The sequence below is a fragment of the Gossypium raimondii genome, chromosome 13 (assembly GCF_025698545.1).
Source record: "Gossypium raimondii isolate GPD5lz chromosome 13, ASM2569854v1, whole genome shotgun sequence".
Taxonomy (NCBI): Eukaryota; Viridiplantae; Streptophyta; class Magnoliopsida; order Malvales; family Malvaceae; genus Gossypium; species Gossypium raimondii.
This window is the reverse complement of record NC_068577.1, coordinates 56,474,477-56,615,156: the sequence shown is the minus strand read 5'-3', so window position 1 is coordinate 56,615,156 and position 140,680 is coordinate 56,474,477. Positions and strand designations below refer to the sequence as shown.

The window sequence follows — 140,680 nt, the reverse complement described above, 5'->3', positions numbered from 1 at the left end:
TATTATCCTTAATTAACATTTGGAAATTAATTATAATTTTATTTTTTCACATAATAAAAACTAGCAGAATATTCCTTTTTCTTCAAGTAATGATAGAATTGACCAAAATCTGGGATAAAGTGTATAAAGAAATACAGGGTGAACAACTCATAGCCCCTAATTCAGTGGAATGAAAATACCTGGTTTCTACGTATACGAGGGCTTGCTGCTGCTCCCCCAATAGACACTCCATATTGTTCCTATTAACCAATGAAGGAAGAGGAAATTACACAAAATTCATACCATTGGTTAGAAACATAAGTTCTTTCCCCCTAAAATATAGAGCAAGAAGCAGCAATGAATGAACCAAGTCCATCTCTTAAAGCTTAAAGCCAAAAAGATTTCAAACTAGATAGCCTTTTACCTAAACTCAAATGCCAGAACTTACGTGATGACAGGTAGAGTATTATAGTTATCAATCATTATGAAAATTGTGGTTACAGCTATCAGTTCAATGAGAAACATCACAAATTTAATGCAATTACAGATGTCAATTAGTTACAGACATTAAAGGTTAGAAAATAAAGTAAATCTACGAAGAAATAAGGGATGAAAAGATCTGAAATTGGAGACAACTTGGCAAATAAAAGAGAACTACAAGGTAACTTTTAAATAGCAAAGAAAAGAGTTGACACCCTATTCTGATTTTTAAGTCGTAAAATAATCAAAACCAAAACTTAAGGATAGACATTCAAGAAAAAGGTGTGAAGCTGATTGATTCTTAGCTCGATTGGCATGGGCATTGTTGCCAATGCAGGAGGACGTGGGTTCGAGTGCGCTGAAGTGCATTATTCTCTTATTTATGGGTTAGGGAGGGGCTATAGGTGTTCTAGGCATTGTGTCAAAAAGAGCAAATATGATCAAAACCTATAATGAGATTATTCAAAAATTAAAAAAAATAAATAAATAAAGGTGTGTGAATGGACAAGATTTTCATAAAATACAGCACTAAATGCTCCATGAGATAAAAACTACATACTTCATGACTGTCTTTGCTTTCATTTTCTTTCTCATATATTTTTACCTTTTTGTCAACATCAGTATTCAGCAAGCACTGAACCTATTACAATGATCCACGGTAATGTTAGATCTTGATTCATCCAACAATCTAGCCCTAAGTTTGGTCTGTTAACTGTTATTAAAAGGTGCAAGATGCACTCCAGACCCTAGGACCCTTCTAGACTGCAAGGGTAAAGGGGGGGGAGGGGGGGGAGGGGGAAGCACTCACTTGAATAAAGTCACTAATTTCTAAGAGTTCACCTCTTTAATTGCCTAAGTATAGCATTTCTGTAATTAATTTCTAAGAGTTTGCCTCTTTAATTGCCTAAGTATAGCATTTTTGTAATTTAACTTAAGTCACCCACAAACACTCGCTCACTTTCTCATTCTACTGAAAATGCACCATCACGATTACACATTTCTACACATTAATCAAACTTTCATTAAAGCCAGTCAAGATGTTACAATTAATTACATCATCAAGCGGCCATTTTCTTTATCATCAATTTGTTATCAAGCTATTTTCCTCATATTTCATCATTGCATTAATTCAATGGAATATTAACATTATGAAAAACCCATCTCCACAATAGGTAAATGAATCTGAGTCAAAGATGCTATTATTTCAATTTTGCTGAGAATGGCAATTATTTTATTCCTAATACCACAATTACCACAATGATTGGGCATAGACTCAATTTAAGGATTTTGTACTTTAATTTAGAGAGTTTAGGAAGTTTGGATGGCTTTGCCAATGCTTTCAAACACAAAACACTCTAAAAACAGTAAGTAGAACCTATATCTCATGAGTCAAGAAATATTTGAAGCTATCTTTGAAAAATCAAATGTTAAGAAGCTGGAAGTAAAGCTAAAGAACCATAGCCACGAAGTAAAGCTAAAAAATCAAATGTTAAGAAGCTAGAAGTGAAGTTAAAACAAATAACCACATTTTCCAACTAAAAAGAAAAAATTTGTGCAAATCAAAAAGGGGGGGGGGGGGAATATTCGATGTAGCCCCTAACTATACCCCATCCTGTTGTGTGATACTCAGAAAAATTTTCTCAATTTCATGTCTATAGTTTGAGACTGACAAACTCGTTACTCTAACACCTAACAGAAGTGTGACATGTCATTTTTCACTCAATGAATTGCTAACATGTGACAACAAAATCCATGTCACCCTCTTCACACATTCATTACATATGGAGAAAAAGAGAAAAAAAAAAGAAGTTTAAAAATGATTTAAAAATCTGCAAGAATAAAAAATTTTAGAAATTTTCAAAAACCATTATAATTTGTTTTTTGCATGAAGTGATAAATGAATTAACAGAACACAGAGAAAGAAAATAGTTCACTTTATCTACTTTTTTTCAGCACTCCTTTTCACTTTCTTTTAGGGGGAATATAGGAAGATAAAGAGAGAGAACAATACCTTCAACTTTTTTAAATATCCATCAAGCTCAGAACTAATACTATCTCTTGCGGAGCCACTTTCAAAAGAAAAAAGATGCTCTTCACCTGAGCCCTCACCTACCAAAGCTTGCTGCCCAAATTTAAGACAAAAGGTTCTACGATTCAATCACTTAGATAAAGGTAGAAGAATTTCCTAAAAAAGAAATAAGGTACAGAATGACAAACAAATATGTCTCCAAGTTTTTATTTTACTCTTAAGCATCCATTCATAGGTATTAAATTAATCTTCACGAATTTTTTTTTTCAAAAATACTTGCACCTGGTTAAGCTGTCCATGCATACGAGACATTACTAGACTCACTAGGGAGCACTGAAATAGAGCTTATGATTATGGACCATCTGACCATCCTTGAGGAGTATTGAACTATAAGTCACTGATGAGTTTTCAAGAAAAAACCCAAGGAAACTAAGCAAATATTTTAGAAATCAGATGCTAAGAACCCACTATTCCCACTGAAGACAATGACTGACATTAAAACTTACCAGCAAGAGTTTTTTGTGCTGTTTGCGCTGAGGAAGAATACCAAGACCATCTAGCATTGATTCATCCAATTCTACAATGTAAATATTCATTAAGAAAATAGCAATAGAAAACAGCTAAGTGACACAAACTTCATCATTATTACCCTTGGTTTGCAACAATGTAGCCAACACACTCAAAGAACCCAGGGCTCGTGCATCATCTCCATCAGTGACATAGGAAAGCAAAGTCTCCCTAAGACACAGCATGTATGCAAGTTCACAATTAGACCATGTACAACACAAACAGTTATGCATGAAGAACAACCTACTGATAGTCGCCATCAGTCATCTACATTAAGAGTAATCGCTGCCATTCACCAAAGGAACATATATTTTCATATTTAACTGAATACAAAACTTAATTGTACAGCTGATTTGGCTATGCTATCACGTTTTTAAGCTGCAACCACTTGTGTATCTTAACATCTAACAAATCTTAGAATTCACGGCACAACACAAAAAAGGAAATCATTATGTTTTCCCCCCATTTTCTGTTATTCTAGGTCTGACAGGTATAGGGTTACAGATCTTCTCTGTGTTAAAACTTAAGAAACTATATAGCGCTTCACCTTCGAACTTTAATTCAAATATGTATTTTAAATAGTTATAAATTCCCATAAGATCATTTTTGTTTTTGTTAGGGTTTATGATTTAAGTGTAATACCTAAAAGTATCTGAGCTATCAGGCCAAAATATGCTTAGAACCTCAGCAACTTATTTAAATCTAGATACAACGGCTTCTCTCCTTCATCTTTCAAGGTGAAAGTTTCAGAACAACACTTAACAGGCTCATCAACTATTGGAGCAGTGTACCAACCTAAGCTGCATAGTTACTTCAATTTAAGATTCTTATTCTTTGAAATTTATGCTACTTCCTTTTATTTGATAAAAATCTTCACCCATAAATGGAAATTAGAGTTCAAGCAGAGTGAACTATGAAATTGAACAAAAACCAAAAAGCATAAAAGTTTATATCATAATAATTACGTACAATTAAGCTGAAGTATCACAGAAAATAACTTAGACTAAAATTTCAAGATAAAAGAACCATTGTTCCAACCCTGTAAAGGCAGAAGTATAACAAACTCAAAGTCATGATGCTAGTACAGAAGCCACTAACCAAAATTATATTACCTGATCATTATATCAGGATGTAAAATTAAAGACCAAGTTCAAAAGGCAAACATATTCTATACTTTATCAATATATATACGCATATATATCTCCAGAAATGATAAAAGATTTACGTAAAAGAACTACAACAAGAGCTAATAAAAATTTTGACCTTAGGATTGGAATTATCTACTGTGTATATATTGTTAATAAAAGTTTAAAATAATAAAAAAAACAGAGCAGGAAATGTAAAGCCCATATGCATGAGCAATTGGCTGTAATTAATAAACACATATTTTACCTCAAAGACAAATGTGAACAGGAAAAATCCCTCTCTGCAATAATGCCTCCAGGATGAACCTGTGAAGACGTAGCCTTGTTTGGTATATCAACACATAATTGTCCAGCATTCACCAGAGTAACACTATCAACTAATGGTTCTTCACTTTCATTTGCGCAATTATTTCCAGAAACATAGCCATTGATTTTAACTTCAGAATTTGCAGCAAAAGTCTCTAGTGGATATAAAAGAGCTGCAGCAATGGTGTTTGCCAGATCCTTGATTTTAACGATGCGCAAGATGCAACAGAGTAGGTACAAAGAAGTGACTGCACCAATCTTCAAGTTCTACATTAAGAGGGGAACAAAAATTAAACAGGCAGCGTAAGTATAAGTCAAGGGTCAACTTTCAAATCATAACCAGCCCAACAACCAGTTTTTGGTCCTTTTTTTCTTTCCCTTTTCCTCTTTTTTCATTACAGAATCCAGAATGAAGATCATACACTGTCAGCATCTATTTGAAGAGCCGGAAACAGCAATGGAAGTATCAAAAGCTGCAAAATGTTGTCTGTTATTAAACTCCCAACAACAGGAATCCCAGCAGAGATAACATCACTAAAATAGTAGAGATTGTCCTCAATTTCATCCACTTTAGCAAGCATCGCAGAAACAGACTCCGAGCATGGGTTTCTGTCTTAGCCATAAAACCTATCATGTTAGGAAATAAAAAGGATTCTGTTGTTTCACAATAAGATTGTTACTCAGACACTTACTTTGGACGTTCAGAAAACAACTTGCTTAAATTGATGCACTGATCCCGGAAAAATGAGACCAAGTTTGAAAAATAATCAGAATGAGGGGCACTGGCAATGAACTTATTGACAAATTCATCTCCGACTGAACCAAAAAAGATGCATCAGAATATAAATTTATTTGTACCAACAGAAATGTATTTAGAATGGTATAAAAAGGAAATGAAAGGGCAATGAACAAAAATAGAAAAATGGAAACCAACCATGATAAACATTCAGTGTTATAGCACGCACTGCTGTGCGAACCATGCTTTCTTCATGAAAAGCAAACCGTATTGCCTCAACATACAACGGGAAGGAAACAACTTCTTCCTAGAAAAAAAATGACAAATAGAAGAAGTCATTCAACAGGCGGCAGTTTTTAGCGAGGGCTAAAAAATGAGTAATAAAGAAATAATTTTTACAGGGAAACAAATTCCATACATAAAAGAGAGGAACACTTACACCTTGAGTCTTTAAAAGCAGAGAAATTGTGTTCTTGTTTAACTTTCCACTTATTGCTCTAGAAAAGCCCAGAATGACAGTTGAAATACCAATGTTAAAAAAATGCTTTCAAGACTTAAATTGGTTAAGAAATTAACAAAAAATAACATATAGAAGTCACCTATAGTGATAAGGACTGCTAAAAGAAAAGAAAACAAACCTTAAGAATGATATATAGTAAGAAAGTAGCTCTTCATTGCGGAAGTCAAATGAATAAGTTATTAGGTAGTTAACATGTTCATTACTGAACATATAGTCTGCAAAAATTTCACAAGGAAGATCAATAAAATCGTCCAACAGTGTTAGAATCAACTAAAAAGACCAAGGAACTGCAAATTTTGGTTTTTTTCTTCAACAACCAACTTACATATGGCATGTTCTCTTCTTAGGTTCTGAATCAAAATGCTTATTGTTTGAAGTAACTGAAGAGAAACTGTCACAGTTTTGCTAATTTTCAGTATACGTATGAACTCTCCCATGACTTGCTTCTCCATGAAAAACCTGCAGGGAGAATGTACGACATAAAAGTGCTGAAACCAGAAACATGAATCATATAGGTAGTAAGCGTGAAGAAACCTTACTCGAAAAAGGAAGAATCATGTTGATCACCATATGTCAACAACTCCGCAATAGATCTCAATGCCTCAATAACGAAATCCTTCATAACGGATAAAAATATGATGGCAGATGATACAAGGCAAATGACAACTGCAGTAATAACAATAGTATGAAGTATGATTCTATTACCTTATTAACATCATTAACAATTTGAACTTTCTGCAACTGGTTCGTTAAATATCTGCACACCAGGAAACACAGCAATTAATCTAAAAGCACGATTTCAAATTCAAAGATACAAAAGTCCAACCCACATTTCCGGAGCAATTAAGCTGCTCTTCAACTTTTGTCTTGGAAACATGATTATATTCATTAGTTACGAAGCTCTAACAACTATTGATTTAAGGTGTCCAACAGCTAAGGTTCAACCAGAAAAATATTACATGCTTGTTCAAGGAATTCCAAGGCAACATTTCAGTATCATCAAAGCTATATGAATCTTACCAATATAAACGAAATTAAAATAAATAAATAAATAAATTTGACTTCCACACGGGGAATCATTGCGCATACTATTCAATATTCATGTAACATTTCACATTTAATTCACTGTTAGATAGTCAACTTCACCGCGTGCTTTTTTTTTCTATAAAATTAATATAAAAAGCATAAGCAATTTGAAACACAATAGTTCCAGTGAGAAGTAAAATTTATTCAAGTTTTTTATATTTACAGAACTTACACAAGTTTATACTACTGAGAAAAACCGAAGCTTCACAATCAATTTCTACAGTTAAAGTTTCACAGCAGCACTGACGAGAAATTACCGAACTCAAATTCAAATTTATCAACAATACGAACTTAAATTGTTGAAGACGAACAGAGAAAATCCCCAAAATTACAAAAAAAAAAATAAAAGAGAGAGAGAATAATTCAAACGATTGACAAAAAAAAAACAATAAAATAAAATAAAACCTGAGTTCGTCTAAGGAGAATCGATCTCTGGATCTCCAAAAGGAAAACCACATGATTGGTTCCTCAAACTTGAGAATTTGGCTCAACACGATTCATTCTTGCTCCGCTGTGCAAATTTTATTCTCCACTAATAATTCCAATAAAATTTTGCTTCAATTTCCTCAACTTTGATCAAAATAAACTTCAATGGATCTCGATCGAAGAGAAGTTGAGTCAGAAAATCAAGAAAAATAATTTTTTTTTTAAAAACACACACACAGTTTTTTTGGTGTAATTCCTTGCACAAAAGTGGAATAGAAATTAAAAATATGCAGGTGGTTTGAGATTAATAATTATTATTACGAGTTTTTTTTAACCTTTTGGCTAGAAAAGCCGAGAAAGCCTTTGATGAAGTGAAGGTGGAGCTAGCATTCGATATGGGTTACGAGTCGGGTCAAACAAGTACCGGGTGAACCAGGCCCAATAATTTATTGGGTTTATCTTTCGGTTCTCAATTTTCCAATTGAATCCCGCAAAAGAATGAAAGCTGAACAAGTAATGAGATAATGAAACAGGTAAACTTTATTAAACCATTAGTAAATTTACGTTTTGGTTACTCAACTTCAAAAAGTTACAAAATTATTACTTAACTATTCTAATATTTATATTTAAATTACTGAATTATTCAAAAAAATTTACTTAAGTCACTCGGTTGTTAAGGTTTTCTTTTTGTAAGTTTGGTTAGCGAGCACTAAGTGATGATTCGACAATTGAACGATGATCAGTACCCATCAACAAGTAGAAGAATTTATCTTAGACCCAAGTCAATGTTGAAAAAGATCCGGTTTGAAAACGATTTTCTTGCACAGCGAAAAATTAAAATTTTGAAAATCAATCCGGTTTGTGATATTTTTAGCAATAAACACTAGACCGAAATCGTACCTATGTTTTCGGATAAGCGGGCCCTCAATGTTTTCCGACTTTTAACCAAACTATCTTCTCTACTATTCTCGTATCACGAACTACTTCAGATGTGGGCTCGAATTAATTAAATCAAAAACATAAAACTAGAAAAAGTTTTATTTTTTTTGGTGAAAACGAAAATACTCTCTTCTTTAATTGAAACAGGTAAAATTGTTATTCTGAAAAAAATATATTTAATAGTTAAGAATAAATTCTCTCTATTTTTTGGCAAAATAACAATCTCTTAAAGTTGTTTGTTAATAGCTCTATCAGTATCATCTATTTATAGGAATAAAAGGTAGAACCCTTGTTGAATTGTAGTGGTTTATTTCAAATAGAAAAACCAACTTCCTACTCAGAGTAAGATTAGGATGGACGACATCCTTTAATATTCCTACTAGGGTTGTCGCCCCCTCATATCTATGAGGAGTTTTTGGGCCTCTCTCACAATGAGTTTAATTACAAGTACGTCCTGAACTTTTCAACCCAATACTTTGTAATTTGATCTAACCCGATTCTATTTTTCTATTTTCCAAAATAAACTTTAATATTTTATATTAAATAATTTTCTCATCTTAATTTTATCACCGATAAAATTATAACGATTTTACCCCTAATAAAATTTTCGAAAGAATATGTTTAATATTTCACCATTCAACATGTTCACTATGACCGAATGATTTATTTTCATTTTTGGGCTTTAAAATAGCTCAAAAGCATAAACTCATTCTTCTGATCATTTTTTAGTAATCCATGTACATTTGCTAATGTATCATTTCTCATTTTCGTTTCTATTTTCATTTACATTTTAAGAAACTTACATTCATTTCCAAATTATTCCATTTTTCCATTTCGGAGAAACCATAATTATTCTTGAATGTTTCCCATTTCTCAATTTCTAATTATTCCATTCATTTTGATTCAAACACGCAATTCATTTATGGTTTCAACGAGCTAGCAAAAGGACCGATTGGACATATGCAATTAGGGCTCTAATGGTTTATAATTGAGACTTCTCGCATATTAATTATAAACCTATTTAGTCACGAAGTCATTTCACTATAATATTAAGACTGAGCTCTCCCTAGCGACATAACATTACAAAAGCAACTACTCAGTGCTTGTCCAATGACCTTGTCATAAGTGTGTTACTCTCATAGAATATCATTGATCTTTTTAGGATAATATATGTTCTCCTAATATGATCCTATTTTATCTCATAGTAATCATTACATATTCCTTCATGAAAATTCAATTACTATAAAATAGTAATCAAGTCATCCATCACAAAGATGAATGACCCGTTGCCACATTTACTTTTTATCAACCATGTAATATCAATGAAATGATATCATTTACTCACATTTTAGACAATGAATTCCACTATTGTGAATGACGTTGCATACTGTAGAAGTCGTACACGCAACGCACTAGCTTTCGGTTTCCTATCTATTTGAACTCAGGTTTTTACTTACATCAAAGTGTACGAGTCACAGATGCATAATATATCGTCCACTCAGGATTTAGATATGTCATACTATACATGTCACAAGTGAATAAATCTATAAATAGATTTAGGATTTATTATTCTTAGGTCTTATCTGATGTACTATCAGTCCAGTCAGTCATATATATGTATCTATCTTCTAGGTGTCATCTGCCTCAATGCCCAAGACAAAACATCTCCCCAATTGAATTTAATAGATGACATATTAGTCTTTCAATCAGTTTCCCCATTTACAATTAGAGTAAAAACATGTACAGGTTTTCTACCAATATAAGTTATCTTTCTATATTACGATCCGACAACGTAATACCGCTTAATATTTGTTAAACATTAGACAACCAATGAGTAGCATTTGATTCCATTTTGCTTTGCGTGCAAAAATCATATGAGGACAATATATAAAATATTAATGTAATTCATGAATAATTTTATTAACCAATCTGTTCGAAAAAATTATAAGTATAAATTGACGAAAAGACTACACTTAAAGCATCAAACCCAATACTCGGTCTGACGGTCAGTGTTGGAGATTGAAAAAAAAACTTGGACTTTTGTTAGCAAAACAATGACATTGCAAGCGGTGCGAACAGGAAGGCTATACAACAACCATTTTAATAACATAATGACTTTAACAAAATTTTCGAATAATTCAATGACCATTTTGTAACTTTTTGAAGTTAAGTGATCAAAACATAAACTTATTAATAGTCTGAGTGTAGTTTAAAATTTTAAAATTTTAATCTTGACACAAAATGTAGTAATTAAATCTGTTTGGTTAAATTCTGCTATTAGTTTTGTATAATGCGCTAAGTTGTGAATTCAATCCATATTTTTCACTTTGGTCATTCTTAATCCCTATAAATTTCGAATTTTGAAATTTTAGTCTTGACATAAACTTCAACTATTAAATTCATTTAATTGGCTTTCTTGTAAGTTTTATGTGAAAATAGAAAACTGACATAACGTAACTTAATGCATTTAACAGCTACAGTCTAAAGTCAAAACTAAAATTTCGAATTTTAAAAAATAAAAATTCTAAATACATGAACTAAATCCACAAGTTACATATAATACAAACATCAAAAGCAAAATTTAACCAAAAATAAATTTCAGAGTAAGATTAGATGAGAAATTAGTATCGCTTTCCCAATTCCCCATTAACTCTTTCTTGCTCTTTGTCACAGTTTTCTACGAATTCACAAACTAGGTTTTTGTATTAATAGTTAAATTACATTTTATTCGTTTTATTAAAAGAATGAGCAAATTAATTTATATACGTTAGATTAAAAGACAAATAGGTTATTTTAATTAAAAATTTTATTAAATTCTACTGTTAAAAATAACATAATTGACAAAATAACTAAACAATTACGCATGAGATATTATGTACCAACTTAACCAATACAACTCACTTAAATACACACAACCTCTCTTTTCTTTTTTCTTTTAACTTATTGATGACAACAATAATAGAACTACTTATTTTATTACTAACAACTGCCTCTATTTAAAATAAAAATAAAAATAATAAACACTATTTTGTTTTGTTCTTATACTTTTTCACTAACCCCCCTCTCCCCCCCAAATTTCTCATCAAATCTCTCTTCCCCAATTTCCAAACATTCATTGTTTTTTCATTCTCTTTCACTAAAACATGGGTCTTTCCTACCCTTCACTCCCATTTTTTCTTCCCATTTTGTTCTTCATTCCCCTTTTATTTGCAGATAATTACACCAATTATTATAACACTAACAACAACAACAACAACAATGGGAACACTAATTTTAGCACAAATCCATTTCCATCTCCATCTCAAACAAAACCCAATTCTTCTTCTCCGTTCAAACCAAGTACCGCTGTTGTAGCATTCGTCGCTATTTTGACTACCTTGTTTGCTATCATCTTCCTTTTGTTACTCTATTCTAAACATTGTGGGGGTGACAATGACATTAGTAATTATAATACTACTAACCCGTTTAGTTACAGTTCATCGTTGGTCACCGCCGGGAGGAATTCGGGGATCAACAGAGTGGTGGTGGAATCGCTTCCGTTATTCCGGTTCAGCTCACTGAGTGGTCATAAAAACGGTCTCGAATGTGCCGTTTGTTTAACCAGGTTCGAACCCGATGAACTCCTTCGTCTCTTACCTAAATGTAAACACGCGTTCCATGCCGAGTGTGTTGATACTTGGCTCGATGCTCATTCAACTTGTCCTCTTTGTCGTTACCGAGTTGACCCAGAAGACATACTCTTAATATCAGACCAAGATCCAACCACCATTGCCTCTGCTTCATCTTCGAATCGTTTTGAACCCACTGAGTCAGACCGGACGAGACGAGTATCAGGGCGGCACTCATACGCCGCCGGAGAACGGACAGCGGCGGCGACGGGGGGGAGTTACAGGAAAGACGGGATGCTATTGAAGAGAATGGAGCATAGGATAATAGTATCGGGTACGGGTACGGAGAGTGGGTACCAACAAAGATGGAGCGACGTACAACCGTCGGATCTATTATATCTACGGTCGGAAATGATTATAAGTCAGAGCCGTAGATTAAGAATAGGAGGAGCATTGGTTGCAGAGACAGGAAATGATGATAATAATAAAAATGGAAATGGAAAATCAGAAGAAGAAAGGTGCAGAAGCAGGTGAGAGAGAGACAGGGAATGCATTGGTAGAAGCGTAATAAATAATAATGGTGGTGTCTGAATTCACGGGGTTAATTATTAGGTTTTCGAGGGTTTTTTTTTTAGTTCAGTGTTTTTTGGTTAATATATGTTATAACTCCTTGTACTTTTAAAATTTTTTTAATTTAGCCCTTATAATTTTATTTTTAGCTCTATTTTACAGATTTTAAAATTCAAGTCTAATTATTAAAATTATTTTCTTTAATTTAAGTTTATTATAAGTGATTATTTTTTATTTAAAATATCATACTAACAAATTTAACAAAAAATTAATATTAGTAATTAAATTTGAATTTTTTTTAAAAATATATATAAAAGGATTAAATTTTAAATTTTTATTGGGATTACGTCGCGATTGTTTTTTGTTTTTTATGTTAGAACCTGCGCTATATAATTTTCATGTTTGAATGAAACTGACCCAATGGATCGGGACACTAGTCTACAAAAAAAAGTTTGAGCTGGTTGAGTCAAGAATTGATGTAGATTTGTTTAACGGATTAAAAAACCCATTTAATCAATTTTTAATATTTTTATTTTTATTAAATTTAATAATTTATTTAATCAGATCAGCCAAACCAATTGGATCAGTTGAGTTGGTAAACTGGTGGCATGATTGGTTCAACCACTAGTTTGGTTTTAAAACTTTTTAGTTAAATTTAGATTTATTATGATATCATTTTTTCTATTATAATTAACCTTTTTTATAACATTTTTATTTGTTTACCAAAATTTTGGATACTGTAAAGGGTGATTATTATACACTTATAATAACATTTAGAATTTTGATAATATTTGATTTTTTAAATAAAATTTAGTAAATGAGTGAGATTTAATTAATATATTTAATAAAATTTACAAATGTACTTTTTATTAAATAAAATATGATTAATATATTTTTTATGTAAAAATTAAAACATTTTATTGAAATAATATTGTTACACATATATGCTCTACTATCAAGGTACCCTCACCTGAGTACTAAAACCACATATCTCTTTCATCATGAGAATTGTTTCGCTAAATCATAAAGAATCTGCAAGCTAAGTACTCCCGACAACCAAACTTAGATGCCCTAGAGCCTAATCACCTCATGTCATGTTGCCAACCTAATAAGAAATCAAAGAGTGATCGATCAACCTATCAAGAGGCAACACATGGCAAAGGAGATCAACCTATATTTATATCCCAGCTACCCCTTAGCAAAGAGACGTTGGACACTTACACACCCTCTCCTTTTAAGTTCAAGCATGATCCTTTCATCTTCTCCTTACTCCTCCCTCCTCTCAACTTAACTTCTCCATTAATATCTTATGGCTCTCCGCCCAAATTGCGTGAACTGAGTTTGGCCTTCACATCACTTTTTGGTATCAACAATTGATGTAATGAGCATGTACGAATTAGACTTACTCTAACTTAGATCTTCCTGCAAATGAGTAAAAATGAGAACAATATTTATAAATTTAGACACAACCTCAAACAACTTAAAACCAACCCCAAACTAACACAAGACAACAATATCCTTAACAACAATTATTGATCTATACAACCCGTATGACCTCCATTACCCATATTATGCAAGTTACATGTAACAACCCCACCTAGACATTACACTCAACATTCGAACCAGCAAACCCGCCCAACCTTTATGGGCAAACCTAGTGCCCGTAGGGTGAGCAAACCTCATGAAACCCAAACTCTAGTTTATAGTAGCTTACAAAGATGAAAGAAGAGATGAAAATGTAAAAAAGAAATGGCCTAATCTAAATTGAGCATAACTAATTAGGGTACATATTAGTGTTTGAATGTTCACATTACTTGTCATCAAAGTTTTTTTTTTAAGCACAAATTCAATTCATATATAAGATGTCAACAATTAATTCGTTTAAATCGTATTAATATTTGACTTTATATTGCCACTTTTGGTGAAATAGTAAATGGTGAAAGTAATTAATAAGTCCTTTTTATTATAGGGACATGATGACATTAATCCCTCTACTATTAAATGGATCAATTTAGTACTTGTACTGTTGAAAATAATTAAATAAAACCAAATTTCATTAAAGTTAATATATACTAGTTAAAAAACATTTATGCCGGATCGTTGAAGTGCTATCAGTGTAGCGAAAAACAAAATCTGATGAACCTGCACAATGGATTTATGTGCGAGGATGAATCTAGGATAAAAGAAGGTTTGAAATTATACCTTTACCGATTTGAGTAGAGAAAATATGAGTTTGACATGAAACTTTTGATGCAGAAATCGAACCACAAGTGCAACAGTTTTCCTTTGACCTCTACCATCTACAGAGTGAACACGATCAAAATTTTCTCTAAAATTTTTAGAGAGAGTTTTGAAACTTATCTCATTAATAGATTTAGAAGTTTTAGAGAGGCAAAAAAAAAAAAAAAAACCTACTACTTTTGTTAAGTGTGATATCAGTTTTAATGCAAAATCCTTTACAATCTATTTGACCGAATCTATATATATATTATAGCAATTTAAAGTTACAATTATGAAATGTAATCCAATGTGACATAGTTAAGAAACTACCATTTGACACAGTAATTATTTGCCACATGTTTTTATTGGCTAAAGTTTAAAATAAATATTATTTCAATATAATTTCTTTATAAAACATATCAATATACCTGTTCATATAACAAGGACCGTATATGTTAATAATCTTTGTTATAATTGATTTAGTCAGAGATTAGGAAAAATTATAATTTTGTGCACACTTAGTCCAATTCTAATTTTTCTTAATATTAAGTCTTTATATACCGTTTTAATATCCAATATTGAAAATATAAATATATGCTTAAGTCCCTAAAATTTAAAATTTATTCATTTATTCATGCGCTCATTTTTCTAATTATTAAAATTAAATTTCATATATAATATAAGTCAAGTATTTCTTTCTTTAATAGATAAATGAAAAAATATTACCCACATTATTGAAATCATATAAATTAATTTATTAATTTAGTTACCAATTGTGTAATTTTTTTCTTTATTTTTTAACAAGAGTGCTTATATTATTTTTAATTTTTCATTAATAATATTTATGAAATGTTATAAATTTTGTCCAATTTTAATAATTTAATATAATATATTTTAATTAATACACACAACCAATCCATGCATCGCATACGGAGAAAAACTAATTTCTTATTATAATAAATTAGATTAGACCCTAATTAAAATATAAAAACACATTTCACATTGTTTTAATTGGTCACCTTATAGTACCTTATTTCTAACTATGTCAAATTAAATTAAATTACATAACATTACAAAATCTTATAAGATCACAACTTATGGTTAAAATTTTAATTTTAACTTTTGTGGATTCTGAATATTTCAACCATAAGTTGTGATCTTATAAGATTTTGTAATGTTGGCGGTAATATTAAAATACTACTAATATTATGAATAGCTAACGACATCCAACCATGCATCACCGTTATCCTAATTGCAGGAAGTTGTGGTCTGACATAACCTTTATATAATAATATTAATGTGTAGTATATCCATTTATCCATGATATGTAGACTGAACACAATTTATTGAACAATCACACTTGTATTGTGCAATCTTCTATTTCTTGTATTAACTCATTTCAGCACGATCATACATTTTCAGTCTCACTTGATCAAGAGGTTCGAGATATTGCTCTCATTATATAGGAAGAAAAATATTATTTTAATAATTCATATCTCGCTACATAGATTATGATATTCTCAACAATGATCTTTATAGTATCGTCAATTACAAAAGATGTTTGACTGTATCAAGAGCCTCAAGCCCAAGGATCATATACATTGATGTCACTATAAAAATTGTTATGACTATTACATAATAATGCAATAAGTATATAAATATTAAAATAGAGTTTTAGTTGAGTGGTAATTTTAAGATTTTACCAATTATAGAAGGATATTTTTGTAATTTCTCTAACTAAGTTGATGCTCGATTGACCCGTGACACCAACTCAATAAAGAACTTAAATAGAAGTATAGATATAAATAAGTTATTAGTTATAACTAAAAAAGAAATAATTGCATAATTGAAAACAGAACACAACAATTTAGGGAAAATTAGGCAAAAATGCTGAAAACAAAAAAAAAAGGGGAATTAGGCTGGAATTTCCGGGAAATAAATCGATTTTGAAAAGAGAAACAGAAAACGTGTATTGGGAAAAACACTTTTTAAAAAATACTTTATACAAAACACATTTTTTTATAAATATATTAGCTCCTTTAGTTAAATGCTTAAATGTTAGTGGTTTTGTCTTTGAAATTGTTGGGGAAATTAGGCAAAAATGTTGAAATAAAAAAATTAGCGAATTAGGTAATAATTTCTCAAATTTAAGGAAATATATCGATTTTGAAAAGAGAAACAAAAACATGTCTTGAAAAAAATATTTTTCGAAAAAACGCTATTTACAAAACGCATTTTCTTTTAACAACATGAAATACAAAATACAAATTTTAATAGGAAAGGAATCGAACTCAAGATTCAAAAACAAAACCACTCATATTTAACCATCTAACTAAATGAGATAATATGTTAAAAGAAAATGCGTTTTATAAATAATGTTTTTCTTTTCAAAATTGATATATTTCCTTAAATTTGAAAAATTACGACCTAATTAGCTATTTTTTTTTATTTCGGTATTTTTACCTAATTTCTCCAACAATTTAACCCGATTTATTTGTTTAAAAAATCGAATAACTTAAATTATTTAAATTTAAAGATTAAAAAATTGAATAAAACATTTATTTTAAAAGGAGTAAGAATGAGAGTCACAAGTGGAAAGAGGGGTGGGATGGGTTTCACCAAATTGGGGCGCAGCAACAGAATCTGTGTGGAGATGATTGCTTTGAAGCTGCTGTACCCTCACACACTGATCACAATTCAGATGCAAGTTCAGTGGATCACAGCCTGTCCATATTATTGCTGGCCTTTGTCTTTGTACCTCTTACAAAAACCTTCTTAAATATTCTTTTAAATAATTGCTTTTTCAAAGAAAAATTTTGGAGTATTGTTGGCTGAGCAGTCGATTGGATTTTTAACAATTTAAGATATTAACTTGTGTCAATATTTTGTCCAAGTATTTACGAAGAGTTACGTACGGTTCATAGAGAGCCTCGGTTGGTAATGATGATATTTATAAGATTTAGGAGAGATGTCAATACGAAGCATTCAAATAATAATAGAAGTACTTGAGTACTCGGCAATTCAAACCTTATAGAGCCCTTACCCGCAAGCAAGGTACCACTTGATAGTACTATGCTCGCAAGTATGTTGTCTTTAAACGTTAATTGATTGTTCAAATCCTCACACGCGTGGATATTACATAATTAATATTCACAAATCCTATACTAACGCCTCTTTCAGGTTTTATAGGTCATATTTCTACCAATGGAAGTCCTGTTTTTATGAATCGTACAAGGCTCAAGGACAATACCTTCTGTTATTAAGGGTTTGGGCAGTCACAATACTTAAAAAGACTTTTTCCAAAAAAGTCGACTTACCCTCAACATATTTATGTTCAAGTTTTTTAATTTCGTCATCGAAGTTTTTAAAAATTAATTAGAATATATGGCGATTTTTAACTTTATTATTTTTAAAAAAAATTGAGATTTCAAATTCCAACGTGACACTTACAACTCAAACCAGCTTCTTTTTTTCTTCTTAGAAAACCGTGAATCCCAACTACTTAAAATTTGGTCACAAAATAAATTATTTTTTATTTTTTGTCAAAGGAATTTTTCATAAATTAAAAATGGTTTACAAATAAAAAAGCTAAAAAAATTAATACAAATGAACGAGAGTCAGAGCTTCGAGTAAGACAAAACAAAGATCTTAAAAGCCAATAAACTTAAAGCTTGAGTTGAATTGTCGTAAGAGATTCAACGTTTGATTTGAGTATTTACAATCGATAAATGGAGTACATACCATTAGAATTAGTAAAATAATTTTGATGCGAAGAGTTCATGTCACTTGAATTTATGATATCAAACTCAAGAGTATCACAATCTAATCATAAGCATTAATTATAGTAACTCATCATCTTTCAAACTTAACTTAAATCTCTTGAAATAAACCTTAAGGTTAACTAAAAATGGCTTACAAATAAAATAGACAAAACTTGGTACAAGAGAACCAGAGTCAAGGGTCCCAATAAGACAAAACTTTGAAAAGTTCAATACAAATGAATGAGAGTCGAAGCTTTGAGTAAGACAAAACAAAGGTCTTAAAGGCCAATAAACCTAAAGCTTGAATCAAATGGTCCTAGGGGATTCAATACTTAATTTAAGCTTTCATCATTAATAAAGGAGTAAAAAAGGATTCAAGCCAATACTTGGCACTTACTGTAACACCCATTGCTCGACCTGATCGTCAGATTTAAGTTACAGGTTGTTACATTTGTTGTCGTAGCAACTACATTCAATCAGACATCATACAATCATTTATACATGTAATCCAATGCCAAACACATTCAATTCATGTTAATCAATCAATTTCGAGTCTTAATCGAGCTTACGAAAGCTCTTTTGTTCACCAAATTGTAAAGTTTTGAAAGTTCAGGGCCAACATTGTCAAACAGTTTGTCACGTTGTGACCTCAGGCTACTCGTCGTCACGACGTAACTCATTGTCGGTTGATGTTGCGACAAGAAAGGTTGGTCGTCAGGATATGGACTTTGTTTTTGGTAAAAATAAATCATTTGGTACCTATTTCAAAGCTTCTAACCAAGTCTAACAATGTGATCACCAAATTACCTATTTCATTTGCATCAAAACATACCAAACAAACTCAAACATCCATTTTCAACTTGTTATCAAGACAATAATCACTTTGTTGACACCATTTTTTTTTTTATAAAACGGGGTTGACTTGGATTTTAAAAACGAAAATGGGAGTCGCCACCAATCCTTTTTGATGAGGTGTGATCGGCTCACATCGAAAAGTGGTTGTTTTTAATAAACGATTTGATTTTATTAAAACAACAATTTTGGTCCACGAAATTCAGAAAAACGGGTTTGGGAGTCGGTTACGCACGAGGAAGGATTAGCACCCTCGATACGCCCAAAATTGGTACCTAGTTGATTACTTAATGTCTTAGTGTCAAAAATTGAAAACTTTGAAGAGATTTAAAATACAATCATTTATTGAAATATTGAAAATTTTCGGGAAAAGGGCATATTTCACGTTAATCGAGAAAGAGAATTATATCCAGTAAGTTAGGACACAATGTCTTGAATACCAGATGCGCGAATGAATGCCAAAATTTACTTATTTAAAATATTTAGCTACCTCGAGTTCAAAAGGGGATCATGCCCAGTAAGTTAGGACACGAACTTTTCTTAATTCTCGAGATCATTTAAAACGTGAGTTTGAAAAGATTCGCGTATTTAGATTTATTGTGAAAATCGAAACCCAGTAAGTTAGGGTGCGACTTTCTTGAATCTAAACATGAGATTTTGCTTATTCTAAAATCATAATTTATGCATTGAATAAAATTAATCTAACACGAAATAGTAGAAAAAAACGATGTTAACACTCGTAACAAAACAATAATGAATATGATATGTAAGTATGAATAATATGAATAGACCTGTCCATGGGCCGGGCCGGGCCCACAAAAATATTTCAGCCCATTTACTAGGCCCGGGCCTAGCCCGACCCGAAATATGGGCCTGAGATTTTGCCCAGGCCCGGCCCGAAGAAAAAATATGGGGCATGAGTCTGGCCCGGCCCGGCCCGGCCCGTTTTAAATTAAAATTATTTTTTAATAAAATTAAAATTATTTTTTTAATAAAATTAAAACTAATTGTTATTAAAATTAATTGTTAGTAAAATTATCAAATTATTAATTGTTAATTGTATTAATTGTTGTAATAAAATCTAACATTTGATTAGTAAATTTATCAAATTATTAATTGTATTAATTGCTGTAATAAAATCTAACATTTGATTAGTAAATTTATCAAATTATTAATTGTATTAATTGTATTAATTGTTGTAACAAAATCTAACATTTGATTAGTAAAACAAACTTGATGTTTTATTATTATTATTTTGTAACACTAGTCAAGGAAATGAAAGTAAATAAACTTAAAATAAAAACTATTATATTTTAAAATAAAAATATATATTTAATATTTTTCGGTCGGTCGGGCCGGGCCCGGCCAAAAATCTTGCCGAGGCCTGCCCATTTTTAAACGGGCCTAAAATTTTGCCCAAGCCCATATTTCGGGCCTATATTTTTACCCAAACCCTCCAATATTTCGGGCGGGCCGTCAGGCCGGACCGGGCCGCCCGGCCCATGGACAGGTCTAAATATGAACAATCATTAAAAATGAAATAAATAATGCAAAAGACAAATCAATCATATAATTGCAAATAAATAAACGAATAGAATTAAAACATTCTTTCAAAATAATAATAAACATGTAAATAACAATAAAAAATGAATACCAATAAAAATGTAAAGAGATATATATGTATATAAATATAAATTAAAAATATGTATGTATATGTAAATTATAAAATATATAAAAATATATATAATATATTTTAAAATATAAATAATATATATGTATGTATATGTAAATTATAAAATATATAAAAATATATATAATATATTTTAAAATATAAATAATATATATGTATGTACATGAAGTAAAATATATCTATGTAGGTATATAAAATTATGAAATATGAAAATAATAAAATATATAAAAAGTAGGTGTATATGTATATATTTACAAAAGTTAAAATATGTACATATATATTATATAAAAAAAGTATGCGTGTATATATGTATATTTTTTGAAGTCAAGTCATAAAATATGTAAAAGAAACATATGCATATATATAATGAAATTTGGAAGTAAAAGATATACATAATAATAATAATAATAATAATAATAATTAGTTTAGTAATAGAATAATTAAAATAACAAACAAAGGACTAAAATGAAACTGGGCAACTTTTTGGGGTCGAAATCATAAAATGAAAAAGACACAGAAAGGACTAAATCATGACGCGCACAACAGGAGGAGGATCCAAAAGGGAAATAAACCAAATACACAAAACGCAGCGCTGCAATGGACTAAAATGAAACGAAAATAAAATTGTGCGGCTAAATTAAAATAAAAGAAAAGAAAGAAAAAAGAGTCAAATTGCAACGTGTAGCAAAAGCGGAGGGACTGCGCACGCAAGTATCCCCTCTTTAAGAAAACACACGGATCCTCCCCTAGGGTCGAGTCACTGCACGGGTCAGGGCCAAAACGGCGTCGTTTTGGCTTCTGAACCCTAGTTGCAAAATGGCACCGTTTTATGGGGCTATTTAAGCCCAAAAATTTTTAAAATTTCTCATTTTTCTTTCTTGTTTTAAAAAAAGCAGAGAGAACCTCCCCTCCTAAGACCGGCCTAGGGCTCCGCCCTTGCGCCGCCTAGTCTCCACCGTGGACGGTGGTTGGCGATACGCAAAAAGGGCATTTTAGCCCGCGTTTCGCAGGATCCTTAAGGGTCAAGCCCTCTCAACCTTAAAGAATAATAAAAAAAGAGGCTCCCGGTGCTCTTTAGATTCAGCTCCGACGACGGAAGAGAACCCTCCAATGGCGCGAATGCGAGGTATCCGGTGAGTCGTCTCTCCCCCTTTTATTCTATACTTTGTTTTAGTTAAAATAGTTCTGGAAAAAAACAAAATAACATACGAACATAAAAATGAACAAAATAAAAGAACAAAGATTTAAACACCTTTCAAGACTCTTTTGCTATTCTGATTCACTGGTGTTCGTAAAAAATTACAAGCATGACTTTGGCCCTCTTTTATAGCCAATTTCAACAACTTTTTCTTATTATTATATATTTTCCTACTGTTTCTATTGCTCTTACGTGTTTATCTTCTTATTGCAGATGATTTATGGCCGATAGCAGGGGCGGTGATGTGACATACGGCGGTGGCAGTTGGTCAAGTGGGGTGTGCCACTTGCTGATGAATGCGGCGCTAGGAGACCAAGGGTCAGCAGATGCGGCGCTAGGGTTTCAGTCTCTGAAACCCTAGTCTGACTTTGGTTCGTTGGGCTAGGATATTGGGCCTTGGGTTTGGGCTGGTTGGCTATTAGGCTGGGCTTGGGTTAGTAATTGTTTAGGTTTGTTGTTTGGGTTGTGGTGTATTGGGTTTTTGGGCCCCGGGTAAATTTGGGCTTGTACACACTTAAACATCAATTAATCTTAAGCATTTCAATGACATTAAGGTATACTAACCAAATCATTCAAATACTTATATTTACCCATGTCAAATCTATTAAAACATGTCATTTCACTTTCAAAACATACACAATTCATTCATCAACACTTTAATAGCTTATATGCCTTAGTCATGAACCAAATCAACCATTCACTAGTACATATCTCAAGCATGACAGCAAAAATATCATTTCACCTAGGTACCCTAATCTACAATTTTTGCTTTTCCCCGATTATATTTGGTTTGATCCAATTCTCGATCTATACTTATTTCATTCAATTCATAAATATTAAATATTTATACATCATATCATGACATGAATGAACCTATAAAATTTCATTTTTTGGTACTCCTAAAGTTTTGCATTTTATTCAATTTAGTCTCTGAAATCAAAATAACAATATCTTTCAATTTTGAGCTTTGATTCAAAAATCGATTCCAATTACATCCCTTAGGGACCCTCTACTATCTATTATTACTAAAATTGCACATCAATTTCACAATTTATTCACTTTAGTCCTTATGTACAAAATTAACAATCAAATATTACAATTTAGTCCTTTTTCAATATCTAAGCTTAACGATATCAATTTAACACCAATCTCTTCAAGAAATCAATAATCAAGAAATGAATAATGACAAGTTTCAAAACTTCAATATTTTTACAAATTGGTACATGGGTTAGCTAAATCAAGCTCCCATGACATCAAAAACATAAAACTTACAAGAAAATGACTTAACTACAATACCTAATTAGTGGTCGAATGTTGAAACTAGAGGTGCTCATGGGCCGGGCGGCCCGGCCAGGCCCGACGGCCCGCCCGAAATATGGGAGGGTTTGGGTAAAATATAGGCCGAAATATGGGCTTGGGCAAAAAACGAGGCCCGATTAAAAAGCGGGCAGACCTCGGCACAACTTTTTGGCATGCCCCTGCCCTACCCGAATATAATAAATATTTTATTATTTTTATTTTTTAATTTTAAAATACTTTTAAAATACTATTTTTAAATTTTTTAAATTTTAAAAATTTTTTAAAATACTTTTTTAATTTTTTTAATTTTAAAATACTTTTTTTAATTTTTGTTTTAATTTTTAAAATAAATTTTTGGTATTTATTTAAAAAACGGGCCGGGCTTATGAATTTTTTCCCGGGCCGGGCCTGGGCAAAATTCTAGGCCCATATTTCGGGCCGGGCCAAAATTTTTTTCCTGGGCCCGGCCCATGAGCACCTCTAGTTGAAACCCTTAAGAGCTTTCCTCCTTCACTTGTGGTGGACGATTCTTGTTGAAGAAGAAGAGAAGAATTTCTCTTTCATTCCACCACCAAATTATATATATACTTATATTAATGTTTAATTTAATTAATTAGTTAACTAAACTTAACATTAATCAAGTATAATAATTATTAACCTTATCGTCCACTACCACCTCTTGAAAAATATTTATTTACCATTTATGACCATATAAAGCCTTGTAAGGTGTCATTTTGATGCTCGATTGATAACTATTGTTGTAAGCAAACTCAGCTAATGTAAGAATCTTTCCCAGCTACCTTCAAATTCAACCACACAACAATGTAACATATGCTCGAGTATCTGAATTACTCACTTCAATTTCCATCGGTCTGAGGGTGAAACGTCGTACTAAAATTTAGCTTAGTAACCAAAGCTTCGTGTAACTTACCCCAAAATTTGGAAGTAAATCTTGGATCTCGGTTTGAAATGATAGATATAGGCACGCCATTTAATCTCATAATTTCAGATATATAAGTTCCAGCCAATTTTCTCGAGTGAATAGTTGGTTCTCACAAGAATGAAATGAGTCGATTTAGTCAATCTTTCAACTATCACCCAAATTGTATCTTTCTTTTTTGGCGTTAATGGCAAACCCGATACAAAATTCATAGTGATTCACTCCCATTTCCACTCAGGATTCATTATAGGCTGCAATTGTCCAGACTGGACCTGATGCTATGCTTTAACCTGCTGACATGCTAGACATTTTGCCACATATTCAGTGATCTCTCTTTTCATTCTCGGGCACCAGTACAACAGTTTCTACATCTTGTTGTCTCCTGGATGCATCGTATGCGTACTATTGTGAGCTTCGTGCAGAATTTCTTGTTTCATTTAGAATTCTTCGGTACACACAAACGGTTTCGAAAGTATAGATTCCCGTTATTGTCAATACTGAAGTTAATGGTTTGATTATCTTCAAAAAGTTTTTGTTTCTCTTGCAACTCGATGTCATCTTTTTGCAACTCCTAGATCTTCTGAAGAAATACGAGTTTAGCTCTCAACTTGGCTAAAATAAAGCCATCTCACTCCAAAGTCAAACAAGCATTCATCGCCTTTAATGCAAGCAGGGATTTTCGATGCAAAGTATCCGCCACAACATTTGTTTTACCCGGATGATAGTCAATAATCAAATCATAGCCTTTAAATAACTCAAGCCACCTACACTATCTCAAATTCAATTCTTTCTACGTTAGCAAATATTTAAGACTTTTGTAATCTGTGAAAATTTGACATTTTTCTCCGTATAAATAGTGTCTCCAAATCTTGAGAGCGAAAACCACTGCCGCAAGTTCCAAATCATAAGTAGGATAATTCTTCTCTTGTGACTTAAGTTGTTGAGAAGCATAGACGATGACTTTTCCTTCTTGCGTCAGTACACCACCATTGATAAAGGAGCAAAGGAGGATTCAAGTCAATACTTGGCACTTACCATCAAAATTAGCAAAATAATTTTGATTCAAAGAGTTAGTGTCACTTGACTAATGACGCTAAACTAAATTAAGAGCATCACACTTTAATCATAAGCGCTAATTATGGTAACTCGTCACCTTTCAAACTTAAATCTCTTGAAATAAGCCTTAAGGTTAATTTACAATTGCAGTGAAAAGTAGAGGCATAGCTAGGGGGTGGTAAAGGCTTTGGTTCCCCCTAAAAATGTAAAATTTTAGTTTAGTCCCTTTAAAAATAATAATATTGCAAATTAATATATGGTACAATTTCAATTTGCCCTCTTAAATATGAAAAAAAAATTCAATTTAGTCCCTTACAAATAATGAAATTATACCATATTGCACTTTGGCCCTCCCTAAATATCCAAAAAAAAAAAAATTCTATTCAGTCCCTTAAAAAATAATGGAATTATAAATCGATACACGGTAAAATGACATTTGGATCTCTTAAACATTTTATAATTCAATTCTGACCCCCTCAAAAAAATTTTCTAACTTCGTCTCTGTTGAAAAGTGACATGAAAAAATTACTTTTCAAGAAACAAAACAAAATTAAAACAATAAAATTTATTATGTTTTTAATTTGCTGTTGTAAGTATATATAGCTTTGCTGACAGAGTCTTTGCTCAATTGGCATTAACATTGTTGCTAGTGTAGAAGGATATGAGTTCGCTTATCCTTCTATTTTAGAGTTAAGAGAGATTATGAGTAATTTTAGGCATTGTATTAAAAAGGCATAATGGCTTATATGGCCCTCCAACTTTATAAAGAAAAAAAAATCATTTGTCTTCCATTTAATTTCTTTAACCTCTTTTATATAAAAATATTTTTTTAATTTTATAAATTAATTAACGTTGTCGTGGCATACACATTGATTGTCACATGGATGCCACATCAACAAAGTAAACATACATTAATTTTAAAATGATTTGATAAATAATATAAGTTTATGAACTAAAAGAGACAAAAAATTAAATAATAAGCTAAACCAACTTTTTTACTTTCTACCTTAAAGAAAAAAAAAGTACAGCTATTAGGTAACTATTGAATGAAGTTACTCTTGAGCAGGTTCCAAGTAAATTAAGTTGTTTATTGTGATTTTCATATTTCATTTCCGATTTAGAATTTTGAGAAGTGTTGTAAGGAAGTAAACACTATTAATCTTCACATTGAAAAGGAAAAGAAGAGTCTTTGACATATTTAAACAAATGCACTGCACATCTTACTCCCCCTCTAAACATTTTCTTTTCTATTTCCTTTCATAATTTCTGATTTTTGTCTTTTTTATATAATACCTTCCAACTCTTAAATGAACTTTAATACACTCGAACCCGCACCCCACACCTCAATCCCCCTAAAAAAACTCTTGATTGCTCAATTTCACATCAAACACCTGAAATGGTTGGGGGAGAGAAATAAACACATGCATGCTTACTTGAAGCAATTTGTTACTGTTTAATTTCTTTATCAAAACCATGCTCTAACAATTCTTTCTTACACTGAAACAGAAGTAATAAATTAAGAAAAAGACTCGATTCTTAATTTACATGACCACTGTCAAAGCATGCAAAACATATGTAACACTCTAAATTACAAGGCTTTTAAATTAATCAGTGATTACATTGCTAACAAGCATATTAGTAGTAAACAAATTATTATAAAGATTCCTCTACATCTCCCCAAAAAAAAACAGGATGAATAATAATAATGATAATAACAATAATAAAAGATTTTTTTTAAAAAACTGTTCATTTGGAAGTTTCTGGTATTGATGTCTTCCAATGTCATGTCTTCTTATCCTCCTATCTTTGAAATAAATGTCTTCAGCAAAGCATCTACATGAATGGTCAAAAGGCTGCATGAAGAGCTTTTTACCAAATTTGCTATCATCTAACAATAATACCTGTTATATATATATGCTAGTCCCCTGCAACATATGCCTTCTCTTCGTAGTATTTCTTTTCGCTTTGCAACTTCTTGGCGTTGCGTTTCTACATCAATAGCAAGCACCGAAGTTAGAATATGTTAACATGGATTGTGCGTTAAAATACCATATGTTCATGGAGTAGTTAAACACAGAAATAGGATGCACGTCTTATAGCAAAGGTAAAAGTAATATGAGGTCATTGTACTAAGAATCAGATTACATTTTGCTTTTTTTACTAAAAATTGAACAAATTAGTTCCTGTACTTTAGATAAAAAAGCAAACCAATTATTCTGTTAAAAATTTTATCCATTTCGATGGTTAAAAACTGATCCCAGATTCTTGACATGAGGTACAAGTGGCACACCAGATGTAATTGTCTGATTATTCAGTCAGTTACACCATTTTTTATCATTAGAAATGGAAGAAAATTTTAACCAAAATGACTAGTTTGTACTTTGTTTTAACGTAAATGAGGAAAATATAATCTGACTTCCAGTACAAGGGCTCCATAATACTTCTACCTATACCAAAATATAGAATAACAATAAATGCAAACCTCGAAAATCATGTAGTGTAAGTAAAAATACCATGTAAACCTCATGATTGGTGACTATCCTTTGGGCTACAGAGCTTGTGGTTATACTTTTGGGGCTTTCAAGCAACCGGAAAATTCCCATGCTCTTAGGAATTGCATATGGATCAGTTTCACCCTGTAGGGAGCAAAGTCATTTTAAATCGATAGACACAAGGGGTCATAACAGTGAAACAAATCCGAGGGAAGTCTGAAAAACCTACAGGCAACGAAGAGTTACTCTCCGCAACTGTCCCGTGCACAACCAAAGAAATGTTGAAAGTTGTAATCTGTTCAAAATAAAGAAAATAGCCTCAGAACACCTTCCTCATTTTAAAAGAGAAAGAAACATAAAGCAGTGGTTGTAACAAATAATACAAGTTGCCAATAGCATAGCTCTAGTGAGCAGGATGCAATTTAATATACCATCACCTGGCTAAAGAAACTATCAAAATCCAAATCATAAAGCAGTATGGTAGAATTCAAAGAATGGACGAGCTTAGGCATATAAGTTGTGGGTTTGGCAAAAAGGGTATCATGCATTTATTACTAAACCAAAAGAGTTATCGAAATTTTAGTTTTGGTTTCTAAAAGATTAGATGCAGTCTTTTGTAAAGAAATTGATAAATTGGGCCATGATAATTAGGAATAGAATCAATCATGGTTTCCCTTTCCTCACTTCAGCCAAAACCGACAAAGTGTCCTCATGCAAGTTTCAAGCTGATACATCACCATGAAGTCATATTAAAACTCACTGCAAATAGATCAGAAGCTTGTTGCAAACATTTGTTCTTCCACCAAAGTAACTAATTATGCAACACAGAATGTTATTTCGAAGAAATTGATACCTAGTTAAAGGGAAAAAATCATTTGCATAGGCACACCAATATTAAGTTAAGAAAATACCATGTCCTTTGTAACTTCCCAAGGTGCACCGATGATAACTTCATCAACATAACGGCAAGCTAACACACTAAGAGTGCGCTCAAGTAAATGCATAACTGGGTACGGCATTCCCCTCTGCTCACTGCAAGAAAGGAGACTAAAGTTATTCCTTGCACAGAAATCCTATATTGATAGTAGATTTTGCCCCACATGCATTGCAGTAAGGTGTAGAGGCAGGTCTCTAATGTTAACTTTCATCCTTCCAAATTCGGTTGTCCTAACAAAATTTAAATGGTAATAAACCAGACAGATGAAAAAACAAGCATTACATTAATAAAGTACCTCACAATATAGTCAGGGTAGATACCAACTAACAAAAAGTCTCCAAGCTGCCTTGCCTTCTTGAGGATCTGAGTAAAATATAAAAGATGGCTTAGGGACATGGGCAAAATGGAATGAGTAGAAAAAGTTCTCTTACTCTACAAAAAAGCAAGTGCCATTTACCATATATACATAGGTCACAAATTACAGTAAAACCTCTAAAACAATATGATTGAGACTAGAGAAAAGAATATATTTTTTAAAGAGGTCATTTAGTTATCAATAAATGAATAGACCATTCACTTACCAATACATTAATATTTATTATCTTATGCATTCAAAAGGTTATTATACTTCATTAATCAACCAAGATTACTAATTTATCGAGGTTTTACTCTATCCATAATTAATTTTAGCTCTTTAAATTTATGATGCATACCCTATCTCTTTCAGAAAAAACCCTAACCCCCAACTTCTTATTCCAGTTTCTGTTTTCTTTCTTGATCCTCAAGAGGATCAGATAAAGAATTCATAGAATTTCACAAGAAATATGGTCTTTAACCTACTTAGGATTCGGCAAGAATGGTAACTAAAAGTTCCAGCACAGGTTAGTACTAAATGTTGTTATTGCTAATCAACCAATGGGTGTAAGAGCACTTCTTTATTATTATTGTTTTGATTATGAAAATAAACATCACCTAATTGGTGAGAGACATCACACCACTTTCAGATTGAGGGTAACAGCATTTATAAAAAAGGATATATTTTACTCTTTTCCCAGAAGGATCAATCAGAGGATGCCACCATCCAGATTGGCATGTTATTGAATGAGCAAATGGCACACAATTATATGCTGAACTTCAATATTACAACAAAAGATATCAAATTCGTGTCATATTGGGATGAATTAGTTGGCCGATAGATATGTAGAACACAGATGCACTTCGACAAAGTAAATGGGCTTCTAATAGTAATCTGTCATTTAAAAGATATAGAGGTATCATCACTTTCTAATATTTACCAAGTTAAATCTTATACAGACCTATTATCCACCATGCTACTTCACTCCATTGTTGGGGGATCCCTAAATCAAAATGTACAGAATTTAGCAGCAGGGAAATCTGTTTCTATATCTGGAGTAAAATTGTAAATTTAACAAATGTATTTTTAAAACTTCTGGCATTTAACTTAGTAAGTAATCCCCCTCTGATAATACCCTCTGCATCTGACTCAAATATGCCTTTCAATAACATTATAGCATCAACCTAAGTTATTAAATTGGTTGAGCTACGGTAACACCCTCAGCTTCTTAACAACACTTTTGCCTGTTCACTCTAGTTCAAAATTTATTAAGAAAAGGTAAATATTTAAAGGATCCTCGTTACAGGAATGGCATCCTCCAGTCTAATTATCATCGAGATTCAAATTTAAGAAGAGCTACTAAATCACTAACATAGATCAACAATATCAACCAGCTACCCTGTTCATATGTGCTATGCTCAACAATTACAACAATATGTACATTAAATGAAACCATAACAAGACAGTAACTAGTGAATGCATATCTTACAGCAAAACTAAAGTAACAAAACATGGTAAGATGAAGAGCAATCACCAAATTGTCAATATGTCCCATTTTCATGCCATTGTAATAATATAATTAATAAGAAAATCAGTTGTATTACGAGTGAGTAATACCTCCACATGCCCGGCATGAAAGAGATCGAATGCCCCATCAATGTAGACAATGCGAGCATTTGGTCCAGGTCCCTGAGGAAAAACTGAATGAGACTCATGTAAATAAGAACGTAGCTCTTAACCCTTTTGCAAGAAATGTTTGCATGCCAGTGGATGCAACTGTTGATCCACATTCATACTTTCAAGATTGCCAACAAATTGTTTTAGACCAGCTCTCAAAAAATTACCATTCAAGCAAATGATTTATATATTATCTACATGCATGTATTAATATGTTAATCATCTGTCAAGCTTATCCAGACTTTTATGTTCAGATGGTTACTTTTCGATAGAAATTTTTGTTTGTATTTATCCTACACAGCATAACAAGACAATTGCTATGGCAAATTATGAATTTTGTCAGCCTAATTTGAGAAAGATCCATAAAATCATCTTTTGTAGTTATCAAGGCAAAAAGTGTGCCTTTACCAGGCAAAAGGAATATAGGGCGTTTGTATGCCTTTACCAGGCAAACTTGGCAAGACTAGTGTATCTTTTATAATAGGATTCCGAGCAACTATGGATGTTCTGAGACTCACTCTATTTGTTGACAGACTTTCAAAGATTTCACACTTTATTCCATCCTCGTATCGCCTAAAATTATAATCTGCTATTGGGAGCAACACTTGAAGGAACTTGTGGAAGTTTCTTAATACAAAGCTTAGTTTCTCTTCTTTCTATCTACAATAGATGTCCAAATGATATTTAATTATTTGTTTCACGTAGGATTGGAAGATCCGGTCAGGCTTCTAGTGAATAGAAGATCAGGTACCACTTGGGACAAATACTTCCTGTGGCAGTATCTCTTATAACCTATTGTGAAAGACTATACACATAGGAAATTCAGAAATCAGGGTAGATCACCTTATTCAATTTTAAGTCGTATAGAAATAAATTACCTTTTCTTCCACCTAGTGCCTAGTGAGTAGTGTCTAAAGATGCAAAAAAAGGCATGTACTGGAAACATACGCCACCCAAGCTTTTTCAAGTGGTAGTCACTTTTCGTTCCTTACCTTGCCATTTGAGAATTGCACAATCCTCCGAGATGTTGGTAGAAATTGAGAAAGCTGACCCCTTTGTAATTGACGCCTTTTGCCAGAATCTACCTTCGAAAGTGTGCTATTATTATCTCCAACGCCTTTATTATCATTTACAGATGAAAGTATCCTTCCTATGTGCATATAAGTTGTGAAATAATTAGAAACGCTGTTACCCTTGGCACACAATTTACAGGAGCTAGTAAATGACAGGCTACAACCAAAGGAATATCAAGCATGTCTCAAGGAAATTTTAGTACCTACAATATCCGTGCTAGAGACACCTTCAGTGCGCTTAATCTGCTTGTAGCGGCCAGCTATCTTTGCCAAGGCATAAGCATCACTTCCATCAGGGAGAAGGCATGGATCATCACCATGTATTACGTAGTCAATCTTATGCTCATTGAACAGACTGTTCATGAATTCCTCAGTAATTGCATAAGGGGCATTTGCTATTACTTGATCCACCCACTTTAATCCACTAACAAGTGCCAGCCTGGAGAAAACTTCAAATAAGATCCATGGAACCGTTACACTAAATTAATTACAAAAATTCACCAGAGGAGCCAGTATGACAAACAAAGCAGCACAGGGATGAATTATATTTGAAAGTTCAGTATGTAATTGCATAATGTGTATATGCGTGTGCATATATATATATATATCAATTTCAGGGCAGCCCAATAAGTTAGATGCAAAGAACACATCTAAGGTATAAAGCCTTCTAACATACACACTGTTGTAACCAAAATTGTTCCACCAGCTAACTAGCCTCTACAATCCATCTTATTCATTAACTATGGAAACAAGCATAACTGAAGTTGTTACGGTTTGGTTCTAGTTACAAAGATCTAATCTGTCGATATTTATTGAGTTGGCTTTCTCACTTCAGCTCTGTATAAATTATATGTTCTTTCCGTACTGTTTTCCATTCAATTATTTTTCTTTCACATGTTGAGGATGTCATAGCCTCTTCCCTATACTTGATCTTCAAAACATCAATCACCAAACCAAGATATCAAGAATGCTTTCTATGTGATTAAAACACAAAATGAAATAGAGATAATGAAATCAAGATACCACACTAAAAATGCCTCCCCCCAAACACCCAAAAAAAGGCTTTGTTAATACCTCTCTTCCATGGATAGAATAGGAGGTCCTTTATTAGCGATAATCTCCTCATCACTCACGACACCCACCACTAGTTCATCTCCCAAAGCTTTAGCTTGCCTCAAAGCATTGGCATGACCATAATGCATGAGATCAAAGCATCCATCCATGTAAACCCGTACGCGCCTCTTCTCCCTCTTCTTCTTGAGTAAGAACCCTAAATTTGACCAAGCATAAGACACTGGGAAATTCCCAATCCCACCAAAATAAGAAGTTGAAAACCCGAGCAAAGCTGCCGTTAGCATTAATCCGCCAAACAGATGTGGCGTGTTATACATCCATTCCCAAATCCAATTGTTACTCTCATATTCCATTGCCATTTCTCTCTCTCTCTCTCTTTCTTCAAAGCTCAATTCGAGGAGACACAAACCTGCAAAACAACACCACCACCAAATAAACCCTTCAATCTAACTTTACACCAAAGCTCATATACCTAAAGAAACAATTAATACACATTTCCCCCCCTCCTTTTCCACCCGAAACATGGAAATTAACACGATATTTACACACAAAAAAATGCATTACCGGTCCTAAAACACATTTAAACCACAAATAAATGCAGAAACGAAAGATCACAAAGCAAGATTTGATTTACAACATTCCTTCAAATCTAAATCTTACCCAAAAAAACTAAGAAACCAAAATAGCATTTAGAAGTTAAAACAAACAATAAACTTTACAACGCAAAGAAACAGCTATTAGAATATGAGCAAAAGCTTAGATCGAATCTTTTACCCCCTTTTTTTTTTTACTTTATTTTCTTTTCCTCCGTTTTTGTGTTCGTGTCTCCTACTTTTCTTTCTCCTTCTCCTTTGTTCTTTCTCTTCCTTTTTTTCTTTCTTTTTTTTCTTCTCTACCACGGATTTCTGACATAGAGCTGTCCCAAAACACACACACACACATATATATATATATATTTCTGATATTAAATTAAATAAAATATTAATGAAAAAGAATTTTCAATTTGAAAAAGTAAAGATCCTCCCCTTTTCTTTTTTTTTGGTTGAAGTAATTAGATCCTTCCTTTTTTTATTTATTAAATAAATTTTATTTTATTTTATTTTATTTATTAGCGTGTCTATTTCTATGAAATCCGTTGCTTCAATCTTAAGTCTTAACGAAGGGCTGGCTTTGACCAAACGTCATTCTTTTACCATTCTTTCTTTTGATTTCAAATACAAATAATATTAGATTTTATCACATCGATAATACGAGTAAAAATATGTGTAATAAATTTCAAAACGATTTTGGTTGAAATAATAAATTTAAAAAATTGATATTATAATGTTCTAGAGTCAAATCCGATTATTTGTAAATATTTTTTAAATTTTTATATAAAAAAGAATCATGTATCGTAATCAAAAGTTTTGGGTGAAACACTCACAATGAAGGAATACACGTTCAACTCTTAATATTATTAAGAAAGGCAGACACAAACCTCGAATAAAACAAAGATATAAGATACAAAAGAATGGTCTATTATGGAATGCAATTAGAGTAATAGCTATAATATATTTGGAGTAAAATTGGAAAAGCGAACCTAGGTATCAAGATCTCAGAGTCTTAGCCTTTATCAACACGTCATTGGCCTTGATGACGAACTTAAAATTTTGAAATTTTATAATATTATATTCGAATCTCACCATAAGTAAATATTAGATGTTATTTTGATTTAAATGAGTTTTCCTTTTCTTTTTCCCCTTTTTTTTTTTCTATTGCGTGAACAAAAATTGAAAAAACCAAAAACAAAATGACAAAATAGGGTTGAATTAAAAAATTATTTTGGCCAACTAAATTGGAAAGTTCAAAATAAAAAAGTCAGAATATATTTTACGATTTAAATTATAAGCCTTAGATGAAATTAGTAGAAGTTTCTTCCTTGTAAAAATTATTTTATTTTCACATATATTTTCAAATTTAGTATTAAATGAGGGTGGTTAAAATATGTCATAAGTCCCTGTACTCTTCAAAAGCGTGGAATTTAGTCTCTCTACTTTTCAGATTTTAAAATTCAGGTTCAACTATTATCATTGTTAATTTTTTTTGTTAAATTTAGATTAATTACAATCAGGGAAACCCCCCCCAAAAAAAGTACCAAAATTGAATTATAAATGTTTTATTATGTATTAATTTAGGTTTTCATCATTTTTGAAAGAACTTAATTAGAATTTTTTTTTCATTTTTAAGAGGGCAAAGCGTAATTTTATCATATATCAATTTATAATTTGATCAGGGCCAGGGCCTTGCTTGTCCCTTGTATTCGCCCCTATTACTTTATTTTTTTAATCATATAGTTTAGTCAATGAAAAAAATGATATAGGGACTTAAATTTTAAATTTTTGAAAGATATAGGGACTTATAGCATATTTTAACCTATGAGGTTTCTTTTTCAAATGATGAGACATTATTTTTCTTTTTCAAATGTCACATCTTTTTTTTTCATTGAGGTCACATCATTTAGCATGTACTATGTAAGTTAAGTTTGAGCTCGAATTTGAGTATCTCGTGTTATTGATTTAATTGAATTTGAACATTATAATATTTGATTCGAACGGTTTATTCACTTAATTAAACATTTCACTTTTTGTATATACTAAAAAACGTAATTGGGCTCAAATTTGATATTGATTATAAAAATTAATAAATAAACTTAATTTAACTCGAGTTCAACGTTGAATCTCAAATTCAAAACAGTATTGTTTCTATTTGAATTTAACTTAACTCGATTATATCCCTATTATAAGACTCTAACAATCACGACAAAATGCTCACATTTTTAGCCATCAACTCTCGAACAATAAATGATATTACATAATACAAAAAATTACAATTTCTAAAGAAGTTAAACTATAAATCTACCACTTTTTGGGGTTAGAATCGACTTCAAAAGTTTGAAGATGAATGCAATTTTATTACTATATTAACTTAAAATTTTATAAATTTTAAAAGGACTTAACATCGAGCAGAAACCCTTTGTATGTCCTTTTAACATCATCCTTAATAAGTTGATATTATAAATAAAAGATATCTACAGAAATTTCATTTCAACAAAATCATACATAAAAAGAAAGAAAAGAATATTACTATGGTGTAAACAACGAGTTTAAAAGTAAGCATTACACAATCTTCGAGAGCTTTTAGAAGAGAATATATTCCCATTTTATACCACATATGATACCAAGAAATAAAGTGATTTTTAGGATATTTAGAAATCGATTTTCATTCACTTGTAATAAAAGTTGAGTTTTTCATTAAAAAAATTATTTTATACCATAGTTATATATTGTGACGGATTCCACTCTAAATAGTCACTTTTGTTTGCCTTGGGTTACATTGTAGTGATTTATGTTTGAAATGTTACGTTTTAGTCACTTACGTTATTGTTTTGTTACGAAATGGTTGCTCTGCCATTAAGATATGTTACTTCCCAAACGGCAATTTAAAATGAGTTTTCAATGCCAACGTGGAAGTCCAACCGAATTAAATTAATTGATTTTTTAATTAAATAAATTTAATTAATTAAAATTTCTAAATTAATTAAAGGAAATTGTTAATTTAGTTTCCCAAAATAATCAAAACCAATGCATCAAATTAATCTTAGAATTGGAAAAAGAAAATCATTGGTCTCCTTTTTCTTTTAGTTTTCGTTTCTATTTTGATTGAAAAAACCATCCATTTTCATGGTCATCTTTGTTGAATCGAAACATTAGAAATCAATTTGAGTGCTCCATCAATCAAATGGATTTTTTTGTTCAAAATGGAAGAACAAAGAATCAATTTAATAGAGGTTCACGAATTACAGTAAGTAAACGAGGTTTCTTGTTCTTTACTTGGGTTTTAGGTTAAGATATTATGAGCTTCTTTTGCAAAAAGGAGATCCATATTTTCATGTTATATATGACAAGCAAAAATGACATGTTTCATCTTTATTTATTTGTGTGTTGTAGGCAACCACAATAGCAAGCAAGAATAAAGGTTGGTGTAGAGGTGCTCATGGGTCGGGCGGCCCGGCCCGGCCTGACGGCCCGCCCGAAATATGGGAGGGTTTGGGTAAAAATATAGGCCCGAAATATGGGCTTGGGCAAAAAAACGAGGCCCGATTAAAAAACGGGCCGGGCCTCGGGCACAACTTTTTTGGCCCGAGCCCGGCCCGACCCGGCCCGAATATAATAAATATTTTTTTATTTTTTTAATTTTAAAATACTTTTTTTAAATTTTAAAATTTTTAAATTTTTTTAAAATACTTTTAATTTTTTTAATTTTAAAATATTTTTAAAATACTTTTTTTAATTTTTGTTTTAATTTTTAAAATAAATTTTTGGTATTTATTTAATAAACGGGCCGGGCCCGGGCTTATGAATTTTTTCCCGGGCCGAGCCTGGGCAAAATTCCAGGCCCATATTTCGTGCCGGGCCCGGCCCGGCCTGAACCCGGCCCGGCCCATGAGCACCTCTAGGTTGGTGCGTCTATTTCTTTTTTTTTCTTTTGTTGTTTTGCTCTTCTCTTCTCTTCTTTGATGGTAACAAAAAAACTCAAACTGTTACTTCTTTTTAAATTAGGAAAAATTGAGTTTTAGGGAAAAATTTTGTACTCTATTTCATTAATTTTCTTGAATTTTTCTCATCCTAGCTGAACATCCACGCTGGCATTTAAAATCTATTTTAACTGTCACGTTGAACTGTCATTTAGGAGGTAACAGATATTAATGACAGCGTGACCATTTTGTAACAAAACGATAACGTAAGTGACTAAAATGTAAAATTTTAAATATAAATAATCAAAATGTAACCCGAGGCAAACAAAAATAACTATTTTGATAAATTATCCATCTAAATAAAATTCTTCCTCAAATACATCCTAAGTTTAATTGGTAATTAAATTATAAATCAATTAAATTGATAAATTTTCAAATTGTAAAAAAAATCATATATTAGAAAGATTATATAAATAATTTAATTTATTTTAAAATAAATTTATGACTATTTTACCCATCTAACTCAAAAAAATTAATATTTACAAAAATGACTCTAGTTTAAAAACATTCACTCAAATGACCTAAAATGAATAATAAATTTGAGTTATGGGGACTAGATGGCTGACACCACTAATTTTTATTAAAAAAATAATATTTAGGTTTTAAACACTAGGTGGCCGGCACTCACGTATTTTTAAAAATTTTTTTTTGGGTGCTGACACATTGATGGCCGGCACCCTTTATTTGATTAAAAAATTCATTTTTTTGAGGTTTGAGGCACCGGCCAACAAATGGTCAAAGTCACCCAACAAAAGAGATGAGAATATTGCAACATTAACCCCTCCTTGTCTTCCTATCTTTTTTATTTCCCCAGTTCAATTACATATTTTATATTTTAAAATAATATTGGATTACTTATCATATTGTTAATTATTATTGCATTGCTGGCATTATTATTAAATTAAAATTTAATTTAAATTTAATATGCACAATTAAATTAAACTTTTTTGATAAAATTACAATCTACTTTAATGATTTTCATCTTTTATAATACTAAATTATTGTTCTTTTATTTTAAAAATAACGAGTAATATATTTATACTTTTTTAAAAAATATATAAAGATGACGATCATCTAGTGTCCAAAACCTTAAAATTTATTTTTTAATTAAAAATAATGGTGTCGACCATCTAATCTCCTGTTTATTTCAAATCATTTGGGTCAAATATTTTTGAATCGGAGTAATTTTAATAAATATTATTATTATTTAATTCCCACATAATGAGTCTAAGAAATTCTAGTATTTTCTAGTATTATTTATATTCTCACCTGAAACTATAAAATGATGAGGTCACAATAATAACACATGTCGTTTTAATACAATGTGAACAAATGAAAATCATCACAATACCACATATGTTTTTTTCAACGTGGCATTTCTAAATTCCACATGAATTCCATGTGACCTACTTAAAACCTCAAACATATAAGTTATATCAATTTACACAAATTTGTAAATATGATCTTAATTAAAATAATAAAATCGAAATTATAATAATTATGACATTTAAAATTTAAAATTAAAATAGTATATATAAATATATGATTTAGACCTCATCACACGAAATATCCCAAACGATGAATCAAGCTTAAACTGCATCGACCCAGTCGAGCGAGATGAGTTCTAGTACAGTCCAAAACTCTTGGAAGTTGGAATATGTGGACATATTAATTTATTCACTGTCTTTATCAAGACGTTACCATTTGGCACTATCCTCGATTCATATATATTTAAAGTAGGCTCATAGTATCCACAAATCTAGCCACCCTCATATGGGCGGCTGTCGGTTGTTCCAAGTGGACATCAATGGCGCTTATTTCATTATATATATATGAAGTGATCTACATAGTATACAAATGTCACTATAGTATGAGCATGAATTCATCTTGTTCATTTACCTAATATTTTTTTACAACGATCTATAATGTGCTAGATTTTTACTCAACAGCAAGCTTCCTCACCTTCATATGATCTGCCATTGCTTTTCCTGTAAACAAATGATAATATAACAAATGGGACCTTGTCATGCACGTCGGTCCGCGAAAAAAAAGAGCGTTGGAAGTGGTTTTAAGAATGTGATACCTGACATGGGCGTCGAGCAACGGTGGTGGTAAACCATGTGCTCCACCGTTTCTCCTTGTGCTACTGTTTGATTGTCGGTGGGACGAGCGTCTTCGTGTGGTTGTTCCTCCTCTGCTAGAGCGTTAGCTGACTCGGTGTTTAATGTTGTTTTTGTTGTGGCGACTTCCACGGTGACCTTGCTAATGCATTGGATTTGTTCTGAATAAAAAGATGCAACAAAATATTTAGGGAATATCACATATTTGTATAATGTTACATGAATTTCATGGCGGCCGCGGCCAACACCGGCTTCTATACTCCATCGACGGAATACCGAATCTATCTCATTGGAATATCTAAAGATCACGATTTATTTTTGTATTCTAACATTAGAAGTAGAGCATGGAAAGGCTATCGGAGCCACCATGGTTCGGGCAAAATTAGACGAGGCCAGTTGTAATATGCACGCATTAAACTCGAGGAGACGATTCAACCACCATTTTTATAAATTTTAACACCATACTTCACTGTACTTGCACAAACAGGATGTGCATTTACTGGGAAAATTTTACATTCCCTTAATACACCGAGTAAGTTATGGTGGTTCAAGACGGTTCACTTTGTCAAGATGACGGATGGAGGAACTGGGTTTTGGGATCGGAGGTCTTTGAATGTTAGCGGGAAAGTGCTTGGTATAGGGTTGCTTTTCTCTCTCATTAGGGGCTCCTCTAATCCCAAGATGCCCGGCGTTAAGCTGGTAAGTCGTACCAAAGTGTAGGTAAGGTGGCGCCATGTTTAGATCCTGTCGAGCTCAGGGACGAAGGTAGGGATTAGGCAGGGCCTCGGTCCCTTAAAATGAAAATTTTATGTTTCAATCTCTTCAAAATCTGTAAAATTACAATTTAGCCTCAAAAATGGTAAAATTTTAATTTAATCCGAAAGCGTGGCAAAGGTTGGGTTGGTCAAATGGTAGAATTCCAATATAAAGCCCTCTAATAAGTAAAGCATTAAATTTAAGCACCCAAAATTTCATAATTTTATTTCCAACCCTTAACAAAATCAAATTACATTTTATTTCAAAGCAATAATAATAATAAATTAAAAACTAGTACCTGATGAAAGGGAACCCATTAGTTGAGAAGAAAGCAATGGTGCATACATATAAGTATCAGATTTCATATACTTGTCAACCATCTTTAACACCTTCTTCTTGTTTCCTTTAATGGGTTCTTTCAATTTCGGTCCTTCAAAAAAAAAAAAAAGGGTATGCCCCCATTGATGCAAAAAATAAAAAGAAACTAGAAAAAAGCTTCATTAAAAAAACAAGTACCTGATGAGATTGAAGGAGAAATGAGAGGAGCAAACATGTAATTATCGGATTTCAAGTAATTAAAAACATTGGTCAAGAGTTTGGCTTGTTTGGTGTTCTTTTGAACACCCAATGAAACTCTCTTTGATTTCTCCATTGTTTTTTAAAAGAAGTTGGATTTAGCAGATGAAGGGGGAGATAAAAATGATGAACAGAGGTTTTAATGGCGGTTGGATTTTGGACAGTGTCGGTGTTTTATGAACTGCCACGTGTCCTCCAGTTTTGTTCTTTTTCCACCACGTGGAAACAACTAAAGTCTTGCTGTTTCTTTTCCCTTTATCCAGGTTACACTGATTTTTTAATAGGGTAAATTCCATAGGTAGTCCTTCATTCAGTAAATAATTTTTATTTTAGGCACCCAAAATTAAAAAAATTACAATTAAAGTATTCACATTATATAATTAGGTTATTTTGGTCATTTGCATTAAAATCACAAACGATAAGCTGATGTAGCTGTTAAAAAATTAGTATAATAATAAATTTAGTTCTCAATTTTATATATTATATCGATTTAATCATAATTTTAAAAATTAACTTTCAAAATTTACGAATAATTTCAATTTTATCCTGAAAATCTTTTTCGTACCATCCATGAACCACTATCCATCAGATGAAATATAATCCTTTTAATTGAATGATTCAGATCTGTTAAAACCTGAACAACATCCAACAAGTTCCATGTCTTCTAGCACTATCAGATTATGAATAAATTAAAAATATTTGTAAAGATTTTAAGATTCAAAATGAGAATATTTATAAAATTTGAGAGTTAATTTTTAAAATCTTGATTAAACCGATATAATATGTAAGAGTTAAGGATAAAATTTGTTGTTATATCGATTTTTTAATTGCCTCGTAAACTTGTCGTTTGTGATTTTAACGAGAGTGACCAAAATGGCCGAATTATATAATGTGGGTGCTTAAATTACAAATTTTTATTTTAAGTGCTTAAAATAATTTTTTAATAGTTAAGTGATTATTATGTAGTTTACACTTTTTAATATAATAGATGGGTTTAATTTTAATTAAATAAATTATCAAAAAATTCAATCGGTTAAACTATCAATTCATTCGGTTTTGTTACTTTATTCGACTAGGAGCAAATTATAAATTAATATATGATTAAATTGTACTTTAACCTCCTTCAAAATGAAAAAAATATATGTTAAGTCCCTTTAAAAATAATGTAATCATAAATTAATACATGATAAAATTTTATTCTGACTTATAAAAAACTTATAAATCAATTTCAACCCCTTAAAAAAATTCTGGATTCATCCCTAAATTAAACCGATTCGGAGTGGTTCAATAAAAAATCAATTCAATTTTTTCGAACTGATATACCATATGGTTCCTAATCTAACCGGTCAGACTGTACGGTTTATTAGCCTTTCGCGAGGCTTTGTCTAGTACTGGATTGAGGTCCTCAGCTGTTTTTTCTGATCTTTGTAGTTGGGTATGTTGTTTTGTTGGCCTTTGTTTATATGGAAATTTTGTTCTCGTTTTACTTGTACAATTAAAGGGTTAATACTCACGCATCCCATAACTCTATTGAGTTAATAATGAGTAGTTATAACAAAAAAAAAAATAGAAAAGAAAAATAACCTTCCTATATTACTTGCATTGCACTCTATCAATTTAAAGTGTATCATATTTGTTTTCCTCCAAACACTGTATATTTTAATAAAGAGAATAAAACCACAAACCAAATATATGTTTCAATTTTCAAAATAAAAAATATATATATTTAAATTTTCTCCTTCATTGTTTGATGGTTATTTATTGATGACAAAGAATTTTTTTTTTCAATTGTTTACACTTGAGACTGGCTTTAAACCATGTTTGAGAGCAGCTTCCCATACAAGATCAATCCTATCCACATCAATTGCTCCAACTTCATGGTGACTCCAGCCTTCTAGCTGATGAACTACACCTCCTGCATGGCATGCATGCACCACTCCTCGCTCCATTGTATACTGTTTCGATAGGATCAATCATTATCAATAAGAAGAACATACGCATTTAGATAAGATAAGGGATGAAGCCAGAATTTTTTTTGGGTAAAATACATTAATAGTTATCCAACTATGTTTCTTTTTTGTCACCTAACTATGAAAAGTTAAAAATCATCACTCAATTATTCAATTTTGTGTTTTTTAGTCACCTAACTATCTTGGGTTCTTCGGTGCTTCTATTTTTATGTAAGTTAATTGGTGACCAAAAAAGATAAAATTATTGGGTGACAATTTTATAAGTTTTCATAGTTGGGTGACCTCTACTATAGTTTACCCAAATTTTTTGGAGGGGCTAGAATTAAATTATATATTTTTATAAGAACTAAAATGCACTTCACCATTATAATTTTTTAAAAGAGTAGATCAAAATTTATCATTTTGGAAGTTAAAAGTGCAATTTTATCATGTGTACAAACTTAAAACTTATACATCTTAGAGAGTAAAATTGAAATTTTTTCATTTTAAAGGAGGACAAAACTTCGCTACCCTTTTGAAATTGTCTTTAGATGAGACTCAAAGTTGAAACCTCAAAACTTTTAAGTTCTCAATCTTATGGAACTCAAGGTATTATTATATTGATTTTTTTGGTAAATATTATTATATTGATTCTGATGTTTCATTCATTTCATTAATAATAATTAGGTAGGGGATGGAAGATTCGGGGTTGGGGGAGGAGAGTACCTCACAAGAACCAAGGCCTTCAACATCAGGTGGCAACCTCATGGCAGCTAGATCACCGTAGGTGCAGTCTCTTCTGATAGGCAAAATGGGCGGTACAACAAATTGATGGAAATGGGTTCCTGATGGAGCCCAGCTTTGCTCCCATGGTGTTATCCACTTCCCCACTATCCATGTCTGTTTAAAATTTTCATTACAACCATTTCAATCATCATTAGTATGTAATATTACATACGTAGAGGGCCAGACAAGACCAAACCATCAACACGTTTTGTATTTTTTTTTTTTGAGTTTTTGTCTCTTATTTCCATAAAAAGGTTAAGTACTTGAAGTGATCTTAATAGGGTTCACAAAAATGTTTCATTGGATGTTCAAGAAGATAAATCATGCGTAATTGTGTATAGTTAGACTCAAATTCATGCCTTATAGTATATAGAGCTTTTTTGGGTGAAACAACTACTACTTAGGTTAATCATACATCGCATGTGATTAGTCTTCTCACACACCCCATAAGACGTTCATGCTCTATAAACCTATCGTATCCTTAAAAACTCAGTTGACTCATTCTGTGAACCTATTTGAGCTTTTAATAGAGCCAGGAGGCAACCCACAACGATATACAGGGATCATGCATATATGTATTCTCATACCTTACAATTTTGAGCAGCTTGGTACTTGGTCACTTGCACTAAATAGTTTTGGCAATCCACGGGGGTTTCCTTTAGTATTTTTTGAAACCTTTCGGTCGATGAAGTCAACATCTGCATATTATATGTACATGTTTAAGTCATAAGCAATTACTTTATTAGTACTTTTGTAATGATTATATTTTTTTAGAATATGAAAAGTTGGGTGAAGAGTAACTTAATTTAAGGCTAAGTCACACTAAAAGCGCTAATAAATTCTCAACCAACTAAACATGTAGTTAACGACATTGAGGTTGATTCATGACATGTGCAATAATGCTAGAGTGGCTAACACTAGAATTGGTCACCAATAAAGCAAACATATCTAGATATTTTGTTTGATGCAAAAAAGTTCTTAGTTAACAAGTATATCAGGAAAGAACTAACTATAGACGATGACATTGTACGAACTAACTGAACTAAACAATCCGGTAAAGAGCAAAGTTTCGAGTTAAAAGACTTACAAGAACACGAACTCTTTTCCTACAGAGGTAGAGAGCGGTTGCTCTACCGAGCTTTGAGGTGGCTCCTGTTAGAAACACTTCTTTAACATCCTTGGAAAATTCATTAAGGATAACCGCAGCCGTCAAGGTATTGCCATGAACCACTCTCACTTTAAGCTCTGGATGCTTGTTAACAAACAGTGTCCCTCCTCCGTTCAGAGCCTCGTTCTACACGATTCAGTTGAAACCCACTAAATGTAGTCATTACATTGCTGTATTTTATTTCACAGATATTAAAGCCTTGCATGGATGCGTGCGTGGTTTGGACAGTAAAATAGGTGGTGGGTTAAATTCTACGTCATTTTCTGTCCCAATACTTTTCAAATCTTAAAATTCTAGTCCTCACTAGACCTGTCCATGGCCGGGCGGCCCGGCCCGGCCCGGCCCGACAGCCCTCCCGAAATATGGGAGGGTTCGGGTAAAAATATAGGCCCGAAATATGGGCTTGGGCTAAAAACGGGCCAGGCCTCGGGCACCACTTTTATGGCCTGGGCCCAGCCCGAATATAATAAATATATATTTTTTATTTTTATTTTTTAATTTTAAAATACTTTTAAAATATTTTTTTATTTTTAAAATAAATTTTTAATGTTTATTAAAAATGGGCCAGGTCGGGCCGGGCTCGGGCTTATGATATTTTCTCGGGCCGGGCATGGGCAAAATTTCAAGCACATATTTCGGGCCGGGCCGAGGCCGGGGCTAGGAGACGGGCCAAAAAAATTTTCGGACCCGGCCTGAACCCAGCCCATGGACAGGTCTAGTCCTCACCAACGATAACTTAAATGTATTAAGTTTTTCTATCTTCAAAATTTGATGTGGTAGACATATTATCATATGTGAATGCCATGTCAGCTTGTTATTTCCACATATTACTCACTAAAAATTCAATTAATGGATTAGTAATGGTTATTTATGTCGGACTAAAAATTTAAAAATCGAAAGGTATAGGGACTTAAAATGATTCAATTGAAGAATACAGACTAAATCTACAACTGTGTGGATAATACAAGACTACTAATTGAATTTAAATATACTGGATTTAACTACTATTGTTTGGTTCAAGATTAAAATTTCAAAATTTAAAAATACTGAAACTAAAATTGACCGATTCAAAAAGTACACGAACTAAAATTAATCAAATTAAAATACATATACTAAATTCATAATTTTCATAAAATATAAAACTAATAGTAAAATTGCATGCATGCATTCATTCATTTCCGTTTACAGTGTTTAGAGGTGGTAGGGACATAAATTATTTGAAGTCACAAGTTAATTGTGATCATAATTACATTATAATAAATCATAATACATAATATGCATAATCTTTTGCTATAAAAGTTTTTCATCTGATAATAGGGCAGATCTAAGGGTTGGTCCTTAAAATGGAAATTTTTTATTTAAGTTCTTTATAATTTATAAAATTTTAATTAGTAATGATAAAATTATACTTTAACCCCAAAAATGATAAAATTTGATTTAATTCTTTAAAAATTATAAAAATATAAATTATTAAATGACAAAATTATATTTTTACTATCATAAAATATATAATTTAATTCCGACCTCTAAAAAATTCGGACTTCACTCCCATACAATAATACTTTTTGAGTACAAAGAGCTTCAACATGCATAACATTTTGGACAGAACACATTTATTACGTAAATAGTGTAATAAATATAATACATAAAGTACAGTATTCCTCCCAAGTCCCAACTACCAACCACCATGTCAAAGCTCTAGGGCCCATTTAAAACATATATTCTATTATGTTTTATATTATTACACAATTAATCGGATCTTTATTTAGTTAAAAATTTATAATAAAAAAATCACCCTTTTTTATAAAATAATAAATATTTTTATGATGATTATTTATTTATTTATTATGTAAAATCTAGAAAAATAAAATTAAAAAAAATTAAAATATTTAATATCTTAATTTTACCATTTCAAAGACTGACCTTATTTAAAGCGGCGAGGCTAATAACCTTGACCCCCAATCTGTCCGCCCTTAATATGGCTTCCTCTATGTGCTTGTTGATGCCCTTTGTTGCAAATGGTAAGAAATACTGCAATAATTAATCAATTAATAATCTAATTAGCTAACGAGGCTTTGATAATATTGATTTTTATGTTCTATATATTTAACTCTCAGTACGTGTGAATCATTTTCAAAATCGTTCTAATTTTACTTGTAATTATACTTATAAACTTGGTTAATAGATTAGTAGCGGATTAACCTGAAAGCCGAACCTAGGAACGACCCATGTCTGGTGCAAACGGCCGCGAAGATTGTAGAAAGAGAAGAGGAAGGTCTTAGACCAACCCCACATCACTAGCATTATGATAAACGTAAGTGGCCAAAACGGTAGCAGAAACATCCTCATGCAAAATGGGGTCGACGCAAATGATCTTAACGCAAACGGTGTATGCATTGCCGACATTATGTCCACCACATGTGCTAGGAACACAAAATCCGGTACCCTCCCGTTTTTTCCTACAAAAATATCCTCATAATAATATAATTCATTTTATATATGATAGGATATTCTAATAATTTCTCAATTAATGAAATTCAATCTACCAGAATTTGAGGTAATTTTCTTATGTAGCTCCAATGATTTGGTGTTAAGTGTACTCCCCAGTGCATCAAACAGCGGCATGAACAGACAAAAATTGGTCTCCATCTCTGTGTGGTGAAGACTATGATACCTGGCATAACATAACATTGCTCATTAATGGTGCCAACTAAGAAACCGGTCCTGGTTTGTTTTTGACAAAGACAAGCTATTGTTTTAATTAAAGACATATAATTAAGGTCAACCACCATCAAGTTGTAATAGTAACCGCGGTGCTGACTTGATTAAGACGATGTGTTTATTTTTAGTAAGATAAAAAATAATGGTGACGGTAAAATAAATTACTGTAATTGTAAAATTAAAAATTTTATCACATTACAACCACCGCACATCTAAAGAGGACAAAAAAATGATATTGTTGAAGAATAATTTATGTTTATTAAGTAGCAATAACTGTTAGCACTTATGCATACTTAACGATCCAAAAAACTTCATTAACTTAACCTACTTTCGTTGGGAAAACTTTAAATGAACTTTCCTTCTCACAACTTGCAACTTTTTCTTTTTCCTACCATTACCTAAAATAACCAAACTAAAAATTTGGGAAGAAATTCCTTGTCCCCCAATATAAAAAATTATTTATATAGTCCCTTCAACTTTTACGAATAGTTTTAAAATTACATTCCGCCGCTATTTATTATTCATTTTTGGCGCGTTTAAAACAATTTTTCGGTTGTCCTTACCTAGAAACAATATTTTTGAGAGAGATAATTATAAATCCTGAAAGGATTAATCTTTATGAACTGTGTAAACGAACAAAAAAGAACATTCAATCATAAAAAAAAAAAGGTTTATAGTTATTTACTTACGTGGGGGTATAGATGAAATATCTAAGTAAAGGTAACTTATTGAAAACTTCATGTGGGACAACTTCAGCATTGGAGTGTCCAAGGCACCTGAAAAAATCAAAAACCAAAACATGGCCATAGATCATCGCCGTGGATCCATAACCCATCAGAATCGATCCCGTTATCGGAATCCCGATCACTGTACATAACACTAGGTGCTCTAATGGTGTTGCATGTCCAGCTGTAAAAGGATGGGGTACTGGTGATGAATGGTGAAGTGAATGATAATGGTTGAAAAGGTAGGGTTTATGAAAAAATCTATGTGCCCAATAATACAAAGGTTCTGAAATGGTAACATGTAGTAACAATGAAGCAATAAACCCCTTTAGGTTCCATAAAGGAAGTGTATTTAAAGATGGGAATATCAAACTGGCCATTGAAGCTAACATAGCTTGAAGGATTATGAAATTATCCCTGCAACATAACAATAATATAATTCAGATTATATATTTTTTATTTTAGTGTAAGTTGTACTAAATTATGGGTAAATTTTTGTTTTGGTCACTTAATTAAAAAAATTTACAATTTGGTCATTTAATTATTCAAAACTTTTGATTTTAATTATTGGACCGCTAAGTATTTTTTTCGAAGTTCTGCCAGCGAGCTCCAAGTGACGATTAGACAATTGAAACGGTAGATCAGTACCCATTAACGAGTAGAAGAACATACCTTAGATCCAAGTTAATTTAACGGTTAGTGCTGGAGACCTGAGGAAAAAGTTGTTTGAATTTTGGTTCGTAGATTCATGACGTCTAAATTTGTTTTATGAAAAAAAATTTGAATTGTAGAAGAGAAGCAAAAAGAGAGCTTTCGATTTGTGCAAGCACTGCAAACAAAGAAAGCCATATAACATCGATTTTAACAATCCAATAACTTAAATGAAAACTTTTTGAATAGTTTAATGATCAAATTGTAATTTGTTTTAGTTAATTGACCAAAACAAAAACTTACTGATAATCCTGTAACGATGTAGTTTACCTTTATTTTATTGGAATTTTACATTGGAAATAATATTTCATGTATGTTATATATATATATATATATACATACCAGTCCCATTCATCGTCGATTTGCTTGAAATCAACACCTTGTTGCTTGATCCAACGGTTGCGAGTTAAAAAAAACATGTTGTTGTAAGAGCTCCATAGTTGATGAATGAGCCCTCTCAGTGTACATATAAGGAGTATATGAATACACCATAGATCCTTAAGTATATTATCCTCATACATCCATGAATACCATGCTTTTGCAGCTAAAGGACCGTAAAGTATATACTTTGATCGCCACACACACAAAACAATTCAAGACAAAAAACCAATATCAGCAACATACATACACATACGCATATATATATATATATAGATTTAGAGATATAGGTACCTTGAAAATTCCCAAGTGCTCCCAAGGCCAAGCTGACAGTGGTGCAACCATGCTTGCGGCAGAGAATAGGGTTCAAAAAAGAAGGGGTTCCAAGAAAAAAGGAAACAAAAAATGTAGCTGGCAATAAGGAAAAAAAGATAGGGTTACAGCTAAGTGTCTTAAATTTTTAATCAGAGCTATTTGGGAACAGTTATGGAAGAAGCAAAAAAAGAAAAGAAAAAGGGAGGGGGGTGAATGATGATGACCCGCAGTTCTTATCTTCTAACTGGGCACAGCTGTTGTGATGGGTGTAAATAGCTTTTAAGGAATTAATGGCTCTAGTGGTTGGGTCTGGAAGAGGGTGTGGGGAGATATATATATATATATATATGGAGGGAGGAGAGAGAAGGGTTCGATATTTTAATCCCATCGGATCAGAAATTGATGGGGTAACGGTTTGGGAATGGTTTTGAATTAATTTAATTGGAAATTGGTACCAACAGATTTTTTTTAAATTTTCAATATTTTATTTTTTCTTTTGAATTTTTAATTAAATCAGTCGCACCGATGAATTGATAATTTGACTGATTCGACCACCAGTTCTATTATTAAAAACATTAGTTCATTCATAGGATGGTGATAGACATGTTCATGGGTCGGGCCAGGTGATTTGACCCAGAGGCTTATCCGAAAAGTAGAAGGGTTTTGGAAAAAATATAAATCTGAAAAATGAGTTTAGTAAAAAAAAAAAACTGTTTAGAAAATAGGTTGAGCCTCGAGTTAGGTTTTTTGACTCGGGCCCGGCCCAACCTGAATTTGCAAAAAAAAAAATTGTTGTTTTATCATTGTTTTGTTGCCATTTCACTATTTTGTTGTTTTTGTTTGAAAATTGTATAACTCTTGTTTTATTGTTAATTTTCCTACTATTTTAGAGGTATTTGCTTATTAAATTGCATCTATCTTAATGTTATTTAAGTATAACGATTTTTTAAAATTTAATTTTGTTTTAATACTTACTATATCACTTGATTGGGTCCGGGCCCAGACTCAAGTGGGTCTTGATCCGCATTTTATGCGGTTCACACTTTGGGTTCGCATGTAAGGTGCTCGCGCGTTTCTATGGGCTACAAGATGTGGGTTTGCAAAACCATATAGGCAAACCCACATATTGAAAACACGTGTTAACTCTAGAATACGGTACGTGTCAGCATGCATGAGAACCTACCTTGATATCACATCCATGAACAATAACCATATCATATAAATACACAGCTCAACCATCTAAAGGGCCACACACTCTGAAGTACTCAAGAATTTTCAATTTGTCTCGTTTAGAAAATAGGCCAGGCCTCGAGTAAGATTTTTTGGCTCGGGGTTGACCCGACCTGAATTTGTAAAAAAAAAAAACAAACTAATGTTTTGTTGTTGTTTTCCTACTGTTTTTCTTCCATTTCACTATTATGTTGCTACTATTTTGTTGTTGTTATTTGAATATTGTATAACTTTTGTTTTATTGTTAATTTTACTACTATTTTAGAGGCATTTGCTTGTTAAGTTGCACATATTTTAATGTTATTTAATTATAAGACCTTTTTAAATTTATTTTCAATTTGTTGGAAAACATTTATTTTAATGTTTTTGATGTATTATATATTTTTAAAATTTTTTATATAAAATAAAATAAAATAAAATAAAATAAAATAAAATAATTTTAATACGAGTCGGACCGAACCCAAATTTAGCATCTATAATCTAGGTCGAGCTTGGGCAAAACATTAGGCCCGTTTTTCAGGCTGAGTTGAAACCTATCAAATGAACTTAAAATTTTGTTAGAGTCCAACCCAAGTCATGAACAAATCTTAATGGTGAAGATGAATTTATAAACAAACCCTTCTATCCATTAAATGTAAGAAGTTAATATAAAATGAGATTTTTCAACAACTTTCCTTTTTTTTTTTGTTAGATTGTGTTATTGTGCTTTTTAAGTTAGTAGATAGCAATTATTATTATTAAATAGTAATATATCCCCAACCGTCCGATTTAATTAGATTGATTAATTGTTTCAATTGATTCACAAATTAATTTATCTAATCTTGTATTTTAAATCGATATCTTAATTCAATCGATTTAACCATTCGATCTGATTCTCAAAATAGTAAAGGGCAATGGTGCCCTCTTTTGTCGAATCATGTGAAGATAAACTTTGATGCCGAACTTGATAGTAATGACTGAGTCGCTGGTTTTGGGGGCAATAGCTCAAGATGCCCAACTTCTTCTTCTTCTTCTTCTTCTTTTTTGGATAAATATCAAAATTATATATAAATTTTAATCTAATGTCTAATGCAATATATGAAATTTGATTTTGTGTGATTTTATACGTGAAACTTTGTTTTGATTCAATTTTCACAAACCAGTAACAACATTATTGAATTAGCACCATTTTACATTAATATATCGCATACACAAATAATTATATTAATTCGATATGAAAATAAGCATATGTATTCATTTATTTAAATATATACAATTGAATCAAAATTAAAGTTTTATTTATACATATGAATCACAATTCAAGTTTTATTTGTATAGTTGCACCAAATCAATATTCATGTATCAAATCAAGGTCGAAGCCAAGACCTTAACATGAAAAATTGCCCTTTAGTCATTTGAGAATTTGCAAAGTTTTAAGTTAAATTAATGGTAAAATTATATTTTGGTCCCTCCTAAAATTTAAAATTCAATTATGCTCTCCAAAAGCAAAAAGTTTATAGTTTAATTCCTTGAAAATTGCAAAATTTTACATTCAATAACAAATTACAATTTTAGCTCTCTTAAAATTTTATAATTCTAATTCAACCCTCCAAAAAAAAATATTTTGACTTCCCCTTTTATCAAATTGGACTAAAGTTCATATGTACATATGAACAACAATTCAAGTTTCATATATATAATTGCATCAAATCAAAATTGCACATTGAATCTGTATAAATTTAATATTTATTCTATAAATAAATAAATCAACAATTTTGTTTTTGAAAATATTTGTTAAAATCCAATTAAAAAATTAAATAAATAATGGAAACAAAGAGTGAAATATTCAACCTCAACCATGTTTGGCAGAGTTCCCTAAAGCACAAATACTAATAAAATAGAAAACGACGATGAAGATGCAGAACACGATGTTAACGACCGACGATTTCCTCCGAGAATCTTTGACGCCGTATATGACGCCGGCCTTGCATGACTGGCAGTCGAAGCACAGTGTCTTGTTGTCGTTATTCCATAGATTACAATCATTGTTCTTCGATGATCCACCGTTGTTTTTCGTCCACGTCGTCATTCCGCCATATACGAACCCACATTCGCTCGGTGGCTTACAACAACCTGACTGCAATTTATATATACAATCAGCCATTTCCATAATAACATTTTAATTTTATTGTAAAACCCATTTTTTATATTTTTTTTTATTCTTTATAACAATTTTATTGGTATAATTATAATTTGAACTTAGGTTATTCATGATGAAGATGAACATCCGATCAGTAGACAGAATGAAGCTAAAAATTTTATTTAGGGTTTAAGATAATATTATAAAATTTGAAAAAAATGCTTAAATTAAATTATTAATATTTCAAAAGGGCTAAAATTAGAATTTTTCCATTTAATCAAAAGTTAAAAAGAACTAAATTGAATATTTTAATTTTGGAAAGGGAGCTATAAAGCAAATTTTCCACTGATCCAAGGGGGTCAAGGCCCCTCCTTACCTCCATTTGACTTTGCCCTTGCCCTTGCTAATAATAACTTTTAATAAGTATGTTTGCTAAATTAATTTTCTATAAGAATTTTTTATCTCAAATTTTAGTAAAATTAATTCTATTTTTAAGTGAAATAAAAAATGTTAAATTATTATTTTAATAAAATATTTAAATTTTATATAAAATATATTAAAAATAAATTTTAATAAATGAAATTACATTAATAAATATTATTAAAGATATAATCTAAACCTCGAAAAAATCAGTTAAAAATATAATCGGAAAGTAGACTATCTCTAGTAACAAAATTGGACTTATATAATTATTTTTCACCCTTTTCATTTTGTTGTTGTTGTTATTTTAGTTGAAATATAATTTTAATTATTATTTAACATAACATATTTTTAATATATATTATTTAATTTAATTTAATTTTAATAATTTTTATTTATAATTAGTCAAGATCATTTTAATTATTTTTATTTAATTTGAATATAAATTTTAATGATTTATTGTATATACATTTTAATTTAATGTACTTGATGATCATTTTCTATTTTCATTTTATCATAATTGTTACGTTTGAATTAAAACACATATCAAACAATTGTTTTAAATTTGACCGCTACAGTAGTTAATCTCATCACCACTACCGTTTTCAATCTCATCAAAATTAAATTTACCATTTATCCAAAAGAATCCTGAAAATGATCTAAATGGAGAACATGATGACGACTTAATCTACTACAACTTTATGTATACTGCATGGTTAATACCAGAATTTAACCAAATGAACTCCATTGCTACTGTTCGGTCATTATTGGAATTTTAAAATTTAAAAAGTAAAAAGAATAAAATTGACCAATTCGAAAAGTATAAAAACTAAAATTAACTAATTAGAAAAATAGTAATAATTTGACCAACTCTGTTGTCTGTACTTGATTTTAGTTAAGAGTTTTTGTCTCTTGACTCTAGTCAAGTGATAGTATCTTTACTTGCTAATGTCATATAAGAGCATTTCTTATCAACAAACAAATACTAAAACATTTCTTTAGTGGACTAGACGCTCTTACTAAACTCTATGAACCCATTAAGGGCTTTTCGTAGAGTCAAGAGGCAAAAATTCAGACTAAAATTGAGTATATGCATCCCAGGAATAATACCTACATCGAGGGTCCTAGACTGGCCTTGAGAGAAATCTCCTCTCAACAGCCAAGTGGTAGTATTCTTATCCACTAATGCCATATAAGGGCATGGGTTTGAACCCTACCAAAGACAAATGCTAAAATATTTTCTTGATGGATCAAGCGCTCCCACTAAACTCCATGAATAGGGCTCTCTGCGAAGTTGAGAGACAAAAACCTAATGTTAAATCTAAATATAAACATTGGTTCAGAGAGCAACCTCCCATCGACAAAATCGAAACCAAAATGCAGAATGACTAGAAATGATAAAAATTATTGTAGAGGGATCAAAGAAAGAAATACCTGAATAGGAGTTAACTCATTCTGGTCTAATTCCGTGGCAGTACTATTAATTTGTCTTTCTTTTAAGTCAGTACAAACATTATGTTCAGGCACAGTTAAACAACTCTTAATACTTTCCCAGCTCTTTTCTTTTAAAATTGCCATAGCCAACCAATTAGGGTCATCGGGAAGTCGATATTCCTTATAACCCTCTCTGGTTTTCACTTCCTCCGCCCCTTTACTCGTCGCTATCATCGTAATCATAGAGAAGATGATGCCGACGATGATAACGAACATCATGAGGATAAGGTAAACAATAAGCAAGAACGTCACGTTGCAACACGCGCCGATTATACCCACCAGAGAAAAAAACATGAAGAAACCTCCGATTATGATCATTGGCTTAGCCATCACTTGATAACATTCCTCTGCACTCCCTTGGCTCATTGACACGCCGACGATGACCATCGGGATCGAGATAAGGAATGAAAGGAGGTTGACGAAGCCGACGATGTTGTTGCTTGTCTGCGGCATCGTGTCGGATGGGTTTTTTTTTTCCTCCGGTGAAAATGGAGGAAAAATTATTGATTGGAAATGAAAGAAAATTTGGGAGAGATCAAAAGGGATTAAAATAGGGAGAAATTTGAAGGAAAATTGATTGAAGAAGATGGGAAAATTTTTTTGTGTGGATTATCGAAGGTTACTGCGAAATTATTGTATACAACGCTGTACACGTCTTTTACGTGCCTGGGATATGCGGTGTTGTGTGTGATATCAGTCGGATTCATTGGTAAAAATTGTAATTATTTCATTATTCCGCTTTTTAAGTCATTACGATGAATTTATTTCATGTGTCACGGTCACGGATTAAAGTATATGACTAAAAAATAAAGAAAATTTCATAAAGATTAATTGATTAAATGAAATCTATCGAATTAATTTATAAAATATATAAAAAAATCATCTACTTAAAAGCTTTAGTAAGATAACGAAACCTTGTTTTTGTTTCATATGAAATCATGGTCACACATGGACTTGACATGTATATAATCCTTTGGTTTGTAAGTTGGTATTTAGGAAAGCATGCATGCATGGTGGCTTGGTTTGTTTTAGAGCTAATTTGAGTAGACATCCATGGATGTTATAAGCTTAACACGTGTATCAATATGTGTTTTGGGTTTGCATATGTTTGTTTAGGGGGTGGTGATGTATGCTATCTATGTGAGTGTACATTGTTTTGTTGTACGTATTTATGTGTGTGTCAAGTCGATGTTATGTTTGTGTGTTATAGTCATAAATCGACACATTTGTCTAAGGATGGTTAGAAATTTTGTTATATTTCTATTAGCATCGTGATGTAAATTTTTATTTTATTGTGCATATAATTTTCTAAGTGTATTTATATATATATATATATATATGATTATTCGAGGTTAATCGATGTTAATTTTTTAATTTTGAAAATAATAAGATAATATTTTTGAATTAATTTGATAAACCATTTTTTATTGTGTCGGTGAAATTCAATTGATGCTTGTTAATAATAAGAAACATAAAATTATATTATGAAATTTTAATTCACTCGAAAATTAAGTGTTTTGTTTCGAAGGGATTACAATTAAACATTAGATTTCTCATTTTTAAAATTTGAATTTCTTTTGACAATTGCGTAAATTAACATGGTACCAATTTTGGGAGTTGTAGGTGTGTTATAATTTTCTGTACTGTGTAATGACTTCCGCATCCACTTTGTTTTTTGGAATTCAACGTAGACCTAAGTTATCTTTTTAAAAAGATTTTAAATTTTTATTTTAAGAAAAAAATAATTTATAAGTGTCTGGTCACACTTAACTAAAAAAAATTCGCGACGGCTCTCTATTTTTAAATAAAACCCCACATTTTGCAAACTCAAACTTTTCTTTGGTAGCCATTTAGTTTCCATAAATGTTTGCGATTCTTTGAGATAACTTGTTACTAACATTAGATGGCCCAAGGCAATATAAGAGAGGTCTAGAGATGAGCCAATGGTACTCAAAAAGGGCATTGTAAGAATCATTTTTCGAAAAATGCCACATAAGTTTATCTTCAACTATTGAAGATCTAATAACGTTTTTTTTAATAGCCTCTCATTTCTTGTGGCTAAAACAAGATTGAAGAACATTATGCTTTCAAGATCTCTCATACAGAATCAATCAAACTTTTAACCATCAAAAAATTTATCTCATAAAAGAGAGAGAAAGTGGATGATCAGAAAGATGGCAAATCAAGAACCAATTGATTGTGTCAAATCATAATGTCATGACCGCTACCTATGTTTCATTGAAAACCTTTTTTGAGCAAGTTGATACCCCTCTTGAATGCTTCTCAAAAGTCGAGCTTGAGAATTTACCATTGCAAACTCTAAGCACAAAGATGAGGGAAAATAGATTTAAATAAATTTATACATACAAGGCTATTGTTATATTTTTGGGATTAAGTGAATAATTTATCAAATCAATTTTAATATCCGAACATAATACTAAAAATTAATATTATTATCTTTGGATATTAAAATATATAATTTTACTAAAAACAAGTACTAAATTAAATAAAAAATAGCGCAAATATCATATTAGAAAAATAATGTCAAACTTGGAAGACAAATGATTTATTAAGCCATCTAAAATTTGTAGTTTTTTATTGAAATAAATAACATTTTAACACTTAAATATCTAATGTATATTATTGTTATATTGAAATTTATTTTATTTTAATATCTAAAATATAAATTATACATATTTAAATTAAATTTTATTATTTAAAATTATTTAAAATATATTTTAATATAAAAATATTAACAGAAGGTGAACTTTGACGGCATTATCATGTTAAATCAAACTTTTAAAACACTTTTCCACTAACATTTCTCAAAAAGAATATTTTAAATTCAGACATGAATAGGAACCCATGTGCTTATGTGTCCCTTGTATGATATTTACCCAATCCAACCGCCCCCAAAGAATAGTACTGGTAACTCTTCAGAGTAAACCTTAATATCATAGTTTAATCCTCCTTTTTTTAATCTTAGATTTTGGGGTATTATTGATTCCCCCTTTGCTTTGTGTTGGTTTCCCTTTTTGGTAAAATTGGATCGCTGCATTTTCTGGCAGAGATTCGGTCTTAGATCTGATCCCATTGACTAAGATCTTACTTCTTTTAGAATGAGATAAGATGCCCCTATGAACTATAATGTGATACTGAGCAATGGGTTGGGTAAAAATCCGAATTTAGATTAATTTTTAAAGTGTGGGTCGGATTAATGGGGACTTGTTTTAGCATTGAAGAAGAGCCGCACAGATCTCTCAGCAACCCTCCAGGTTACACTTGTGGTTTTCAACTCTTGTTCTAAGTATTATGCTTATGTTTTTATGCTTTTATGGTGGTTTGGTTTTCTGTGTGTTTTCTTTTTACTTTGTTTCCCTGCTCTCGGTGTTGTTATTCTATTTGGAACTTTGTGTGTTGATTGGTAGAAGTTTATTAGGCTTTTGACATTGTTCAATGTTCACAGATGGCGTTCTCTGGTTTTGATTTGTGATTGTGATTCATTTGAGGTTGAAATTTTGTGAAATGGTGTTAAATTGGAGAGTTGTAGTGTGGAAGATTTTAATCAAGATGATTGCGGGTTTGTTTTTCATAATTTAGTTCACAACTTGTTATACGCCCTACATTTGCAAAAAAAAAAAAAAACTAAAATCTATTGCAGAGAACTAGAGAATCATGACGGTACGGGTGTGTTTGGTTGAGTGGAAAAGAGAGAAGGATGGAAAAGGAGAATGGAAAAAAGAAAAGAAAATGAACTTTTGAGTGTGCTTAGTAGGGAAGAAAAGTGAGAGAATCATGATCCTCTTTTATTATTGTTGAGGGGAGGCTGACTATTTCTGTAGAAGTTTCGAAATGTTGTTATTCGGGAGCCGACTAATTCCTCAACGAGTCAGTATTGTTCTCGGTCAAAGTTTTGTCTCCTAATTCTGCGGAGAGCCTGAGTGCCTCAGGCAGGATCAAGTGGTAACATACTTGCCCATTGTTGCCATTTAAGGTGCATGGGTTCAAAAACTACTAAGCACGGATGCTCATGTCCCCTTGGTAGGTGGTTGTGCACCATGTATGGTCCGATCTTATGAGGTGCTCTTGCTCTACTGAACTTGCTGCCTTAAGCATTCAGGCTCTTTGTAGAATCAGGAGACAGAAACTTGACTGGGGACAATACGATCTATTGAGGGATTCGTTGGCTCCCGACAGATTATACTTCGAAGATTTTCCCATAAAGAATCGGCCTCCATTCAACAATTTTAATGCAAAAAAGTAAATTGTTTCAAATTAAAATGTTAATAGGAGAGAACATGAGAGATGTTAGTTAAATGTATTAATTTTTTAAAATTTATATTCTTTCCATCTCATTTTTCAATTCTATCAAGTAATGAATAGAAATAAAAAGTATATTTTCTATCATTCTACTTTTCTAGTTTTTCCATTTATGATCTTTTTAATTTTCTTTTCATCTTATCAAGCAAAGCCTAATTGTTTAGGTAGAATTTGAACAACCTATAGAAGGTTGAACTCAAAGTTGTTTCCATTTATGCCATGTGTGACCAATCTTTTCTAATCCGCATTATGGAATTATTGAATAAGATGGATGTTGATGTTCCATGCTTGTAATATTTCTTTATTATGAACAACTTCAGATGGAGGACGTAAAACTTCTGCATCCTCAAGAAAAGAAGAAATGGCGAACTCACCTATAACCAAAACCCCAAGCTTCATTGCTTTGACAGCTAAGGATGTCAAAGATCTACGGCAGAATCCCGGATATAGCAATGTTGATATATTCTCATATCAAGAGATGAGGTTAGCTACAAAGCAATTTCGGCCAGACTATATTCTCGGTGATGGTGGCTTTGGGGTTGTTTACAAAGGAGTAATAGATGAGAATGTGAGACCTGCTTACAAATCTACAGCTGTTGCTGTCAAGGAGCTTAATCCTGACGGGTTCCAAGGTGACAGAGAATGGCTGGTAATCTCCTTGTATAGTTTAATCGGCTTCTTCATGTAGTTCTTTTAATTTGAAGTGGTGTTTTTTCGTATCTACATATATGTATACATAGTCTTTCAAGTCTGTTAATTTTTGTTTTTGTAGACTTAGGATAGCTGCCTTGGGTTAGATAAAAAAAGAAGTATTGTTTAAGCATTAAATTAATGTGTTATATAGGTATGTAAATACTTTTAGGCTGGTGAATATACTTGAGAGGTCCCTCTATTATATGGACCTGATCAAATTAGTTCCTCTACTATTAAATGGATCAATTTGATTTTGTACTATTTAAAAGAATCAAATAAGGTCAAATTGAAATAGAGTTAACATTTACTATTTAAAAATATCATTTATTGTTTAACAGAGTTAATATATTTGAAGTTTTTACGATTTTGTAGATGAAATCTTTTGTCTGGAATTAAATTGCAATTGAGAAAAATAATTTTCAAGACATTTTCTTATACAGTAGATGTTAACTCTTTTACAATTTGGATTTCTTTGATTCTTTTTAATAGTATAAGGACTAAATTGATCCATTTAATAATAAAGTGACTAATTTGATCTAATCCTTATAATACAGGGACCTCCCAGGTACTTTAACCCTTTAGGCATATACAAAATTTTAAAAGATTGATCTGGTTTTTCATATTATTTTATATTTGAGAAATATTTCATCTAGAAACAGCTGTTTATGTTGCTATTTCTCATTTTATGGATACATACATGATTCAACAACAATTAGTCAAGCAGTAAATGGGGACCTGAAAAAGAACTTTTATCAAGTTGATATGTTAGATTGTTATGTACCTTCCTTTCTTTCATCATTTAGAATAAATGTTCAAGATCTTTTTGTAGTTTGTACCTCAATCTTTGTTTTTGCAGGCTGAAGTCAACTATTTAGGGCAACTTAGCCATCCAAATCTTGTGAAGCTCATTGGATATTGCTGTGAGGATGAACATCGGCTGCTTGTCTATGAATACATGGCAAGTGGAAGCCTCGAAAAACATCTTTTTCGGAGTAAGTATAAGGGAAAAAAAGTGATTTGAAGTCTATGTTTACGAGATAAATTACACTATGAAGCTTTTATATAACAACGTATGCATTGACATGTCTGCAAGCGGATTGAGATGATGCAAGTACTGTGTACACTTTCCGCTATACAAAAAATGGAAGCATTTTTTATTTACTGTATTTATTCTTGGTTGTTAGGGGTTGGTTGTAGTTTGACATGGTCAAAAAGAATGAAGATTGCTTTAGATGCAGCAAAAGGTCTTGCTTTTCTCCATGATGCAGAACGACCCATCATATACCGTGATTTCAAGACATCAAACATCTTGCTAGATGAGGTTATCATCATTTCTCTGTTATTCATAGGTTAGCTGTAAATTATCGAGTGCATGCTATTTATGGAATCTTTATTAATAAGAAGACGGTAAAAGTACCATAGAGGCTCTTGTACTAGGAGTTGGATTGTATTTTGCTTCCTCTACTAAAAAAGTGGCAAATTAGTTTTTATACACTAGATCAAGGAGCAAACTAGTCATTTTCTTAAAAATTCTATCAATTTCTTTTGTTAAAAATTGGTCCTTGTACATTAACATGATGTATATGTCACTGTTTGGTTATTACATCAACCTTGTCAGTTTTTAACCGTATAAATGGATGCAATTTTTAATAGAAGGATCAATTTGCTCTTTGTTTTAACATACAGAGACTAAATTACCAATTTTTTTAGTAGAGGGGGTAAAATGCAATCCAACTCCTAATACAGTGGCTTCTATGGTACATTTACCGAGGAAGATTAATAAACTGGTATATGATCACATATGACTAGATCTTTGGAAGTTTTAGTTTTTATTTCTAAATATGCATTGTAACATGTAGGACTTCAATGCAAAGCTCTCGGACTTTGGACTCGCGAAGGAGGGACCGATGGGAGACAAAACCCATGTGTCAACACGAGTGATGGGCACATATGGATATGCTGCTCCCGAATATGTGATGACCGGTTAGTAATTTAATTAATTGTTCTGTTTCAAGGCAACTGAAAATCTTCATCATTGCAAAATAAATTAGGTACATTCTTAATCAATTAATAGTAGTTTTTCTCTTAGACAAGAGCTTAAAAACTCGACTGGGGTTTAGTGGTAATTAACATTATGTTTGGTTTAGTGGAAGCTGGAAGCAAATTCCGAGTTTCCTTTCTCTTGTTTTTGTAGAACATGTACCTGGTGTTGTGGTAGCATACATCTTGATATTCCGAAAATGCAATTTACACTATGTGAAATCATATGACAAAAGTCTCTACTAATTTTCGAAGGATTTCAACTTTATTTTCACAGCCAAATGTTTGTGTTATAGAGCAGTTCTGTGATGGGTAAAAGTACCATAAAGACCCTTGTACTAGGAGTTGGATTGCATTTTGTTTCCTTTACTCAAAAAAATGGGCTAATTAATTATTGTACGTTAAATCAAAGAGCAAACTGATCTTTCTGTTAAAAATTTAATCAATTTCTATAGTTAAACACAGGTCTCTCTCTATGTTGGCGTGAGGTACATGTAGCACACCACGCATAACTGTTTGGTTATTTTATTAGCCACACTAGTTTTTAACAGCAGAAATGGATGAAATTTTAACAAAATGGATCTATTTGCCTTTTGATCTAATGTATAAGGACTAATTTACCCATTTTTCGAGTAAAATAGGCAAAATGCAATTTAACTCCAAGTTCAAGGGCCTCTATAGTACTTTTTATCTTCTGTGGTGCTCTTCTTTTGTTAAATCCTTTTATAAACTTACTCTTAATGTTTAAGCTATGTCGGTCCTAAAACCGATAAAGGCTAACCAAGTTGCAGTAATTGATATGACCAGGCCATTTAACGGCAAGAAGTGATGTTTACGGATTTGGAGTAGTGTTACTCGAAATGCTCCTTGGAAGGAGAGCAATGGACAAGAGCAGGCCTAGTCGAGAACATAACCTAGTCGAGTGGGCTCGTCCTCTCTTAATCCGTAACAAGAAGCTTATGAGGATCTTAGACCCTAGAATGGAAGGTCAGTACTCAGCTAGAACTGCAATGAAGGTAGCCAATTTAGCATACCAATGCCTTAGCCCAAACCCAAAAGGGAGGCCTGTAATGAACCAAGTGGTCGAACTACTCGAGACTTTCCAGACAAAAGCAAGAGATGAAGAGACAATGATTAACAGCGGGGGCGGTGGCATAACCCTATACGAAGCTCCCAGTAAGTCATCACCTCACTCCCGGAACCCCGCGAGAAGCGAAAGTCACAGGGAAACGAGTGCAGCACAAGGAAGCAAACTGGAAAACGAAAGAAGCAAGAGTGAACCTCCGAAAGAGGTTGATCTTTAAAATCCTCCGAGTTTTGAAGCCGAAGAACCCACCAAAGGTTGAACCTGTAGAAGGAAAAAAAAAGGGTGGAAACTTAAAACTTGCAGTGCAAGTAAAGTTGTGTCAACTCTCCAATGGAAGGAAGGTTTGTTGTATTCTATTATCTGTTTTTCTTTTCTTTTAAATTAACAGTAGGGTTTTTCTTTCAAACTTTTGTGTTTGAAGATGAAGCTGCAAGTTGTAGTTTTTGTTTTTTTCACCTTCAATATGAAAATTTTAATTTAATATTCATTTTCCTCTGCTATCCATCAAATTCATGGTTTATATGTACAGTACAAATCTCTTGACTGTTTCCAGCTTATTTTTGCATGGTTATGCCTGTTTAGACAAGTTCAGGTGTTTCTACTTTATGAACTCACGGACATTCTCAACACTCGATAGAGTTAGAAGATAAAACTCAGATCAAAGATGATATGAATTAGTCGCTATACTATATATTCCTTTGCCGGAAAAATGATCAAATTAGTTTTTGAATGTTAGATGGAAGAGTAAAACGGTCCATGTATTATATTTTAGATTGTATTTGGTATCTTAACTTTTAAATTTTTATTCAATTTGGTTCTTATTCATTTATTTTGAACAAATTGATCCTCAATCTTTAATTGTTAACGTGATACTATTTTGACTTAAGTTTCATGTCGACAAAAAATAATTTTTTAAAAATTTAAAAAAATTAAAATTTTCAAAATTATTTCATAAATTTTAGAATTATACTTTTATTATGATTTTTTTATTTTAAATTTCTATAATTTTTAAATTATTTTTGACTTGAAATATACGATAAAATAATGTCATGTCAAGAAAATGGATCAAATTGAATAAAAATATAAAGATTGATAATTAAATTTGTTATTATACTTTATATAAAAATATCAAAATAAACCTTTAACGGAACAATTTTAACTCGAAACTAAATCCGTAACCAAATACGAAACTGTTATGATACTTTTATCGTCTCTCGACAGACCCAAAACACATCAATATATATAATGTTGAATTATTTGGTAGGTAATTGCATTATTCGTAATCGGAGCTCTAAAGATAATTTTGTTTTTTTTTTTAAATTTCATTTAGTTGTCTTAATAATTGAAGTCTCTTAGAATATAAAATTGGGTGTATATTATAAAATCAACACTAATTTTTGTTTGATGCCAAATAAGTAAGTATTTTAATGTGTTGTCCCATACATTACCACCCAAAATCATCATTTTATTCTTCTTTGTTTTTTTCAAGCATATATTAGACTAGCTAATTAAGTGCATTAATGCTACTAAGAAAAAAAGAAAATGTGGAAGCTCAAGGTTTCTCAAGGGGACGATGAACATGGACTCAAATCCTTCAACCATCATATCGGCCGACAGTATTGGGAGTTTGATCCTAATCTCGGCACCCCACAAGACCGAGCTCGAGTCGAATTGGCTCGAAACCACTTCACCAGTAACCGGTTTCGAGCCAAGCAAAGCTCTGATCTTCTAATGAGGTTTCAGGTACCTTATATCGATTGCACATTAATTCTTCTTCTTCTTCGTCGTCGTTAATATGCATGTATAAGTTGTTTTTGTGGTAGTTTGCGAGGGAGAATTCATCAATAGGCTATGAAACGAAGGTGCCTCTTGCTAAAGTCAACAACTCTTCTGGAACTGAAGAAACGGTGAAGATGGCATTACGAAGGGCTCTCGGATTCTATTCGACTGTACAATCGCATGATGGGTTCTGGCCGGCCGACTATGGCGGCCCCTTGTTCCTTCTACCAGGATTGGTACCTCATTTTCATTTTCATTTATGGATGCTAGCTTTCTTTTTTTTTTTTGGTAAATATGCTCCAAAGTCCTTACTTTTTCATACATTTAGAATTTAAATATATGAAAAGTATAGGAAGTTGGAGCATATTTTAACTTTTTCCCTTCATTTTCTTTTAAACAACATTTGGTTAAAAAAAGGGTTAATTCTACAAAACACCATCAAATTAATTGATCTCTAAATTTCAAAACGTTTTAATCGAATCCTGAAAATAATTAGGTAGAAAATATTAAATCAAATATAACTAAATGTATGGATAAATTATAAACGTGTGTGTATTTACCCTTATCGATAATTTGGACCTAACATATTAAAGATGCCATAATTAAAATATACTCTAAATTGTTTATGAATTATTATACGTCTCTATATTTTAAATATGATGGCGTTTGATTGTTGGTACATCAATTTGGATAAATTAAGATGGGTATTGCAATCATCATTTAGCTTCTCTGTAACTTCATTGAAAACGAGGTTCCATCAATCAACATTACCTTTCAAATCAACTTAAACGGTCCCCCTCTCATTATGCCTTCATATATATATATTTAATATGCATTGGTCCCTTTGAATATTAATATACGGTAAAATTGTATTTTGATCTAATTCTTTAATAAATGAAAAGTTATAAGTCGGTATAATAATAAAGTTAGCATTTTAAGCCTATAATTTAAGATCCCAACAAATATTAGCTATGCTTAGACTTGTCCATGGGTCAGTCTGGACTGGGCATTGATAAAAAATTAAGCCCGCTTGATAGGCTCGACTCCAGCCTGGCTTAAAAAATGGGTTTAAAATTTTACTCAAGCCCGGTCCGGATAAAAATACTAAAACTTGGGCCTAGCCCGTCCGTATTAAAATTCTTTTATATAATTTTTTAAAAAATATAATACATCAAAATTACTAAAAGTATCAAAAATAAATGTTTCTCAACAAAATGAAAATAAATTAAAAAAGTCTTTATACTTAAATAAGACTAAGATAAACGCAACTTAACAAGCAAAAGCTTGTAAAATAGTAGCAAATTAAACAATAAAATAAGAGTTTACAGTATCCAAATTACAATAACAATAAAATAGTAGCAACATAATAGTGAAATGAAAGCAAAATAATGAAAAATCAATAAGAAAATAGCAGATTTTTTTTTCGTTTTGCAAATTCGGGCCGAACCAGGCCCAACCCGAAAAAATCTTACCTGAGGCCTGACCCATTTTCTAAACTTGCCTTATTTTTGTCCAAACCCTCTCACTTTTTGAACGGGTCTTCGAGTCGAGTGGTCCAACCCATGTACAAGTCTCTAGTGCATATAATCACTTTCGCCCTAATAGTGTACTAAATAATAATCAATAGCTATACACTTAATATCACAAAAGGTTTCATGCAAATTTATTTTTAAATATATAATGCTGAATTACTTGGTAGGTGATTGGGTTGTTTGTAACCGGAGCTTTAGACATAATCTTGCCATCCCAGCATCGACAAGAGATACGTCGCTATCTATACAATCATCAGGTTTTGTTGATAAACATTATTGGTATTTTGTTTAGTTGAGATATAGTATATGAGAGAAATGAAAAGTTTAATGGGTGTGGGAGCAGAATGAAGATGGAGGATGGGGCATACACATAGAAGGGGACAGCACAATGTTTGGGACAGCACTCTCATATGTCACCTTAAGGTTGTTGGGAGAGACAAAGGATGGTGGGAATGGTGCTATTGAGAATGCAAGGAATTGGATTCTCAACCATGGTGGTCTCACCTTCATTCCTTCTTGGGGCAAGATGTGGCTTTCTGTAACTCTCTCTCTCTTTATATATATATATATATATATATATATATATATATATATATATATATATTCGTTGCAAATTCAAGTTGGATTTGAAATTAATCTCTATTGATCGGGAGTGCTAGTGACATAATCTTCCTAACATGTGCATTTCTTAATATGGGGGAGATGTTGCTACCACCTCAATCAACAATTTAAAGATTATGACATACTCATCAGTGGGTTGAAAATGTTTTATTAAATATTCACATAATAATGAAATAAAACTTTGGTTGAAATGATAAAGTTGAAGATTTAAAAATAATAATGTTAAGTTCACGTCCTACCATGTATGGATTTTATTGGTTTTTATGGAAATTTATTTATTTTTAAATAAAAACCCTAGTAATAATTTATTTTATAAATAAAAGGGTTAATATAACTTTTAATCCCTAAATTTGACAATTAAGTTCACTTTGGTACCTAAATTTTTTGTCCACTTTGGTACTTGATCTTAACAACTAAGTTCATTTTGGTCACTGAACTTGGCAAATGTAAAACTTTGATGACATAACACTTTTATATTTTCCATATTTTTCCATGCCATCACCTAAAATTTTAAATATATATATATTTATTAAAATTTTCAGGTGATAATGTGATAAAATCTCAGAGTGCCACATAATCAAATCTTGATGAAATCCAAGTTCAAGGATAAAAAAGGACCTAGTTGTCAAGTTTAGATACCAAAGTGGACCTAATTGCCAAGTTTATGGACTAAAACTTATATTAACAGCAAATAGAATGACTTCTAATTATTTCCCAATTGAGTTATAGTATTTGATTAACTTGAAAGATAAACTCAATCAAAAATATTATGCATATTGTTGAGGGGGATTGGTTCTCTTATTGGGAGAAGTACTATCGTCCTTTGAGTTGTTGATCAGACCCTCAAAGAGTAGAGGTATTGTGCCCGAGGTGTCTATACTTGGTTTTAGCCTTAAGTTTTATCCTACCCATTAAGACACTTTAATGACATGGGTTCAAACTCTACCAATGCCAAATGCTAACCACTCTTTGGTGGACTAGTAGCTTCTGCATGCCAAACTCTGTGAACTTGTTTGGGCTCTCTTCAGAGTAAGGAGACAAAACCCGAGACTAAAACTGAGTATAGACACTTTGAGTACAATACCTTCACTATTTGAGGGTCCAATCGGCTGCTTAAAGGATAACACTTCAAATATATATACACATATTTGTATACGTAATAAGGTAGCTAGCTGATGGTGATGATGTGAGTTGAATTTGACCGATTGAGGTGCTGGGAATATACGAGTGGAGTGGGAACAATCCATTTCTACCAGAACTATGGTTACTCCCCTATCGTTTGAACCCCATACATCCAGGGCGGATGTGGTGCCACAGTCGAATGGTGTATCTGCCGATGTCCTATTTATATGCCACCAAGTTCGTAGGCCCTATCACTTCCCTTATTTTGTCGCTCCGTCGTGAACTCTATCCTCTTCCTTATCATCTCGTTGATTGGGATTGTGCTCGTTATCTTTGTGCCAAGGTACCCTACTTTTTCATTTCCATTTCATTACAATGCTATCATAAGGTCTTACCTCAATGATAAGGTTGATCCCAAATCCGAGACTCATTATACAAGGGCGAAGGCAAATGGGGGCAGGCAATAGCCTTGCCCCTCAAATCGTAAATTTGTCATTTAAGCCCTTAAAATTTTATGAGATTACATATTAGTATAATAATAAAATTGCACTTTTTGATCTCCAAAAATTATGATTCATCTCTGACTTTCCTAAAATAATTTTTTGACTTCACCGTGTCACCATATGTTCTATTTTTGTTTCTATTATTAACATTAATTATATGATAAACAATGTTTTGGCAGGAAGACCTATATTATCCACATCCCATTATACAAGATGTATTATGGGAATGCCTTGAAAAAGTAGTAGAGCCTGCTTTAAAGAAATGGCCATTGTCTAAGCTAAGGAAAAAGGCTCTTCACACTGTGATGCAACACATCCACTATGAGGATGAAAGTACTAATTACATTTGTATTGGCCCTGTCAGCAAGGTTAGCAGCTACTTGCTCCAATTTAATTTAATTACTTGTACATTAGGCATATATATAAAAATATATATATGAATGTCTGTGTGTGTGTGTGTTGTGCATTGCAGATGCTGAACATGGTATGTTGTTGGGTAGAGGACCCAAAGTCAGAGGCATTCAAGTGTCACCTTTCAAGAATTAAAGATTACCTTTGGGTTGCTGAAGATGGCATGAAAATGCAGGTTTATACATATACCCAATTACATTACCCTATGCTTTTTCCCACTATTTTTTTCCAAAAAATTATATTCAATGTAATAAATATATTTATAAAGAAATTAATATAATTTATTAATAAAGTTTTAATTGAATGGTAAAATAAATATGTTGAAAACTATAAAAGCTTAGATTCAAATACTATTACGTGCATTTATATTTCTATTTTCTATTACATGACACAAAATTTAATAGAGTTTGATATTAATAGTGATAATTTGCTTCGTAAGGTAAAGTATATTTGTCATTACCTAATTGAATTAGTACCCAGTTGACCCGTAACACTAGACTCTTAAAATATCCATGTATGTATGTATAGATGAAGAAATTTATGTACGATGCAGGGATACAATGGATCTCAATTATGGGACGTTGCTTTTTCAGTACAAGCAATCATGGCAACTAACCTAGTGGATGAATATGGTTCAATGCTTAAGAAAGCTCACAGCTTCATCAAAAACACACAAGTATATATATATACACCATGATTAACATCTAAAATCTTTTTTTTTTTTGGCTATAACATTGTTCTAAATTGGAGAATTATAATTATAGTAATTGTGTTAGTGTTGGATTAATTAAAAGGTAAAAGAAAACAGTGGAAATGGCCTTAATCTATGGTATCGTCACATTTCTAAAGGAGGATGGCCTTTTTCAACCCCGGATAATGGTTGGATCGTCTCCGATTGCACTGCGGAAGGGTTGAAGGTAAATATTTTATCGGTGAGAAAGATATTACATGCTTAAGTGTATTTGAATTTATGTTTTTTAAATTGCTGCAACAATCAATAATATTTGAATCAGATCGGATTGACCGATCAGACCGGTTGGATCGAGAATTGGTCGGAGTATCGATCTAGAGAATAGCTTTGAACCGATTAGATCGGAAACTGGTATGGGCCAGTTGAACCAACTAAAAACCTGATTGAACCGATGGTTGAACCAGTTAAATCAAGGTTTTTTTAAACATTTTATTTAAATTTTTAATGATTTTTTTAATCAAACTGATCGATGAGTCGATGACCTGACTAATTCAACCACCATCTGATTCTAAAAACATTGGCAACTACAATCAAGCTAAAACCCAAATCAACCTAATTGATATATAGAGGCAAAACGGAGGAGGGGCCAGAAGGCGCTTTAGCCGCTTCAAAAGGTTTAAATCTTTTTTTTTTTTAATTTTAATTTCACCTCAAATTTTTTTGAAAATTTTAATCAGATGGAAGACTTAATGTCAAATTCCGCCATTGTTGATAGAATTAAGTAGAAAATACTTATATGATATTGGGTGATTTATTTGGTGCAGGCAGCACTTTTATTATCAACAATGCCATCCTACATAGTTGGTGAAGAGGTTATAACACCAGATCGATTATATGAGGCTGTTAATGTCATTTTATCTTTACAGGTAACATATATAACATCTACTTTTCTTATTTTTGTTGGTTGAATTTATGGATTGGATTAGGGTGTAATCGAGAAAAGTCCAAATACTGGAAAGTTTGAGTTCAATTGACCATCTATTTTTAAATTCAAGCTCGACTTAAAATAAAATTGAGTTATTCAAGTTCAAACTTGATTAAACTTCTTTATCAATTTTGATACTCAACTCAAATTTGAGCTCAACTAAGCTTGTATATATTCAAGTTCGAGCTCGACTTGATAATTAAGCTTAAGGTTAATAAACGTAGTTTAATAATATAAAAATATTAAAAATATATATTAAAAATAAAAAGCTTGATAAGACTCGTGAGCCGTTCGAGCTGAGTATAACTAAGCTTGAATTCGACTTGGCTCGATAATTATCAAATCAAGTTCAAATTTTTTTAGTCAAACTCGATTAGCTTGTAAGCACTAGTATCTCATTTACACCCAAATTTGAATTACACTTGTCAAATAGGTGAGTCTTGTTGGTTTTAGTTTGGATCAATATGCAATCGAATTTAAATTTGTTGGATCATTTTCAGTCCAAATAATTTTGAATTCAGACTGTTCAAATTTAGATCATTTCAGGCTCAAGTCATTCTGGGTTTACTGTTTTTAGTCAAGTTTTTGGGTCATCCTAGGTTCAGGCCATTTTGGGTTTAGATTACTTCAAGTTTAAATCATTATGGATTTAGATCATTTTTAGATTTAGGTTGTTGACTTTTTATGATCAATCGAGTTGGATTGGGTTTTGACTCAAGTTTTCCTATTCCTACTACTACCTATACTCGTAAACCTTTAGATCAAAGGATAATATGCATTTAAACAATCTCGTACCACATCCTCTTGTTACAACAACAACAATACCAATTAAATTAAAACTCAATCGAAAACTCAACCATATAAACATATTTATTTAGCATTTTTGCTTGTTCTTAATTCACAGAACAACAGTGGTGGTTTTGCATCCTATGAGCTCACCAGATCTTATGCATGGTTGGAAGTAAGCCTTAATTCATACTTTTTCATCCATTTATATGTGTGTATATATATATGTGTGTAAATTATGAAGGATGGTTTATTTTATTTGAGATTTCTTAACTTTTTTTCTCCTATATTTATATTGCAGATCTTAAATCCAGCTGAATTGTTTGGAGATATAATCATTGATTATCAGTATGATCCAAAAATATGTCTCCTTTTTCCAAGTTTCCATTTAGCATATAACATTTACCGCTGTGGCTCAAAATATTCAAAATTAATTTAGTTAATTTACTTTTCTTTGGATGGAAAAATTTTCTAAACTGTTAAAATTTTAACGGTAATGGCACAGTAGTATGCGTGACAGTTTACATGTAATTCATAAAAGATTTTATTAGTTCAATTAATTTTTTGTCCAACAAAATATAATTTAACTGAATTTTGAAGGTCCCGAACAAAACTAAACGTGAGAGGCTAAATTTATGATTCTGATTGCGTTTAACTCTAAAATCAATGAAATTTGATGATTTTAGGTATGTGGAATGCACTTCAGCAGCAATTCAAGGCCTCAAATTATTTCAAAAGCTGCACCCAAATTACAAAAACAAAGAAATACAAGCTTGTATTAGCAAAGCAATCAATTTCATTGAGAGCATACAATTACCTGATGGGTCATGGTATCTTTTCTTCACACATTACTTATTTCATTGTCATATACAGAGATTTGTTCTATAAAATTAATGATAGAACAAACAAGATATTCATATTTCACTCGAATGAATATATATAGGTAAAAGTACTATAAAAGTTATTGTACTAGGAGTCAGATTACATTTTACTTCCTGTATTAAAAAAATAAATACACTATGCTAGATCAAAAAGCAAATTGGTCCCTCTATTAAAAATTACATCCATTTCTACTATTAAAAACCAATCTCCATATGTCAGCATGAAGTACACGTGGCACATCACGCATAACTGTCTGATTATTCAGTTAGCTACACCAATTTTTAATAGAAATGACCGTATTACCCTTTAATCTAATGTATAAAAACTAATTTGCTTATTCTTTTTAGTAAAAGGGAGTAAAATGCTATATGACTCTTAGTACGAGACCTTCATGATACTTTTGCTAATATATATGTTTTTTTTAATTCCTTGCACCTGAAGCGATATAAGGGCTTTAGTACTTAAGATGCCCGAAATTGACACTTGTGATGTTAAGGTATGGGTCATGGGGAGTGTGCTTTGTGTATGGAACATGGTTTGGGATAAAGGGATTGGTAGCTGGTGGAAGGAACTATCACAATTGTGATGGTATAAGAAGAGCATGCGATTTCTTGTTGTCCAAGCAACTACCTTCTGGGGGTTGGGGAGAAAGCTACCTTTCTAGTCAAAATAAGGTGAGACACATCACATCATATTTTTAAAATATTTTTCATATCATATGAGTTTAATAGGTGAAAGTATTATGGAGGTCTTTGTATTAGGAATTGAATTATATTTTGCTTCATCTACTAAAAAAAGGGCAAATTAGTCCCTATGTATTAGATCAACGAAAAAAGTGGTTCTTATGCTAAAATTTTCATCCATTTTTACTATTAAAAATAAGTTTTTGTATGTCAGCATGAGGTACATGTGGCGTGCCAAGTGTAATTGTCTAGTTATTATGTTAACCACACTAGTTTTTAACAATAAAAATAGATGAAATTTTTAACAGAAATGACCAATTTACTCTTTAATTTAACATTAAGGGACTATTTTGCTCATTTTTTGAGTAAATGAGGTAAAATGTAATCTGACTCCTAGTACTTGGGCCTTCATAATACTTTTACAGAGTTTAATCACCATTCATAAATAATTTTGCTTAAGGATCTTCATCATCTCAAGTCTAAAGGTTTAGCTGATATTTGGAAGGGTTTGAACAAAAATGTTATATTTAAAAAATAAATTTAGATTTTGATTATCCATTTATAAATAAGGATTGTTTTAAGAAAAATTTGAAACTCATGTTTCGGATCGGGATGAGCTGATGAACAGGTGTACACAAATTTAGAAGGAAACAAGTGGCATCTAGTGACAACTGCATGGGCAATGTTAGCTTTGATTGAAAGTGGACAAGCTGATAGAGATCCCACGCCATTGCACCGTGCTGCCAAGGTTTTGCTCAATTCTCAGTTGGATAATGGAGATTTCCCACAACAGGTAAAAGGTTATGATATTAAGTAACATGTTTATATTTATATATCCATTAAAATTTATGAAATTAAGCTATTGTGGAGGTTCTTGTATTAAGAGTCAAATTGCATTTTTTCCTCTACTGAAAAATTGAGAAATTAGTCCACATACATTAGATCAAAGAGCAAATTAATTTTTATGTTAAAAATTCCATCCATTTTTACTGTTTAAAATTGGCACCCCATGTGTCACTATCTAGTTATTCTGTCAATCACGCTAGTTTTTAATAGTATAGATTGATGAAATTTTTAGCCGAAATGACCAATTTGTTTTTTTATTGTAATATAGAGGGATTAATTTAATTATTTGTTTGTTTGTTTATAATTTTACAGGAGATAATTGGAGTGTTCAATAAGAATTGCATGATAAGTTATTCATCCTACAGAAATATATTTCCCATATGGGCCATGGGAGAGTACCTCAACTGTGTATTACTTGCCAAATCCAAGTAACTGAAGAAATCTTGTACTTGACTTTTCAAAGAATGTAAAGAAATAAAAAGATGGTATTATGTGATGAAATTAACACCTTTTATGAATTCATATGGTAGATTTCATAAATTAAAAAAAAAAGAATTGGTTAAATTCCAAACCCAAAAATTAAAATTAATATAAAAAATCGAGAACCAAGTACTGTGTAGAGGTGCTCATGGGTCGGGCGGCCCGCCCGAAATATGGGAGGGTTTTGGTAAAAATATAGGCCCGAAATATGGGCTTGGGAAAAAAATGAGGCCCGTTTAGAAAACGGGCTGGGCCTCGGGCACCACTTTTTTAGCCCGGGCTTGGCCCGGCCCGGCCCGATATAATAAATATATTTATTTTTTTAATATTTTTAATTTTAAAATATTTTTAAAATACTTTTTTATTATTTTTTAATTTTAAAATACTTTTTAAAAATTTTTTAATTTTAAAATATTTTAAAAATACTTTTTAAAATTTTTAAAATAATTTTTTGGTATTTATTAAAAAAATGGGCCGGGCCTGGCCCGGGCTTATGATTTTTTTCCCGGGTCGGGCCTGAGTAAAATTTCAGGCCCATATTTCGTGCCGAGCCGGACCCAGGCCTAGGACCCGGGCCAAAATTTTTTTATTGGCCCGGCCTGGCCCATGAGCACCTCTAGTACTCTGTTATTGGAGGATTTAGTCCTTCTACCGTTTCTAGTCCCATTACTTTCAAAAATGTGTATTATTAATTTTGAGACCGACTTTTTTCCATTAATTTCATCAAATCATTTGACGTGATTTATGTTTTAAAATGTATGATGACGTGGTATAATAGGCTTTGACATTTTTGGTTTTTTTTTTTAAATAAAGTAATTTAATCCTTGTCAATTACCAATTAACGACAATTAATCATGACATTAATGTTTTATGTCAATTGTACATACTTTTGATTGGTATGATAACAAATTTAGTTTGCAACATTTATGTAAATGTTAAGGCTGATTTTTTTTTTAGAATCTAGACCAAATTGACACAACATATGAATATTGAAAGCTAAATTTATTGTTATACCGATCAAATTTGTGTAAAATTGACTGAAAATATTAATGTTGTGATTAATTATCCTTAATTGATAGGGATTAAATCACTTCAATTTTTTTAAAAGGGACCAATTTACTCAATTTCAAGATTTTTTTTTCCAATTATAATAAAGGGATTAAATCCTACCAAAACACATAATACATGGAATTTGACTGATAATAATAAATATTATGGTAAAATTACTGTGGAGCCCCTTGTATTAGGAGTCAGATGCATTTTGTCCCATTTACTCAAAAAATGGACAAATTAGTCCCTACATTTAATAGTTAGATTAAAGAGCCAATTGGTCCCTCTGTTAAAAAATTTATCCATTTCTACTATTAAAAACTAGGCGATATACATCAAAATGAGGTACATCTAGCACACCATATGTACTATTTGGTTATTCTGTTGCTAGTTTTTAACAATAGAAATGGATAAAATTTTTAATAAAAATAACTAGTGTGCTCTTTAATATAATGTACAGAGACTAATTTACCCATTTTTTGAGTAAGGAAACAAAACGCAATGTAACTCCTAAAATAGGGGCCTCTATGACACTTTTACCTAAATATTTACTTTATAGAATAATGATTGGGTTTTGTCGAGACCGTAAGTCCTTTGAGTAGTAAGGCTCAAGTTTTACATATACCTATGCTATTAACGCCTTTTATCCGGTTATTTTCAATTCTTCATCGCATTTATTTTACATTGGTTTGATTTTACTCTATAAATTGAGTCCGAGTATAGAACTATAGTTGATATGTTCTAATTTGATTCATAAAAATGTACGAAAACAAAGGAGGGTATATCCAACAAAAGATAATTTGATGCTATTTTAAAGGGGGCTTAAATTAGTTGCCTCCGTTTATGCAAGAGGGAGAAAAAACCAAAAATATGCGTGCGCGGAATGGGTTTTTGCAATTCCAATTTCATCTTCTTCATCATTAGCCATGGTTTGATTCATTTGGGAGGGTTTAATCACAACCCCAGTTTTCTTTCTTTTGTTTCTTCCATCCCTTTTACGACCTCATCGTCTCCTCGCCGATGAGAGGAACGTAGAAACCAAATCGGATCGAAATTAAATGAAGAAATGTCTCAATATGTGCGAGGGGAGAATCCGGAAAGAAAGGATAGATTAGTAGCTGTTGGTGTCGATAAGGATAAGTATAGTCTTCAAGCTCTTCATTGGGCTGTTGATAATTTCCTCACCAGAGGTCAAACTTTGAGGCTTGTTCATGTCCTTCAAAAACCAATCAACCCCCTTCAAGGTAATCAATGCTCAAGCTACAAATTTTATGTTTTTTAAAGGGAGTTAAAATTGAAGTATAATTTATAATTGTATTAATTTATCATTTTGGAATTTTGAAGGGATTAAATTGAAATTTTATCATCTAAAGAGGGGTTGGAGTGCAATTTTATTACTATATTTGTAATTTCAGAGCTTTAGAGTGATTAAAATGAACCTTGATCATTTTTGGAGGGACAAGATCCTAACTCCCAACTGTTCCCTTGTCGTCGTTCTTAGCTCGGGGGTTATATATGCAGCCCCGCAAAGCCGTAAAACATTTTTTAGGGGAGTTATAATTAAAATACAAATTTTGGAGAGTTAAAACTGAAAATTTACCATTTTGATAAAACGACCATGCTTGCCCCTAATATTTAAATCTATGGGATAGCCAGCCATAATATTGTTTAAGGGGTCAAAGATGAATAAGAATCTTTTTAGAGGTTAAATTATAATTTTATCATTATATTAATTTATAATTATATCAGTTTTAAAGGAATTAAAAGGATAATTTTACGACGTTGGGGCCAAAGTAACTACTTGCGCCCTTTGTCTTCGCCTTTGGGCGTAGCTAGGGACAAGTGGGGTCTTGGTCCCTTGATTCAATGGTATAATTTCACTCATTCAAATATCATTATATTAATATGTAATTGCATAAATTTTAAGAAGCTAAAAAGAAAATTTTACCACGCTGGGAGGTCAAAGTCACTGCCTACCCTTTTTGTGGGGTCTTGGCCCTTTGGTTGAATATTATAATCTCACTCACTCAAATATAAATAGTTTAATTGCCAATGAGAACTTAGTTTAGTTGGCAAAGATAGAAGCCTTGGGTCCTGAGTACTTAGGTTTTAGACCTATCATGTGCAATGACTCTAGTATGAATTCAGGTCTTTCCAATTCAACTAGGATCCCAATTCTTGACCCAACTTTCTATCAAAATCAAGATTGAGAAAAGAAAGTTTTCTAATTATTGACTCAAAACTATTGGCGAAGTCCACTCGACGGAATAAGGGGATATTTATGGCAAAACAAGCCAATCTGGTATTTCGCAATAATGTGCAAGTTTTCAAGTCCCATCATGTACAGTTGTCATGGGTGAGTTTTAGTCAAGTTAGTCCAGTTGGTAGTTTGGATTGTATCAATTTTTATTCTCATTGTGATGTAATAGTTTAATATTTATAGTTACTCGGACCTTATATTTGTAATAATTTAATCTTAGTTGATTGTGCTGACAACATGTTTGGTTGTTTTGTATGGATTGAAATCAGATGAAAGTAATGTCGGAGGAGAACGACAAGTCGATAATCAGAACTTGGACCTTTTCCTTCCTCTTCGAATCTTATGTGCTCGTAAACAGGTTAGTTAATTAATACTCAGAAAATATTAAGGTCAAATTATAATTTTGGTCCTTCAATTATGTTAGAAATTGAGATTTAATCTTTATATTTAACTTGGTATGATTTGATGCCATTTTGTATTGGAATGGTGTCTATTGAAATAGTCAAGGGACTTATTAATTGTTGGTATAATGTTAAATTTAGCCCTCAACATTTATATTTTTCAATTTTGTTTTTTAGCTAAATTTGGTGTTCGGCTTTTAGAAAAAGGTTAAATTTAACCATCAATCCTTTAGAAAAGAGTCGAATTTTTTAGTGAAAATATTGAAAAACATTGAACTTTTAAACATATCTCTCATAGTAATCCACAAGTATGTCATGCTTCCTTTTATGAACTTTTTATATATTTCTTTAATTTTGATTTTACTTTTATTTATTTAATTTTTATAATTTTTAAATTATTTTTCGATGTGTCATATAAGACAAACAGGATCATGTCAACATAAAGTCACATGGATTGCCATGTGGGTTGTTAGAATGACATTAAAAATTTTAATATTTTAGTCAGCATTTTTATTTTTATTTTTATTTTTTAAACGATTTAGCTCTTTTTGAAATGATCAAATTTAGCTCAAAAAAAGAATAAGGGTCACATTGATAAAAAGATGTAAATATGGGACTAAATTTGACATGATGCCTTAATTGTTTGAATTAATTAATGAGATTATAGAAATAGAGATCACAATATGCCAACAACTCAAAGATGCAAGTAGTTATGAGCTTTAGGGTTGAAATCCTACCAATAACATCCCCTTCCCCCCAATATGTAATGTACCAAGAAAAACAGATGCACCAAATTAAAATACAGTACTTAATCTAAATTATGAACATAGTAGAGGGACCAAAACAAAATTTGATCAATTCTAGTGTGTTTTTTTTATGTGTGTGTCAGATACAATGTGAAACAGTGGTGCTAGAGGAAACAGATGTTGCAAAAGCACTTGTTGGATACGTTAACCAATATGGAATTGAGACTCTGTTTGTTGGTGCTGTCTCAAAGACTGGAATTTCCAGGTAATGCCTGCATCTTTACTTCTACCTTTCAACTGCTAAATGCATGCATGCATGGATGTATGTATGTTTATGGTCTGAGTTCAGTGTAATGTACGTACAGATTATTCAAGGGTACAGATACCCCATCTAGCATACTAAAACTGGCACCAGATTTTTGCAATGTTTATGTTATTGCGAAACGAAAGGTTGCTGCAGCACGACTTGCTAGTCGACCGGCCCCCGGTAGAGCTCAAAGCTTGAACAGTGAGGATGACTCAATCATGTAAGCTTTTACCATCCACTGCTTAGTAACCCCATCGATTGAACAATTTTTACATGTTACGTGAATTCATCAAGTGTTATTTATTTATTTATTATTTTGAATATTGGGATGTGAATGTAATTAAAAAAAGATGAAATGTCCAGAGAAGACGATGGGTTATTCTATGATGATGAAGTTTCAGCACTTGACATGAACTCATCCTCAGGGGCAGGCAGTGATGGCTTGAATTCGTCTTTATATCAAAACCTTGGTACTTCCTTGAGATCACCCCCTGTTATGGACCCCTTCCGACGGTCTTTTGCGGTGCCGGTGACCTCGTCACCCGCCCTGGACCTGCCTGCTTTTCGGACTGGCCAGAAGCATCATTCCATTCCCACCACTCTCTCTGAGTATTCGTCTTTGTTGGAGTATGAATCACCATCTTCTCCGGAATCTGCAGTAAGTCCTACTATAATTTCAATGCCTTCAACACTTTATCAACTTTTACAATGGGTCATATATATCTTTGAAGTGTCGTCCCCTAGGTAACTGATCAAATCCTCATCAATCAAAGGTATTGTTTCTATGTCGAGATTGTCTCTCGTACTTAATCAAAAACTAGTGTACCATGAGTGCCCCGATTAGTATAAGAGTTAAGAGAGAAGTGTCAATATAGGGCATGTAATATTATAGAGCTCACTTATGTGTTGTGGGGAGGAGAGGAGGGGAAGGTTGAACCACAGACTTGAAGCTTAAGGCCTTACTTGCAACCATGGTGCCACTAGGACTATATACCAATAGTACCACATTTCCCAACAAGTGACTTATATACTATAGGTTAGAGGTTTAAACCCCACCAATGGGGAGATGCTCATGTCTCCTAGATGAATGGTCATACACCCTCATACAATCGAGGTGCTCCTGGCTCTATGGACTAATCCCTTAGAGTAACTATTCACAACACATTAACTCTCAACAAAGTACATGAAATGAATTCTCTAGAGGACAATACATTCGATTATTAGAGGACTGATCGATTACGTGACGAATGATCCTTCAAAAATCTTTTTCAAAAGGAGTCAACCCCTCAACATGTATATATGCTCGTATAGACGTACATTTATATATGTTCTTTGAAGAGAATTTTGATAACTAAGTTCAATTCTAGCTTTACATTGTTTGTTTTTCTTCCTTTTATAAATAGCCGGAAGACAATGATGAAACAAGAAGGTTAAGGATAGAGCTGAAACAAACAATGGATATGTACCATGCAGCTTGCAAAGAAGCATTGGCAGCCAAACAGCAGGTAATATATTATATTAATGGTTAAGGGTTTAGGGAATCTATTTATGTATAATAAATAATAGGGATAAAGCAATATTTAATTTTTTTTTAATGTGGCAACTTTTTACAATTTAATTACTTTTTTTTGTTCACATTAATTTTGGAACTTGACAATATTTTCCAGTTTTGATCTGACGTGACACATTAATATTGTGTCATGTTGTTTAGGTGATGATGTGTCCCAATTTCAAATTTTCACATCATCATAAGGACCAAAATTGAGAAAACTTATCAAGTTCAAAGATTAATATGGACAAAAAAAAAGTTCAAAATCAAGTTAAGAAAACTTGTCAAGTTCAAAACTAAATGAAACTTTATCTCTAAATAATATTAATAGTTTAGGGTATATATACATACATAAATGTATAACATAAAAGTACATTACATGTATAAATATAGGTGATGCAACTCAAAGAATGGAAGAGAAGAGTAGAGGAGAAAAGAAAAAAAGGAGGAACATTATCATCAACAAGAAAAACAAGAATCACAAGAACAAGAGTTGATATTGATGATGAGTCAACTCAGGAACTGGTGGAGCTAGAGGTGCAAAAGAGAGTGGAAGAAGAACTTCAGAAAGCACTTTGTGAAGCAGAGGAAAGAAGAAAGATGATGGTTGTAGATGATTTAGGCCATTCCCATTTAGTTGTCAAGTACCAAAGCTTATTTCATATTTTAGTTGTCACTTTTCTATTCTATGTCTATTTTACTATATATGTCTATTTTACTATATAGTTTAGTACCAAAAAATATATAATCTGTAAATGGGACTAAGTCCCGAAATTACACATAAATTTTGATACAATGTGTAATGTGATACAAACACTTTGATTTCATTCAATTGTTTACATGTAACGTCGACTTTGATCAAATTTTACATGCCATTAACAGTTAAACCTAAATTTTAAAATCTGAAAAATAAAGAAACTAAATTTCAAATTCTCTAAGAGTACAGGGACTTATGGGATATTTTAACGTAAACCTTAAACAGGTAAGGCTGATTAAAATTAAGTTGGCTGTCAATAACAATCATATAGCATAGCAACATCAGGACAGAAATAGCAGCAATTCATCACAGCACAAGTAGCAAATATTGCAATTTCCAGTTAAACACAACAAAAACTTCAGCATTTTGCTCTCTCAAAGAAATGCTTATTGACCAATGCTTAAAATTTAACTAGCATATAAATCTATTACAATAGTTCATTTTCCAGCAGGATCAAATATATAAGCAAAATCTCTCTTCACCAAAATTATGTTCATACATCCCCCACCCCCTCCTCCCTCAAAAAAAAAATGTAGTCAACTTAATTCAATGGCATGAGGCAATAATTACTTAGTATCATCTTCACTAAATAAACCAAAGCCTTCTACCTTTATTTGTATTGTTGAGAGACCTCCCATACAAGCTTATCCATGAACTGGCATTTTTTGTCAAATCCCCAACCAGGGTTGCTCTGCATTAGACAAGTTCAAGTTAGATCCGGCAATTTTGGACAGTCATGATTGATCAAACATGGAACATGGCATGACACGGAAAAAATGGAACAAACATGATACAAATATACCAACATGTCAAAATATACATAAACAGAACTATTAATGTATCAAAATTGATATATTGGATATAGCCCAGAATCTAACATCCCTGCATCAGAATCTGTGAGAAAGGTGATTCCAACCCTTCCATTTTACAAGAGATATCAGCAAAGTAAATCCATGAAAGCGTTATGCAACTAACTCATTCATACATGGTTCTAGCAGCTAAAATACTAAATTCTGGAATTTTCAATCTACATTGTGCTTTCTCTTATGCTCAATCCAGCTAACTAAAATCATCACCCATGGCTCAGGGGAAGCCAGGAAGGTGACTCATTTCTACCTTTCTTAAAGAGAATTTATACAAAAAAATAAAAAGGACAAACAAAACAAAATTAAAACTTCCACTTTATTATAGTTCCTGTCTTCTTATGCCTCATGCAAATAGCACCTTTAGGGTTACTTCTAATAACAAAACTCAACCATAAAGCTTGTGCCTGTTAGTGTCTTTAACCTTCTTGAAGTGCCAGGGATCTCATACCTATGGCAGACAAGTTCTTTCCAAATGTGTCAAATCTATTATGCAAGTCCAAAAAGAATATAAGGAAGCTAAAGTTCAAATCCTGTTATCTCACAATTGCACATCACCAGAGAACATGTTCCACAAATGCAATTGTGCATGGAAGTAAACATTAGTTAAGAATAAATAGTAACCTGAAGAGTAAGAACTGCACGATTTGCAAACTGCTTCACAGAAGCAGGTGCACTTTTGGGAATAGTTTTTGCAACTCTTTCTAACTCCTCTTGCTGTTTCTTTGCAGTTACTCTATCAGGTCCGCTGTAGTAATCAATGATCTCTTGCAGTAGAGGCACCTTATCCATTGTTTCCTTGATGGCTTCCTGAAATGTTACAAATGTGGAAAAGATAGTATACAGCTATTCACATGAAGAAGTCATCTACAATAGACTATCAAGAAAAAAGAATTCGGTGTCCTTTTCCAGAAAATGCAACAGGTCCAAAAAGAATGCCTCCATTCGGAAATGAAGTGCTGATTTTTTCTCCATTAAGCATATAATGAATATTTCTTCCAATATGGAGTTCCACTGTGATTCTTTTGATGTGGAAAACCAACAAAAGCAGAGAGATATTAGTTCTTTGAGAACATCACGTTATACAACAAAGCAATATGTTTGACAGCTGACAAAATACAAGGTTTACCAGAATTGATAAAGTTGTGTTGATTTCACAGGTTAACTCTCCAATTTCTTTAAGAAAATTTGTGTGCTAAAATTTTTTTACCATGACATCCTTAATTCCTTACGGTGATTTACTGGCTTAGAAACTAAGGACATAAACTAGTCCAATTTCAACTATAGGATTAACTTAAAGCAGCATGTCCTCCAAAAAGAATTTGATTAAAAAACTTACTATATCAGTAAATAAGAAATATTTCTAGTTCTCCATGTCAATCATATAGAAGAAATACATCCTGTTAACAACGAGTCAAGGTCAAAGAAATAGAATATACCTCCCACTCCTCTTGATTTTCAATTCCTTCATATGACATGAGGAAAGGCTTCACCTTCTCAAGTGCATCTCTAAGAGACATAGGTGGTTTCTCATCAATATCTGGGTTAGTCCCAAACTCTTCCATCAGATATTCAGGTTCGAACTCTATCTGCAACCCAAATAAGTACATAAAAGCTTTGAATCAAGATTCACACAAAAACATCAATGTTGGACAATACAGTCCATGCATATTCTTGTTGCAATGTTCAATTAAGGAAATGGTTGAATTAGTTTGATCTTGTTTCAATTGTTCTTCTTTTAAATGTGCATTATCAATTGTATCTACAACACATAAACCTATTTGTTAGCAATGCTTCGCATTACACAAAATTCTAGTCCAAGGAAAACTTATAGCAACCAAGTATATACCTTCTAAACAATCCTAATGAACCGAGCAAACTGGTAATCATTTAATTACATACCAAAAACGCCTTTATAAACAGTAATTACTAAGAAAAAGAATCAGATGACTTACCAGCCCAAACTGTTATGTAGCACGCAAGTAAACACAAATTTTAATTTTCTTGATTAATCAAAGTAATTGACAATGAGCTCATAATAGCCATCTAATACAAGAATTTTCAAGAACAAACCAAAAATACACTCCTTGAACAACTTCAGGAATATCAAACAATTTGCTGTACATTATCGTCAGAACAAGTGAATCATTGAAAATCAACAAGAATATATTAAATTATTCTGAACAAATTACAGAATGCAAGGGCAGCAATGTGAATATAATTTCACACCAACCAATTAGAGCCTAACATAGCTATAGAGTATTACCAGCCTCGTAGATTATAAAATAAATAAATTACTGAGGCATATCTTTCAGATTAAAACTTATTACTGTAGTTGTCACCCCTAAAGCCCATCTACTATCTTATTCTAGATAAGCCTCAAACAACATAATGACGATTAACAGAAGTTAGAACTCTGTCCCAACCCAGGTTTTTCATTTATACGTTTTCTATCCTAAAACAATTAAAATTCATGGGACAGAATTCGAATCCTTAACATCATACATACAAATTAATCCTCGTTTTTCAATCAAGTTAACTGAATACTTTACATCATTTATCATACTCTCCGTTGCAAACTAAAGTTACCTTCGTATTTAAAATAAAAGCACAAACACAAGTAAATGAACTTCCAAATTAACATTGAGACCTTATACAAGGTATTAGACATGGTGATAACTGTGAACATAGGACTAACTCTAATTCTAATCTAGCAATCACCAGCTTTGACTAAGAATGCCATTAAAGCAGACTATGAAGCAAGAAAAGCACTCCCATCCCTAGTCCCCACCCCCATATTAAATTGTTAATCCCATCCCTTCCCATAACAACGAGTAAGGGAAAGATTTGCCCACACTAGCCAACCCCCTCCTTTACCATACAGGAAATCAGATTCTCCACCCTTAATATTATTCTGCTACACAGTAACTCTATTTTCAGATAGGAATTCTCTGCAATTTATCTAAAATAAAATATACTTAAAACATTCCCTGAGTCCAATTCTACACAAATTACAAGAAAATTTAGTCTATAATATATATATCACCAGGCCAATTCTCTTTCAGCCGATAGCATACATAGAAAAAAGAAAACATTTTAATATCTAATCCTAATGAATGAAAATAATAATGATAATAATCATGGAACAAAATTTTAAAAGGTGAACAACTCACCATAAAGTTGGTATGCAAAGCTTCCAAGTAGGCATCATCCATAGGAGAAGGCAAAACTCTACTGCTCATCTCTTCAAACCCTTCAACCAACTTATTCATACTGTCAGCTCCAATAGTTTCGGCCAACCTCTCCCCATCCGCATTGTTCCCTAAGTAAAGTTCATCTCTAAGCTCTTTAACAGCTTCCTCCTCTTCCCTTGTGTCTTCTCCCTCCCTTCTTCCTCTTCCCCTACCCATTTGCGCACCTCTACCTCTACCCCTACCTCTTCCTCTACCTCCACTCCTACCCATATCCTCCCTTTCATCACTTCCACTTTTCCTTGAAAGAATGCACATTGCTTTCTTTACTGCTTCTTCCTTACTCAACCGGGGCGAAGGAGGCTGTTGTTGTTGTTGCTGCTGCTGCTGCTGCTTCTGCTTCAGCCTGATATGCCTATTTTCTTCCTTGGTCTGCAAGACAGGCTCTGGTTGTTTCACGGGCTTGCCCCGCCCAGCACCCGATAATGACGCGACTGAGGGTGTGCTAGGTGAAAAAGTTCGCTCACTCGACTGAACCGACTCAGCAGGTAGCTTGGCAGACGAATCAGTTTCAATCTCATCCTGTTTCATAACAAAGATCGGCTGCTTTGCTTCCCTCGGAGGCGGCGGAGGCGGAGGTGTCTGCCGAACTGACTCATTGGTGACTCGGCCTCGACCAGACCCATTTTGGGAAACAAAAGAAGAGAAAGAAGGGATAATAGGTTCAGACGAAAAGGGTATTCCTCTTCCACGGCCATGGCCTAATCCAACAGCTTGTGATTCAGCCGAGTCACGCTTCGTGTCCTCTGAATCAGGTTTTCCAAGGGCTGGAGTGAAACCACCGAACGTACCAGAAGGGGAGGCGCCCCCACGGCCGCGGCCTCTGCCACGGCCGTCACCGGAGCTGGAGGAAGCGGAGAAAGGGGAGGAGGATTGGAAGAGAAAAGAGGTGCGTTTGGTAAGAGATGTAAGGTAGTGATTGGTAGGGTTAGAGAAGGTCCTGCCAATGGTTCCTCTCATTTGGGATCTGTCGACTGTAGATTACACTTCCACTACTGCTAAAACGAAACCACGGGTTACAATAGGTTAATATAAATTTTAGCGTTAAAAATACCATCCAGGCACCTCTACTAGTAATCAAATTATATTTTGCACCTAACAAATTAGTTTATACATTAATTAGAATAGCAAATTAGTCCTTTTGATTAAAATTTTCATCTATTTATATTGTTAAAAATGGGTGTGGCTAACAACATAACCAGATAGTTATTCATGACATGTCACATATAAATCATACTAACATATGGGGACTAGTTTTAAAGTAGAAATTGATGAAATTTTTAACAGATTAATCAATTTACTTTTTGATTCAACATATAAAGATTAATTTACCCATTTTTTAGTAAATGGGGAAAATGCAATATAATTCATAATACAATAATTTTAACGTTTAGATGAAGGCTTAAATTACATTGGTCAGGTTAATTTCGGGCTATGTGGAGTAAGATTGAACCAATTTGTTTTTCATATTTTAAGTTTAAATCATTTTGTCGGTAAAAAGTATCATGAAGGCCCCTACATTAGGAGTCAATTTACATTTTGCCTCCTCTGCTAAAAAATGGGCAAATTAGTCCCTATATATTAGATCAAAGAGCAAATTGATCATTGTGTTAAAATTTTCATCCATTTATACTATTAAAATTTATTATTATACGCCAGCATGAGGTACAAGTGACTTAAATGAAAACTTTTAAATAGCTCAAAGACTATTTTGTAACTTTTTGAAATTGAATGACCAAAATGTAAACTTACTAATAATTTAAGGGTAAACACAGTAAAAGTTACCCAACTATGAAAAGTTGCAGGTCATCCAACTATTCAAATTTGTTATTTTTTATGACATGCAAACTAAGGTAAAAATGGAAATACGCAAAAATTCAAAATAGTTGTGTGACCAAAAAAGACAAAAATGAATAGTTGAGTGATCATTTTGTAAATTTTCATAATTAGGTGACTGTTTTGTAACTTTTCATAGTTCGGTGACTAAAAAAAAAACAAACATAATTAGGTGACTACTAATGTAGTTTACCCATAATTTAATGACCTTAGGTGTAATTTGCCCTAAAAAGTAATAATTGTTCAATATCTCAAGAGAGATATCGCGAGTCTTGGTGACTTGGTCGATATATAATATAGCCACATTTACTGTAACAAACCCTTAATTCCAGAAAATAAAAAACCTCAGATACTTGGCCGAGGAAGAAGGCGAAGCACAGCCAAAATGTCGTCGTTTTTGCAATCACTTTTGGATCCGAAGAAGAGCTGGTTAGCTTCTCTGCATATGAAAGCCCTTACCACACGCCTCCGCAAATACGGTACGGTTTTCTCCCAAAAAACCCTAACCCTAATCTCATCTCCTTTGTTTCTTAATTTCAGTTAAAACCTATTCGGTAATTTGTTTAGGCCTTCGTTACGACGATCTGTACGATCCTTACTATGACTTGGATATCAAGGAGGCGTTGAATCGGCTGCCCCGTGAGATTGTCGATGCTCGTAACCAACGCCTTAAGCGTGCAATGGATCTCTCCATGAAGCACGAGTATCTCCCCGAAGATCTTCAGGTTTTTCTTTTTTTTTTTCTTTTTTTCTTAAATCAGTGAAGATTTTTTGAGAAATCTTATTTGAGTATTTTATCTTAGAGGATTGACGGTTTTTTTTCTGTAATTGTGAATAAAAATTAGCTTTTTAATGTCTGGAACCTTGAATGAATCCTATTATAAATCCTATTGCCTTTAAATTTATGTCATTGATACCTGTAATTTTATATATATATAAAAGAAAAATCTTGATAAGGTATGTATGATTTTGATTTCTGCTGCCTAATTCTATAGTTAATACAATTGGATATAGAAGCCTAAATTACTGTAAATTATTAGAATGGAAGTTGCAAAGTCCAAACAAAACTCTTTTTTACATAGAAAGCACAATCCCTGACTAAGGCTATTTAACAAACTCTATGCAGAGCTAGGAACTAATATATTATAGTTCATTTTAGTACGATTAAGCTATGACTATTTTTGTTAACATTAGTTGCTATGTTTGATTATGTTTATAATGACCCATATATGCTTGCCACTTTTTTTCATTTTGTAAGAAGGAAGGGATTGAGGAAAAACAGCATTCTATAAGTTTTTTTTGGCTTGAAAATGCATAATCAATTCTAATTCATTGGATTTTATCTTTCCTTTGCAGAAAATGCAGACTCCATTTAGGAGCTATCTTCAAGATATGCTTGCTCTTGTAAGTTCTTGTATATTAAAAGTTCTGTTGATAACTTGACTTGGATTTTGTTTGCATTGTTTGCATTGTTTGGCTTTGGCTATTCATGAAATTTCAGTTTGCAGTATATGTTTGGCTCAGTTATTCTAAGTTTGCCTAAAAAAGATAGTAAACCATATACTTGTCAAATATGTATCCTACATGTGTACTTTAGAAAAACTGATAATTGGAGTAATTTTGACATGATACAACCAGTAATTTATATGAGGTAGTAATTAGTATGTTTTAATATAATTGTATTATTCTTGGTATGTTTTGACAAACATAATCTATAAAGTAATAGTCCTAATTTATATTTCTATGTTTTTATCTGAGTAGGGAATCACTGCTTATAACGCACTTTTAGTGGTCTTTGCCTCAGTTTTACTAGTCATACTACCGACAATCTTTATGATTATTTCTAGATTCAGTGCCGACATATCCCAGTATTTAAGCTGTAAAGATTTCTAGGAATAGCTGTATTGAATCGAATTGTCTTTTTAGTTGTTGTATTAAGTTTTGAAATGATAAAAGTTTTTGCTTATATCTTGTAGGTGAAGAAGGAGAGAGCAGAGCGAGAAGCATTGGGAGCTTTGCCTCTGTATCAGCGAACCATTCCTTAAGGGTTTTCATGCCATATCTCATAGTCATTGCTGTTGAAATTTGTGTTTGATTATCTTTATTTGCGTATGGTATTTTGATAGCGGAAGTGGACTGAATTTTTACAATTCCTGGTTTGGTTGGTTTACACAGTCATCTGTGTCAGTTTTTGAACTGAATCACTTATTTAGGTTTAAGTCTGTTGGCAGTGTCCCAATAATATACAGAACTGTGAACCACATTTTACACATTCAATGCACGCAAAGCAATTCTAGAATAAACAAAGCCTTTGAACTTTGATTGTTAGAGCAAATCTGTAGACTGCATGCCCTGATGTCATTCTTTTTTGTTAATGTTACTCAAGGTTTTCAGAACTAATGACCTGTGGTCAATCTGTCAGACCACCGGCTATTGGTCCGATAAGTTTGGTCAATCTGATCGGTTTATCCATTGCAATTGAATAAATTGTTTTAAAAAATTATAACATTAGAAATATTGAAAAATAGAGAAAGCTTATACAATTAGCTTTTTAGTTTTTCAGATTGATATCTTGGTTGGTTTTTGTTCTAATTAGCTGTTAAGCTCAGGTTTTGAAAATAGTAATGTTAATGTTATAGTCTAGTGGGGATTTAAGTTCCATTTGATGGACAATAATGAGATTAGTTATTGTAATGATATTAATGTAATGATAATGGTGAGGTAATGACATTTTTAATATAATTTTAGGGTAAGAGATGGGTCGTCCAATAAGAAATTTAATTATCATTCCATACAAGTCACGAGATAGTGAGATAATGAATTTTTTTTAATGCTATGAGACCATTATAATTTATTAGAGAATGATGTTTTTAATATAATATTAGGGTAAGAGAGCGGATATCTAATAAGGATTTTGATTATCAGTAAGAGAATGATTTTTGTGAATGCTGTGAGACTGTTATAATTTATTATATAATTTAACTAAAAGTGAAATCAATTACAAAGTGGAAAATAAAATAATAAAAGACTTTCCACATAGGTCTCCTGTGTTACAATTCAAGCATCACACATACAACATTATTTGGTAATTAATTCTCAGGACATAAAAGTGAACACCTTTCACCAATCCTGTGAGATTTTCGTTGATACAAAAGAGTAGTGGTAACTGTTTTAAGTTTTATATTAATCAATTAGTCGGTACAATATAGTATAAAGCTTTATCGCCTTCACATGCTTGTGCAATGATACCCAACACATAATATGAATACGTATAATTTTTTAAATATACATAAAAAAAAAGAAAAATAATAATTTTAGCTCTTGCTTTTTAATAATTTAATCATGATGCAATCACCCCTAAATAAAATATGATTTTAGCAGGGATGAAGGGCATGTTTCCTTCCCCTAATTAAAAGGAAAGAAACATACATGGTTTTTCATTACAAACATCCAAATGAAAAATCTACAAGAAACATCAACTAAATTTTTATGGCATTTGTTTTCTAGAAGCAAACAGTCCCAAGACGAACATACCGAAACTAACATGTATGCAGAATCATGTAGCAAAAACCAGTATTTTAGCCACATAAATTCACATCATAAAAAAGGGAGGCATTAATATGTAATACCTTACTCTAAAGTGCAGGTTTTGATCATTGATCTTTGCTACCATCTTCTTCATAATAGCTTCTACTCTCATTACTGTTACCTTTTGAAACAATGCAAGGAGTGAGAGGTGGAAATGAAGGCACGGCTTTTAGCAAGAATTTACGGCCACTTCTTAACGATCCCGAAGAGCTTGACCCGAGCTGATGCAATTTGTGAGGAGGTGAAACTCGTTTTCCGTTCGGGGAACTTGCTTTCACAGACTTTAAAGGTGTAGAAGTGTCTTTCAACATCTCAGGTGTATCATCCTCCAAAATGTCATATAGTCCACCGTCAGAGTCGAGCTGTTGAAGCTCCTTGTCTATAGGGGATTTTGGTGTAATAGGTGAACTGCGCCAACGAAGGGAACCTCCTAAAGTAAAACAACCACTTCTAGGACCTAAATTCAATCGTGAAAGATTTGTCAATTCCCTTGGTTTAGATGATGATGAATCTATAATAATCGAGGGATGATTTGGTAGCGGAGTCTGATGACAGTCATCAGCAAGTATGTTGTCTGCATTATTGTAGTTGACTTTGTCATGGTAAGAACCGACATACAAATTTTCTTTACTTGTTTCCAGAAGTATGTCATTGGTATTAGAAGTCCTTGGAGATTTTGCAAGTGATACATTAGTAGGATCAGACTCGGGCGATGGAAGGCATCTCATAGGAAGAAGTCCGGATACAGAGGCATTCTTTCCATGACTGTATAGAAAGTTAATCAGTAAATAAAGTTGAATTGGTACATGAAACTAGAATGTCATAATCGTAAATCTTACTCTGAGTGTTCGAATGAAGGTGTCGTAGGTGTAAGATAGTGTGGATTACACAACTCAGAATGCAAGAAATCCTTCTTAACCGTGACTGTACTTTCCGATAGCTCCCCGACACCTCTTTTCACAATTGCTTCAGTCACATAATAATCTGGAAACATAGAAATAAGGATTACATACCGAAAGATACTAATCTTCAGCTACTATATACCCTAAAACAATGTTGGAACGAGTGAGCATATTTCTCTATTTTCTAGTTTTGGAGATAAAAGACGAAAATGCATTGAGAGACAAAATTCTAAATGATAATTCTTACAAACTCACCTTCCTTCTTGCCATAAACATTTTTGCACCCCTCACATCGACATCCAATGGAGCAACCAACATTAGCCTTAATATATAAAATAGTTTCATAAGTCCAGCAAAGATTTACTAAGAGATGACATGGAAAGCATGGCAAGATGATTCAGGCAACTGTAAATTCCAGACCTGGTAGCATTCACAATATTTTTTCAGACACATTGACCTTTTGCAATTGCACCCTCTTTTGTGTCTTGCTGAGGATGGCGTCTTCCAGTTTCCATCTTCCTATACATGAAAAAGATGACCGAAATTAGTAAATTTGAACCAAAAGAAAAACCTCTCTGTTTCGGGCTGAGTTCATTTATACCCTGCTGTTTACTGGAACCTCAGTGACTGGTTGTACAATCTTGGGAGCAAATGCTAGTGGATTACGCGATTCAATTTGTTGGCGTGTTTCAAGAACAGTACTTTCATACTCAGGTCTGTTGAAGCAACCTTGACATGAACAAGGTTCAGCACAATAGATACCGGCAGCAAAACAGTCACAATAGCTTCAAAGGAATAAGGAGGACAAAGTTAGCATATGTAACACTAAAAATAGTTACGTAAGCAGATGTCAACAAAGTAAAAGCAGAATTACTTACAGTTTCAAGCATTTGCTCTTCTTGCAATTGCAACGCTTGCAACCCTCATCGCTTTCTGATAACTTCTTCCTACAGAAGCATAAATGATCCTACTTATAGAGGGAACGTTATAACTATCAAATCAGCAAGTAGTGCTTACCTTTTATTTTTGGGACTTTGTTGGTTAAACACCTTGTTAATATCTCCATCCCCTGAGCTAAGCTTCCTTTTTGTGTTTACGGTCATGTGACACTCTATTGACTCCATGGTGCAAAGTGATTCAGAAGCTGCAGAACCTTCAATTGTAGAAACCTTTGCTTCAAGTGTTCTATCCTGAGGAGCAGTTGATACTTTCTCAAATGCATCCGAGCAATTCTCCATGTTTTCCATTGACTGACAACTCGTAATAGATGCTGATTTTATGCCCTCCGTACCCATAGAATCCACTGCCAGCTTCATGCTCACAGTTCCACCTTGATCTGTTGGTATATCATTAAAAATGCTGTTTAAGTGTAAGCCAATACCTGACGGCTTGGAAACGGTTAAGGAAGACCTATTGTCATAGCTCTGGGGAATCATGTTTATCGCTAATTGGGACAAGTTAACTAGTCGTCTCTTTCTTGATGTACTTAAATCCACATGAGATGAACCCAAACCCTCTGTTTTTGAAGATGTAGCAAGTGGCACTGAAGTGATCACATCATTTACTAGATTTGGAGAACTGCTGCAGTTTGCTGTAGATTCTGGTTGAGGTTCTCCAAATTGAAGGCAACGCCTACTCATGCCACGTAGGTGTTCGATGGCCTGCAAGTACTGGTGTCATTATTCCATTGCAAAATGAAAATCCTAGTAACATTTAATAACCAAAACAAAGCTAAAAATATGGATTCAGTTAATATAATTAATCTCTATATATCAGAGCTACTTTAAATATTTTATACCGCAAGATCATGTGTAGTGTCATAAAATGGAGCATCTGTGACTCCTCCAACATTTTCAGCAAAACCTTCATATGCCTGAACCATTTGTAAAGATCCAGGCTGCAGTTGAAGGAAACCATCACATCCATAACCATCATCTGCTACTCCTTTCTGTAAAAGAGAAGAAAAGACTGTGAAATGAGCATACATGGTACTATTTCCCACCTTGATTTAGGACAATAGAAATCAAGCATTACCTGAGGATTCAAGTTTTTACTTTCTTTTTCCTGGGAAGAAAGATCAAACATATCAGAATCAATTTGTCGGCATCCATCAGATATACCTTGACCACCATGTTGATCTTCTTTTATCTTCAATGGCTCAATGTCAAAGGTTTCAAGGCCTTTTTCACTCTGCCCCGACAGCAATTGAACTGCACCAGCTTCTCTCCCTGAGTAATGTTTGTCAACAGATTCTAAATTCTTTGAGCATGGCAAACCATTTGCTGATGATTCAAGCACATTATTAGATTGTTTCAAATTTAAGTTAACTGAATATGCAGAGTTAACACAATCAGCTTCCACAGGGTCGGCCAAGTATTCATCAACACATCCAGATGAACTACTAGGTTGGACTGACATAGAATCCTTGGTATCATCCTCCTTAACATCAATGATCATTTCTCGGTGCAATTCACTAACAGATCTTTCCAAATCACCAGGCCTATTGGTACTTTGCTCGTCTCCTTTAACATTTTGAGATACTTCCACATTGGATGACTGAGGCCTGGAATAAGGTTAATTTCAGTGCAATCAGAGCTCAAACAAGGAGCTATTCAAGTGGAAAACAATAAAGCCAAAATCCTAGGGGTGACAAACCTTTTTAGAGTATTTATACGCGGAGATGTAAAAACTAGAGGGGGAGAACTGAGTCCCAAGAACCTTGGTGCTACATGGGGTACCTTGTCATGCTTTATAGGAGATAGATTGCTAATAAAATTGGAAAAAGGGGATTCCTGAAATCAAAGTAAAATAATGATAAACAAGATGTCTAAAAATTCATGAAAAAGGAAAATGGTATCCACTTGCAAAGCCTATGCAGTTATATTGATAAGAAATTAGTGAAAAAGAAAAAGCAAGGTGGCAACTGCAAAGTAATGGAACTTAATCAAAATCAAGTTTGAAGTTTTTTGCAAAGTAATGGAACTCAACCCTAAAGCATATGAATATGATAATTGCCTTCAAATCATTCCCGCTTTTTGGTAACCAAAACTGGCACATAACAAAACAAATAACTCATCCAAAGATTCCAAACAGAAGGAAACACAACACTATTACCTTGTGCTAAATCTAAAACCTCAATAATTTAAACATCCATGCAGCATTTACTCATCGAAGAAACCATTTTTTCTTTCCCGGATACCTCCTCTAACAAAATAGCATCCATAAATCTACTTCAAAGTTCAAAAGCAAGCCACCATTCAATTAGAGAACAGTCACATCCTTTTCTTTTCTTTTTTTGCAAAGTTTAGTGTTTTATCACTTCATTGAAATAAACCTCCCAATTTCTCCACAAAAAAAAATTCACAAATAAACCCACTAAATTAGTGAAATTGTAGTCAAAACCTAAGTCAAATCACAATTCCACGAACAAAAATAAAATTGCCACTTTAACCAAACATTTTATGTTCACCGATCCCCAGCCCCCTTTCCCACACGTTAGCAACATTAACTTACAAACTCCAAATTTAAATCAGATACTAAGAAAAAAGAATCCCATCAAGCAGCAACATTTACCCCTCAAAAAAATCTAAAATCAAAGCCAAAAAAAGAGTAATAAGTATCAAAAGAGAAAGATTACTTGAACTGGGGAAAAAGAAGAAGAGGGTGCAGCAGAAGAAGAAGGAATTGGGGATTTAGTAGGTTCAGGAGAATCCATGCTTTGATAGCCTAACCCTAAGCTGTCCCTGCATTTCCACTGTGATTTTTGTTTTTTTTTTCCTCTCTTTTTTTTAATTTTTTTTCTCTCCCTTTAATCTGCAGAATTTTGACGTTGAAGATTTGTCAATAATTTTTTTATATAATTTTGGTTTTAATTTTGCTTTAAAATGAAAAAAAATGCTTGAGGGAGACGTAGGCTAAGAGAGAACAAAAGGCGGGCATTCAAAAACCGAGCGGGAACATCCCTCGGCCTTTCTATTGGATAACTTTCTGGGCCTTTTTCAGCTGGGCCTTTTGCTCTCTTTTTTTCCTATTATTTTCTTAATTTTGTTCTTAAAAATTAGGAATTATTTTCATTATTTATTCTATTTTAATTTTCACTATGTATGAAGTATCAACATTGTTCAAATATATTCATACTTTAAATTCGGATATATTTTTTATTTTAATTCAATTACGCTTTATAATGCTTATTTTTAATTATTTAATTTAATATATTTCCTATCACTATATTTTGTAAAAATTTAAGATTTTATTCTTAAAGTTGCATTACAAATAAATACTACATATAAATTTTCATTTCATATTTTATTCTAATTTAAGTTTCGATCTATTCAAATTTATTTTAATCTAACTTAAAATATGATCCTCAAATTATTAATTTGATTATATTTTATTCAATAATACTTTTTTTATACTCACACTTGTAATCATTCTTATATTTTTAAAAAATATAAGGATAAATATTAAATTACACATGAACTTTAGTTTAATGTGCAATTTAATATATAAATTTTGATTTGATGCAATTATATACATGAAATTTGAATTGCAATTTATATGTATAAATGAAACTTTAATTTTAATTCAATTATACACATTTAAAAATAAATATTTATTTATTATTATATTAAATTAATATAATTATTTGTGTATGCAATATATCAATATAAAATTATGTTAATTCAATAACGTTACTAATAATTTATAAAAATTCAATCAAATCAAAATTTAATATATATATATATATATAAATTAAAATCAATATATAATTTTTAATAATTTTCCTCAAAATTTACTCCAACCTCTACATTATAACGGGGCCATTGGGAATTCCCGAAAATGTCAACCATTTGTGATCCAAGTTACATCATTTGGAAGATCTCACTTTATTTTTGTTAATTAATACTAATCTAATATGACAAAAAGAAAAAAAAAACAATGGAATTAAATCAGAATACTTTGCATGATATAAGAAGAGATTTATAAGCACAATCACTCAATTAGAAAATTTTGCAACTTAATTAGGTCAAAATTATTCATTGAGATTAACTGAAAAAATTAAATTCAAAAATTAATTAAAGTTAATTGAAATTAATTAACATTAAGGAATTGAAAAAAGCTAATTAAATCAAATTAATTGATTAAGACACAATTACAATATATAAATAATACATATTTAAATAATTAGAATTAGAATTAAATATTACAAAACACAATAAACTGATGATTGAAATTTCTTCAATCAAGACCCACACATGATAGGATTTAAACTAAAATAAACATGGTGAAAATCGACGTATCATTTACATAATGAAATTTGAACATAAATCATCAAAATTTTAAAACCCAATTTTACGAATACAATCAAAACATCATTCTAGGAGACTATTTAACTTTATATTTAATATAAATTCAACTCCTTTTAAATTAATTAGGAGTAAATAGAGACAATGTTAGTATTTTAAAAAATCTAGGGTCAAAATAGGTATTTCATGAAAATGCAAAGAGTACTTAAAATTTTATTTGAACTTATGAATTTTAAATTGTATTAATTACTATACTTTTAATTTTGTTTTAATCGTGATTTTTCTTTGCATTGCATGTATTTTTTTCTTTTTATATTAACCATTATTTTTCTTTACATTACATGAAATTTTTCTTTTATTTCTAAATAGACCTTTAGTTTTTTATTATAGATATTATATACAAGTTTTAACTTTAAATTGCTACAAACATTTTATAATTATTATTTTCTATGAAAATATTTCTTACTTATTATTAGTATGAGTAATGACCATTAAAATAAATTAACTTTTTTTGGAGTAACTAGAGATAATGTTAGTATTTTAAAATAAACCCAATGTCAAAATAGGTGTTTCATGAAAATATATAAATTACTTAATTTTTTTAACTTATTAATTTCATATTGTATTAATCATCACGCTTTTAATTTTGTATTAACTTGATTTTTCCTTACATTGCATGTATTTTTTCTTTTATTTCAAGATAGACCTTTAGTTTTTTAATTTTTACTATTTATTATATATACAATTTTAATTTTTATTATATATTTTATTCTTTAAAATTTTCTTTATAAAAGCTAAGTTATTTTTTTGCTTAGTTCAATTAATTTTTTTATTGATTGAGTCTTAGCTCAATAAATATCGATATTGTTATCGATGTAGGAGGATGTAAATTTGAATGCGCTAAAGCACATTATCCTCTTATTTAAGGATTGAAGAAGAGCTATAAATAATTATAGGCATTGTATCAAAAACATAAATATGATAAAACTTATAATAAAATTATGTTTAAAAAAATAATTTTAATGGCATTACAATAACTCAATTCAATATTATATTATTGTCTCTTATTTTTATTTTTTTACATATTTATATAAACTAGTAAAATTAATCTTAGAAAAGTATTTTAGATTTTATCAATCACTTTTCTTTTTAATTTTATTTTCTTAAATTCATTTAGATTATTTACTTTTATAACTTTTGTTCAGATAACCAACTTTTATAATTAGATTATTTGTAGTAGGTAAATGTTTTCGTATTTAATGAAAACTCTTAAATTTTAAGAAATTGTTACTTTTGATAATATTTTTAAATTTAATTATATATATTTCTAGATAAATTTTAAAATTAAGATTTTATAGATAAATTAAATCGTTTTTATATAAAAATTTAACATGTATACAATTTAACTTTTAACAACTTTTCTTTTAAATTTATATAATTGACTTACCTTAATTAAAAATGACAAAAATTTTCATCTAAATTTGATTTAACTTTACATTTTACATAATATTTTGTAATTACTTTAATGTTTATAATATTTAAATTTTTAATCTACAATTTTAAATTTCAAAATTTTTATGAAAATATAAAACTAATAAATCATTTTACTTTTTAAATAGTAGATGAATCCCGCAATGCCAAATTATATTCCTAATAAATTAAATTATGATATATTCGCAATGTTGATAAAAATAATTATGTAACAATTTTATAAAAATTGATATGAAAATTAAATAATATTTTATTTAAATGATAAAATTAAAATAGAAAATATTATAATAACTCAGGTTAAAATCACATAATTTCTATTATATATATTCTAAATTTATCAAGATATAAAAAGAACGATAACACAAAGGGATCAATAAACTGCTTTAAACTTGTTCTCTCTCTCTATATATTTTTTTGGATAAATTTGTTGTCTGTTTTTAAGCACACGGTTTACACATTGCTATCCCAAGAATCGCTTTTTATTTTCAGTAATGTGACTCCCATTGGCTGAACCTAAAGGACTTTTGCAGTTGCACATATAAAACTAACTGAGAAGGGCATCAAATATACCTGAATTGAGCTTCAGCAGCGCCGGACTCTGACCCACTAGTTTACTCAATTCTCCCACCACTCGATCCATATACTGCACGTAAAGACCATTTCTGCTTTCTAAAACTTCAACAGATTTACGTGCTTGGAGAAGTGATGTCACCCACTCTTCGAAAACACCTGCAATATGCCTCTGCCAATGTCATTTATCATTTCATAATATGGTCACTACCTATGTTGCTGGGATTCTTCGTTATATGGAGATATGGAGATATAGCCTTCGAGAATCCTTCAAATACATGGAAAACTTAGAAAAACTAATCATACCCATGTCGGATACATACCCATATCCGATACTCACATACCATTTTTTATCTCCTGGGGGCAAATTGTACCATATGCAATGAACATATATGCAAAATGCAAGGGTCAAGGACGTTTTTCGTGCTTATAGTGCTGCCATTGCATGTCTGGTATTTGCAAAGTACTACATCGATAAAAGCTAAATTATGAGGTGATAATTGATACGTTATCGGAAAAGTGCGGTGAATCAGTAGGAGGCAACAATATTATACATAAGAACTAAATTATCAGGTGCAGAAAGGAGTGGTGATGCCTACTGTTTTCAAAGTCTTCATTTGTTGACCAGGTTAACAAGTAGTCCGATACCAAAAACTCAATAAGCTGGATCCTGTTACCCACAGAAATTAACAGGTCAAAACTGAGCTTGTCATTGTACATGAAGTCTAGATGCATATTCAAAACTACAGTATTAGATAGCCTTTTCATTTCATAAAAGATCCTTGGACATTCAAAGCTCCAGTCAGTGTTCATGAAATTTCAGGTCTTTAAAATTTTAGTCAAAAGGACAATTCTGTTCCAATGGCATGGTAGATATATGGAGGAAAAACCCAAGATTTGACAAATAATCTGCAATCAATGATATATCTAAGGCAAACAAACTTAATGATTCAAAATGAATTTCTGAGCTATCATGTCTTCTCCTCCATTGCTAGAAACTCGATACAGTACAACCATAAAGATTCCAGGAGAAATCTTTAAATTTGAATAAAAGAAAGAACAAATTCCAGTATGCAGAAGACAAAACAAAAACCCAAGATGTAACATATAAATCCAGGATAATTTGTGGTTTATATAACAAATCATAATGCAATTTTCTCAAAGACACCATGCATGATGGTAAGAAAAACGGAAAAACATAGAGCTAAATCCTCACGTACAAGGAGAAAGACAGGGAAAAAGAAAGAGTGGTCAATACATGATTGTCCAATCTCCTAATTTGAGATAACTGTGACTAATGATTGTAACCTTTTGTCTTGCCAAACTAAAACTAACAAGATGCAGTAAACAAAGGTGAATTAGAGGAAAGCAAAACATGAAAAACTGGATTGGCTAACCAAGAAATACTTACATTACAAACATGCACTCATGCATGGCAGGAAAAGTTTCATCAAATGGGTCCGAGAAGAGTAAACTTTCTGCCAGTACAGATATTCTTTGAGAAATTGAAAGTATTATACGTTGTCCAATGTATGATTGACATCCAAGCTTACGAAGCAAATGTTGGATGTGCAGCTGGGAATTTGTGTCACTTTTACGTGCCTCTGTATTAGCATGTCGAAAACAAAAATAAATAACTGGTTAAAATTTAAAAGGAGACAAGAAGAGAAAAAAGACGCCCAACATCCGAATTCTACCATCGACAGATGCTAATATAAGCAAGAACCAAAATTTTTCTATTTATCACAAACTTACAACAAATATAAGTAGGTTCCAACCATGATGGACTATTTACCATCTCTTCTTGATGGAGAAGACATCTGTCTAACCAAACACATGATTAATCTGCTAACAACTCCTTCAACAGATTCCAAGTTCTTTCCCATCGATAAGAGATTCTTCAATGCCGCTTGAGAAGACACGTGAAAGAGTAGGAAAAATCAGCACACAGATAAGACAAGTAGAAAGCTTCAATCGTTAGAGTAAGCAAAGAAAAGGCCCACACTGCAAAAGAATGAATGTCGGTAGAAACTAAGGGAAAAGGGCACACAATGAATATGAAAATCATCGGGTATTCATTTACTTTCAAATCTCAAACAGCCTTTCAGACTCAACAATGCTGAACAACCACTAGTTTACATCAGACAAACAATCTTCGTTTTCTTAGCTTCCTTTCTCATTTACACAAGAAAAGAGAGCAATCTCACTGAAACGTGAGTTTTGCAGAATCCAAAGGGGGCCTAAATCTGGGTAACTTGAGTCCATGCTCAATAGAGTCAGATCGGGGATTCTCATTTCTCAATAACCTTTGTGCATTCTCATTTTCAAATATTCTATCTGCCTCTACAAATCCTCCAACTAGTACAAAACACAAATCATAAAAACAAATTTATAATTCTGTTTTTTCAATTTGATTTCAAGGTTAACCAACGTTCAAACATCTTTAATATGCAATCCTTTCTATATCCTCTGCCTTTTCCAATGCTATTTCTAAAGTTTCATATAATTAACTTGGTTTCAAAACACTTTATTCCAAAAGCAGCCTTTGAGCCATTGACTCAGATATAAATTAATCGGTGATGTCAAAATCAGATACGCATACAATGTACTTTAGAATAAGACAAGATACGTTAAAAGGGAATAGAAGCTTTTCCTTCTCCAGTATTAACTAACCTTACTTTTGTGCCATGTTAACTTCAACCGTATAATATGGTAAGCAGACAAGGCACTGTCAAGTAATCAGGGTAATGCTCCAGTTTTATTAGGCTTTTATTTCATCTCCTATATTCTATGAACAGGATGAGTCCAACCAATTGTCAAACGTCTAATGGAGGAAAAGTTTAATCTATTCCGGAAGTAGAGAAAACAAACAAAGAGGTTCAACTCTGTACCAACTCTGTTTCTTATAGAAAATAAATGACTGCCTTAATCGAGTTTTCAAATAATTGTCCCACGATCTGAAAATGAAAATGGCATTTGGCAAGCACTAATTGCAACTAATCCTGTTTTATTGGATTCGAAGAAACGCCATATCCAGGAGCAGCAACAATCTAAATAGATTAGATATTCCTTTTGTTGATCTCTACAAAATCAATGCTCTAGTTCACAGCTATTCTCGCCAACTATCTTGTGACTTTTTCACTATGCTATTGGTAATCTAAACAAGAAACAACCATGGGACTGAGATATCTTAATCTGAATTGAAAATTGAACTTATAAAAGCAATTATATTTGAGAGAGAAGCGATTTTTACTAAATTAATTTGAATATATATGTTTAGATGGCGAGATTCTTAAAAAAAAGGCAATAGCGTAGAAGTCCATGCTTCGAGCTTAACAATTGAAACAGATCGTGCATTAATTTCTACTGAAACAAATTGCATAAGCTCCAATAAATGATTGTGATACCATTTCATGATTACCTAAAATGAAATCCACAGCTTGGTGAGACCAATTTTTGAATTTAGATTCCTGAACCTATAAGGAAGGTATGAAATAAGAAGAAATCAAACTATGGATTTACATCTCTTAGAGTGATAAACAAAAACCAGAAGAAAAAGGGAAATCACTCTACAGGAGAACTAGAACTGCAAAGCTCCACAAGAAAATCAACCGAAGCCCTAAGCTGCTCAGCTTGATCTTCATCGCTAAAGCCTGTAGTTTTAATAGAACTCCAATTAATAGTTCAGCTACAATAGAAAAGTCCATGCATAAACTGGCACTACTTTTGCAACGGTCAAATCATCGATAGCATACCCGTTGCCATAATTCAGAAGCTATGCATTCAAATCAATAACTACTACACGTTGCGAGAAATCAAAAGCTAAGAAACATAGATCGGGTCACTGACATTCAAAGCATAGAGCTAGATTAAAGTGCAATATATTAAAAAAAAAAAAAGTCCACTCAAAAGTCCTATGTACCGAAAGCACGCCGTTTTTGAGATGATCTACATGTTCTCCTTCTCTCTCTCAATCGAACTGCAAAGCAGAAAATGGAACCATAACGTTTTAAGGAAACATTGAGAAGAACATAGCTGATTCTGATTATTAACTAATGATGTTAATTTAACCTTGTCTGAGAAATCTTCGACGAAGAACATCATGGAATCTACGATCAGAACCGTCTCCAAGTCGATTAGGGCTTAATTTCCCCAAATTATCAAAAAAATAACACTTGCAAGAAGCAGTTTGTGGGAAAATATCACATTGCGAAGCCTCTACATAATACATACATAAACTCAACCTTAGGAAGTTCAAATAAAACTGAAAGTAGGCATAAGGGAGAAAAATAAAAGAGTAGAAAAATTGTAAAGAGAACCTTCGGCTTCCTTGAGATCGTCCTTGAGCTTGAGAATCTCTTGCTTTCGCTCCTTCGCCTAAAATTACATCGAAAGTAGATAAATTAAAACATAAATTTGGTGAATGCAAGAGGGAAGTGGAAAATGAAAGAAACAGAGACCTTCCGCTTCCATTTAAGAGCGTCATCGGACAGGGAAGGAGGAGGAGGATGGCGCTGCAAAAACTTTGATCGGAGAAGAGAGATGGCAACGGCTAGCTTTAATGGTTCTTCTTTTAAAGTATTTGTCGCTGCCGATGGTGCTTCGTGTTCACTGGAGGACATTTCTGATTTCTCTCCAAATTTCAAAAAAGAGCGGGAGATTTGGCCTTTTTCGGGTTGTTTTTTTTAGACCTCTCCATGGGCCGGGTGGCCCGGCCCGATGACCCCTCCAAAATATGGGAGGATTCGGGTAAAAATATAGGCCCGAAATATGGTTTTGGGCAAAAAAACGAGGCCCGTTTAAAAAACAGGTCGGGCCTCGGGCACCACTTTTTTGGCCTTGGCCCGGCCCGAATATAATAAATATATATTTTTATTTTTATTTTTATTTTTATTTTTTAATTTTAATTTTAAAATACTTTTAAATTTTTTTTATTTTTTATTTTTAAAATAATTTTATTTTTTTATTTTTAAAATAATTTTTTAATGTTTATTTTAAAAATGGGCCGGGCCGGGCCTGGGCAAAATTTCAGGCCCATATTTTGGCCGGGCCCTAGGAGGCAGGCTAAAAAAATTTTCCGGGCCCAAACCCTGCTCGGCCCATGGACAGGTCTAATTTTTTTCCCCTCGATCGATTTTTATAGACTTGAGGATTTTAAAAGTCAAATTTGTATATTAGCCCCTCTACTATGAATAAGTTTTAGATTTAATCTATATAATTTAATTTGATCAATTTTAGCTTATGTATTTTTTGAATTATAAAATTTCGGAACTGACCCAATTTGTAGCAATGAAATCTATTTGACTAAAATTTTCTATTAGTCCAATTTGATAATTCCTAGTGTCCCTACAAATTTCAAACTTTAAAATTTTAGACTTGAGTCAAAATGACAATTATCAAATCTATTAACTAGCATTTTGTGACAAATATATAAAAATAACAAACTGGCTTAGCCCCAAATTAAATAGTATAGAGACTAAATCTACAACTTAATATAATACAAAGACTAATAATTGAAAAAAATTTGACTCAATTTAATTCACCAATAATAATTACACATAGTGAAATTGATGACCACAATATAATTATACAATTTAATCAAGTGGAAAAGTTTAGGGTTATTTTTTTTATAAATAGATGATCTTTTTATTAAAAAGTCTACTCTATGTAGCACGCTTTTCTATATGCTTATCATGGCATATTATTGTCTTTTTTATGTTTTTTTTAGTTTTCGTCTTCAAGTTTGATAACATTTTAAAGGTTTATTCGTTTTGGATGTTTAATTCTTGATATTGGAAAGGGTGATCTATTGATTGTTGTTGAGTTTCAACTATGGAGAAGGAGATGGCGGTCTTAATATAGAAGATGGGGAAGACGAGGCGTTGCTTTTGTCGACAGATTCGAAGTTGCAAAAACCGACGTATGAGTGCTGTTTGGTAGAATGTTTCTTAACAGCTAGTGTTGTTCATTTTCTGACTATGAGGAATACAATAACGAATTTGTAGCATCCTCTAGAGGTGTCTAGATCTCAAATTTGAGTGAGAAGAGACATTTATTCAATTTCTTTCATGAAATGGATGTTAAATGAGTGGCTAATGGGGCTCTATGGACATTCAACAATCATTTACTATTTACCCATTGGTTAGAGAATAATGAAGATCCGATACAAATCCCTTGATTTTCTCTGCTTTTTAGATTCAAATTAATGATTTATCTCCAGTTTTCTTTTTAGAGATTATGGCAAAACAATTGGAGAATTTTATTGTGCGTTTTTTGGAGTATGACACGAAACAATTAAATCGGGGGTCAAGAAATATCTTAAGATTAAAGTTGATTTAGATGTTAGAAGACCTTTGAAGAGAAAGAAAATTATAGTATCTCCATCAAAATTCAATTATGTTAATTTTCGATACAAATGACTCACTTTGTTTTGTTCCTTGTGTGAAAGTTTGGGCCATAATGATAAGTTTCTGTACTGTTAGGTTGAGCAAAGGTGAAGATATCATTTATTCTAATTTTGATCACAATTCCACTTGATTCAACTCAACTCAACTCAATTTAAAAAAATTTAAAATCGAATTAAGATGATAAAACTTATCAACTCGATTAACTTAAAATTTTTTTACTCAATTCAATCAAACACTCACATTCAATTATACCCCTTAAAAGGTTGATATTCAAGCAATAAATAGATAATCAATAGAAGTTGCATGAATCACAGAATCTTTAGCCAACAATCTGATTTTGTTCAACAAAAAAGGAAACAAACATTTTAGATTCTACTATTATTATTAATTAAATGCTTTTACACTTAAGAAAGTGCAAGAACATAGTATCAAAATTAGTATAAATGACATCTTGACGATGATTGTAGGCAAGGCAAATCCATGGTACTATGCTTTGTTGTCCTTTTTTTTCTCAATAAACACACTGCTGATGATGACCTTGAAAAAAAAAATTATACAACTCGAGAAAATTTTACCTGTCCTTGGCAGCTGCAACTTTATCAAATAATACAAGTCCTTGCCGATACAGAACAACAATAATAAGTAGCATGCAAAACTTAGAATAGATTCTGACAGGCCTCGACCTCGGAGGCTGATGCATCGAGCAGGCCTTGCCCAGATGGATTCAAGCTAATGGTCTTCATTGCTGCGTCGAATACAGCTTTCTGATATAGGTCATCCTCCATTTTCTTAAGGATTTCCTTAACCACTTTAAAATCTAGTCCCCCAGCCAAAATGAGTCTCCCGATTATTTCTCCAAAATTATTTGGTGCTTTCGGTAAGTCAATGGCAATGTCATCCAGCAAGGCACCGTAGAGGAGGCATCCGGTCCCAATGTCTCTTGCAGTAAAAACTTTCTTTGTAAACAAGTATTCAAGAAGTTTCCAGACTGGCTCGACGCATGGTGGGCTTTTGTCCAAGGCAATTGAAATCGCTTCTTTCACAACCTCAGGGTGGTGTGATGGAGATTTTAGTTCCTCCACGCACAGCAAAGCTTCATCAAGCAGCCTAACGTTGAAATACTCATCCAACAGCGCTCGTATTTTTCTCTGAAGATCATCTGGATTTAGTATTGCAGCTGGGGCCGGAGATTTCTCCGTGATTGGAGACACAGCAGCCACAGGCACAGGTTTAGCAGAAACAGAAGGTTGTGCCATAGGCTCGGCACCCAAACTAGTGTTGGATTGCCAAGCAGGAGGGGTTGAACTTCCCTGCAATAGGGCACTTGTCCTGCCGCTCATAAGGTCACCACTACCTTGAGGCAACAGCCTTGGATTCATTGAAGATTTATGGATTGATGGTGACTGGCCACGCCCTACAGGCAGGCTTTGTGCATCACCCCTCGGCATTGACCGACCCCTAGGAACTTCCCAATTATCATTGTCCACTCCAGGCATACCAGGCATTCTCCGGGTTCCTGGCATTCCAGGCATCAAACCTCCAGTACCGGGGCGAGTGATAGGAAATCCCCCAGGACCAGGACTCACAGAACCAACTGGAACAACACGACTATTTCTAATACTTGCAGTAGCACCTGGACGCAGCCCAAGATTCTTTTCAGCCTCAGAATGAATTTCCGTAATTGTTTTGGCTTTCACCTGCAGGAATCCATACACAAAGAAAACGTCAATATTAAAGCCCATTCACATGGGCATGCCAACAGGACCTATCTATCTAATCAAACCCAAATGATAGCATTATGACCCACCTCCTCCCGTCTGGGAACCCATTTGTTTGCACGAAGATCAAGAACATCACGAACCATAAATCTCAACCTTGGAGCAAGCAGAGGATTTGTAGTCAATTCCTTCAATCTGCTGAAGTATGTATCATTAATTCGCCGCGATTTTGGGCTCTCATCAAGTTGCTTACCAATAGTGTTGAAGAACTGACAAATGGCCTCAACATTCTCCTCTGCAGGGCAAGCTCTACTGTCATGGCCCAAAAGTTCCTGTTCGGCACCAAAGGAAAAAAATTATTTAGCATGACTTACTGAAATTTCCAGTTTGCATGGTTGAAACAGAAGTGGCGGCAATCACCTGTACAATGTGATGGACTATCTTCTCAGGTACCATTTTCTGCTTCAGAAGCTCGCCAATTAAACGAATATTACCCAAAGTGCGGAGCTTGGCCATCCTTTCTTTATCTCTACGATCCATCTCTTGCTCAGGGGCAGTCATAAGCCTCACTTCTTCCCTAAGCTTGTCAGCTCCTTCAAATGCCTCCTGGCAGTTATTCAAGAGGACTCGCTTAAATGTAATATCTTTTCCACCAGGTTCATCAGATGGGAATGAGGGCAGCTTATCATTAAGATCAGAACATAGGAGAGAATACATAGGGCAAAACGTCGGTTCCAGAACAGCCTTCTCAAATATTAGAGAAATAACACCCTGTAAAGACAACATAGATACCATCAATGATTTCATCTTACAACCAGCCGTAACAATATAAGAACACAATATACATAAAATGTACGTGTGCGTGCATATACATCTACATACAGAAAAAGGTGTGACAATGTCAAAAAATAAAACAGAAATGTAGAAATAATAACCTTCAAGATATCAGCTGATGTGATACCAGAATCAATAAGTTGACCCTTCAGAAGATCATACTTCTCAGGAGTCAGCTTGTTCAATATCCTACACAGAAAACACACCCATTAAGTTCACAGTTAATTTAATAATGCAACAAAAGAACGCTTGCCTCTTCTTATCATGCATACTCAAAAAAAATGAAACCACCTTGCAAGTTGGCAATAAAGTCAAGGCTAGCAAGGGAATCAGATGCTACATTCGCATCTTTTACCACCATGAAATTTTTCATCATGAAAGCATCTCATATTCAGCTGCTTCCAGAACTAAAAGTTCTAATACCAACCATATAAAAAAGACATTAAACTCTGAAGAACTCGGGTAGACCTTGAGAAATGCTATTGTTGTAAAGCTCACAGAAATGCCTTGCTTCTATTAACTTATTAAGGAAGAAAATTAAGTTTCTACTACATGATTTTGCTACATAGATTATTATGGCACCCTAAAACCAAATCCTGGATAATATAAACAAGTGCAAGGTCTTTTTTATGGGTTTTCAACAGATATTAGAAATACATATATGATGAGAAAACCTAAATATCAGAGAAAAACCTAATTTTACCGTATATGATGCAAGCAACATAAACATAATTCTAATGTATTTACCCTTTAACACTCTTTAGTACACGATCTTTCTCTGAAAGATTCCCCCTTTTAGCCGACCATGGAACCTCAGCCTTAACCAAAGCTGGAGTAGATCCTCCCTGATTCAACAAAGAAAACCCAATGGTAATGCCAAAGAAAAATGATATGCATAGCTAGCTGCAGCGATAAATAGGAATAAATACAAAGCTAATATATTATCATCATGAAAAAAAATATCAATAGGACTGATGCCAAAGCTAAGCAACTTATATGCTTCCTAACTAATATAGGATGGAAATAAATAAACAAAAACACAATCCTATATGTAAGGCTACTAATGCTGTTGAACAATTCATCATTACATGTCAAACAAATTTAAAGAAAATTCAGAGCAATCATTTAGGTGTGCAACTTATTGAACCATTACTCTCAGATTGATGTAAATACCTAAAGGTTACAACCTTAAATAGAGTGGAACTATTGATTCCAGCACTGATGCCTAATCAAAGCTCATCAATAAAAGTTTTATGACCAAGGAATAAGCCACAAGATGCTTCAAATACTCGCCCAACACAAAAAATAAATAGTTGAAGACACGGGAAACCTTAATTGAAGCTTTTTATCTTACCCCTTGGGTAGAAGAGTTTTGTGCCCTTGAAAATTGAGGGTTGAATTGTTCTTGGCGATTAAACTTATTAGTTTCTTGTTGTCTGGAATCGAATCGGTTCCCCAAATCTCTACCCCGAAGCAATTCCCGGGACCTTTCATCTCCAGCCGGAGGAAACTGTGCTGAACGGCTAAACCAATCACGGTTGTCAGGTTCAGAGTAGCGGTTCTGACTATAATTTGGAGGCTAGCAAAAGTACAGAGAATGGAGAAACAAGTGTTAACAAAGAATGACTGCTTGGCAAAATCATTTGAAAATACAAGAACTTCATCAGGGCAGGCTAATTGCTGTTAGGATAAGTTTGAAAAGTAAAAAAGTAAAGAGCACTTAAGAGTCTACATTGCTTTCTCCACGACTCCAGCTTTTATCTTCACCGAAGAGCTCCACTTCAAAATCTTGTTTGATTTTAAGAATCTCATCAGCAACTTTTACAGCCTAAGAGAAAGTGAGAAGCATAATCAGATATAGCATGATCAACTCAATATAATTGAAACAGAATGCTAACAAAAATGAACAACTTGCATGCAAATAAAAAGCATATATTTGTTCTTTTCTAGCCAAATGCAACAGTAGTTTGCAGATGCACAGTTGACATATATTAAGCAAAAGTTCGTACAATTACCTCTCTAAGCTGTAGAAGTTGGTCCCTAGTGTACCGCACACGTTCACGACCCTCAAAACGTGAGTCTCCAGCCTACAACAATAAGGAAATTGATAACTTCAGATTCTACCACCCAAAAATATTTCAACAAGCAGCATGTTAACATTCATATCAACAAGCTAAAGGATAAACCAGGAAACTAAAGGTGCAAATTATGAGGCATACTCCTAACACACTTATAAAAAAACTTACTTATCAAACAAAACCAAAAGGATAAGCCACACAAATATTAAGTAACAACAAAATAATAAGATATCACAATGTTGAAATCTAAAGATTTTGTATCATAAGAATGTTATCATAAGACCCAACCTTTTGTACTCCACAGTCCTCAACCTGACTTAGTTAATAAGAACTCACACGGTTGGAATCTAAAGATTTCGTATCATAAGGATGATCTCACAAGATCCAACATCTAGTACTCCACAATTCTCAATTAGGAGATCAAAAAGTAATTAAGTAGCAAATATATATCATATACATAAGTTGAGTTTAGAAACTCCACTAGAGTGCACGTAAATTTAAGTATACATGTTCACTGAATAATTTACCATTAACTTGTTTATTTATACTTAAACAGACACGTGATAATCAATTAAACCAACTTAAAAGAGCTTTTTAACTCACACAACAACCAAAAATAGAGAAAGCTTAACCTATGTAGGGTGGCACTGTTTAAGGTGAGATATATATAAAAACACATATATAGATATATGATGCTTAAGTTCTGCTTATGCAAACCAGTTAACCTTGACAAAAACATCTTCCATATACAACCATTGAAACACATCTAAGAATACTGACCCACAACTAGGACAAGTTATTTGATTTTTTATCAATAGAACACCTATATTTGTTTAGAAACATAAAAGATCCTTTCTATTTTTGTAGTTGTAGGTCCTATATGCGTAATCAGGAACTGATACAGTACCAACTTAAAGCCCCACCTAAAGCCTACATATTTTTTTTTCCTTTGTCCATATTTACAGCAAGTACACATACTAAGTGACCCACCAAGAATTAAGACAAAGCTAATTAAATTCTTCCTCTTTAAAGATACAATGTAATATTTAACTCTATATTCTTTAATTAGTCAAGTATTAAAAACAATTCAGCTAATACCAGGGTTCCTGTTAGAGATAAATCACATTCTTTCTCTTTTGAAGCTCTAATGCAATACCTATTACCTAACTCTATAGGCTTTAATTTGTCAATATCAAATAGAATTCATCAAAACCAAGTTGTTAATTAAGAGGACCTCTACTGCAATAAAAACAATGCTAGAATCAACAATAAAAATAATCAAATCAAATCTACTAGCTAGGGATTCAATCCCTAACAGCTGCTGCACTAATAATTATATATAAAAAGAATTCCTAGCAATCACTCACAAATCAAAAAGACTAGATCAAAAGGGATAAAAATATTGAACCTTAAGAGAAGAAGCACCGCCACCGCCATGGGAACGAAATAGAGGAAGATCAGAAGAAAAGGAACCAAATGCTAATGAAGAAGACGAGGATGATGATGACGCCGAAGATGACGAAGGACCACCAAAAAGTCTGTTCCCTCGACCACCACCAGGTCTTAAACTCAACACCGTTTGATCACCTTGCTGCATACCTAGATCTTATCACGTGAGATTCAATCTCTGCCGACCGATTCAAAAAAGAACAAATAACTCAGCGATACGTAAAAACGCTGAATCTGAATATCTGAAAGATTAAAAAAAAAAAGAGAGAAAATTTAAGTTTTTTAAATGTAAAAAATTGAATCTTTTTGGGGGGTTTCTAGAGAGAGAAAGGAGATTGAAAGTGAGAGTTTCTCTCTCTTCTGCGAGGGAGCAAAGAAGAGAAGAGAGGGACGTATATGTGAGGACGGTACTAGAGATCGAAAAACAAACCCTTGTTTTTTTTTTTTAAATATTTTTTGGTCATTAATAATTAATAAATAGATAAATAAATATATTTTTATTTATGAACTGGAGATTACGTCGTAATTTTTACTGGAATTTTTTTTTGGCTTTGACTGACAACTTTGCCCTTCCTTTTTATTAATTGTAACTTCTATTTTTATTTTTAAAGGAAATTTATTGTAATTTTGAGAAATTACAGATTTCAAATTATAACAGGATTGTTGAAAATCGAGAAACGTGTCCTACTTGGTAGGTGGATCCGACTCAGACAAAATAAATTTGTTTTCAAATTAGGTTATTAATGGAATGGAAAAATTATTATTTAAATTCAATTATAAAATATATAAATGTTAATAAAATATCCTTTAAAACTTCTTTATATTAAAGATTGAATTCAAGTGTTAACCGAAAATGCTTAAGTTTAACGTTTTACATATTTAGTTTTTAAGAAAAATCAAAATTTCCATTTGTGCATGATTTAATAAACTCAAAATATCTAATGGAAAGGAGGCTCATCCGATTAAACTCAAATAATTCAACTTTCTCTAATAATTAAAAATAATAATATAATTTTTGCCAACATTTTCCCAAACAAGAACCTACAGTTGTTTTGACATATTCGACATATTCTATCGCAGATCCGATTATTAAAATATTGAATGTGACACTTTAATTATACCACTTTTCCACATGAAAGTTCATATAAATTTTAAATTTTCAAGCAATAATTTGACAATCTTAAAAATCTCATCAAACTTTTATATTTTTCAAGTTCTATAATCAAAATAGATTTAAGTACCAAAGTTAACAAAAAAAATTACAGGTACCAAAACTAACCTAGTTGCCAAATTCAAGGCCAAAAATTATATTATCCCATAAAAAACATATTAAAAGTCATATTATTAATAGTAGTTTATGAATTTCATAAAAATTAACTCAAAGCATTACTAATAAAAGTGTACATATAAACAACCTTAGCCCAAAAAGGGTAACAGATCAACCAAGTTTCTATAAACGTTAGATGGAAAACCAGAAAGCCATCAACAACATGGCACAATTGAGGGAAAATCTCAAAACGATTTCTTTTCATAAGAAACCAAACCATGCACTCCACCTTCAGCTTGTGCTGCACCGGTTCGAACCTGTTCCAGGTTCAGGACAACATGATAGCGTACCATAAGCAACAATAATCAAATCACAAACCAGAAAAAAAAAAAAGACATGGGATCTTATAAAGGAGATTAATCATACCTCAAACCTCAGTGTGCCTGATCTCAAGAGTTCATGTGCAGACGGTAGAGAGGAAGCACCGAGATCTTGGAATCCTTGCTTGACTGCTTGCATTGTGTAAGGTATAAATTTTAGTACAGAGCCTTTATCCGCGACTGCTCCAACAACCCCTTGTGCGATCTTCAACTTCGCTGTATCACCCAAATATCTTTGATCACTTCCCTTAGTCATTGCTTCTAGGGAGCCCATGCCACGATATTTTTTGACACGTTGACCATTCTAATAAAAACAAAACATGAGGGTTTGCAGAAAAGGATTGATTTAAATTAAATGTGAAATGCATATATATATATATGTTTCTTTGTGTTTGTGTTTGTAGAAAAGAGTGTGTGTTATATGCGAAACAAGTGATGACTAAAGCAATGAAACTACATAAGGCAATGAAAGAACCAAAAGTAAAGTAGAAAAGTTTTGTCATTGGATAAGACTCGCATATGTAAGAATCAGACTCTCACTAACTCCTGTCTGGTGAGCAGTGCACCATAATTTATACTATAATGCCTAAAGCTACAGAAAACAAAAGCAGTATCATACCTTATACTCATAAGCTCCAGGAGCCTCGGTGCTTCCGGCTAAAAAGCTTCCCATCATCACAGTAGAGGCCCCCAAAACCAAAGCCTTGACAATATGTCCAGAGTTTGAAATGCCACCATCAGCAATAACAGGCACACCATGCAGTGCCGCAATAGATGACACCTTGTAAACGGCTGTTGCCTGAGAGGTAGCAAAAACAAAGAAAATAAATTTGGCAACTTATAATGAAAGATATAATCTAGTAAAATGATATTTTCAATTAATTATTTAACAATGTCAGCTGGTATTAGTTTCTGTATAGATGATTCATGATAGACGTAGTTATATGCACTACAAACACCAAATAAAACTCTTAATTGTGAAACAAAAATAGTAGTATGTTTATTTATACATATATAAACAGTCCATCCTATGAGATAATGATAGGTAATCTTAGCATATATCACACATAAAATACGATATATTATATAAATAAGTCTACTATCTTTTATTTAAATGCGTGTTTTTCACTGGATAAGAATCATAAATCTCCACTAATGATCACTCCATTTAGAGATTTAAATAACATTTGCAGACGTATTTTTTTGGTTGAAGCACATTTATCGCCATTGTAGACATAACGAATACTATCCCGTCAGATCGTAATAAAACCTGAAAATTGCAACTATAACATCACCTTGTAGCTACTATTTAAATCCATGGAACTCATTTTTCCTACAAAAGGCCATCTTACATATCATTCCGATTTATTTTTCTCTGTAAACTACCAAAGATAATATTGATAAGAAATAAATGCTTTGAAGACTTAAACTAACCCGAACATAAATCTGAAAAGTGAAGAACATTCATACAAAAGAACAAGCGCAAAGTTATCAAACTATCATCATGAACCATCGAAGAGAACACATGAAATAAAAGTTTCTATTTTTTTTACCTGTCCTCGTCCAACAGCACAAACCTCTTGTGTGGTGCAAATGGACCCAGACCCCATCCCAACTCTTAATCCATCTACACCAGCTTGAATCAAATTCTGTGCTTGTGCCATAGTCACCACATTCCCACCAATCACATCCAATTGAGGATATGTCTTTTTAATGAACTTGATCATCTCAATCTGATATATAGAATTACCCTGAGAGCTATCCAAGACCACCACATTAGCCCCTGCCTTCACCAAGTGCTCCAACCTCTCCTTATCCGACTCTCTTGTCCCTATAGCTGCACCCACCATCCATTCCCCATCAGCTCCTACTGTTCCCGCCCCTAATTTCGGGTACCCCTTTAGCCTTTCCACATCTTCTTTGACCACCACGTTGACCGCCTCACCATCCCTTTCCAACACAAGGAAATCACTATCTTTTTCATCTAAAAGAGTCTCAATCTTTCCCAAGTCACAATCCCAATTAACATACTCCACACTCTTACAATCCCTCTTGTAATCAAATATTTTTACTGGTTTATCTTTCAAATTCTCACAATCAGACGACGAAAGATAACCCAATAACTTGGATGGCAGACCACCTGTTTGTAAAAATTACACAAACATTAAAAACCCCAAAACAGATAAAAAAAATAACCCAACAAGGATGCTAACTAGTTTCCAATTTACCTGATTCAGTAATAAAAACATATCGTCCATGATAAGCAGGTAAACCATCTACAGGAGAAGCAAATGAAACAGAGGGAGTAATAGGAACACGAAGTGACTTAGCGGAACGGATAATGGAAGCTTGTTGAGAAGAAGTACAGTTGTAATGAACAATAGCGATACCACCGAGGGCAGCCATTGAAGCAGCCATGTGAGCTTCGGAGACAGTGTCCATAGGGGAAGCAACACAAGGGATAGAGAGTGGGATATTGCGAGAGAGACGAGTGGATACAGAGACGGCATCGGTGGGGAAGTCAATGTAATGAGGGAGGAGGATAACGTCATCGTATGTCAATGAGTAACCTTGGTTGAATGTTTTTGGGGCTGGGAAACCGTCCTCCATTTTGATTGCTTGCTTTTTGGTTTTGGTGATTAGGGTTTTTGCTTACGTTCGAATGGTTTAATAGAGGGGTTTAAGTAATGCCCAAAGGAATTTGAATTGTAGCAAAAGACGCCGTAAAAGTATCAAGAAGGCAGATTATACTTTCCTTTCTCGATTAAAATAAATAAATTAAAGAGTAAAATGATTTTTTTTTAATTATTATTTTCATGTTAAAATTTATTTCATTCATTTTACTGTGATTATCTGATAGATATATTAAATTAAAGGGTAAAATAGTTTTTTGTTAAAATTTTATTCATTTCTACCGTTAAAAACTAGTGCATTAACGTTTAAATAAATAACACATCACATGTGACTATTTGATTATTCTATCAACTACAATAATTTTTAACTAAAAAAATAGATGAAATTTTTAGTAGAAATAATCAATTTACTTTTTTATTTAACGTTTCTTTTAATAAAAGCAACAAAACGTAATCTGATGAATAGTCATTTTACTCGAAAATACACTTTAGCGTATGGTTTGACCAAATACCACTTTTCGAACACATTATGGTCATTACGAATTCCTGATAATGCCATTATGTTTGGCCAATGCTCCTTCAACATTTTAGAGTATTATGTATGATGCTTTTCGCTATTTTCTTCGTCACTTAGTGTTGGCATTCATTGATGATATTATCTATGGTGATACTTGGGATTTTCATTTGGACTATATTCGACAAGTCTTGTGGCTACTTCAGACTCACCAAACTGTGGCTAAGCAATCTAAGGGTGAGTTTGGATGGGCGATGCGTTTACCTGCAGTTAGTGTAAAAAGCAATGGCGGTGGTGAGATTAGATCTGCAATGACATCAGTGGCGTGAGACAAAAAGTAAGCTAAACGCACCGCACCCAATCGCTCATCCAAACCCACCCTAAGTGTTAGTTTAGTAACAAGCTACTTTTTTAGAAGAAAAAAAAAGTGCTTCTCCCAAGCCAATAATTGGCCCAATAACTTTTTTTTTTTAAAATTAGAATTTTTAGCTTTTCTCAAAAAGTATTGTTTTTTTTTTCCAAAAGTACTTTTGAAAAAGATTTCTAAACTGGCCTAACTGTGTTTTCAGCCAAGAATTCGCCGGCTATTTGGGACACATTATATCACGCCAAGGCGTGGCAGTTGGTCCTACTAAAGTGCATGCTACTCCACAATAGCCAGCACTGATTTCTGTTAAGGAAGTGTATAGCTTTTTAGGGCTTGCCGATTACTATCGTTGTTTCATCATAATTATGTTATGGTTGCGGGGCTATTGTCTGATTTGTTTTGGAATGATGCCTTCCAATGGACTTTATTGTTTCAAAAGGTGTTTGATAAATTGAAGGACCACTTGGGTTCGACGCCCGTGTTATAACTATCGGATTTCTCCAAACCGTTTACTTTGGAGACGGATGCATCCGGAGTGGGGATAGGTGCGGTTTTGTCTCAGGAACAACACCCAATTTCATTCTTCAATCAAAAGTTATGCCATCGTATGTGTGTTGCTTCTACCTATCAGCGGGAAATGTATGCTATTGATGGAAAAGAACAAAGTTGGCTTTTAGTACCCCTTATCATCTGCAAACGGACAGTCAAACAGAAGCACTTAATAAATTTCTTAGATGTATTTACAATGTGTCATAGTGGATTCTCCTCATACATGGGTTATGATGTTGCATTGAACCGAATATCGGTACACCACTTCGTATCAAATCGCTGCACACATGACTCATTTTTTAGGCTCCGTACGAGCGTTCACCACCTACTATAAACCGCTACATCCGTGGAACAGTTAGAACACTAATTGTCGAGAAATATATGTTGAACCATTATGTTGGTCTCTTGTTGCTAAAGAAAACTTATTGAAAGCCTAAGAACATATGAGGTACTTTGCCAATAAGCATCGAAGGGAGGTTGTCTTCCAAGTTGATGACTGGGTATATGTTAAACTTCAGCCTTTCCAATAGAATTCTATTCGTCACTAATGCCACCACAAACTTGGTTGACGATACTTCGAACATATTGGGGAGGTAGCTTATAAAGTCGACTTACCGGATACATCCAATGTTTCACGTTTCTCCCAATCACAAGTGTGTTGAGAGTTCCTGACAAGCAAGTCACTCCTCTTCGTTTAGTGGATCCTGACAAGCAATTCATTGAATGTGCTGATCGACTTGTGGAACAATGGCTTGTCCAGTGGGAAGCCTTTTCGGAGTCAGCTGCTATTTGGGAAGATCGGAGTCACATACTGTAGGTTTTCCCTAATTATAACCTTAAGGGCAAGGTTCTTTCTGACTGAAGGGGTACTGTTATGAATGTTGCGGAGCAACAAGCTAAATCTTAATTGGAACAATAGGAGTAATTATTTTACATGCATTTTAAATTCAGTTTATCTTAATTAAATTATATTTAAAGGTCACTCAAAATAAAATCTTTACAAATATAAAAATATATAAAATATGTTTAAATATGTTTATATCGTGAATTTTTATATATTTTATATAAAATATAAACGAACAAAAATATTCTTAAAATAATATAACTTAATTTACAAATTAATAATATTTTAGTCATTATTCAATTGAGTTAAATGCGTGATATATATAGTATAGATAAATAGATTAGGAGTGATTAAATATGCCATTAGTTTATGTACTATTCACAAATTTAAAATTTAGTACCTATACTTTTATTTATAGTAATTTAGTCCTCTACTCTTAAGGTTTTGAAATTCAAGTCGAACTAACCTTGTTAAATTTAAGTTATTAAAACATCATTTTTTTAATTACATAGTTATCAAATTAGTATTTTTTTATTTCAAAATGTCAAGCTAATAAATTTAATAAAAATGTTAACATCGTTAATAATTGGACTTAAATTTTAAATTTAAAAATTAAAATAACTAAATTTAGAATTTGTGAAAATTAATAGGAGTTTGTTCTATATTACTTCATAAATTCAGTTCAATGGTTAATATTGTTAAAATTATTTTGTTAAATTTAAATTAATTAAAATATCAAAATTTTTTAATTACATTACTATCAAATTAGTAATTTTATTTCAAAATATCATTTGATAAATTTAATAAAAAATGTTAATAACATTAATAATTCTACTTACATTTTAAAATTTAAAATTAACATAATTAAATTTGGAATTTGTGAAAATTAGATAGGGAGGAGTTTCTTCTAACTTACTCCATAAATTCTGAGGCATTAATTTGTCTGTGACTCACTTTGGGAACTACGTACCGTTACGCAAGCAAATTCCATTGACAAAACAGAGTCTGGTGGTGAAGAAATCTATTCCATTTTGGGTTTCAAAAGTCCAATTTCTTTTACGCGATCTCAACTTTCTCACCCGAGTACAATTCGATCCACTTTATATATATATATATATATATATATTCTATCCTAAGGCTGAGAGGACCGAAAGTGCCGGAGTTAATGACGACAGCGCTATGATCGGTGTCCCACTCTCGGAGAATTGATGGACGTACGTATAAAAGCGAATTCATGGGGGTAAAGTTAAAGCAGGTTCTCATGTTTCCATTTGTGAAGTTTAGGAATAAGAAGAAGAAGAAACAAGCAAAACCCTTAGCAAAGCCGTCCTTGTCTTCGTCATCTTCTTTTTCTTCGAGTAAAAGGGTGGGTTCCGGTGGTGGTTTTTACGGTGGCTTTTGTTGTACGCGACCTCGTACTTTGGAATCAGCCGATGATTCCAATACCAGTGACCCAAATGATCCGAACTTCACATATGAGATGCTTAAGACTTTGATCGAGAAGAATCAATTCTACTCCAAAGAATGCAATCCCCATTCGGTTTAGATTACTATATACGTCATTGATTTTGGAAATTCTTTTGCGTGATGCCGTTGTTATTCTTTTCACTTGTCGTTGGATTTTTTATTATCGATATGATTTCCGCAAGGGTGATTAAGTTTTTGATTAATTGTAAATTTTCATCGAATTTGGTCCTTATGTTCTGGAAATCGCGAATGTGGTGCTTTGATTGATCATATTTTACTTTATGGGAGATGATAAATTTAGCTTCCCTTCTCTTGCTAGTTATGGCTGAGTACCTGAGTCAACCCAAATTTTGAGCCATTGAATATGCGACACAAATTAGCCTCGTTCCATTTTTGTGTCACTTCACTGCTTGTGCCAATTCAGCATTGCAAGCAAGTTGTAGGATATTTGAAATGATTGGTCTAACACTTTAGGAGGTGTTGTTTTGTTCTATTAGGGCCAGTTTGGCATTGCTGTGTTGCTATTTGAGAATGTTTTTGAAAAGTTCGGTTTAACAAAAAAGTGCTTTCGAAAACTGTGGTGAAAAAGTTTGGTTCCTTAATTTCAAGGGTTTGGCATTGCTGTTAATAATTGCGGTGGAAAGTTAAAATGTCCATTTTAGACATGATATTCGGTAGAGAAAGGAATTAATGTATTGGTATTTTCACTCGAGATGCTCAACAAGCTAAAAGCACACTATACCCGGCTTCTCAGTTTGGGTGAAAAAGCACTTTCAAGAAGTGTTTTTATTGGAAAAGGACCTTGTTTGTGAATGCTTCTGCTGTGCATAAGTGCTTTTAGCACTCCAAACACAATGCCAAATACATCCTTAGTTGAGTGATGATGAACAGCATTAGGAAAGGTGTCTGAATAATCAATGATACAAAAGGGGTCATGATTGATACCTTTATGTAGATAGTTTAGACTTCAACAGGGTCTTAGCTATTTTCTTGTTGATGCCAGTGAATTTTACTCCAATGGTGGCCAATTTCTTGTTATAGCTAGCTTGAGCAAAAATCTACTTGAACAGTCTGTTCACCTCTGCACATTTGGAGTTCAGGTACTGCTTTCTTTCATGAACCTGCATTCAAACAGATAATTGGCATATGCTCTGATCATACCTCAAAAAAAAGAGGAGAATGTACTGTTACACCAATTTAAGCATCTTGTTTCCCCTTTTCTTGATTGATTCATCAGTAATAAGTAGTGCAATTGGTATATATATATATGTATTTGTGTGTGTATATATATTCTTTTCCTTAGATTAAGGCACAAGTGGACTCTTCTATTTATGAATCCAAAATATATTTGGGATCAGGATAAGGCACAAAGGTGGCGGGTACCTGAGGCATTGCTGAACCAAATGTTTGGAATTGATTTAGATGCATATGAGGAGGTATCGACTTCTTCTTCATCATCCGAAAGTTGGTAAAACTCAAGAAAGAAGCTGGCGTGTCAACTTTCGTCATGATTGTTGCACCTGCTGCAGCAAATAGGTCTGTTCTTCCATGGATTTGATAGAGGTATCTCAATGAACTAATTATTGACTTTTGTGTTCCGAACTTTAGCATTTGTTTCCACTTATTTATAGTAAGGGATTTGATGTGTACAGTCTGTGAATCTCAGATTTCATATTGAGAGCATTGAACTGAAGTTGTATGTGGAAATTGTAAAATATAGTTATTTCAGTGACATTTGATTGTTTGTTATTCCCTTTTTTAAAGTTAAATATCGGAACTATTGGAGATGATGAGCATGGGGAACTGTTATTTTTGTTTTGAATTATTTGAAAATAATTTATGTTTCCGGTCAGTTTGTTGTTCAACAAGGAAACTAGTTATGGATTGAAGATGTTTTTAAGATGGATTTCTTATTTCTTAAGCTATTCATAACAAAAAATATAAATTTGAAAGGATACAATCTGTTTTCACTGAAGAGCAAAAGAGTATAAATGAGGGTATTTCTGATATGTCCGAAGTAGTATGGTTGACTATTTGGACAATGTGCCGTGCCCGTGTGAGGAAATGCTGGAAGGAAGGATGGATGGCTTTGAATCAAAATGCGGGAAGCACAGTGCAAGGAGAATTTTAAAGTTGTGGAAGAAGGTATAAGACATGCATCGCGATTTAGTGAGTTTCATGATCTCAATGCTCGATACCATATGATTCAAGAGGAAATGGGAATGCAGAAGGTATGTATATAATTATAGTTAGTCATAGAATATGGTATATTTACTTCTCAGTGAGTGGAAACTGCTCTAGTTTGTGCAAAATGGTGAAGCAAATGAATGAGGTAATCCCTGTTTCTCAACCATCCAATGAATTGATTCTCGAGGTCTGGAAAATTAAGGCCTTGATACAGGTTATTTTGGAACAGGTAAGTTCGCATAGCTGTTAATTTCAACTTGATTCAAAGCATGTGATTACTTCGGTATTATAGGCTAGCTTAGTCTGCCTTTAGTAAACCTCCTTCATCTTCTCTAACTATTCAGCATCTGCATTCTTAATCCTGATAACTTCATTGATGTTGTGTGACTGAATGTTCTTGGGAGTGTTGCAATTTCTATTAGAATATAGGCTTTGATTCGGATGATTATGAAGTTTTCCATCCTTTTGTTCTAGCGGGCATTGAAGAATCTCAATCTTATTGAATGGAACAAACTTAAAACCATTAATAAGATTATTACTCCTGCTTGACTAGGCATATAGCAGCCATTGAAGATGACATATTTTATTGACCTGAACTTATGGTCCTGATGAGCAATTTGTTCACATTATCCCAAGAATGATTCAATGGATGAGGAAATAACATTAATGGAGTGTTGCAGAAGGATCTGATTCAAGACAGCAAAATCGAAGCTGACGTGGCTGCATTTAGTTGATGGACTGACTATCTAATAACAAAGAAGGTAGGGTTTTTTACCTGAGTAGATAGAAAAAAAAAAATTACTGAAATAGTATGTCAGAAATTTTTTTTTATCAAAATAGGTTATTTTTTTCATTGGAGCCTATTTGGTAGGCGTCAATGAATAAAATAATAATAATTTTTTTTGATTAAAATATAATTTATACTTTTCTGGATTAATATATAACCCGTATAATACATAGTATAGGCGCCTATCTAGAAGGCGCCAATGGTGGTGCCTATTTGGGAGGCGCCAATGGTGAACAAAATATTGTGAATTTTTCCCAAATTACTAACAAATTAATTATAAAATAATTACAATATTCATACAAAAAATTACAATATTACAATATATCCCCACATTATAATATTCATACAAAATTACAATATTACAATATTCATACAAAAAAATTGCAATATTCATACAAAATTATAATATTACAATATTCATACAACATTACAATATTCATAAAAAATTATAATATTCATACAAAATTACAAAATTACAATATTCATACAAAAAATTACAATATTCATACAAAATTATAATATTACAATATTCATTCAAAAAATATAATATTCATACAAAATTACAAAATTACAATATTCATACAAAAAATTGCAATATTCATACAAAACTATAATATTACAATATTCATACAAAAATTTATAATATTCATACAAAATTACAATATTCATACAAAAAATTACTAATCCAAAACTATAAATACAAATTTAATTATAAAATAATTACAATATTCATACAACATTACAATATTCATAAAAAAATTATAATATTCATACAAAAAATTTAAAATATTCATACAAAATTCTAATCTAAACTATAAACACTAAATATAGATAATTTATAATTAATAATTAATAAAAAAATTCACAATATTTTCTAAAATATATCCTAAAAAATTCACAAACTATAAACCTTTTAAATTATAAACAAAATTATTTATTAAAAAAATACATTACCATTGGCGCCTCTCCATCAGGCTCCTTCATTGGCGCCTACTTGAGAGGCGCCACCCGACCCGACCCGTATTTTGACCCGTATTTTTTTCAAAAAAATATTAAAAAAATATAAAATTATATTTTATTAAAAAATTTTATTATTATTTTATTCATTGGCGCCTACCAAATAGGTTCCAATGAAAAAGTAACCTATTTTGATAAATTTTTTTCTGACATCCCATTTCAGTATTTTTTTTTTCTATCCTATTTGGGTAAAAAACCCTGATTTGATGGACTGACTATCTAATAACAAAGAAGGTATCCATTTGCTATTAACTTAGATCTGGATTGTTTATGCTATTTTGTCCTAAAAATCAACAATAGCTAAGTTTTGTAACTTTGTTCTTCATTTGCTCCTGCAATTTTAAAACTACGTGTGACTGTTTGGTCTGTAATCTGCGTAGCATCCTGTCAGGGTGGTTTCTCTTCCATAGTTCCATGTTTACACCAAAATCATATATGCATTCAATTATACATGTAACTCTTGTTTTAGAATGTCACATATGTGAGGCACATGGCTGCGTTTTTGAATCTATTGCAAGTGTTGCAGAAACTAAGCTTATGGTTCTTATTGTTTTTTGGCAACTAAGCCATGTGAGTAGAGGATTTTTTCTGTGGATTTCCATTGGTAACCACTGTTTTTTTTTTATGCTGGAATTGTAGGGAGTATCATATTAGTGTAGTTTCATAGTTTGCCCCGGATGCCTCTATATTCATTTTATGGCCCACGAAGACTATCCTTTTGGTGTCCATGGCTCACCCTTTTTAATAATGTTGTTGTATTCAAGGTTCAAATTTGAATTCTTCCATTTGAAGCGCAATGCATCTTGTAACTGTACTCACTTGTTCCGCAGGTACTGTTTCAGGTTTCCTGTTTCACGATCACAATGAATAGGAAGTGTGTGTGCATGTGCAATTTTAAGTTTAATATTTATTTTTTGACACTATTATATTCAATAATTATATTGGGCTTCAATTTAATTTGAAAACAAACTGAGCTGAATCCATAAAGGAGGAGTAAAACTCTCTCAGCATTGTTTTTCTATATCTACAATATTCAAATTCAATAATAAGGTTTTAGCTCTAATATTGAAAGTCTGAATGCTGTTTGAGCTTACCCATTTTTCATGAATATAATATATTATTTTTATTTAATAATATTATCTATACTATTATGGAAATTTATAAAAAAAAAATTTTTTGAACAGAAATCCGTTTATAGCAATTGGGCCTGAGTAGCAAACAGGAGAAGTCCATCAGCAACAAACAAACCAAAGTAAATCAAAAAACAAAACAAATTGGAAAAACAAACAGCAAAAAGGGAAAATTAAAAACAGAAATCGACAAACACCGTCTTCTCCATCCAACAAGTCCCCAGGCGCTGTGTGACTCCACTAAACCCCAGTAAAATAAACGGTAAAGGTCTTCCAAATTATACATTAAAAGGGTTATATGGGTTACTTAAATTATTTTAAAATTACAACTAAAATTTAATTAACAAAATTTATGACATCTTTTATTACTTAAGCAATAATAATAACTTTTTAAAAATCATAGCCCAAATATTTTTTATATCATTTTTATTTTTCTCACTCAATGTTTAAAGATTAAATATAACATAAACATAAAAATTATGTTAAAATTTACATATTTAAGATTGTACCAAAATATATAAATTGCTAAAAAAAGAAATCGTATTAAACCTAAATTAATTTAAATTATCAATTTACAAATATAAACTTATATTCGAACAAATGAATATAAACGTTAATTTCCAAAGTAAGTGTTTTGAAATAAAAAAAATAAAATCTAAAGTCATTAAATTATTAGTAAGTTTTTGTTTTACTCTTTCAATTTAAAAAAAAAAGTTATAAAATGGTTATTGAATTATTTGAAAGTTTTCATTTAAGTCAATTGGCTGTTGAAATTGTTGATGTAGTGATGTATAGCTTTATTTGTTCGTACCACTTGCATCAATCAAAAGCTTTCGCTTCTCTTCTTTTTTATAGTTTAACTTTCTTTTTCACGAAACAACTTTGACGTCACCAATATACGAACCCAAATCCAAATAGCTTTATTCTCTATTCTTCATCACTTGTAGTTTACTAGTCGAACTTAAAAAAACCGTAACAACCTAGTGACTTAAATGTGGCTTAAATGAAAACTTTCAAATAGTTCAATGACCATTTTGTAACTTTGTGAAGTTAAGTGACTAAAACTAAATTTATTTATTGTTTAGTGACCTTTTAAGTGTAATTTACCCAAAAAGAGAGGGCAGTCTCGTGAATCCACAACTTTCCCATCTTCATTCAGTAATAACACCTTTTTCCCAATTTCATTATTTCCCACCCATTTCTAAATTACTTTTTCCCGCCCAAAAAATTAATTTCCCCCTCCCTTTCTCTCCCCTTCATAAAAATCTAGGGTTTTCATTTTCTTCCAATTGCTTTTAAAAAAAAAAAACTGAAAAATGCCTGGCCTTGGAAATCTTTCTCACTCTTCATCTCTCTCTCTCTCTCCTTGCCCTAATTTGAAGCTTCTTTCTGTTGACTCTGCCGATTCTATTGATGCTTTTGACTCTACCAAACTCAAAACCCTACCCGTAAACTGTAAGTGGGACCAGAGATTGGTCCCAAAACGCGTGAACTGTAATGGGAGTGGGATAAGGGTTTTGAAGAAGGTGAAGAAAGGGTCTAATGGTAAAGCTTTGCAGGATTATTTGAGGGATTGGGTTCATAGGAAGATGGAATCTGGTCTCCCCAAGTCCTGCTATTTTCTTCCGTTTCTCGTTGGGGCTAAGAGATTGGTATGTGTCTTTCTTCTTTGTTGATTCTTTTGCTGTTTGGCGAAATAAGGATTTTTTTTAAATAATCAATCGGCGTACTGAAAATGGCAGAAAGTAATCCAAGTAAAAAATGTTGAAGTTTGTAAAACGTGAAAATGTGTTACTGTACATGAAACAATTAATGTTAGAAAAAATCTGCTTTTCTTGTATCTATCTTTTGTTGCTTGGATGGCAATTCAATTACATGGGTCATGTTAAGTCCTTAGAAATTGTGTGAGAGAAAATAGTTAGACAAGATGGTAGATAGAGATGTTAGGTTATTTTGAGAATGGATATTTGGTTTGATATTGTTTTGTTCACACAAGCAAGTGTAGCCGCTCTAGAATTAATGTTTTTCTTTTTCCAATAATTTCTATGATATTGTCTGCATGTTATGCTAATTTTCTGCCAAGTTCATCCGTAGCATGGTCAAGAACTCCTTTTGATACTTTGTGTGTATTGTGAATTGGTGACGGAATGTGGCAAACAAGTGATTCAGAATGGTGTTGATGTGGCAAAATTAGGATTGATGTGGACCTTGATATTGATTGCTGTGAGGTGAAAATAGTTTGGAGTAGGATACTTGAAAGAGGAAGTAAGGTATTTGAAAAATGACATTGAGAGCAAATATGTGAGATAGGGAGATCTGTATACAAGTTTTGTTTGCTGATGAGACCCATGTATTGTATGTATACAGAATAGAGAGTAGGTGCTAGTTCATTATGCTTGATAGATGATAATGGTAAATATTGAGGCAATTCACTGTTATAGCGATTTTGTCATAGAAAGTTGAAAGAGTGTAATGTTTTGTCATAAGAGTGTAATCTTATCACATAGGTTGGAAACCTATTCTAGAAAAGAAAGAAATCAACTGAAATGAAATTGCAATCGAGAAACTTAAGCCTTAATTAGAGAAGAGAACCAATGGACTTTCCTAACATAAGTTCAGCCTACAAAGCATCCAAAATATGACTTGTGCAGATAGCGCCTATACTTTGCTGGACTTTTTCCCTTTGGATAGAGAATTAAAATTGTGTAAATATTTCTTGAGAGATTATAAATTCTTTTCTAATTTCCTGATATGCTGAGACTGTACTATTAAAGCCTCATTACAGACTCTTTGATATTAGTTGGTTTCTTCTTGCTGGTGAAAGTGAACAATCTATTACTTTTCTGCCCTTGTACTGCTTTTTTTTTGTATAAACAGGTTTTGGAGATCTGTAATCAATGGTAAAAATCAGTTTAGGAGGAACTAAATATGTAATGTTTGGTGTGCAAAGTAGGTGTTGTAGTTATCTTCTTTTGCCATTCAAGATTATTTATTTATTGTCTTGTCTTGGGGTTTTGTGTTCATGGGAACTTATATTTTTGTTTTTAATAAGCAGGTTGATATTTGACTATTTGTTTACTTCTGTCTTTTCCTTCATTTTGAAAATTCATCTCAGGTTGAATGTCTTGATTGCCATAAGCTCATCTATCCTGGGGAAGAGGTCCTATGCTCAGTTCGTGGTTGTCAAGGAGTTTATCACAAAACATGTGCCGAAGAAAGTTTTAGGATGTCCAACCCAAAAAAATTCCAGTGTCCACAGCATGTAATATCAGCATCTACTAATTTATTGTTTACATTCTTGATTTTCTTTGGTTAGTCATTTGCAAAGTAGAGAAGGGAAAAAGGGGTGACAGGCAGATATTCATAGATATGCATGCATACATGCATACGCGTATTTGCAAATTATAATTTTCTTTTGACTAGACAGGAATACTGGTACATTTTTTTTTGATGTTTTAGTTTTTGGTTGTGTGCATTTACCTTCTTTACACCTGTCTTCTTATTGTTGTTTGATTAAAGTCTGCCTGGTCCCCACCCCCCTCCCCCCAATTGTTCCCATGATGCTGGGAATGCTGTACTGTAAACATAGTAACTACAGAAGGGTGACATGTTCTTTTTGAATAAATACTTCCTCTATTTTGAGACAACCCTAAATTTCAAGATTTTACAATGTTAAAATCAATTTTCAGAAAAATTGACAGGAGGTCAAACTAGTGAGGCCTCCGGTTGACAGTTCAAAGGTTCATCCTGACCAGTGGAGCCAGTTGGTTGCATTAAAATTTAAAATTAAAATGTTTAATAAGTAACTTTAATACCAAATAAGTATTATTATAGCAAAAATTTAATAAAAATATGTATTTTACTTAATGCTACAAATTTTAATATAAATTCAAAGGATTAAATCTCCAAATGCCGTCATATACAATAATCTTTTCTGAAACATGCTCATAATTATTGGTTGCAGTTTGCTTATATTCTTGACATTTTCAATGAATAGGTATGCTTCGTTTGCAGACAGAGATTACAATGGCGATGTGTATGTTGTACGATGGCATCTCATGATAAGTGCTCCCCATGGCCGGATGCAGTGATTCATTTGAAGGACAAACCAGGGAGAGCAATTTGTTGGAGGCATCCAACTAATTGGAGACTAGATAAGAAGGTCAATTTCTTCTTTCCTTAATCAGATATGTCCTTTTTCTGACTTTTAGTGTTAGATTTTTTTCCCCTATTGGAAGGCTTCCTGCAAGTACCTTTGATAAAGCCTTCAGTGGATGGATTAGCATGCTAGTGGTTGAATTTCTTTTTCACATGTGCTACTTTTGTAATATGTAATATTGGATCTCTAAGTTATGTTTGATTAATATTTCTTGTTGCCTAAATCTATTTCAATGCCAGAATATCACTTTGGAATTTTGTTTCCAATGATCCTTTTATTAATTGAATTGGAATTTAGTCATTCATATGGGTGGAATATTTCAAACGTAAAAATATTTGGTTTATTAATTTTGGAAACTCAAAGTTGTATGGAAATTGAATTTGAGGGGAGGGATTCAATTTCATATTAAAAATTATGTGCTTGACAGTACTTCAGATGCATGCCCCATACGATTGAGTTTTAGCTTGCTCATGTTTAGCTCATCAGTTATAAGTGTGGTTTGGAGCCTGTTGCCTGACCATAGTCATCTTCAGTAGGCTACAGTACACGCAACATCTTGCACCTATTACTTTTTTCAAATTTGAGATGTGGAGATCCCTTGTTCCTTGTTGGAGTTTGAGCTTTTTGTGCTTGTGTGCTTGTATGCATGGTTACATTTGATATGTTTCATGCACTATAAAAGCTTCCAAATCTGGCTCAGTTAGCTATTAAAAGGATGCATAGGTTTGTCTGCAGTTTAGTTGTCCTGACTTGCTAATTTGGTTTTAACTGTGTGATTGTGTTTTATCTTGAGGTTTATCTCTCCATTCTTATTTTCTATTGATTAGGCTGGCTGACAGGACTTATATATTTATTGAATGAGCAGCATGCAGATCCAGCAACTGAAATACAGGTTAGGTTTTTTTTACCACAGTTTATCGGTGAAATTTCAATTTATATATTACAAACTTCTACTGTGGATGTTCATTGTTGTATAAATTTTTAGTATGTGCTTATGGAAAACAAGAAAATATTATGATATAAAATTTTCAAGTGACCAAACCAAAATGTTTTAGTAATCTGGCATTTGTCAGTTATTATTATCCGTCTTAAATTGGAGTGAGAGTGTATGTTGCCTTTTAGACTTCAATTCTTAGACAAAATTTGAGGGCTATATTGATCTGGTACCTTTTTTCACTTCTGTACTTTGGATGGCCCTTGGAAATTCTTTTTGGCTTGTCTTGAGAACCTGAAGTCAATAAGGTATCCCAAAGAAAGTATAGAAAAAAATATTTACCTGTTCATTTTCTTGTAAGTATATTAGAGGTATTTTTTATTATTGTTTTTGTTGTTTGATAAATGATAATGACTAGTAAAGTAGTTTTTCAATGAGAAGCACTTTGAGATTGGCAAGATCAAGTTTATGATCTCTACCATGCTGACTCATCTGCTCTTTTTATTGAAAACTGTTTGGTATCAGTTAATGATACTGTCAAATATGCTTCTTGGCTCCTGATTTAAGTAGCTAACTTTTTCCTGTTTTATATTTCAGGAAATTTTCTGTCAGTTGCCTTTACCTTACATGGATGAGGAGTTCAAGCTTGACTTGACATGGAGAGATTTAATAGAGAATAAATTGGTGCCACCTCCTTATGTCCACATCAAACGCAGTATCCTAAGCTTATCATTACTATATCTAACCAAATTTCAAGTCTATATGTTAAACGATTGCCTGGCACGCTTGTATAGTTGGCTCTCTTATTCTAATACTAGCTTATAGATGGAAATGTTTTGAGAAATTGCTTATTAGTATGAATATGTTTGAATTTGATTTTGTGTGCATAAATTTACCTTCATATTGCTTGTTCTGGAGAATAATTCGCATTCAGTTGAAACCACAAATATAGAATGAATTAAATGACCAAAGATTTAAGATTTTGCAAGTTGTATAATGAACTTTAGTTGCCAGAAATCTGTCAAAGTCTGCGATATTTAGTTGTTGAAAGGTGCCACTCCTTTGTTTATTTATGCATTGATGATGATGTATGCTTGATTATCATTACACCCAAAAATAATAGAATTAGAGAAAGAAACCTTTCTGACAACAGTATTTTATTAGAAAAATAATAATTTCTGCTGTGCTGAGTATTCCAACAAGTGGAGAGATAGTCAAGATTTCTAGTGTAATATTTTTGGTATTCTAGTATACTTTGTGCAATCATCTTTATTAAACTGATTTCATAATTATTTAAATGTATATATAACTTTTGCAGTTTAAGTTCTTCAATTTTCCAATATTATTTAATTTTCTTAAATTTTTAGATATAACAAACTTAGACATGCAAATCTGCACTATTTTCCTTCAAATATGTTTGCATGTAAATAACTAGGGACATCTTAAAACTGAATGAGAAAACAAAAAGTTTTTAACTTGCTGAATAGGAATTCAGCAAGACATGACACTGCCTGATGTTAAAATGTATCTTATCTTTTGAGGTTTTAAATGACATTTCCAATTTGGCAAATGAAAATTTTGTTTCATTATAATTGTTCTTGTTTACATTTTGTTTGACCTGCCTTAATTGGAGATAGATGTTTACCTAGTGAAGAAGAAGCGTGATGATGTTGTTGACGATATTGGATGTACAAGTTGCAGTTCCACATGCTCTGAGGATTGTGTATGCAGGTATTTATTATTTGTCATTCAAGTTTATATTGATTTAGACAGGTATGGTAAGTGGTGGTCTAACACAAGAGTATTAAATGAATTGCTCTTCCTCCCCCTTCTGAACGGCCTTTTTCTAAAATACTATCATGCAAGGTTCCTTATACCTGATAAGTTGTTTTTTTCCAATAGAAAATTTTAAATAACAAAACTTGATTTATTTGACCTTGTTAGATATCATTTGAAGGCTCCAGTTGGCAGTATTATGGCAAGCAATTATGCTAATAATTCTTTTTTATTTTCTTATCAGCCGTTTATTATGATTTATTGATAATAAGTTCTAACATGCTCATGTGCCATATGCCAGAGTTCAATGCATAAGCTGCTCAAAGGCTTGCCGCTGCCCTGAATCTTGCACCAACAGACCATTTAGCAAGGAGAAAAAGATTAGAATCGTCAAGGTGACGATTGTTTGTTTGCATAGATTGAATTTGTTATCTTTATCTCAAATGTTCTGTGTATGCACAGATGACATTTGGTGTTGATTTTTAGACCATTCTTGAGAAATAAATTGCTTGCAGAATTCTCATCTAGATAAATGCTTATTTTCCTTTCAGACTGAACTTTGTGGTTGGGGAGTAGAGGCAGCTGAACCTATTAAAAAAGGAGATTTTGTAATCGAGTATATTGGGGAAGGTAGTTTCACTTTTCGACTTCAGTTTTTTTCGGTATATCTAAATGCAGTTTTATTCTTTACTCTCCGTTCTTTTTGTTGTAAATATTATTGTCAACTTATAGTTACTGAAAAAACAAATCCTGCAATCAAACATCCCTGAAAAGTTCTCTAATACAGTAAGCATGGATTTATCTGTCACCAGAGAGGTCTAGTCTTTGTATAAAGTAGTGCATATCTCTAGCTTGTCTTTGTTCTGGAAGCATACGAATAGTATCAATCCAAGAGATATGAATCATGTATTGAATTGGATGATGCCCTGTACTCCTAGAGATTTAAATTCATTATTTTAGTAAACATTCCAATCTCTACTCCACATAGTTATTGCTTACCATTCCATATGCCCAAGGATTTGTTTCTTATTCCTCACAAACACCATATAACAGTTGACAGGACTTGAAGTGTTAAAAGTCCCTTTGAAGGGGGTTTATTTTCATCTGTATATTGAATATTAGCATGCTTTTTATTTATGCATGGCCTTCCTCAAAGTTTCATCTTTCATTTTATTTATATAAGAGTTGAATACTGATTAAATAACTATCTTCCTTTGCAGTTATTGATGATGCTCAATGTGAAAAGAGGCTTTGGGACATGAAACACAAAGGGGTGAAGAATTTTTACATGTGCGAAATTCGAAAAGATTTCACAATTGATGCAACTTTCAAAGGCAATACATCTCGTTTTCTAAATCACAGCTGTGATCCCAATTGTGTTTTGGAGAAGTGGTTGGTATTAATATATTGCTTTTTTATTTGTCGCTGTTAAATTTCTGTATAATGCTTATGGTTTCTTAAGATTGAAGAGCATCATATTACCAGTTAAGCTTTTTATTGAAGTATGGCATGTTCATCTTCAATGAAACTCCAAATGCATGGCATCATAAAAAATAATTTTTTTGCACTATTGGTTAGTTGATTTGTTATTTCAACCCCATTTACTTCTGGATATACTCTCTGATCATGTGTATGTGGCAAGATTCTTTATGTGCTAAAACCAATGTAGTATAACCATCTTTGGTAACAGTTGGTTTTAACCATATAAATTTTCCATCCCGTTAGGCAAGTTGAAGGGGAGACACGTGTTGGGGTGTTTGCTGCTCGTTCAATCAAAGTTGGTGAGCCACTGACATATGACTACAGGTATTCATGGTCGCAATACTGCTTGCACACCTGAAATTGCTGCTATTTTTGTGTTTTTATTAGTATATTCACAGCTATGATGATGCTTGAATAGACTTGAATGTGGATATTTATGGTTACATTCCTCAAAACTGACTTATTATTTTAATGTTTTGTTTTCTTTTTCAGTAAGTAAATGTTAGACAATTTTGATAGCTAAATTTATTGGTTAACGAACCTTGGCTATATCTGATTGTTATTACCTTTTTCTATGTGGAATTGTTTCCAAGAAAATTGGTTAGTTTAATATATAGGCTTCATTTAATCCCTTTATGTTCTGCACTTGAGCTCTTGGTTGCTGTTCCATGTTTCAAAAAGCTACATCATTTGTACCCAAACTCCATCATAGATTCATGCAAATTGCCTATTGCTTTAATGTCTAGAGAAACAAGTGAAATGTTTATGTATGTGTGTATATATATAATGAGAAATGTTACATGCATAGTTTGTGAAGCTGACTTGCCAGTGCATCCTGGAATCTGGGGTGGATCCCTCGGTCATAATGATTTACATACTAAGCTTTGCTTCCGTAGATGTGGAGTAGTTTGTTGTTAACCCCTTGTTTCAGCGATAAGTCTGTAAATTATTTTGATCCTCGTTTGTGTTTTGCATTTGTAGATTTGTGCAATTTGGACCAGAAGTGAGGTGCCATTGTGGTGCATCCAATTGTCAAGGTTATCTTGGGACCAAACGAAAGATTGTTAAACTGGATCTATGCTGGGGGTCAAAACGCAGGAGAACTTCAACCGCTTGCTTAGCCATCATAACTGTATAGCTTTGTACCAGCTGCCTGTTTAGACATTTGGCTGCTTTTGTTGTATATTAAAATCTACCACCATGCCAGGGGGAAGAAAAAAGTAAATGAAAAAATTCAGATCAGTGAGTCAAAGGTTGAACATTCTTAAAAAAAAATTGTATCTTTTTGTTTCCACAAGCTGATTGTAGTTTCTAAAAGGCTTTGTTGTAATTCATGTTGAGATGGGGTTGTGATTCACTGTGGATGTTGTTGTACACGGTTTGGCTGAGAAAAAAAAATGAAAATTGACTGTTTCAAGCATTCAACATTTTATCCTACTATTTTTCCAATTGTTACCAATTTTATCATATTTCATGTTCTCAAAATTAATTTGATATAGAGGTATTCATGGGTGGGTTGGGTTTCTGTTGAGTTTATGCATGGTATTAATATTTTTTGTTTGTCTAAGCTTGACTTGGCTTGAAATATGGGTTTAAAATTTTGTTCATATTTGTTCATAGTTAACTTGAGCTTGTTTTAGGATCGCTCATTATTTTTAACAATATGCTTATATTATTTTTAGTTTAATATGTTGTTTATTTATTAAACTTCTATAGTCTATCTTAACATTTTTTAATGTCTACATTATAGTAGTATATAATAGATTTAATTTTTGTGTTATAAATTACCTAACATATAAAAATGACATAATATAAAATATTATTAACTTAAAATGGGTTGAGTTGAGTTTGAACATTTAATCCAACCCATATTTAAACAGGCTCAATTTATTGTTTAAGCCTATTTTTTGAACCTGATATTTTTATTTAAGCCCTCTTAATTTTTGAGCGAGCCTTCGAGCTTAGTCAGGTAGCCAAACTCATAAACAGATCTAACTTGATATAATTATGCATTTGAAATTTTAATCGTAGTTCAAATGTATACATTTAAAGAAATAAATACACAATTTTTTTCATATTAAATAAATATAATTATTTATATATGCAATATTTAAAAATAAAATAGTATTATTAATAATTATATTAACAATTTATGAAAATTTGAACAAATTAAAGTTTCATATACAAAAAGTATACAATAAATAAAAATGATGAGATTTATTTAAAAACGTTTTGGCCGAGAAAATGAAATCCATACACGTAACGTTACCAATATATGATGAATGTATTATAGGTGTGGGTAATTTAAACACAATTATGACACTTTTTTATAAAACAAGCATCACACATTATAAATAAGATATGAATCATGCCACGTTATAAATGAGATATGATGTAAAATTTGATTTCATGTAATAAAACCTTGAATAGTAGATTATACAAATTTGGGTAAATTGTATAATTAGTCATTAAATTATGACTAAATTTTTATTTTAGTCACTTAATTAAAAATATTATAATTTGATCATTAAATTGTTTGAAAATTTTGATTTAAATTATTGAATTATTTAAAAGTTTTTATTTAAGTCAATGGGTTGTTAAGTTTTTTTTTTTTAAGTTCTGCCAATGAATTTCAAGTGATGATTCGACAATTAATACGGTGGATCAACAATTGAGATCCATTTTTAGAATGCAATCCTTTATATGTGAGGGTGTGAATCTGTAATTAAGGATGACAAAACATTGAAGGTCCTATGATTACTAATAATACAACGCTTTACTATGCAACCTAATAAGTTAAGTCGAGTCATGGCATTGAAGGCACAAACATTTGATCCGCATTGTAAGACTCGAACTGAAATTGTTTTTTTATTTTATTTTGTACCTAAAGTCCCTCAAAGTTTTATCAAAACTCTAGTTTTTTCATGTTAACAAGCTTTAAGATATCATTAGAGTGAAGTCTAGAAAAGCTTTACAAGAAATAAAAGATTCATAATCATAAGATATTATATATCAAAATCATGTTCTTAAAAACATTTCACATAAAAGACTAGTACATGTTAAGTCTTCTTTCTTGTGAAGCAAGCAATTAATCTCAAATATAAGTTTATGAAATATTTAAGATAACATGTATATCGATTGCATAAATAGTTCTTATAACTTTTATACTAATTTAATTTAAATTATGAAACAAATATAAAAAAATTACCTAAAACGTAAATTAAGTTTCAGTTAAGCAGTATGAGCATTATTGTTAATGTAAGAGGATGTTGATTTAAATACATTGAAACGTGTTATCTTATGGGTATAACGAGATTATTAAAAAAAATACCTAAAACTAAATTTCATATAGGATAGTTTTCCATAACCATAGCCCATTAATCTTTTTAATGATTAAAACCCCTATCTATATCCAAGCTAACATGATGCTACAACTTTGCCAATGGGATAATACCCTAAACCCTAGCCCCCCTTCTTTTTTCTTTCTAAAGATCAAACGTGGTCAAATCCCAAAATGTATAATTATCACTATAATAACAAAAAGTAGAGGAAAGTCGAAAAATAAAAAAGGTGAAGAAATTAAAAGTGCCCTCATTTTAGCCACACAATGTGGTCTCATCATCACAAAATCATCTCTTTTTTTTTTCTTTTAGTACTTTATTTGCTTTCTTTTCCTCAGTTGTCAAGAAATTTAGGTTCCTTCTACCTTTATTTTCAAATATTTTATACTTAAAAACGGATAGCTGTCCAAGTTGGAACCATGAAAACAAAGCTACTTTTGTTTTGCAAAAAGAGTGAAAAAAAAATTCTCACAATTTGCTCTCCTTTTTTCTCTCTTAATTTACACACCCAGCTTTGCTTTTTCTTTCCTTTTTTTTTTTTACTTTTTAAGATAAATTACATTAATAGTCACCAAACTATAAAAATTATAATAATTTTTCAATTTTTCAATTTTTTCGTTTTGGCCATTTAATTATTTTAGATTTTGGGTGTTTTAAGTTTTACGTCAGCTAATTAGTAATAAAAAAGTCAAAATTAAATAGTTGAATAACTAAAAAAGAAAACATATTTGAATGTTACACTTCTTTAATTTAATTTAAGCAACATAATTTCTTTTAAGAAAATTAAAAAGTTTACTTGTTTAAAATAAATTATCCGTATATATTCATAGGATAAGAAGATTGTTGTCATTACTTAAATATACAATGAACGATTTAAAAATGGATAGATTGATTGCTCGAATTCAATAGATGGTTAAACTTGATGATCATTAACTCAAAACATAAAGATTTGATTTTGTAAATTAAATATTTCAGGCTTGACATTAAACTATAGGTGCTTACAAAATACTTAAAAAACAAGAATACAATCAACCTCCACTCTAACTCATAAAATCGAATTTTCTTTAAAAATTTTAAGTCACTTATGTTTGTTTTGTTAAGTAATTTTAGTCTAGAATCCGCCTCAACATTATTATAATAACTTATTTTCAAAAAGGAATAAAATCAACTTTGAAATTTCATATTCATTGTTTGTATGTGATACATATTATTATTATTAAAAAGGTATATTTATATTTTTCCCTTCATCCCAAATTCTTAAGGTTTCTTGAAGCACTATATTAATGTTTATCGCTTAAAAATATTTTAATTTCATCTCTTATAAATCTTTAATTTAATTAGTTGAGTCTTAGTTTGACCGGTATAAGTATTGTTGTCGATGTAGGAGGACGTAGGTCTGAGTGCGTTGAAATGCATTATTCTTCTGTTTATAGGTTGGGAAGGGGTTATGGGTAGTTCTAGCTGGTTGAGTCTTAGCTCGATTGGTATAAACATTATTGCCAATGTAGGGGGATATGAGTTTGAGTGCGTTGAAGCACATTATACTCCTGATTATAAGTTGAGAAAGAGTTATAAGTAATTCTATACTTGCACCAAAAAAATTTCTTTAATCCAAAATAATAAAATTTGGTAATACTTTTGGTATAAATCATTAACAATAGTTTATTTTTATCTTTTTAATCAATTAAGTATATTTATGTTAATGGGTAAAATAATATAATTTTATGCATGACTTTTTTGGTACATTGAGCCATTAATTCTTAGGACACAAAATTAATGAAGCCTAGGAAAGAAGTTTCTAAATTTTAAATATTGCCGCCAGTCACCGTTTCTGACTTTCCACATGGTAGGCCACCAACCCCAAAACATGATACTTTTGGTCATATTAAGCATTTTCCCCTCTCTTTTTTTTCTTCAATATTTCTTACTAATATATATCAAAATTATGTTCATTCAAAGGTTATAGATAACAATTTTTTATAATTTTAAATTAAAAATCATTAGTAAAACAAGCGTGGTAGAGGTGGATTGAGTTTTAACTCGATTGGCATAGTATTCGCACTGTAAGAGGATGTGGGTTCGAGTACGCTAAGGCACATTATCCTCCTATTTATGGGTTGAAGAGGGGTTATGGGTAGTTCTAGGTATTATGTCGAAAAGAGCAGATCAGAACTTATAATAAATTTGTTCAAAAAAAATAGAGATAAGTTTAAACTTATATATATTTATTCAATAGAATGAGATTTTAAGTAAGATAGAAACAAAGAGATTCAGTGTTCGATAAAACTTCTATAAAAACTTAAGAAACTTCGAAATCAATATTTTTACAATATTTATTTCTTTAAAATATTTATTTTAAATTATGCTCCATAGGATTTAATGTCTTATTTAACGTTTAAAAGCGATTTTAATAACAAAAGAACATTATTAATATAATATCGATAATTTAAAGATGTAATTAAAATATTTTAATATTTAATTAGATTGTTAAATGTAATTAACTCTAAACAAAAATTCCTTTACCATTGTACTCTTTGTCATTATTCATAGTGCTACCTATCTATTACAGAAGGACTGATAAATAAGTTCCCCATTGTTCACATTATCACACAATCTCCCATCATTGTCTCCATGAACAAAGAAAATTTAAACAGATGAATACATATGTGATGTTAGTAGTACACTCTATAATTGTAACTCTTTTTGTCTTTTTCCTTTATTTTATATTAAAACCGATGATATTTGATTCACTGATAATGTATAGTTTTATACATACTATTAGTGAGTTGAATATGATTAAAAATTAAGTTTGATGAATCTAATTTTATAAATTTTATGATCATCTGCTTAATTGATAGTGTATAAAATTATACGTTGTTAGTATTAGGGTGACATTGGCCATCCAAAATGGTAGATTTTTCATTTAATCCTTTAATTTTTTTTATAAAATTAGATGTTAGTACATAGTAAAATTGAACTATGCCCTTGATAAATTATTATTCATCTTTGGCCCCTACATCAATTTTCTTGCTTCATCCCTAATTAGTATATCTCATATATATGTAGTTTCTAATTTGGTTAAAATTTTCTATTAGTTCATATACTATACTTAACTTATGAATTTAGTCTCTATACTTTGATTGAGTCATTTTGTCATTATACTTTTCGAGTTTCAAAATTTTAGTCATAACCAATTGGTAACTATTAAATTCATTAAGTTCAATTTTATCAATTCCAAAATCTTATGTGTCAAACATATTACCACATGTGTAATGTCATGTTAGCTTGCTATTTTCATTACTAACAAAAAAAAACCCCAATAAATGGATTTAAGAGCGTTGTTTTATATCAAAATTGAAATTTCAAACTTTAAAAAGTATGGGTTAAAAATGATCAAATTGACGAATATGGACCAAATTTACAACATTACTAATAGCAAAACCTAACCAAGAAAATTTAATTGTTAAAATTTTAAATTTCAAAAATGAAAAAAGAACCAAAGTTTTATTTTTTTAATATGCATTTTAATATAATAACTTATTATAATTTTGATTTTTTAAGTTTTAAAGAGTATTCTTATATTTAAAAATATTGAGATTTTTTTATTTTGAAGTAGCAAATTAGAAACTAAATCAACATTTAATCCCTTCTATATATTATATGAAAGATTTAGTAAATATAAAATGCATGGACATGAATATGGATTCGATATTACTAGAATCGTTAGGGTTACAACACCTTCTGATTTGAAGTTTTGAACCCGCGTTGTTGAATTAAGTGCCTAAACAAGAAATAGGTGTGGTTTAAGAGTATGATATGACACTCATTTGATACGGGTTAATTCAGTCGTTCATCTTTAATATTGTATTAAAAAAAGAGCAAATTATATCATTAATGACTAAATTATGGACGAGTTTTTGTTTTAGTCACTTAACTAAAAAAGTTATAATTTAGTCATTGAACTTT

General features: G+C 32.1%; 16 protein-coding genes, 1 long non-coding RNA gene and 1 other non-coding gene across 25 annotated transcripts in view; 7 read left to right on the top strand and 11 right to left on the bottom strand.

Annotated features, from left to right (window-relative positions):
• Positions 1-7,608, bottom strand: part of LOC105783430 (protein TRANSPARENT TESTA 9) — an 11,478-nt gene extending 3,870 nt beyond the window's left edge. The window contains exons 1-14 of one of the 2 annotated variants that reach the window (XM_052626682.1): positions 7,254-7,608; positions 6,468-6,519; positions 6,302-6,378; positions 6,088-6,221; positions 5,881-5,977; positions 5,682-5,739; positions 5,441-5,549; positions 5,199-5,322; positions 4,929-5,115; positions 4,448-4,773; positions 3,138-3,226; positions 2,995-3,065; positions 2,471-2,581; positions 180-239 (exon numbers count right to left, since the gene is read on the bottom strand). In XM_052626682.1, the coding sequence (XP_052482642.1) occupies positions 180-239; positions 2,471-2,581; positions 2,995-3,065; positions 3,138-3,226; positions 4,448-4,773; positions 4,929-5,115; positions 5,199-5,322; positions 5,441-5,549; positions 5,682-5,739; positions 5,881-5,977; positions 6,088-6,221; positions 6,302-6,378; positions 6,468-6,519; positions 7,254-7,306 (1,548 nt within the window). In that variant the 5' untranslated portion in view covers positions 7,307-7,608. The remainder of the gene's footprint in view (positions 1-179; positions 240-2,470; positions 2,582-2,994; positions 3,066-3,137; positions 3,227-4,447; positions 4,774-4,928; positions 5,116-5,198; positions 5,323-5,440; positions 5,550-5,681; positions 5,740-5,880; positions 5,978-6,087; positions 6,222-6,301; positions 6,379-6,467; positions 6,520-7,253) is intronic. The other variant, XM_012608878.2, reaches the window with a different exon arrangement.
• A 3,682-nt stretch (positions 7,609-11,290) lies between these two features.
• On the top strand, positions 11,291-12,539 carry LOC105784347 (RING-H2 finger protein ATL43). Its single transcript, XM_012610205.2, has one exon. It carries the CDS (start codon positions 11,357-11,359, stop codon positions 12,353-12,355), a length of 999 nt encoding a protein of 332 aa, XP_012465659.1. The 5' UTR covers positions 11,291-11,356; the 3' UTR covers positions 12,356-12,539.
• A 14,384-nt stretch (positions 12,540-26,923) lies between these two features.
• Positions 26,924-34,000, bottom strand: LOC105783216 (ethanolamine-phosphate cytidylyltransferase). 4 transcript variants are annotated; one of them, XM_052626619.1, is made up of 11 exons: positions 33,790-34,000; positions 33,016-33,424; positions 32,145-32,380; positions 31,861-32,018; positions 30,809-30,880; positions 29,132-29,199; positions 28,811-28,931; positions 28,129-28,194; positions 27,921-28,043; positions 27,309-27,396; positions 26,924-27,260 (listed from the first exon to the last, which is right to left on the bottom strand). In XM_052626619.1, the coding sequence occupies exons 2-10, from the start codon at positions 33,372-33,374 to the stop codon at positions 27,325-27,327; spliced, it is 1,275 nt and encodes a 424-aa protein (XP_052482579.1). In that variant the 5' UTR covers positions 33,375-33,424; positions 33,790-34,000; the 3' UTR covers positions 26,924-27,260; positions 27,309-27,324. The 4 variants fall into 4 exon arrangements, with proteins under 4 accessions (XP_052482579.1, XP_052482580.1, XP_012463993.1 ...); XM_052626620.1 differs by having other exon boundaries at positions 26,924-27,240; XM_012608539.2 differs by having other exon boundaries at positions 26,924-27,396; positions 33,807-33,997.
• A 5,386-nt stretch (positions 34,001-39,386) lies between these two features.
• Positions 39,387-41,137, bottom strand: LOC105783338 (uncharacterized). The gene is made up of 4 exons (XM_012608738.2): positions 40,981-41,137; positions 40,763-40,894; positions 39,672-39,869; positions 39,387-39,576 (listed from the first exon to the last, which is right to left on the bottom strand). Exons 1-4 carry the CDS (start codon positions 41,114-41,116, stop codon positions 39,527-39,529), a joined length of 516 nt encoding a protein of 171 aa, XP_012464192.1. The 5' UTR covers positions 41,117-41,137; the 3' UTR covers positions 39,387-39,526.
• Positions 41,138-42,731: 1,594 nt separating this feature from the next.
• On the bottom strand, positions 42,732-50,101 carry LOC105783337 (very-long-chain aldehyde decarbonylase CER3). The gene is made up of 10 exons (XM_012608735.2): positions 49,773-50,101; positions 49,443-49,666; positions 48,354-48,806; positions 47,490-47,617; positions 47,146-47,402; positions 46,867-46,974; positions 44,863-45,069; positions 44,363-44,473; positions 43,716-43,889; positions 42,732-42,995 (listed from the first exon to the last, which is right to left on the bottom strand). The coding sequence occupies exons 1-10, from the start codon at positions 49,821-49,823 to the stop codon at positions 42,825-42,827; spliced, it is 1,884 nt and encodes a 627-aa protein (XP_012464189.1). The 5' UTR covers positions 49,824-50,101; the 3' UTR covers positions 42,732-42,824.
• A 2,730-nt stretch (positions 50,102-52,831) lies between these two features.
• Positions 52,832-55,580, bottom strand: LOC105781247 (tetraspanin-8). The gene is made up of 2 exons (XM_012605789.2): positions 54,997-55,580; positions 52,832-53,139 (listed from the first exon to the last, which is right to left on the bottom strand). The coding sequence occupies exons 1-2, from the start codon at positions 55,507-55,509 to the stop codon at positions 52,855-52,857; spliced, it is 798 nt and encodes a 265-aa protein (XP_012461243.1). The 5' UTR covers positions 55,510-55,580; the 3' UTR covers positions 52,832-52,854.
• A 2,360-nt stretch (positions 55,581-57,940) lies between these two features.
• Positions 57,941-63,683, top strand: LOC105783412 (probable serine/threonine-protein kinase PBL17). Its single transcript, XM_012608854.2, has 6 exons — positions 57,941-58,331; positions 59,697-60,025; positions 60,926-61,061; positions 61,254-61,390; positions 61,929-62,052; positions 62,917-63,683. The coding sequence occupies exons 1-6, from the start codon at positions 58,274-58,276 to the stop codon at positions 63,411-63,413; spliced, it is 1,281 nt and encodes a 426-aa protein (XP_012464308.1). The 5' UTR covers positions 57,941-58,273; the 3' UTR covers positions 63,414-63,683.
• Positions 63,684-64,682: 999 nt separating this feature from the next.
• LOC105781103 (cycloartenol synthase 2) lies at positions 64,683-74,538 on the top strand. Of its 3 annotated transcripts, XM_012605681.2 has the most exons (16): positions 64,688-64,939; positions 65,020-65,211; positions 66,675-66,764; positions 66,851-67,045; positions 68,339-68,593; positions 68,933-69,121; positions 69,226-69,339; positions 69,718-69,840; positions 69,959-70,081; positions 70,680-70,781; positions 71,745-71,801; positions 71,928-71,974; positions 72,313-72,456; positions 73,005-73,182; positions 73,820-73,984; positions 74,350-74,538. In XM_012605681.2, exons 1-16 carry the CDS (start codon positions 64,739-64,741, stop codon positions 74,467-74,469), a joined length of 2,295 nt encoding a protein of 764 aa, XP_012461135.1. In that variant the 5' UTR covers positions 64,688-64,738; the 3' UTR covers positions 74,470-74,538. The 3 variants fall into 3 exon arrangements, 2 of the variants coding, with proteins under 2 accessions (XP_052482160.1, XP_012461135.1); XR_008192649.1 differs by lacking the exon at positions 74,350-74,538 and having other exon boundaries at positions 64,683-64,939; positions 72,950-73,182; positions 73,820-73,969; XM_052626200.1 differs by lacking the exons at positions 73,005-73,182; positions 74,350-74,538 and having other exon boundaries at positions 64,684-64,939; positions 73,820-73,972.
• A 1,768-nt stretch (positions 74,539-76,306) lies between these two features.
• On the top strand, positions 76,307-81,693 carry LOC105783053 (U-box domain-containing protein 35). The gene is made up of 7 exons (XM_012608233.2): positions 76,307-76,811; positions 78,097-78,185; positions 79,118-79,239; positions 79,340-79,501; positions 79,645-79,939; positions 80,685-80,786; positions 81,224-81,693. The coding sequence occupies exons 1-7, from the start codon at positions 76,634-76,636 to the stop codon at positions 81,554-81,556; spliced, it is 1,281 nt and encodes a 426-aa protein (XP_012463687.1). The 5' UTR covers positions 76,307-76,633; the 3' UTR covers positions 81,557-81,693.
• Positions 81,694-81,871: 178 nt separating this feature from the next.
• On the bottom strand, positions 81,872-86,710 carry LOC105783052 (hypothetical protein). The gene is made up of 4 exons (XM_012608231.2): positions 85,624-86,710; positions 83,890-84,039; positions 83,075-83,260; positions 81,872-82,278 (listed from the first exon to the last, which is right to left on the bottom strand). The coding sequence occupies exons 1-4, from the start codon at positions 86,659-86,661 to the stop codon at positions 82,198-82,200; spliced, it is 1,455 nt and encodes a 484-aa protein (XP_012463685.1). The 5' UTR covers positions 86,662-86,710; the 3' UTR covers positions 81,872-82,197.
• A 1,137-nt stretch (positions 86,711-87,847) lies between these two features.
• On the top strand, positions 87,848-89,844 carry LOC105783868 (cytochrome b-c1 complex subunit 7-2, mitochondrial). The gene is made up of 4 exons (XM_012609557.2): positions 87,848-88,016; positions 88,105-88,262; positions 88,894-88,941; positions 89,514-89,844. The coding sequence occupies exons 1-4, from the start codon at positions 87,923-87,925 to the stop codon at positions 89,580-89,582; spliced, it is 369 nt and encodes a 122-aa protein (XP_012465011.1). The 5' UTR covers positions 87,848-87,922; the 3' UTR covers positions 89,583-89,844.
• A 997-nt stretch (positions 89,845-90,841) lies between these two features.
• Positions 90,842-95,940, bottom strand: LOC105783552 (CRC domain-containing protein TSO1). Its single transcript, XM_012609086.2, has 11 exons — positions 95,665-95,940; positions 94,683-94,819; positions 94,062-94,590; positions 93,826-93,975; positions 93,045-93,688; positions 92,906-92,974; positions 92,629-92,812; positions 92,448-92,546; positions 92,283-92,349; positions 91,965-92,109; positions 90,842-91,890 (listed from the first exon to the last, which is right to left on the bottom strand). The coding sequence occupies exons 1-11, from the start codon at positions 95,740-95,742 to the stop codon at positions 91,191-91,193; spliced, it is 2,802 nt and encodes a 933-aa protein (XP_012464540.1). The 5' UTR covers positions 95,743-95,940; the 3' UTR covers positions 90,842-91,190.
• Positions 95,941-99,203: 3,263 nt separating this feature from the next.
• Positions 99,204-104,020, bottom strand: LOC105783553 (hypothetical protein). 2 transcript variants are annotated; one of them, XM_012609087.2, is made up of 10 exons: positions 103,855-104,020; positions 103,714-103,771; positions 103,466-103,612; positions 103,317-103,373; positions 102,968-103,047; positions 102,816-102,870; positions 101,190-101,303; positions 100,806-100,998; positions 99,994-100,064; positions 99,204-99,553 (listed from the first exon to the last, which is right to left on the bottom strand). In XM_012609087.2, the coding sequence occupies exons 1-10, from the start codon at positions 104,014-104,016 to the stop codon at positions 99,369-99,371; spliced, it is 1,122 nt and encodes a 373-aa protein (XP_012464541.1). In that variant the 5' UTR covers positions 104,017-104,020; the 3' UTR covers positions 99,204-99,368. The 2 variants fall into 2 exon arrangements, with proteins under 2 accessions (XP_012464541.1, XP_012464544.1); XM_012609090.2 differs by lacking the exons at positions 102,816-102,870; positions 102,968-103,047.
• Positions 104,021-106,154: 2,134 nt separating this feature from the next.
• On the bottom strand, positions 106,155-112,295 carry LOC105782762 (eukaryotic translation initiation factor). Its single transcript, XM_012607721.2, has 9 exons — positions 111,840-112,295; positions 110,369-110,440; positions 110,086-110,181; positions 109,708-109,932; positions 109,101-109,198; positions 108,455-108,542; positions 107,940-108,290; positions 107,609-107,851; positions 106,155-107,498 (listed from the first exon to the last, which is right to left on the bottom strand). Exons 1-9 carry the CDS (start codon positions 112,026-112,028, stop codon positions 106,458-106,460), a joined length of 2,403 nt encoding a protein of 800 aa, XP_012463175.1. The 5' UTR covers positions 112,029-112,295; the 3' UTR covers positions 106,155-106,457.
• On the bottom strand, positions 111,293-111,414 carry LOC128036465 (small nucleolar RNA snoR103). Its single transcript, XR_008193260.1, has one exon. It is a non-coding gene; the product is annotated as a small nucleolar RNA snoR103 (small nucleolar RNA).
• A 947-nt stretch (positions 112,296-113,242) lies between the features above and the next one.
• LOC105783528 (inosine-5'-monophosphate dehydrogenase 2) lies at positions 113,243-116,225 on the bottom strand. The gene is made up of 5 exons (XM_012609036.2): positions 115,756-116,225; positions 115,081-115,667; positions 114,147-114,326; positions 113,574-113,831; positions 113,243-113,464 (listed from the first exon to the last, which is right to left on the bottom strand). Exons 1-5 carry the CDS (start codon positions 116,135-116,137, stop codon positions 113,393-113,395), a joined length of 1,479 nt encoding a protein of 492 aa, XP_012464490.1. The 5' UTR covers positions 116,138-116,225; the 3' UTR covers positions 113,243-113,392.
• Positions 116,226-119,981: 3,756 nt separating this feature from the next.
• On the top strand, positions 119,982-121,650 carry LOC105783704 (uncharacterized). The gene is made up of 2 exons (XR_001130174.2): positions 119,982-121,001; positions 121,260-121,650. It is a non-coding gene; the product is annotated as an uncharacterized LOC105783704 (long non-coding RNA).
• A 4,620-nt stretch (positions 121,651-126,270) lies between these two features.
• Positions 126,271-134,793, top strand: LOC105783969 (histone-lysine N-methyltransferase ASHR3). Its single transcript, XM_012609695.2, has 11 exons — positions 126,271-126,674; positions 128,138-128,284; positions 129,020-129,184; positions 130,047-130,073; positions 130,713-130,830; positions 131,753-131,846; positions 132,193-132,286; positions 132,443-132,521; positions 133,112-133,283; positions 133,617-133,697; positions 134,355-134,793. The coding sequence occupies exons 1-11, from the start codon at positions 126,339-126,341 to the stop codon at positions 134,509-134,511; spliced, it is 1,470 nt and encodes a 489-aa protein (XP_012465149.1). The 5' UTR covers positions 126,271-126,338; the 3' UTR covers positions 134,512-134,793.
• The last annotated feature ends 5,887 nt before the right edge of the window (positions 134,794-140,680 follow it).

What these genes read in the sequence shown, in the direction of transcription:
- LOC105784347 (XM_012610205.2), top strand. Translation starts at nt 11,357, where the DNA reads ATGGGTCTTTCCTACCCTTCACTCCCATTTTTTCTTCCCATTTTGTTC.
- LOC105783216 (XM_052626619.1), bottom strand. Translation starts at nt 33,374, where the DNA reads ATGGCAATGGAATATGAGAGTAACAATTGGATTTGGGAATGGATGTAT. An exon ending in TACCCTGACTATATTGTGAG is followed by an intron (nt 28,932 to 29,131) that starts GTACTTTATTAA and finishes CCTTTCTTGCAG; the next exon opens with TGAGCAGAGGGGAATGCCGT. An exon ending in GGGAAGTTACAAAGGACATG is followed by an intron (nt 28,195 to 28,810) that starts GTATTTTCTTAA and finishes TATTTTGAACAG; the next exon opens with ATTACAACTTTCAACATTTC.
- LOC105783338 (XM_012608738.2), bottom strand. Translation starts at nt 41,116, where the DNA reads ATGGAGAAATCAAAGAGAGTTTCATTGGGTGTTCAAAAGAACACCAAA. An exon ending in TTCTCCTTCAATCTCATCAG is followed by an intron (nt 40,895 to 40,980) that starts GTACTTGTTTTT and finishes TTTTTTTTGAAG; the next exon opens with GACCGAAATTGAAAGAACCC. An exon ending in AATGGGTTCCCTTTCATCAG is followed by an intron (nt 39,870 to 40,762) that starts GTACTAGTTTTT and finishes CTTTTTATTCAG; the next exon opens with AACAAATCCAATGCATTAGC.
- LOC105783337 (XM_012608735.2), bottom strand. Translation starts at nt 49,823, where the DNA reads ATGGTTGCACCACTGTCAGCTTGGCCTTGGGAGCACTTGGGAATTTTC. An exon ending in TTCCTAGGTTCGGCTTTCAG is followed by an intron (nt 46,975 to 47,145) that starts GTTAATCCGCTA and finishes TAATTATTGCAG; the next exon opens with TATTTCTTACCATTTGCAAC. An exon ending in GGAAAAGAGTTCGTGTTCTT is followed by an intron (nt 44,474 to 44,862) that starts GTAAGTCTTTTA and finishes TATAATATGCAG; the next exon opens with ATGTTGACTTCATCGACCGA.
- LOC105781247 (XM_012605789.2), bottom strand. Translation starts at nt 55,509, where the DNA reads ATGCCGCAGACAAGCAACAACATCGTCGGCTTCGTCAACCTCCTTTCA. An exon ending in ATGAGTTAACTCCTATTCAG is followed by an intron (nt 53,140 to 54,996) that starts GTATTTCTTTCT and finishes TATAAATTGCAG; the next exon opens with TCAGGTTGTTGTAAGCCACC.
- LOC105783412 (XM_012608854.2), top strand. Translation starts at nt 58,274, where the DNA reads ATGGGGACTTGTTTTAGCATTGAAGAAGAGCCGCACAGATCTCTCAGC. An exon ending in CGAAAAACATCTTTTTCGGA is followed by an intron (nt 61,062 to 61,253) that starts GTAAGTATAAGG and finishes CTTGGTTGTTAG; the next exon opens with GGGTTGGTTGTAGTTTGACA. An exon ending in CAAACATCTTGCTAGATGAG is followed by an intron (nt 61,391 to 61,928) that starts GTTATCATCATT and finishes TGTAACATGTAG; the next exon opens with GACTTCAATGCAAAGCTCTC.
- LOC105781103 (XM_012605681.2), top strand. Translation starts at nt 64,739, where the DNA reads ATGTGGAAGCTCAAGGTTTCTCAAGGGGACGATGAACATGGACTCAAA. An exon ending in GATATAATCATTGATTATCA is followed by an intron (nt 71,975 to 72,312) that starts GTATGATCCAAA and finishes TGATGATTTTAG; the next exon opens with GTATGTGGAATGCACTTCAG. An exon ending in CAATTACCTGATGGGTCATG is followed by an intron (nt 72,457 to 73,004) that starts GTATCTTTTCTT and finishes TGTGATGTTAAG; the next exon opens with GTATGGGTCATGGGGAGTGT.
- LOC105783053 (XM_012608233.2), top strand. Translation starts at nt 76,634, where the DNA reads ATGTCTCAATATGTGCGAGGGGAGAATCCGGAAAGAAAGGATAGATTA. An exon ending in CATCTTCTCCGGAATCTGCA is followed by an intron (nt 79,940 to 80,684) that starts GTAAGTCCTACT and finishes TTTTATAAATAG; the next exon opens with CCGGAAGACAATGATGAAAC. An exon ending in CATTGGCAGCCAAACAGCAG is followed by an intron (nt 80,787 to 81,223) that starts GTAATATATTAT and finishes GTATAAATATAG; the next exon opens with GTGATGCAACTCAAAGAATG.
- LOC105783052 (XM_012608231.2), bottom strand. Translation starts at nt 86,661, where the DNA reads ATGAGAGGAACCATTGGCAGGACCTTCTCTAACCCTACCAATCACTAC. An exon ending in CTTTGCATACCAACTTTATG is followed by an intron (nt 84,040 to 85,623) that starts GTGAGTTGTTCA and finishes TTTGGGTTGCAG; the next exon opens with ATAGAGTTCGAACCTGAATA. An exon ending in AAAATCAAGAGGAGTGGGAG is followed by an intron (nt 83,261 to 83,889) that starts GTATATTCTATT and finishes GTAACATTTCAG; the next exon opens with GAAGCCATCAAGGAAACAAT.
- LOC105783868 (XM_012609557.2), top strand. Translation starts at nt 87,923, where the DNA reads ATGTCGTCGTTTTTGCAATCACTTTTGGATCCGAAGAAGAGCTGGTTA. An exon ending in CACACGCCTCCGCAAATACG is followed by an intron (nt 88,017 to 88,104) that starts GTACGGTTTTCT and finishes TAATTTGTTTAG; the next exon opens with GCCTTCGTTACGACGATCTG. An exon ending in ATCTCCCCGAAGATCTTCAG is followed by an intron (nt 88,263 to 88,893) that starts GTTTTTCTTTTT and finishes TTTCCTTTGCAG; the next exon opens with AAAATGCAGACTCCATTTAG.
- LOC105783552 (XM_012609086.2), bottom strand. Translation starts at nt 95,742, where the DNA reads ATGGATTCTCCTGAACCTACTAAATCCCCAATTCCTTCTTCTTCTGCT. An exon ending in TGTTTATGGCAAGAAGGAAG is followed by an intron (nt 92,110 to 92,282) that starts GTGAGTTTGTAA and finishes CTATGTTTCCAG; the next exon opens with ATTATTATGTGACTGAAGCA. An exon ending in CCTTCATTCGAACACTCAGA is followed by an intron (nt 91,891 to 91,964) that starts GTAAGATTTACG and finishes CTTTCTATACAG; the next exon opens with TCATGGAAAGAATGCCTCTG.
- LOC105783553 (XM_012609087.2), bottom strand. Translation starts at nt 104,016, where the DNA reads ATGTCCTCCAGTGAACACGAAGCACCATCGGCAGCGACAAATACTTTA. An exon ending in TTTGCAGTTCTAGTTCTCCT is followed by an intron (nt 102,871 to 102,967) that starts GTAGAGTGATTT and finishes CCTTCCTTATAG; the next exon opens with GTTCAGGAATCTAAATTCAA. An exon ending in AGCTGTGGATTTCATTTTAG is followed by an intron (nt 101,304 to 102,815) that starts GTAATCATGAAA and finishes TGTCTTCTCAAG; the next exon opens with CGGCATTGAAGAATCTCTTA.
- LOC105782762 (XM_012607721.2), bottom strand. Translation starts at nt 112,028, where the DNA reads ATGCAGCAAGGTGATCAAACGGTGTTGAGTTTAAGACCTGGTGGTGGT. An exon ending in CATCAGCTGATATCTTGAAG is followed by an intron (nt 108,291 to 108,454) that starts GTTATTATTTCT and finishes TTGTCTTTACAG; the next exon opens with GGTGTTATTTCTCTAATATT. An exon ending in TAGTCCATCACATTGTACAG is followed by an intron (nt 107,852 to 107,939) that starts GTGATTGCCGCC and finishes GGTGCCGAACAG; the next exon opens with GAACTTTTGGGCCATGACAG.
- LOC105783528 (XM_012609036.2), bottom strand. Translation starts at nt 116,137, where the DNA reads ATGGAGGACGGTTTCCCAGCCCCAAAAACATTCAACCAAGGTTACTCA. An exon ending in GTGCTGTTGGACGAGGACAG is followed by an intron (nt 114,327 to 115,080) that starts GTAAAAAAAATA and finishes GCTACCTCTCAG; the next exon opens with GCAACAGCCGTTTACAAGGT. An exon ending in CTGGAGCTTATGAGTATAAG is followed by an intron (nt 113,832 to 114,146) that starts GTATGATACTGC and finishes TGTTTTTATTAG; the next exon opens with AATGGTCAACGTGTCAAAAA.
- LOC105783969 (XM_012609695.2), top strand. Translation starts at nt 126,339, where the DNA reads ATGCCTGGCCTTGGAAATCTTTCTCACTCTTCATCTCTCTCTCTCTCT. An exon ending in AATTCCAGTGTCCACAGCAT is followed by an intron (nt 128,285 to 129,019) that starts GTAATATCAGCA and finishes TTCAATGAATAG; the next exon opens with GTATGCTTCGTTTGCAGACA. An exon ending in ATCCAGCAACTGAAATACAG is followed by an intron (nt 130,074 to 130,712) that starts GTTAGGTTTTTT and finishes TTTATATTTCAG; the next exon opens with GAAATTTTCTGTCAGTTGCC.